We start from the raw sequence: 144,179 nt of genomic DNA on the forward strand, positions 1-144,179 counted from the left end.
GACCTTGCAGTTAATAGCCCAACACATAACCCATTATGCCACCAGAAGAGAGATTTGTATCTGGGTGCCTTCCAATTCAAGCACTACAATTATGCAAGGAGGATATTTTTTTCTGTACTGGAGCCAGGTCAAGTCAGAACCAGTGTGTCCATGGTTTGCAGCGAAGTCAGAGGAAGAAGAGGGTAGACTGTCTATAACTTCTCATAGCCCAGGGAAATGCTAGGCCTGGAAGGGGGCATGTGGCTCAACCATATTCAGAAAATCTGCACACTAACCTCCCCGGCTCAAAAAATGACCAGCACCATGTCTCTGAATATCACCTGAAAGCAAAATAGTGAAAGCACCATTTCCATTTCATAATACTTTTATTAAAAGTAAAGTTCAATTCAGTGATGTGAAGAAGCTGGGAAAATTATCTTTTCATTTCTTTCTTTTTCTTTCCCTCCCTTTCCCCTTCTTCTCCACAGAACTGAGAGGCAGAAGGAATAAAGGCAGCATGGCACCAGCTGGAGGACACCGTGGGGTCAGGGTCACCATTTAACTCATGCTTCTCCAGTTTGGAGGGGCAACTGGATGTCCTCATTTGTGAATTTGCTTATTAATCTTTTTGAGTTAACAAGGTCATGGTAAAAAATGATTGTTGGTGTTTTTATAAGGAACCTTCTAGTCCAGTCCAACTCAGAGTGACTCAATGCATCAGTGCCGAGCTCTCTAGACCAATGGTTCTCAACCTGTGGGACCCTTGCACAGGGTGACTGTAACAAAATTACAGTTATGAAGCAGCAATGAGAATATTTTTATGGTTGTGGAGGTCACCACAACATGAGGAACTGTATGAAAGGGTTGTGGCATTAGGAAGTTTGAGAACCACTGCTCTAGGCTTTTCTATGCTGTAATCTTTACAAGAATGAGTTGCCTGGTTTTTCTTCCAAGAACAGAGCCACTGGTGGGTTCAAACCTTCAACCTTTTGGATAGCAGCTGAGCACTTAACCATTGTGCCTCCAGGGCTCTTTGATAAACTCTATCAGAGGGTCTTAACCATTGCAACCACATGGATCCTTTTGGCATTTAGGAAAGGCTATGGAACGCCTGCCCACTCCCCAGAATAATATTTCCAAATACCTCCAATGAAATACAGAATCACAAAGGCACAAATTGTATTGAAATGCAGTGATAAAAATAAGACATTGGATTTGTGGCAAATATACATGTTAATAAATACATTAAATATGATCTGATGGTGGGTCTAATAAACCAAACCCACACCATTGAGTTGATCCTGACTCACTGTGACCCTATATAAAATTCCTCAGGCTAAATCTTGACAGGAGCAGATCATCTCACCTTCCTCTCAGAGAACAACTGGTGCCTTTGAACTGCCAACCTTGAGGTTACCTGCCCAATGGCTCACCCACAGCGTCACCGTGAGTTCTAGATAGTGATGAGCTTGAACTGTACTCAACGATGGCTGCAACGACTAGCATGGGGTGTGAAAGCATGTAGAATTTCTCTCGGTGGTAATCGCATGGCTATTCAGAACACAGCTGTGGACATGCTAAACTGCCCTAGGAGCTTAGGAGAACTAACTCAACCAGGATTGTCCCTCATCCAATTTGACATTGCTCCCCAGCCTGCTGGGGCTCAGTGGTTCAGTGTTAGGGTCCCTTGTCTAGATACCAGGGCTGGCATGGAGAAAGTCATTCCTCTGCAGCCTTCTAGTGTGTGGGGGAAGATATTAGTGTTAAGCCTTGGCAGGAAATTGGTGGATTTTCCTGGCAGCCACATTCTTAATAACCATTTACTGGATACTTATTATATTCTGAGGGTAAATTGTGGTTCAGTTGTAGAATTCTCCTTTTCCATGTGGGAGATCTGGGTTTGAGTCCAAGACAATGCAACTCATGTGCATCCAACACTCATTTGTCAGGGGGATGCTTGGTTATTGCTGTGGAACTGAACTGATTTCTGTGTTGCTATGATACTGAAATGGGGAAGCTTGGTTGGGTGCGGCTATGAGACTGAACCTGTTTCTGTGATGTGTCCAGACTAAGATGAGCGATGAAGAAGAGCCTGGTATTCTACTTCTGAAAACCAATTAACGAAAACCCCTGTGAATCACAATCTGATGCACAACCAAAGAGATGGTGCAGGACCAGGGAGAATATTGCCCATGGAGTCACTGGGAGCTGGTTGTCACAGTGAGTTGGACTGGAGGCTGACTCAACAGCAGCTAACAACCATTGTGTTCCAGGCACTCGATTTGCTTTAAAAATCTAGCTCAGCCTTCTGGTACAGGGAAGTGATTAATCATGCCTACTTTATAGCACACAGTGAACCCTGATCAATGTCAGGCCCTGCTTGTGTTTTGTCCCTCCTTTTCCACATTCACATCACTTCCATTCCCCTCTTCAGACAAGTACCCCCTGCTGGGTGCTTGGTGTGTGTGTGTCCTTATAGGCATACAGCCATGTGCACTAGACCATGCTGCTTGGTGAATGGGCTTTCAGCTTCCATGAATGGTACTGCAATATAAATCTCATTCAGTTTCTGACCTTTTCAACTCCTTGCAATGTCATTAAGAGTTATTGCCATGCTGCATATCAATTGCATGTGCTGCTGCATGCCACTTGGTCATGAGCAATCATCATCTTTCTTTTTTTTCCTTCTTCAGTTGTCTGTTGATTGGCATCCAATTCGGCTCCAACTCTTCTCTACTGCAGGTATCAGCGTGGTGACCATTCTTTTAAAAATGCCCCAAGGGCCCTGTGAATTGGATAAATAGCTTGGCCTATATACCCAGGAATTATGCGTTGGGCTGCTAACCCCAAGGTGAGCAGTTCCAACCCACCAGCTATTCCATGGAGCAAAGAGAGGCTGTCTGCTGTCGTAAGAATTTAGTTTTGTAAACCTATAGCAGCAATTCTACTGTGCCTTGTAGGGTTGCTAATGAGGAAGAATCAACTGGGGTTTTGTTTGTTTTTATCCATCCAGGAGAGAGCTTTGATGGGGGAGATATTAAGTGCTTGGCTGCTAACCCAAAGGTCAGTAGTTTGAAGCCGTCTTCCACACACTGTGGGATAAAGGCATGGCTGTCTACTTCCCAATAGAAGCCTTGAAAACATCATGGGACCATTCAGCTTTGTTTGATAGGGTCATGAGGAATGAAAGTCAACTCAGTGATTGCGCTTCTTTGGTTGTACGCCCAGGAGGGGCTCACTAGGTCCTAGGGTCCATTCAATGGGCTTTCACTAAGCTCTGCCAGATTGCTGTGCAGCAAACCTGCATCATTAGCAGTGTTTCTCTGCTTTCCCCGGATCTCCAATGACACTTGGTATGTTTGTCTTTCTAACTGTTGCCCGTTTGATGGTTTTAAAAGGTCAAGCACAATAAACTCATCTATCCCAGGCACTTTATGGTTCTGTAGCAGATTCTTAGGGTTGCCATGCCACATTCCTTTGACCCATCTCTGACACCATCTCACTGCCTTCCAGTCAATACCGACTCATAGCGATCCTGTGGGGCAGTGTACAATTGCCCCCTGCGAGTTTCAAACACTACAACTCTTTATTGGAGTAGAAAACCCCATCTTTCTTCCTTGGAGCTAGTAGTTTTGAACTGCTGACCTTGAAGTTAGCAAACCAACTTGTAACCACTGCACTTCCAGGGCTCCTCCTGATATCCATCATAGCAGTGACGAACGGCTCTATGTAAGTGCAGGCTCCTGCTGAAATGGTGTCTTATCACAACTGTGCAGCACGCAGCTCTCCATGTCCTTCTGCCTCGAAGCCTTTTCAAAGGCATGGAAAGCCAAACCCAGGAAGGTAGGAGAGGTCACCTTACTAGGAGGAATGCTCAACACCACTACAGGCGACGTAGAGCCCAGCCTCCTGTTTCTGGTAGACAATTCTAGGACAGAACCCATGTTGCTCAGAAGTCCTGGGGGAATCAAGCCCCTGTATCCTAAATTAAAAGCCTCAACACCCCGTTCCCATTGTGATTGCTTCTCCCCCTAACTCAGTCTTGCGTCTGCTTTCCTATTCCCACTCCCTGCCATCAGATCTCAAATAGACTCCCTGCACCCAGGCCTGAGGAATAAGCTCGCTATGCAAGGGCACTCAATCCAAGACACACACATTACTCTGAATCTCCAAAACAACCCTGTGGGCTACGTGTGTAATCCCCAGTTCACAGATGAGAAATGGATTGAAAAACAGTGACACACCCAAGATCACACAGGCCAGGGTTCAAGTCTGTGTCTATCAGTTATTCTTTTATTCAAGTATGCCAGAGAAGACTGGGTCTTAACACTTGAGCAATCTTCTTGGAAGAATAAGGCAAACTACAGAAAACACAAAATGAATATCGCTTTTGTTCGTTTATCCATTTGCAAAAGACATAATACCTATAGTGCTAAGAATAGTATTCAAAGTATCTATTACTACCCCCTCAAAGCTTACATACTAGTCACCAAACTCAAACAAATACAATGCTATCAAGTTGATTACAACTTATAGCAACCCCAAATAGGGCTTCCAAGACTGTAAATCTTTACAGAAGCAGAGAGCTTCACTTTTCTCCCCCTGAGTGACTGGTGCATTTGAACTACTGACCTTGTGGTTAGCAGCCCATTGCTAAATGATTAGTTCCATAATCATTACGCTTACTTAACTCTACATTCTTTTAATTATTTCTCTATCAGTCCAAATTGCATCTGGCTACATGGGAAAAAACAAACCGACTCTAGTGGTCTAATCACAAAAGCTTCATTTTTCTTATATTAACACCAAAAATACCAAACCAGTTGCCACTGAATTGATTCTGATTTACAGTTACCCCATATGATTCAGGGTAGAACTGTGCCCCATGAGGTTTTCAAGGGCTGAATTTTTAAATGTAGATTGCCAGGTTTTTCTTCCAAGGCATCTTTGTCTTAGCAGTGAATTGTGTTAACCCTTTGCACCACACAGGGGTTTGTCTTATACAATAGTAAGTCTTGAAATAGGTAGCCTAGGTCTGGCGTATTTGCTCAGGGACTCATCTTGGATATAGGAGAATGCATGCTTTTTGGTCTGCCAAACTCATGTAACCTATGTGACTCTCTCATCTTTCAATATTCTGACTAGGGAGCATGACAGCAGAAGAGCCAAGGACAAAAATGAAATGGGTTATGCCAGACAAGTGTTTTGCCTTAAACAACAACAAAAACTTTCTTGGGAGTCCTACTCAGTATCTTTCACCTACACATATTTGGCCCAAACTGGGTCAAATGCTTATGCATAGCTGCAAGGGAGCCTAGGAGAGAGCGATTTAAGTAGGTACATTATCACCCTAAACAAAATTGAGCTTCTATTAGTAGTAAGAATGAGAAAAATGGATACTGTTTAGGCATATAGCAGGGTTGGGTAGAATTCTATTTTGTGTCTTAATTTACATTTTGAATGAACTCAGAAAAAGTCATAGAGAGTAGAACAAAGGGATGGATGCGCATCCAACCACCTCAACTACTCATTTCTTTTCATGCTCTCCCTCTAGCTTCCCTGAATAGTTCTTGGTTACACATTGGGCTGCTAATTGCACGGTCGGTATTTTGAAATCACCGGCTGCTCTTCGGGAGAAAGATGGGACTCTACTCTGTAAAGAGGTACAGTCTCAGAACCTCACAGGTACAATTTTACCCATGTCCTGTAGGGTCGATATGAGTTAGCATTGATTCAATGGCAGTAAGCTTGGTTTGGATAGATATGTGGAATCTTAGGATGGAATAGTTTGAATACACAGAAAAAAATTCAGTGGAATCATAACCCTCTAAATAATTACCCTCTAAAGCCACAAAGATCAACTGTGTCCAGCATGGTGACAGTTTAGCATATGCCATGGGCACATTGCTCATATCCCAGTGTTGTTAATCAACAAAAACTCACACACTGTCACTTATAGTGACCCTATGCACAATAGAATAAAAGCCTTTCTAGTCCTGTGACATCCTCACAATGGTCATATTTTAGCCTATTGTTACAGCCACTGTGTTGATCCATCTCATTCAGGGCTTACCTGTTTTTTGACGATGCTCTACCAAGTATTTTGTCCTTTTCTAGGGACTAATTTCTCCTGATACCATGTTCAAAGTATATGAAATGGAGTTTTACCATCCTCACTTCTAAAATACATTCTGGCTGTACTTCTTCCGGGATAGACCTCTTTGTTCTGCTGGACATTCATGGTATATTCAATATTATTTGCAACATCATATTTTCTTCAGTCTTCCTTATTTATGGTCCATCTTTCACATGCATATGTCAAACATTACCATCAAGTCTATTCTTATTCATAGTGACCATATAGGGTTTCCAAGGCTGTAAATCTTTACAGGGTCAAATAGCTTCCTCTTTCTTCTGTGGAGCAGCAAGTGGGTTGAACCACCAACCTTGCTGTTAGTCATTCAACCCATACCAGACACTGAAATTAAGACTCCTTTCACATGCATCTAAGGTGATTAAAAATATCAAGGCTAAAAGCAGGCATAATTTGCTAATCCCCAGAGTAAAACATTTGCTCTTTCACATTTTAAAGAGGTCTTTTACAACAGATTTTTCCAATGAAATACGTTGATTTATTGACTGCTGCTTCTGTGAGTATTGATTGTGGGTCCAAGTAAAATAGAGTTTAGCTACATTTCTCTATTTGTAATGATGTTGTGTGTTTATATTTGTCAAGTTGAGAAGACATTTGTATTCTTAGTGTTGAAGACTAATTCATACTGAAGGTGTACTATATGAGCTTTATCAGTAAGTACTTCAAGGCCTATTGACTTTCAGCCAGCAAGATTGGGTCATCTGCATAATACAGGTTGTTAATGATTCTTCCTCCAAACCAGATGCCTCAACTTCTTCATACAGAGCAGCTTCTCAGATTATTTGAATAAGTATAGTGTGATAGATAGGTAGGTTTATAGTGCCAACCTGGCCAATAAGAACATGTGGGATTAATAAGTTAGCAGTTTGATTCGTGGGCAAAGAGATAAATGGCTCAGCAAGCCACACCTATCTCTCAGTTGCTCTCTGGTGATCAGACCAGTGTGTGGCTGCCTTACCTAGTTCTGCAGTTTGCTGCCTGGCTGTACTGCCATATTTACTGTTGCATGGAAGTGAGTTAAACTGAGTCCTTTGTACTGCTATGTGGACTAATTAGCTGTTATATTCCTTCGTGTTCTATCTATCTATCAAATCATAAATGTCCTGGTTTTGTTTCACTAGAGAACCCTGTCTAACACATATGGTGAAAGGATATAACCACAACACACACTCTCCTGATTTTAAACCACGCACTATCCACTTGTTCTATTCGAACCACTTCCTGTTGGTTTGTGTACAGGTACCACAGGAGCACAATTAAATGTACGGGAATTCCCATTGTTCTCATATGTATTCATATGCTACCCAAAGTTTGTTATGATACACAGTAAAATCCTCTGCATAGTCAATAGTACGTAAGTAAGCATTTTCCTTGTATCCTCTGTTTTCAGCCAAGGTCCATCTGAAACGAGCATTGATATACCTTACCCCATGCCCTCTTTTAATACAGCCTGGATTTCTGGCAGCTTCCTGTTGACATATTGCTATAACTACTTTTAAAGGTATCGTCAATAAAATTGTACGTGCATGTCATATTAATGTTATTTTAAATTAATTTGCAGATTTTGTTGCGTCATATTTCTTTAGAATGGACACAAATATTAATCACTTCCAGTTGGTTGGCCAGATAGCTATCTTCCAAATTTCTTGACATGGACTATCACTGCATGAGCGTGTTGAAATATTTCCATTCCTATCCCTTCCTTGCTTTTCACTAATGCTTACATTGCAGCTTCAACTTCCTCTTGGCCTTTTGAACTAGTAGAACCTCAACTAATTCTTGGGAACAGAGACTCTGTACACTCCGTCCATATTCTTTGGATTCTCCCTACATCATTCAATAGTTTGAAAAATAATCCTTGAACATTGTAATCCGAGGCTTGGATTTTTTCTTCTGTTCTTTCAATTTATGATATGCTGACTGTACTCATTCCTTTTGCTTTCCTAATTCCAGGTCTTTACACGTTACAATATAATTCTTTACTTTATCTTCTCAAGCTGTCCTTTCAAATTTTTCTGTTCAACTCTTTTATTTCATCATTTCTTCCATTTGCTTTAACTGCTTTAGGTTCAAGAGCAAGTTTCCCAGTCTCCTCTGATATCCACTGTAGTATTTTCTTTCTTTCCTGTATTATTAATGATCTTTTTGAGGAGCCCCCAATAAAATGATTTATGATAAATAAATAAATAGCCACAGGTGACATGACAAAAAAAAAAGATTGATGACCTTTATGCTATTTCACAAGTCTTCTGGTAGCTGATCATTAATGTTCAATATGTCCGAACCATTCTTGAGATAGGCTCTAAATTCAGGTGAGATATTGTGATAGTAAGGTTTCGTGTCAATTTAGCTTGACCAGGATCTTCAGAAGGTGCAGCTCACACTCTCCTTGGGGGTATGACCTATTTCATAGCTATAAGTAGACTGTGGAGAATGGGCTCACTCTTTTTCTTCCTGATGAAATGACCCTGGACCCTACGTCTGGCTTCTTGGGATGGCAATCACCATGAGACCTGCTGACCCTAAGAGCTGTCTGTGGCCTGCCAACTGCCTGTTGACATTGGATTCTCCCAACTCTGCTTCCACCAACCTGTGGTTTTCCTGTTTCTTGGGCTATTCCTCCAACAGCTTCAGGAGTCTGGAAGGGCCTCTAGTTTGCATCTGATTTATGGGCTGGAGTTGGACTGGGGTTTCTTGTTGTGTGGACTTCTTAATGTAAAATTCTTTATTGATATAAATTTCCTTCTTCTACATGTATCAGTATCACTGGTTTGTTTCTCTAGAAACCCCAGCCGACCACAAATATAATATAGACTGTATTTGGGCTCTTTTGCGTTCTTATTTTAATTTTCTTCAGGTTTGATTTGAACTTGCATATTAGTAATTGATAGTCTTTTACATAGTTGGCCCCCGGTCTTGTTTTGTCTCAATGATATTGAGCTTCTCTATCATGTCTTCCCACAGATTTAATCAATTCCATTCCTGTGTTTTCCACATGTATATATGCCGCTCCTGTTGTTGAATAAAGGTGTTTGCAATGAGGAAGTTATTGCTCTTGCAGAATTCTTTCATGCAGTCTTCAGCTTCTTTTCGATCCCCAAAGCCATAGTTTCTAATTACTCTTCCTTCCTTTTTGTTTCCCTGTGTGCATTCCAATTGTTAGCAATTATTAATGCATTTTCAGTACATGTGTGGTCAATTTCAGACTAAAGAAGTTGGTACAATTGTTCATTGGCTTTAGTGGTTTGTGAGAAAATTTGAATAATGGTTCTATTAACCGGCCTTCCTTGTGTATGAAGATAAATATTATTCTGTCACAGGCAGCATTGCACTTCAAGATAGATCTAAAAATGCTCTTTTTGAGGATGAAAGAGACATTCTTTTGAATTTGTCATTGTCAGCATAGTCATTCTTATCATTTTAAGATTCAAAGGGACTATTTCAACTCACCAATGCCTAGGATATTGATCTTTATAGGTCAGATTCCGTTTTTTTTATGATTTCCAATTTTCCTAGATTCTTATTTTGCACGTTTCATGTTCTGATTATTAATGAATGGTTGCAATGATTTTTCTCATTTTGAATTATAATCCATTAGCAAATGAAGGTGCCAGAAGAAGCTTTAGTACACTTTGTTGCTAGATGCCTTCAAGTCAGTTCTTTCTCATAATAATGCCTACCCAACAGAATGAAACATTGCCTGGTCCTGCCCCATACTCAAAAATTTTGTTATGTTTGAGTCCATTGTTGTAGGAATTGTCTCGACCCATTTGATCGGGTGTCTTCCTCTTTTTGCAACCCCTCCACTGTAATGTGTATGATGTCCTCCAGGGACTGGTCTGTCCTGATAACATCTGCAAAGTACATGAGATGAAGTCTCGCCATCCTATCTGTCAAGGAACATTTAGCTGCACTTCTTCTCAGACAGATTTGTTTGTTCTTCTCTCCACCCATGGTACTTTCAGTATTTTTTTGTCAGTACCTTAATTCAAATGCACCAGTTCTCCTTCAGTCGTTCTCATTCAATGTTCAAATTTCACATGCATAAGGTGTTGCGGAAAATGCCATGCCTTGGGCCAGGCGCAACTTAATCCTAAGTGAAATTCTTGATCTTCAGTACTTTAAAGTGGTTATGTGCAGTAGATTTGCCTAATGCAATATGTTATTTGGTTTTTTGATTGTTGTTTCCATGAGCATTAGCTGTGAATCTAAGCAAGACGAAATCCTTGATAACTTCAATATTTTCTCCATTTATTATGATGTTATCTACAGCTCCTGTTGTGAGGTTTTGAGTTATCATTAAGGTGGACTCTACTTTGAGGAAGCTCTCTTTCTCGGTGATATTTTGATTGTTTTGCAATCTGAGGGACTCATTTTCTGGCATTATATCAGACAATATTTTACTGCTGTGCATAAAGTTTTCAATGGTGAATCGCTCAGAAGTGGACTGATTGTTTTGTCGTCCTGTCAGTTCTTAGTCTGGAAGCTGTGTTGAAATCTGTTCACCGTGGGTGATCCTGCCTGGTATTTGAAGTACTAGTGAACTAACTCCCAGCATCACAGCAAAGCACAAGCTACCACAGTGCAGCAAATTGACAGATGGGGCGCGGGAGGGGAGTTGTCGTTGTTAGACACTGTTAATTAGGCTCTAACTCATAGCACCCACAGCCTGTTTCCTCACAGTTAATGTTGGAGACCATTTTTGCAGCCAGTATGCCAATTCATCCCATTGAGGACCTTCTTTTTTTCACCACTCCACTTTACCAAGTATGATATCCTTCTCTAGGGACTATGCTCAGCTGTTAAGATGTCCAAAGTATGTGATATGAAGTCTTGCCATTCTCACGTCTAGGAAGCATTCTGGCTCTACTTCCGCCAAGAAAGATTTGTTCCTTCTTCTGAAAGTCCATGGAATATTCAATATTCTTCACCAGCATCATAATTCAAAGACATCAACTTTTATTTTACCTTTCATAATTATTGTCCATTTTCAAGTACATATGAGGTGATTGAAAATGCCATAGTATGATAGTTATAAAATTTTATGTCAGTTTGAAGATATGTAAAAGTGTAAGGTTGGTATCCAATCTGTCAATCACACCATAGCCTGATGGTGCCTCTTTGTGACCATGGCCTTCTCATAAGGAGGGCCCTGGGAACCTCCCCTTCTTTTTGCATTCACCTGACTGCTTCCTGCCCACGTTGAGAGCTGCCAGAGTCTTGCCATGCTTCCATCGACCTTGTGTCCACACGACATTGCAATCACTGGCCTTTGACATCCCTGCATTCTGCATCATTGCATGTAACTGCGTAAGTTGGAAAGGAACTTATAGGCTAGTGTTGGACTTATGGACTTGAGTTGGACTGGCCTGGGATATTTCCTTGAAATAGAAATACTATAATGACTTCTTGATTAAAAACTATTTATTGCACATATATGAGTGTCACTTGATTTGTGTCTCTAGTCAGCCTGGCTTACATCCAGTTCACTGCCATCAAGTTGATTCCAACCCTTAGCAATTCTATAGGACAGGGGAGAGATATCCCTGTGGGTTTCCAATACTGGAACTTTGTATGGGAGCAGAACTGCTGATCTTGTGTTGAGCAACCCAACTTGGTTGGTTCTGACGCATTATGTTTGTAACCACTATACCACTAGGGCTCAGCTGTGCCTTATTCCTCAAAGTGACATCTTTTAACACTGGAAATTGGTCTTCAGCAAGATCTACCAGTGTACTCGGTCATATGACTTATTTTCTTTTTACACTGTTTTGATTGTGATGTGAGGGAAAATCTACAGAGTAAATTGATTTTCTTTACAATTCATGCAATGTTTTATGATATTGATTGCAATACCTACAATGCAATACTACTTTTCCTATTCCCTCCCTTTGTTTGCCGTTTCCATTGGTCTTTCGTTCCCATGCCTTCCTGCCTTCTGAGTAACTCCCTGACAAATGCTGGGCTCTGAATTGTACATCGTTGACAGTATAGGTCTCCTATTTGGGGGCTGAAAGTTGAGCCATGGAGGTGAGGTCAGGTGTCAAATGGGAATTCCACTAGTGCCTATCATATCCTAAGGTTAGTCTTCTTATTTTGAGTTCTACATTTTCCCCAGTTGATCCAGGGCCTACTACTGTGAGCACTTTCAGAGCAATCTGCAGTGAGAACCCTATGCTATCTTGGTCTTCTGGACTCAGCGCTGTGGAGCCTGGGCTTCATGTGGTCAGTGAATCCCTTTCATCTTCTTTTGATGCTATCTGTGTAATTCTGTATTTTGAATTTCTCTTCAATTTTTTCAGCTAGTGAAATGCACATGCTTTTCATTTTTGCTGTCCTAATTCCAGGTCTTTGCACCTTTTCATATAATTCTTTATTCCATCTTTTTTAATTCCCCTTTGAGATTTTATGTTCAGCTTCTTTATTCAGCGTCTTTACTTCATCAATTATTTCTATATTTCTCTCTCTCTTTTTCGTACTTCATCATTTCTTTCATTGGCTTCAGCTACTCCACATTCAAGGTGACATCCGTTTTGTCTTTTCTTTAGTTTCTATCTTTTTAATTATCTTTGAATTTCTTTATTTATGATGTTCTTGATATTATTGCAGAACTCGTATCATCTCAGGTGATTTGTGTTCAATGTGTCAACTTTCTTCTTGAAGTATCCTCTAATTTAGATGAGATATACTCAAATTCATACTTTGACTCTTGGGGACTTGTTTTAATTTTGTTGGAATTCGAGTTGAATTTGCCATTGATGGTTTGTTCCACAGTTCGTCTCCAGTCTCGTGACTGATGATATTGAACTTCCTTATACCGTAAATACTTGAGGATAAGCCGAGGTTTTTTCAGCACATTTTTTATGCTGAAAAAGCACCCCAGCTTTGGGGGGTAAAATTAGTTGCCTTGGGTTATACTCGAGTATGTATAGTAGTTTATTTCAACAGATATAGTTGATTTAATTTGTGTGTATTTCTATCGAATATACATGATCCATGTCTATGGTTACTGTTTACATCCCTGAAAAATAAATCTTCAATCAATAAGCCATCCTTATTGGAAAATTCTATCATGAGATCTCCCATGTGGCTTCCATCCCCATGGCCATATTTTCTAACTAGTGATCCTCCTCTTCAGTTTCCAATTTTTGCATTCAAGTCATCAGTAATCTTGATTGCATGTTTCATCAATTTCACACTGAAAAGGTTGGTAAAAATCCTCAATGGCTTTATTGTTAGCATTAGTGGTTGGTGTGTAAATTTGAATAATAACTTTATTAATTATTCATCCTTGTAGGTGTAATATATCCTACACCTAACAATGGTGAACATTGGAATCGATGTTGAAACATTCTCATTTTTAACATGAAAGTCATCCATTCCTTTCAAATTTGTTACTCTGGTATGTAAACCATATTATTGTGACATTCAAAATGGCCAATACCAGTCTATTTCAGTTCAATAACACCTAGAGTGTTTGATCTTTATGTGTTCCATTTTTTCATGGCTTCCAATTTTTCTAGATCCATATTTCATGCATCCCATCTTCTTGTTAGTGGTTATTGCAGTACTGCTGTTTCTTCTCATTTTGAGTCATTGCCACATCAACAAATATAGGTCCTGAAAACTTTATATCACTAAGGTCAACTCTACTTTGAGGAGACAGCTCTTCCCCAATTATATTTTGAGTGTCTTCCAACTTGAGGGGTTCATCATCCTGCACTATATGAAACAATGTTCCACTGCTATCTATGTGCTCCACAAACACCACTATTTTTTTCAGATGTAGATTGGCAGGTTATTCTTTCTAGTCTATTTAGCTTGTAAGCTTTTCTGAAAATTTTCCACCACGGGTAACTATGCTTGTGTTTGAAATACCAGTGGTATATCTCACAGGATCATGATGACTTTCAAGTTATGATAGTTCAAGAACCTGACATGTCTGACAACTTGGCATGCTAGCCTAATTCCGAATGGCCAGCACATCTCTCTTCTTGCTTTCTCTAGTTTCTGTAGACCACTGTACCTGAGCATGCATGGCTTAGGAGGTTGTGGAGTTAATTCTTGCTTCCTGGAGTAACCCTTAACCAATGACCCATAGGAGTTGTTGGACAAATAGCCACACTCCCTCACATTCTGGGCAGAATAACTAGTGGATTTTCTACAGTGTCTCCAGTAAGATTAACCTCCAGTTGCTCACAATTTTAAATTGTTTGATAATGTACTTTTCATTGGCTGCCTTCTTTCTCTTTTCTATTTCCCATTTCCTTATTGATATCTCCCCAGAAAATGGCTTAATTAAAACCTTTGTCTCAGGATCTAATCCTATGGGGAACCCAAACTCAATCACACAAGACATTTGTCAAATCATGGACTTAGTGGTTATAGCTATTATATGTGTAGGTCATGGAAGAGGAGAATTCATACCATCACTTTGAATAGTCATTCGGAGTGCCAACTGGGTCCCCAGCATAGATCCTGGACATCAAAACTCACTGTTTCCTGTATCATAACACTTCCTTTTAGACTTCAGTCATTCAAAAAACTCAACAAATAGCTTGCTGTCTCACTTCAAATTTTGTAGTGTGCAAATATGGCTATGTTTTCATTGTGTGTTTAGCCCTGGACAAATCAGCTTTGACCAGGAAGGTGAAGTCATGTGGAAAAACAAACCAAAAACACTAGCAGCTGTGTGTTGTGGAAGAAAACCCTGTGGATGAAGTGCAATTTTTAGGGAACAGAGACCAGTAAGATAAACCAATAAGTGTCCACTGTTCTGATGTTAAGGAAAACCCTGGTGAGGCAGTAATTAAGCACTTAAGGGCTAATCAATCAGCAGTTCAAACCCACCATCTTCCCCAAGGAAGAGTTACGATGTGGCAGTCTGACCCCCTTAAGATTTACATTGATTACCACTACCAACTGATCTGAGAGGGATAGCATTAGGGGATGCTGGATCACATTCTTAACGAGCTCTAATGGCAGAGTGGACTCCTCATTGATCTCCTAACCACAAGGAAAGTGGTTCTAACCTATCAGTTGGTCCATGTGAGAAATAGGAGTTTGTCTGCTCTGGTAAAGATTTAAGCCTTGGAAAATCAAAGGGTGAAGTTCTATTCTATCTTGTAGGGTCTCTATGAGTCAGCTTCAACACAATGATAATGAGTTTGCTTTGGAATTTTGGGATAGAATAGGAGAAATATGTGCAATGAAGTTTAAACTTATTTTAAATGTTCAGTGGTATTGCTCAGAGAGAGATTCTTGGAACCCACAAGAATGTTGTCCTTAGGCACCTTCAGATCTGGAACTGAACTCACTCCCTTGGCTCAATCTTCAGCCAAACAATAGGTAGATCTATAAGGTAAAAAGTAACACTAATCAACTCTTTGAATCAAAAGGATATAATTTATTCAAAGATAAAGTTCAGAAGGGTCAGGAAAGAAGGGGGAATGGAAACAGGAAATACAAGGAGGAAGTGCGATAAGTGATATTACGTTGAGCAGATTGCAGTCAATATCATGAAGCAAAATATGTGTGAACTGTCAAAAGGAAAACAGATGTATTCTGTAAACCTTCACCCAACTCACAATAAAGATATTTTTTTCAGCCTTGGAAACCTATGAGGCAATACTATTCTGTCCTATAGGGTACCACTGAGTTGAAATCAACCCAGTGGCAATGGGATATTGATGCTGATGCTTTCTGCCGATTCTAAAAAATAGGGTTATTAGCAATTATTGTGGAAATAGCATGAATGAGACTATGTAAATGGGGTTGGTTACAGATAAATTCTTGTAAATGTTAAAGGATAAGTGATTGAGGATGGACTTGCCCAAAAAGAGAAAATTATTGCAAGATTTTGTTCCAGGGATAAAATAAAAATAGGTTTCCTGTGGGTAAGACTTAAGCCTATAGATATGGAATTTAAGGAACTGGTATTCCATGATGGTCACCTTCCCGACACAATCACTCAAGACAAAAAGTGGGTGTATAAACAAATGTGGTGAAGAAAGCTTATGGAGCCTAGCTATCAAAAGATAAAGAGTCTAGGGTTTTAAAGACTAGAAGGTTCACAAGTGGCCATCTAACTCAGAAGCAATAAAGCGCACATGAAAGAAGCACACCAGCCTGTGTGATCACATGTTGTAGAAGGGATCAGGTATCAGGCATCAAAGAACAAAAAAATCATATCATTGTGAATGAGGGGGGGGTACAGTTAGGGGATCCAAGATCTATCTGTAGGCAACTGGACAACCCCTTACAGAAGGGTCGCTGGGAGGAGATGAGCCAGTCAGGATGCAGTGTAGCAACGATGAAACATATAACTTTCCTCTCATTCCTAAATGCTACCGCGCCCACTATCATGAACCCAATTCTACCTTACAAACCTGGCTAGACCAGAGAATATACACTGGTCCATATAGGAACTGGAAACACAGGGAAACCAGGACAGATGACCCCTTCAGGACCAGTGCTGAGAGTAGCAATAACAGGAGGATGGAGGAAAGGTGGGGTAGAAAGAGGGATCTGATTACAAGGATCTACATATAACCTCCTCCATGAGGGAGGGACAACAAAAAAGTGGGTGAAGGTAGATGTCGGACAGGGTAAGATAGGACAGAATAATAATTTATAAATTATCAAGGGTCCATGAGGGAGGGGAAGGGGGAAGGAGGGGAAATGAGGAGCTACTACCAAGGGATCAAGTAGAAAGCAAATGTTTTGAGAATGATGATGGCAACAAATGTACGCAGTGGATGTATGTATAGATTGTGATAAGAGTTGTAGGAGCCCCCAATAAAATGATTCTTTTTAAAAACCTCAAAGAGCAAAACACACTATGGTTTATTGTACATCAATGATACTTCAATAAAATTACATAAAAAAGGGGAAAAAGAAATGGAATTTAAGGTAAAGAAAGTATTCCCTTTGAGGACCATATTGCAAATATATATTTAGGCAGGCAATTAGATAAAGACATTTTAAGTCTGGGCTTCTATACCTGCCATCTGTCTGTTATGAAAAGTATAATTAGCAACTAGAATCTCTCATACAAAATCAACTCAATATGGTCTTTCTGGTCTGACCTCCGTGGTGTTCTACTCTGCTTTGATGGAGCTCATCATATCATGACTCTATAACAAGATTGAGGAGTTATTTGCATTCTTATGTGGAAGGTAAATCTGTTTGGCCATTCTGTTAGACTAGTTCATTTTCTTTCCTACCATCCCATCTGCCATTTTAATTCAAAACAAGGCGAAAAGCATGTATGTGCCTTTTGAGGAAGGAGAAGATTTTGGTGTGGAAGAAATTCTCTTCTAGACTGCAAGGTAAGTATTTACCCCCTCTAGCCCTGTTGGAGGAGGGGAAAAGGAAGAGAGACAAGGCAAAGAGAACAACATAGTTAGTTTCATGCCTCCTTACTTGACCTGGGGATTGAGGGGAATATCAGTGACTATGGACCTGTTGTGCTCCCCATTTGGAAGCATGAAGAATAGAGGCTGCCAGGCAGAGCAGCCCTCTGGGAAGTCACTGAAGACAAACATATAGAGAGTGCCATCAAGTCTACTGTGATCCATGGAGACCTTATATGAAATGGAATGGAGTGCTGTCTGATCTTGCACCATTGTCACACATTCCTGAATGTTGAAGTCCATTGTTGCAGCGATTAGGTCAATCTGCCTCAATAAGGATCTTCCATGTCCCTCTATTTCATCAAATATGATGTCTTCCTCTAGCAATTGTCCACTGATAGTGTGTCCAAAACACATTAGTCAGTCAGTGTTCTCTTGTGATCCATAAGGTTTCCTTTCAGTAATTTTTGGAAGTGGACTAGCAGGCCCCTCTTCCTTGTCTGTCTTAGTCTAGAAGCTTCACTGAAACCTGTCCACCATGGGCAATCCTGCTGGTATTTGAAATTCTGGGAACAGAGCTTCCAGCACCATAACAATACACAAACCATTATAGTACAACCAACTGACAGATGAGTGGATGATATCTATATCTATATATGGAGAGAGAGAGAGTAAAACTGGCAATGCAGTCTGATTAGGCAGTATTCTGATAATCTGCTGCTAACAGAAAGTATCCCCACAAATAACATCTTAAAGTAATGATAATATCAATTTTGCTCACAAATCTGCAATCTGGGCAGAGCTCAGTGAGGACACTAGTTTTGGCTTCATCAAGCATTAGCTGGGGTAGCTCAAAGGACAGAGGCTGCAGCTCTCTTAAGACTCACTCCCTCACACGACTGATACTTCTATTGGTTGGAGCTCAAGAAGAACCCTATATGTGACATTTTCATTTGGCTTGGTCTTCCTTGCAACATCCTGACAGGGTCCCAATGGTGAACAACCCAATACAACCAGGTGGAAGTCACAGAGCAACACTTCTGCCATAGTCAAAGGCCTGCCAAGATGCAAGGAAGAGGGAAAGCAGGGCCTGTTTCTGGAAAACTGAACACAAACTCATCTTGTAACAAGAGAATGTGCGATGTGCAACATTAGGACAGTCATCTTTGAAGGACACAACCTGCCATGAGTCAAGATACAGAGACAGATTTCTACGAAAGCGAAAGGGCAGGACTTAGACTTAAAGATAAAGCCACAGACTTCATAGGACAAGAGCAATAGGGAGACAAGCAAAGGAAAGCTCTAGGACTCAAGCCTAACATGGCTAAAGATAGGGACAATGTCAGGACTGAACTGGAAGCAAGCAGACACCTGTGCAAGGCAGAACCCGTGAAGTTGTGAGTGCCTTCAAAGCTAAGTCAAAGTACCTTGGGGCGTGAGAAGGGAAGGAGCAGGAGAAGGAATTAATGGGTAGGTTTATGGAATTTGTAAGTCTGGAGACAGAGCATCAGGAATAGCTGGGTTCTGGCACTCAGTTGATACCATCAGAGTTTGAACCTTTTCCTTTCAGAGCTGTTTCCTTTTGAGTTTCACGCAGGCTTCCTGATGACAGCTGTAGTTTTATCTAGAAGCTCAGGAATTCTATTAGAGAGAGGCTCTTTTCCTTTCTAATCATTGGCGGTACTATCAGGTAAGCATTGGATTGCTAACTGCAAGGTTGGCAGTGCTACCCTACCAGCTACCTCATAGGGAAAAAGATGGAACTTTCTGCTCACATAAATATTTACAGTCTGAGAAACCCCACAGGGACCTTCTGTGATTCAAAATGGACTCATTGGCAATGAGGAAATTGTTTCTGGGGCATTTTTTAGCGTTAGATATCATTAACCTAGCATGAGTCTCATACTGAGTCTGACCCAGTCCCTTTGGACAGAGGAAAGTCATGCCCTGACTAGCCAGGCCTGGAGCTGGCAGATTGGGTCAATGCCAGCAGAAGCATGGAGATGGAGCATGGTGGAAGAGTGATCCCAAAGATACAAGCCATGTGCTGTGAGTGGAAGAAGGGCAAATGAATGCTGCATTAATTAACCAGTCATTGACAAAATGAGGTTGCATGACAAATGGCTCCAAAACCCAGCAGTTCAACAAACAGCCCAACCCCTTCCCTCCCACACACACAGTTCTTAAAATTCAGGATCAGGGAGATTAACTGGAACTTTGAACTTGGCACTTCAGGGCTTGGAAGAGGTGACAGTGCATGTAAAGGCCTTGGGGCAGGAGAGATCTTGGTGTGACTGAAAGCCCAGAAGAAGACTAATTTGGGGGAGGTGAGATAATAGGAATGGAGTTTTCAGTGAGCATTTCCTTGAGAGCCTTCAAGCAAAAGCGATTTTTCTATATTCATGTTTTAGAAGTAGATCTCCACCCATTGTGTAAAGCTTTGGGTATTGGATTGGTGTCGGTATGCAGGGAAAAAATAAATGGGCTTGTTATGGATTAGGAGCCTGTGGTAGTCACCTAATCTTGTGTCAAGTTAAGGATTAGGAGTGTAGGCGTGGAGTTTAGGCTGCCAATCTGGAGATAGTCAGTGAGATTTTTATGTGGGCATAGCCTCCTTCTGAGAACTCTGAGAAATCTGGTACTTCCTCCTTGGAGGTGGAAGACACCTCTCTCTCTCTCTCTCTCTCTCTCTCTCTCTCTCTCTCTCTCTCTCTCTCTCTCTCTCTCTCTCTGCTACTCCTTGGGAGACATTGCAGAAGGCAAGCCAAATAGATGCGACCAGACCTCTGAAGCCAAAGAAGCCTCAGAGAGATCGCAGCCAGCACTGATGCTTACAATGCCACTGGATCCACAAGACTTTCCACCCATTGGCCTGTGATTATCCTGCATTCAGCATCACTGCACATGTTTTATGGGTCTGAAAAGGAATTTATAGATTGGTATCAGACATATGGGCTAATACCAGACTTATGGATTTGATGTGCACTGGGCTGGGACGTTTGCTTAATGTACAATGACTGTTTGATATAAAACTCTCTCTCTGGATTTATAAGGTAGAATTAGACCAGAACATGTACTCTGGTACAGACAGGAGCTGGAAACACAGGGAATCCATGACAGATGATCCCTTCAGAACCAGTGGTGAGAGTGGCAATACCAGGAGGGTGGAGGGAAGGTGGGGTAGAAAGGGCGAATCGATTACAAGGATCTACATAAAATCTCTGCCCTGGGGGACGGACAACAGAAAAGTGGGGGAAGTGAGATGTTTGACGTGTAAGATATGACAAAATAATTTATATATTACCAAGGATTTATGAGGGAGGGGGTGGAGGATGGAAGTGGGGAAATGAGTTCCATCCATCTTGCCACAGGTATACCCCAATCCCTCCCCTTCCTATTGCCTGTATACCCCTAGATTTTCATCCTCTCATTACTGTATTACCTATAGTATGACCCCTCCCTGTGATGTGTGTCTTTACCTGAAATTAGGGGGCTTGCACACCCTCAAAGGTATATAAATCTTGGTTAGAAATAAAGAATCTCTCTCCCGTGGTGCTCTCCTCTGCGGTCCTCGCTTCCGTGTCCCCTCTCCCCTTGTTCTCCTTCCCCTCACTCTCCTGCCCTCAGGTCTCCCATCTCTATGGGAATCACCAAGCGGGGCTACGGTGAGCATGCTAACATGAAATTTGTCTGATTCCATCATTTTACTCTTTCTTCTATCGCCTGTATTTCTCTATGAGTTTACTATAATCTTTAATTATTATTACTGTACAATTGTGCCTACCAGACCTGGGATGATTTGTGAGGCGCTGGCTACCCTGACAGCCATGGGAGAATACAGTCTTCTCCCTGAGGTCTTCACTCTAGCAATCATACAACATCTGTGCAGATTTCATGTTTAATGTAGCTTTATGTCATTTCCATCAAAATACCCAGATGTTCTATTGAAATTAAAGACAATCTCTATCCTCACGATATTTAGGTAACAAGACCAGGCCTACCTGAATCTTTCCATACATCTGAACACATAGGGAAACAAGAGTATGTCATCCATAAAGCTCCTTGGCCCTATGATATTTCAGAATATTTAGAAAGGAGTAAAAATACTTTAACCCTATCTTCTAGATTTAGAGTTGGAATAAAAGGTTTCCTAACAATATGGTTATTGTGTGGTTAAAAGAAACCACAGAAATAAGAAAAAGTGCATTTATCCTCTCATGAGTTAGTACCGAGGGTGGGCATTGGGCTCAGTGTATTTTGAGAGGCGCCTGCTAACAGCGAGAGGCGTTTCCTGGACTTACACTGTCTTCCACATCTGTGGGTACCTCAGCAACATTCTTTTCTGGTACTGAGCTTTCAGACTCTTGGTCAGGAGTATTACCTGGAGTTGTCTCTGCAGGTTTCCTGCCATGGGCAGTAGAGCTACCATAGTGGTCAGCACAGCAGTTCTAGCTGACCAGGCACTGCAGTCCCTACCCAGACTCCTGTCTTCACTTCTATCTTCTCTTGGTCCAGAGCTGGTGGGTCCTTAGCATCCATGCAAGTCTGCTTTCTCCCTGAGACTGGTTTTCTGTCTGGACTCACACTGACTCTCACTCACCGTGAAAAGCTTTGGCCATAGAGAATGATACAAGTTGCGAACACTCTGAATTGGTTGCAGTGAAATGAAGTGAGATCGATTCATGTAGATATTTATATAGATATTGTTATGAGATATATGCCACAATAAAATATCAATCAAGAAAGACATTTGCCTGAAAGACAATCAAAGTATTAAACAGAGGTTAGGGTTCATTCTGTCCACAGAAATAGGAACCATACTTAAAGCAGATTTCTATTCAAAGTAATTCAAGCAAGAGAGTTATAGAGTTATTTATTCCATGTTAAGGAAGAAATTGTCAAGTGAGAATTCTTTTTATGGGTTTCTGTGATGCGTTTGGGAGGGAATTTTGCAGCTGTTGGTAATTGTTGAACACAATAATAATCTAATGCCATTTGTGTTAGTCTGGGTACATTAGATAAATGATCCACAGAAACTCATATGTATAAGAGAGTTTTATATAAAGGTTAAGTGCACATCAAGAAAACATCCTAACTCAGTGGTACCCAAGCCCACAACTCCAACACCAATCCACAAAGTCTTCTTCCATCTCACAAAACATGCACAATGAGGCCGATGGCAGGAAGAAAGCCAAGCAAGAGAATGTGTAAGCATCTCAGCACAGGCAGGGTCACCCCTCAGCTGTTCTAGCACTCAGGGCTTCATGGGGGTAGGTCCATGCAGCTTCTCTTAAGGGATGTTCTTGCAGGAAGTGAGCCTTGCCAGATGAAGCAGGGAAACTGTCTAAGGCAGCTGCACCCTTGTCTGACCATCAGAAAACAAGTGACCCTAGAACTAGAAAGGCGAGGCTCACCAAGCCATTTATCCCTCGGCCCTTCAATTGACCCCATAAGTGTTTATCGGCCAGGTTGGCACAATAAACTATGTACCTCTCCATTGAATTATGTATGAGAAGAATGTTGAAAATATTATTTTGTAGCACATATATGATAAAAATAACTTAGAATATGACATAGTTTTCATTTTTTACTCACAATTAGAAACTGATGGAGAGTGTTGCTGGTACAACATTTCAAAAGACTAGCTAAAATATTCAATCAGAAAAGAGATTATGATATAAGCCAGAAATTTGAATTTATAAAAAGTGTTAGCAATGGAATAAATATTCTTTATTTAATATTTTATTTATTGTCTCACTTTTCCTCCAAAACTGTTTTATTGGGAGCAAATGCAGTTGTCATATCCATCCGTAGTTCAAGTGCATCAAGCAGTATTATACAACTGCTACCCCAATTAGCTTGAAAACATCATCTTCCTTTCTCAACTAGTGGCACCATCTCCCTTTATTCCACCACCACCACCACTCCACTGTAGTCCCAGAAACCCTTATTCTACTTGCTGTCTCTTTATGTTAATCAATTCTGGCTTTCATCTACCATCAAAAAGAAAAACATATCGCTGAAATTCAAGAATGCTATCCCCCAATGACAAAATACATGAGATAAACTCCAATAAGAATTTAAATTGAGGAAGCAGGCAGTCCAAGTGCAGCCAGCAGCCCTTCCTTGGAATCCATAACAGACCTAGGTGTGCTTTGGATGTGTCAGTCTGGCTACTGCAATGTGAGGATCTTGTCAGTTGACTGCCTTTCTCAGGATATTCTGGATCCAAAAGCACTCTTTAGTAGCTGGTGTCCTGCAACACTTCCTGTGGCTCATGCTGAACACGCAAACTGCTTGTCATATGCATGATATTGAATACAGCAAGAAACAACAAAAAACACCTACTCCCTGCCTTCAAGGAGATTTCAGCTCACAGCACAGCCTTATTTCTCTATGTTTGCTGTTCTTCAACTGCAGCACAAAGGAGGGATGCTTGCAAACCTCCCTCCCTGCACTGGCCACAGAGTGAAACCACTGGCTGTGAGGACTGCTGCCTACTCTGATGGTGAGCCGGCTCTGTCTCTTCTCTGTGAGCAAACTACTGTTGCACACAGAGCCTGTGTGTGAGCTGAGCTTTTGTCAGTGACTTACGACACTGGTTTAACAGAAATCAACAGTTATATGTGTGCAGTACACAAGAAGGGGAGTAATTCAACTTGAAGGGAGAATAAGGTTATTTTTATAAAAGAACCTTGTAAATTGAAGCACAATCAGGAAAAATATATTTAAAAGGAAAACCATTAACATGTTAATAAAGATTTTTAAAATAATATAAAAGATGTCACAGAAAAGGATGATATAATTAAAATGAGAATACGATATATGAAGTTTTGTGGAGACCAGGATGATGGAAAAAATAGAACAATTTTTAAAAATAGAACAATTCCTGATAATAATATGAAGTATGATTAAACACAATGCAGAATACACAGAAAACAAATTAATGGACATAAATAAACAAAACAAGATGCAAATTCAGAAATTCGATAACTATAAGCCATTGGCCCCGTTGAATCCCGAATCACAGTGATTCTAGGACAGAGTAGAACTGCTCCGTAGGGTGTCAGACACTGTTAATCTTTTGGAGGAGCAAACAGCCTCATCTTTCTCGCTTGGAGGAGCTGGTGATTTCAAACTACTGACATTGAACTTTGCATCCCAATGTAAAATAGATAAAAAGATGGCAAAATGAAAACCTGTGCCAGAGGAGGCTAAGAGTTAAGTGAGAAAGCCCTAATTCCAACAGGAAATCCTCCCTGTCATCCATCTGTGCCTGTCTAAGGCTGGGTTCTCTGCGCCCCCTGCTGCCCAGTGTCTTCCCTGCAGGGGAGGTTTGTGTCTGGGCTCACACTGACTTCCCCTCACTGTGCTCCTTGCACAGTAATACGTAGCCGTGTCCTCAGCGGTCACGGAGCTCAGCTGCCGGGAGAAATGATTCTTCAATGTGTCTCTGGTGATGGAGAGTCGGCTTTGGAAGGATGGGTTATAACCTGTATTACCACCATAATCTATGCACCCCATCCACTGCAGCCCCTTCCCCGAGGTCTGGCGGATCCAGCTCCAACAGTAACCACTGCTTGTTATGGAGAAACCAGAGACAATGCAGGTGAGGGACAGCTTCTGGGAGGGCTTCACCAATCCTGGACCCGACTCCTGAAGCTGCACCTGGGACAGGACGCCTGCAAATTAAAAAAAAATATTCCATGTCAGTCACTTGAATTCATAACTATCTCCATAGACCCAGGTCGGATATCTGAATCTCTCACCTTGGGGAACTGTCACCAGGCACAGCAGAACACACAGCAATAGCATCTTTAGACCACAGCTCTGTTTCCCAAGAGACCCACAGCCCTGTCTGAAGAGAACTGATAGTTTTCCCACCCCAAGGGTGAAATTGTACCCTAGTGCCTGAAAGATAATTTGCATATGAGGGAGTCCTGTCCTTATGAACAGAAAGTGATAGAGGCCAGGCCCCCCTTTATCTTCTGAGCCCATGGTACGGTAACTGTTTGAACTCATATGTTAAGCAGGGACCCTCAGTTCTTGCTTCAGCCCCATTAACACTTTGGCAGAGTTGGGGGGTTGGGTGTTTCCAGTTTGTTAGGAGGATGCACATCCACACCCAATGTACATGGTTCTATCTCAACCATGTCACCCATGCACTCCCTCTGCAAAGGGCCAAATTACTGGTGCCTCAGCCATTGTTATCTGAGTCTTTGCCGCTGGAGTTTCAGCCACAGGTGTGGGCCCTTTGGCGTGGACCGCCTCTCTCCTCTCTGGCTCCTCCCCAAGCCCCGCCCCAAGCCGGCCAGGCCCCGCCCACCCCTCACCAGGCGCCTGTGCTGGCATCTCAGCAGAAATGGGCGGGGAAAGAGCTGCCTTGAGAGGAAGTGAAGGCAGACCCCTACCCCTCTCTGACCCCGCCAGCTCCTCCCACCCCGGGTCACGCCCAGACAGGGCCGGAAGTGGCGGTGTCTTATTCTGAACTGCAACTCACTGCAAGGATTCCACTGTCGGTACTCTGCTTGGGGTGCCAGAGAAGCGCCCACAGCCTGAGCACCCTGTTGCCGGCGCTCCCAGGTGGGAGGCTCTGGGCTCCGGGACATGTATGTGGGCGGAGGCTATTTTAGTCCAGCTGACTAGGGTGCAAGCGCCCTTTCTCTCCCCCAGGAACCCTGCCAGTGCTTCTCTTGGTGAGAGGTGGGCGGGTGTCCCTAAGGCCAGTCCTATTTCCCCGCTTTCGGATTGGGTGGGGTTCATGGTGGGAGTCCCTGTTGGAGAAAGGGGATCACGGCTGGGGTTTTGGGGTCCGGGTTCCCAGATTTGTTGCTTTGTTAGTTTCCTAACCCCCCTCCCTTGTTTCCTTCCACACAGCGATGCCTGCTCCCCGAGACTCCTTGCACCTCCTCAGCTCAAAGGTGAGCCCCGGGGTCTTGTTCTGCTGACCTCCCTCTGGACCCGATCAGAGTCTGTTCTAGGCACAAGATTTCTTGCTGAGTTCGTGACAGAAACGTCTTCCCTGGCTTTAAAATATTGGTCGCGGCCCTTTTTTTTCTTAACCCCTTGTTTAGAATTCTATCTATATATTACTATGTTTTTTTAAACCATTCCCATTTCCTTTCCTTGGTATTCTTTATTGCTTCTGTTGGGTTCAGTTTGTGAAGCACAGAAGGAGTGGATATCTGGAGATGAAATAACATGCGATGGTTTGTAAGGATGTCTGGGTGGGGTCGGGGTGGGTGGCTGGCGGAGTTGGGGACTAAGAATGAAGGATTGAGGGGACTGAACACTAGAACTGAAAGTGACTAATAAGCCTTTTTAAAGGCGATTGAATCATGGTGGGAAAATAGACAATATGAAATCGATTGTGGTAATGATTTTGCAGTGCTTAAGATGGCTGAACTATGGAATTGTGGGAATTTGTGGGATATGTGGATTCAGTGCCCCAAAAAGTGTTAAAGAAAAAAAGAAAGTTCTCCATCACAAAAGCAATCTAACTAAACTATGCACAGAAGAATCAAAAAAACAAACTGAAACAAAGAAACAAAAAAAAAGTAATGCTAAAGTACTTGACTTCTATTTTGGGGATGAAAATGGAAGTGACCCTGAAATGGGCCCTTGGGTTATGAACGTTGTGAGGCTGAAGGACAATTTACTTTACCAGAGTGCAGCGAGAGCTGGCCAGCCTGCCTGCAGGGCAACAGCAGGCGCACAGTTGCCAGGATGTCCCAGGCTTTGATGGTGGAGCAGTTTGGAATGTGCCAGTTGAGATGCCTGGTAGGCGATGAGCCCACAGTTGTCGATCAACGAGTGCACGATGTCCATGGCCCTGAATGAGATGCTGAAGACCAAGGGGACTTACTGGAGCACCTTGTGCACATACACAAGAGTAAGCCTCTGCTGCTGCACTGGCATTTCTTACAGTGCTCCCTCTGAGCCTTAGCTAGAGTCTCCATGGACTTATCAGGGTCAAGTGGGTTGTTTGACTGGGACAGTACACCTGGCAAAGGTAATGTAGGTGTCTTAAGGTGAGCTGAGGGAGGACAGAAACCTCCCCTGGAGCAGAAGGGCTAAAGCTTGCTGGATCTTGATTTTCAGGAATATAGACTGTGAAAGCAGGACCTCCAGATTCCTCTGACCTTTTGGGTTTTCAGCAGGAATTGCTGGAAAAGTTACCACAGGGATAACTGGCTTGTGGTGGCTAAGTGTTCATAGTGATGTCACTTTTTAATCCTTCAATGTTGGAATGATTTGATCTGATCTCCCCTGTATGATGGGGGTGGAGAGAGAATGGCTGCGTTAGAGGAGAGAGGAGGGAGGACAGAGGAGCGGAAGGAGGAGAAAGAGAGAGATTGGAGCAGCTTCCACACACCCTGATGGCCCCTAATCTGGATTCCCAGGCTGCCCCCTGCCCGACAAGGTAGGTATACCAGCCACTGAGTGGGGACTTAATTGTTTTTCTAGACACTACGTAGGTGGTCGACTGGTAGATCCTATTAGGAAAACACGTTGGAGATGCTCACATTGTGCACTGTGTGTCAGCATGCCAGTTGGATCCCTGGCCCACTGTCGGCGCTCTCCAACCCTGGGGTCCCCAGGCTCTCCCTCCTGTTCTCACAAACTTTTAAATAGTTGAGTTGGATTCCATTTTAGTTTCTTAGATCTTATCATTGTTTCAAAATGTTTCACAAAATGTCTATTTTCAATTCTATTATTTTACTTACATGATTTTTGTGTGTACATATGTGCATGTGTGTGTACCATGCACACGTTTTTATAGTATCCTTTTGGATCACCACTAAGGAGGTCGACCAGTAGTCTTGTTCGGAAATATGTGTGCTACCTGCCAAGTGCGTATATAAATCCGCTATTCCTGTTTGTGCCCATTTTAGCCCTGCAGCCGGGCTGGCCAGCTCACTATTCGCTAGCAAACAGCATCACCTCCTCCTCCTCTTGTGTTTTAGGAGGGTATCGGTGTGTTGGAAAGATAGTCAGCATCTTAATATATAAGAGTTAATAGTTTGGGAGTTGGAGATTAGCAGTTAATCACTAGGGATTTAAGTACCAAATTATTTTTGAGTGTTGAAATGTAGCCTACAACTTTTTTACATTTACTAGCTATAGCATTTATCACCTATTTGGCATCTTTTTATATGAAATCATCAATTTATGATGAAGAAGGAATTTTCATTTGTTTCTGGAAGTTTTTCTTCCTTTTATTAATTCTTTTTTTCTGATTAATCTAGCTAGTACAATTTTTAATATGAGTGGTGGAAATGGACACGTATGTTTATGCTGATTCTGAGGTAGTGTGAATTTTTTCCTCTTCTACATGTGAAATTTGCAGTTTTTTTCATGAATGTGTATTAGCATATTGGATTTGACCTATTTCATGTTAGATTTGTAGTTGTTTTTAATGTGAAAAGCTTTTGACTTTGTTTAGTATGTATTCTGTGTCTATTTAGATAATTGACTTTCCCCCCCATCAGTAGACATATCTGAGTGTTTATTTTCTTGTGTTAATTCAGTTCTGGGATGAATTAGAATTAATCATGATACATACTTATTTTAATATATTATCTGTCTCAGTTTCCTGCTTTTAATGTAACTTTTTCATTCAGATCCCTTATCAACACTGGTCTACAGTTTTCTTAAAGTATCATTATCTGACATTGGTCTCAGGTTACTTCTGGTCTCAGAGATGGTGTTACTAAGTACTCTCTCAAAACTATTGTTATGTTGGAACCCAATAAGTTGAACTTAAACAACAAAACAGTAAAAAAAAAGTGTTTATTCATCTTTTGTGAATACTCTGCCAAAATTTTTAGTTTTCATGTATCATACAGTTAGGCTGGAAGTTTCTCATGACATTTTATTTTGATTCAATTGATTATAGACCTTCTAAACATACTGAAATCCAGTGAGTTAACTATTGTCAGTCTCTTGCTCTGCTAGATCTCTGATCTTCCAGCTGAACCCTCAGTGTACAGGACTACATGATTCACAGTTTCCTTGAAAGACAAATAGCTACTCAAAACTTAGTGACTTTGGTGTATGTGCTTGGCTGGGGAGCCAATGGGGCGAAGCTACCATCTGTGGGATTATGACTGAACGCCTCTAAGTCAGAATCCCGCCCAGGAGGAACGATACGGCAGCGCCGCGGAGCCTCGGTTGGCCTCGGATAGCTGGTGCTCTGCTGTCCCCGCCGGCAGGCGGGCCACGAGCGCATCCGCCTCGGCGGGCCACGCGCTTGCCCCCGCTGTGCTTCGGAACCGGGGTCTGGTACAGAGTGCCCCACGTCCCGGGAAACGGGTCGCGGCCGGAAAGGCGGCCGCCCCCTCGCCCGTCACGCACCGCACGTTCGTGGGGAGCCTGGTGCTAAACCATTCGTAGACGACCTGCTTCTGGGTCGGGGTTTTGTACATAGCAGAGCAGCTCCCTCGCTGCGATCTATTGAAAGTCAGCCCTCCACACAAGGGTTTGTAAAAAAAAAAAAAAAAAAAAAAAAAAACTTAGTGACTGTGCTGCCCTTAGACTAGAGCTCATGTTTGTGAAAATACTCTGCCATCTGGCATGCTGTGAGGCCCTTAGAGAACTGCCTTCAGCTCACCAAAAGAATGGATTAATGAGGGGTAGGAATGCCTCAGTGATTTCGTTGTCACCTTGTTTGTTCCAATTTTATTAACTGAAGAAACCTCTTCCCTTTTTTAATGAGAGAAATAATACCTTATGTAAACACACACTAATGTCTTTGTGTTTGTGCTGGATGCATATTTGTGGATTCTGAGGCTGTTATGTCAGCTGTCATTGAGTCAATTCGATTTCACAGGGACCCATTGCACAACAACAAAGCACTGCACTCTCCTGTGCCATCCTCACAATTGAGGATGAATGTATGTTTTTTAAAATTTAATTAATTAATTTATTTTAACTCATTTTATTAGGGGCTTATACAGCTTGTATTACAATCCATGCATACATCCATTGTGTTAAGCACATTTGTACATATGTTGCTATCAATTGTTTTTAAAAAATTTTCTTTATACTTGAGCCCTTGGTATCAGCTCCTCGTTTTTTTCCTCCCTCATGAAGCCATGATAATTTATGTTTTTATTGCTTTTTCGTGTCTTATATTGACCGATGTCTCCCTTCCACCCCTTTTCTGTTGTCCATTCCTGAGAAGGAGTTATATGTAGATCATTGTGTTTATTTCCTCCTTCACCCCCCACCTACTACTTACCCCCCTGGTATTGCTACTCTGATTATCGGTCCTGCTGGGTTTTATCTGCCCTTGATTCCCTGTGTTTCTAGCTCTTATCGGTAACCATGTGCTTTCTCTAGTCTAGCCAGAATTGTATGGTAGGTTTGGGTTCATGATAGTGGGGTGGGGAGGGGGGGGTGGGGGGGGGAGGGAGCACTAAAGATGTAGAGAAAAGTTGTATGTTTCATTGGTGCTATACTGCACCCTAACTGGCTCTTCTCATCCTTTCACCTTTTCTGATAGGTTGGTTTATTGTGCCAACTTGGGCAATAGGAACATGGTATTAATAATGTTGCAGTTTGATTGGAGGGCAAATAGATAAATGGCTAGGCAAATCCTGCCTCTCTCTCTCTCTCTCTCTCTCTCTTGCTCCCTTCTGATCAGATCAGGGTGTGCCTGCTAGTTCTCTGCCCCAACTTGTGAGCTACACTAACAGTGGGACTGCCAACCTGTGGATCATGTCGCTAGAACTTGAGATTCCTTCGAGAAGTGGTTCATCATGTTGCTGGTTTATACATCACTTGAGCTTGGGACTGTTGGATCCTATTGTCTTGCTGACTGTTGATGACCTGACCTTCTGTTTGCTTCCTGTGTCCACACTGCCTGCATTGCCCTACATAAGACTCACCTGTCTGCTTCCTTGACCTTGGACCCAGGGGATCTCATGAGTTGAAGGATTTCCAGTATATTAAATGTTTCATGGAAGTGAGATGAACTGAGCACTTTGTACAGCTGTGTGGACTAATTAGCTGCTATATTCTTTTGTGCTTTATATGTCTATCCATTATATATAATACATAATAATATATAATGATTATATATTATATAGAATGATTTTATATATCATGATTATATATAATATATATAATAGATGTATACAGCACATAAATATATATACATATATGTATATATATTTACAAGTGTCCTGGTTTAGTTTATAAAATACCCTTCTGTAAGGGGGTGTCCACTTGCCTACAGATGGACTGTATGTCTCATTCCATACTCCCCCTCTTTGACATTGATAGGATTTTTTGTTTTGTGTCTCTGATGCCTGATCCCTGATCCTATTGATACCTCATGATCACACGGGTTTGTGTGCTTCTTCCATGTGGAGTTTGTTGCTTCTCAGCTAGATGACCTTTGGGACCCCAGATGCTATTATTTTGATAGGCAGACAGCATCAACTTTCTGCACCATTTTGTCTTAATTGATTGTGTCAGGAAGCTGAGCATCACAGAATGCCAGGTTATTAGAGCAAAGTCTCCTTTCATTGAGGGAGTACTGGAATAGAGGTCCAATGTCCGTCTGCTACCTTAATACTTAACATTTAAATATATGTACATAGATTTATTTCCATTTCATCATATATATTTAAATATGCAAATGACTGTATTTAGAAATTTATAAATGCCCTTTGTCTCCTAGTACTTTCCTCTATTTCCTTTTACTTTCCTCTTGTCCCACTATCATGTTTGGCATTCATCAGTTTTCAGTAATTCCTCTCATTACATTGCCCTTGATCACGCCCTACCAGGCATCCCAGAGTATCTTCGACATCGATTTTAGGATTTTAGATTACTTGTGTCCTTGACCCCAGGTTAACAACCACTTCCTTTCCCCCCCCCCCCCCCCGCTTCCCCGTCTCCTGTATCCCCCCCCAGAACCATCAGCCCCATTGTTTTCTCCTCTGGTGTGTTTATCTTGCCTATCTTATCTAGATAGACATGCAAAGACAACAGTAAGCCCAAACACAAGACAGAGCAAAACAAACAAAAAACAACTATTGGAGAAAAAGAGAAAAGACTAGAAATCGTCCCAGGTTTGTTTTTTGACCATTAAGAGTATTTTACTATCGGTTGAGTTTGATGTGGTACCATGCCTTGGCCACACACTCTATTTTTTAATTTCCCGGGCACTTCATTGCTTTGCTCCCCTTGCTGCTCTGTTGCATGCCCTCAGCATTTTGCCCCAGTGTGGTGGAGTCAGATCGAGCACATTTCCCACACTGTGCCACTAGTGTTGTCCCTCATAGTGCTATGGGTCATTGAGGGATGTTGTGTCTTGTGGTGTGGCTGGGCCTATGGTCCTCTCTGTGCATTGGCCAATTTGAGCAAGAATATCATGCTTGGGGTTTGGTGGGCCGTGATGTGAGGGTGAACAAATTGTCGCAGTCACTTTGTTAATCCATTTAGTAGAGGGATTCATGTTTTTCACTGCCCTTCGTCTTTTGCAAACAGAATATCCTTTTCAAGGAATGATGTTTTCTGATAATATGTCCAAAGTATATAATATGAACTCTCACCATCCTTACCTCTAAGTAGCACTCTGTCATTACTTCTTCCAAGACAGACTTGTTTGTCCTTTGCCTGTCCATGGTAAGTGAGATATTCTTGACCAGAACCACAATTCTAATGCATTCATTGTTCCTCAGCCTTCCTTTGTCCATCTTTCAAATGCACATGAAATCAATTGACAATAGCATGTTTTGGTCAGGTGAACCGAGTCCTCGAGGTAATATCTTTTCCTTTCAATACTCTAAAGAGGCATAGTTCAGCAGATTTAGCTAATACAGTGTAACTATTGATCTCTTGACTATTATTTTCAGTATTCAGGGTTTTTGTTTGGTCTTTTTTCCATAAGCTAACCAATTTTCTGGAAGGAGTTAAAATTTACTCAAGCTTTAGATTAAGAATTTTGATAAATGAGAGGCTGTCAGAGCCAGCCGACTAGTCAAACAGTCCTGAAAGGGGGAGTGATGATTAAGGAAAAAGGAGAGACAAAAAGTATTGGGAGGGCAACAGGGAATACTGAAGCCTGGAGTTTATTTTACATATTTTTTTATCCATGCAGATACAACCGGGGTTAATTATCTCATTGTTAAGCAACTACATTTGATACATTTGCATACTTCCTTGTTCTTGTTTTTAAGTGTCTATTCTAAACATAAAGTCGCAGAAGAAATCAGCACACAATGATACATAGGTCATGAGAATTCTGTCCTTTCAAGGCTGAGTCTTAATGGCCTTCAACATCTCCCCCTTTTCTATTTACTGAAGGTGTCTTTACTCAAAATGTCGGCAACTGACTGTGCCTGTCTTAGGTTGTGGAGTCCTCAAATCACCCTTACCTGTCATCAGTCACAGTCCTGTTGGTGACTATGACCCGTGTTAGTTTGGGAAACTCAGACTCCATCTTACGCATCTCTGACTAACCAGCCTCCGTCTTACACCCCTGTTTGGGGAGGGGGCAAAGTGCACAGGTGTACTTCATGAAGCTTTGTTCTTAAGTCCAATAATTCAACCATAACCCTGTGCAGTATCATAGGGAGTATGCATGAGATCAACAATACACACACTCCCGCTCTGACTAGAGACATAAGCATGTGAGGTAGGCCACTGAGATTTCCTAATGAAGGGAAAGCAACTCAAAAGTGCTGGAGCCAATCCTCAGCAAGTTTAGCGGCATCAAAATCAAGAGACTTAGCATATTTTATGGCTAATATTTTTGATGGAGTTGTAATAAATCTAAAGACTCATTAGTATTGTGCTATATACCTTGAAGATGGTTCTTCACTTTAATCCAGCTATACTGACTGTTATTGTACTATTTAGGTGTAACACAGATCCATGTACGTACAGCATGGCACTGTAGACTAGACCTGGCCTTAAGCCCTTGCACCTCATCTCCTAAATACATGACCATGTCATAAAGAGCATTTACTTTTTGTTCTAACTTCCTGTCTATATCTTCTTGAGTTCCCAACACAGTAGTCACATTTTTGGATAATTCATTTACACAGTGGGCAGTTTGTATGATTTGTGAAAGTACAATTGCTGCAGTAGTAGCAGTAGCACCTAAACTTAGTATATGTAAAATACTTGCTATAAGCAAACCTACAAAGCACATGGGTCTGGTTAATGCTTTTCAATCTCTTCTAATACCTGTAACCCTCTTTCTGAACACCAAGCCCCAGTAATATTCACTGGTAGCATAACAAAAGAAGATTGATACAAAATGGCGATGATAATATCTTCAGGGGACCAGGTAATAAAAGTAGACAAATTACAATTATTACAAGACATGTTAAACTTAGAATCATCATGATCTATAGTAATATTCCCTGCCAAAAGTACATAAGGCGATGGTACGCAGGCAGTAACGTTTCCCTGCGGTCTGGAGGAAGGGCCCATAAGCTTCGTGTCCACTAAAGCAGCCCCTATTTTCCACCATTGAATTTGTGGAAAACACGAGTCTGACCACCAAAGTCCTACAGACAGCCCCCTTTCCCATTCAGCAGTGTTTTTTTTTTAGTATTGTCCTGGTTGCGAGACCAAGCTATGATATATAATTCCTTTGAGATATTATACCTGATGGGCTTGTCCGTGAGACACAATCTCTACAATATGCTTTTATTCTTTTGAGTCTCTAGTCCACAAGGGGAAAAAGACTGCGGAGTGGGTGAGATTACATTTCCTTCACTTTGTACAGGGAGGGCATGAGTCATTAACTCACACCTTGATTTCCGGACCTTCCCAGACAGGAGGATGTAAGAAGGGTAAATCAGGAACAGAAGCCTATACTGCTCACTGAGCAATGTCCTCAGAAACACACCGAGGCAAATTACCATCCGCATGGTTTGCAAACCGCACCAACTCTTCAGGCAGCCACCGTGCTCCATCAGCATCCTGCGTAAAAACACAAACATGCCCTCGTCCCCATATTAATACCGGTTCGGGGCCAACCCTTGAGGCAAAACAAGCCAATGAGATCTCTTCATAGGCTCTTTGAAGTTGGTGGAAGGGACGCTAAAGGCAAATCTTTTACAATCATTTGGATCCAAGGGCATGGTATAAAAACAATCTTTTAAATCTAAAATGATCTCATATGTATTGGCTGGAATAGCAGAGGGGGAAGGGAGCCCAGCCTGCAGGGCTCCCATAAGTTCCATAGTATTATTAACCCTCCTTTACTGTTTTTCCTTACAAAGCAGCTGCTGTCGCAAGCCCCTGAGTAAAGAAAGGTCCAATGTCCGAGCATAGTCTGATATATTCGGACATGTTGCCCTTTTTTCTAAAAGGTCTCAGCACTGCCTGGCATTTTCAAAAGCCAATTGTTTCCATTCTGTGAGGGCAAGTACCGCGATGGAAAGTGTATCTAATAAAGATTGAGTAAAAGGGTACTCGGGACATATTGGTCACAAGCAACCTTGAATTCTTTTAGCTGTTTGAAAGGAATAGGAGTATGATCTCTCATCAGATTACCCTGGGCATCCTGTCACTCAGTTACAGGGAACTGCATACTGAACTCCCCTATAGCCTCTCCTTGTTTTGCTGCATGTGCGGCAGCACTAAGCATAGATCCTTTCCTGGAGCCCCAGTCACAACCAGTGCTGCAACTGGCAAGTCTTCTAGAAAAGGATTCCTTTCACTGAATGCACTCTGAAGCCTCTGAAATACCTTGGCCCCAGTAAGTTTTGGCACCCATTCATGGGACTCTATCTCAGAGTGCTTTTCTATTAACTTGACTTGCATTTCCCTCATCTTTGCTGCTAATGATGCATAAGCTTCCTCCCAGCCTACCACCTTTGTTTAATCTGGGCAGGACTTCTGAGTATCTTGCACCAGGTTTTGATTCTCAGGTTGAAGTGCCTCGGAGGCAGCGAAAATACCCAAATCCTCATCATGATAATGTGCCACCTTGTCCTCTAAGGGCTCCACATCGCCTGGGTCAAGGGGTTCCTCATCCTTGCTTTCAAAGCCCTCCAGTTAACTTTTCAGTGACTTCAGTGGTTGAGGAGGAGGCAGAGGCGCAGAAGGAAGTTTACTTTCACTTTTGTTTGAGCATGCAAATTGGTGTTCAGGCTGGAGTCCCTCATGCCTGTGGTACAGGCTATCCCTAACTAAATCCCATAAGCTAAACGTGTCTATGGGAACCTTCTATGTCCATTAGTGGTGTAGTGATCTTTTAACCATTTCCCTACTTTTTGCCAAGTTTCAATATTTACAGTCCCTTCCTCAGGAAACCAAGGACATACCTTAACCACAAAATCTAAAAACTTCTCTATTCTTTGGTAGCTTACTTTTGCTCCTCTAGCTTTTAACATATCTTGAAAAATATTTACAAAAATCTGTTTGCTATTTCCTTGCCCCATTTTTCTCCCAATAGCTACTCACGTCACCACCAATCTCTTTGTGTACACCTTTGTAATCCACGGTGTCCTTCACTTTGTCCCCCGTTTTCAGTGTCCCTGGTTTGGGCGCCACTCTTGTCCAAGCCAGCCAATGAGTTGAACAGTCCTGAAAGAGGGAGTGAGACAGAATTTATTGGGAGGGCAATAGTGAATACCGAAGCCTCGCGTTTATTTTTCATACTCCTTTTAACCATGCAGAAACAACCTGGGGTTAATTATCTCATTGTTAAGCAAGCATATTTGGTACACATAGCAACTCTTGTGACCTATTTTCCCAGAGCTTGCACACGTTCTTGTTCTTAACAGTCTGTTCTAAATGTAAACTCACAGAAGAAATCAGCAAACAGTGACACATAAGTCTTGAGACTTCTCAGCCGTTTCAAGGCTGAGTCTTTATGGCCTTCAACAAGGGTCCTAGAATCCAACCTTGTTCTTCAACCTGCCTGCCCCAGAGCTCTGAAATTGGAACCTGGACTTATAACATAGGGGAATGGTTAGCCTTATATTCCACATATGCATGATGAGTGGGTAGGAGAAATTTTATGAAATGTGTATTGCTCTAGTAGGCTGATTTGCAGATTAGTTTTATAGGGGCACTAACCTACACCTCTGTCAGATAACTGCCACTTCACACCTCCTTGCCTTAGAAACTCACTGGTGCTTGCAAAAGGCCAATGGTAATGATATCCAAGTAGCCACTCAGGCTAATGCCTCCCCACTTGATCGCAGCACAGCCTCTTCCCTCCACACTCATTTTGTCTTCCTACCCCTTCAGCCTCCTGGTGGAGCATGTTTTACAAGCTCATGCCCACACACTAGCTATCCACCCTCTTCCTAGAAGCCCAAGTCTATGGATGGGACATCCTAGAATACAAGTGTATAAGCCCTTTCCAACAGTTTGTGTTGTTTGTCATCAGTTGAACATTATTTAGAGAGCTTGAACCTCATGCTCTGGGCAAAGATGACGGAAGATAAGTTATCTCTTTCCTTGATCCATCTCATTTACCTTCAAGCTTCAGCCGTCACCTTGGCTCTTGGCATTACCCATTTACCTACAACTAGACATTCTTTGAGTATAGCATGCATCCTTTTACAAAGGCTTTATCATTGCCATCTGTAAACACAAGAGCTGCAGAGAGGAGAAAATAAGCATCCCCCTTGGCCTGTTTCCTAGTTAAGGCTGTCTCTGCATTGACCAGCTCACCTCTAGGATTTGCTGTTCATGTCCCTCTGTCTCTTATTGTCCACTTCAAAAAGAAGTTTCACTGATTAGCACACTCTGCTGTGCATATTACTATGGGCCTCTAATGGATTCCCCCAGCCTAAGTCATTTCTTAACACTCAGTAGATTATTCAAGGAGATGCGAGCTCATAAAGTTTGATGAAGAGCCCAGATGAGTTGGAGTGAACACACACTAGCAGGAAACTCACAAAATGACATTTGTATTCTAACAGTCATATTAACATACACATGCATTTTGTGAACAAATTAGCACATCTACTACAACTAACAAATCTTCATATAATACCCTCAGATTAATAAATACACATGCATTTACTTAAGAAAAACCACAAAGACACACTAAAATATACTAGAATTATAATAATAAAATAAATGCAGAACAGACTACAAGTTCTGTCACATTGTATAACATCTTAAGGCAATGTGCTAGCACACACAAAACACACACAAAAGCACACACAAAAAATAAAGTGCATACAAGAACATACACTGAGCTACAAGAATGTGGAAGTCTGTGGTAGGGACATTTTCTCTGCAGGTAGAGGAAATAGGTACCTAATTTAACTAATCCTTCTTAGGCTCCTCTACATTTCTCCCCTGAGGGCCCCTTTTATCTGTGGGCTTTCAGTGACCCCTGAGCCCAGCCATATCCCTGTATTGGTGTTTGTGTCTGGGTTCCCACAACCTTTCCCTCTGTGTGTCCGACTCAGAAATACACGATCGTAACTACAGCAGTCACACTGCTAATTGAGGGAAAATCAGTTCCTGGTCATGTCTCTAGAGAAGTATATTCTGCTCTCAATAATATGTGGAGGCATAGCCACCCACAGAACTTGAAGGGAACCTGTGGGTGCCCTGTGCAGAATAGGACGTGTATAGCCCATGCACAAGGGGACATAGGGCACGAAGGGAGGTGAGTTCTGTGGAGGTACCTTGAGACTAAGCATAAAATGTGTCTTGTCTCCCTTTTCCCACTCTTGTATCAATATTCACAACTACTGAATTAAACAAACAGCCTTTGGAGAAAAAAAAAACGGACTCTAAAATAAGTCTGTGGTGGACAAGGGCAGACAGGAGCTGTGAATTAATAAAATGAATGAACTCAGAGAAGAAAGTCTCCGATTGGATGAATGGAGACAGGCGACTTGATATAGGATTGGGCTACTGGTGATAAGTTCTTGTAATATGTTGTCTGGAAAAATATATATACACACAAGCTAATAAAGTGAGATCCTTTGCACAGCAGGGACTGTTGTCCCAGGGAAGGAGGGAATACAGGAGGGGTATTGAATGCAAGGCATAAAGAGCTTGATGAAGCAGATGATGTGAACAGAATTCATCCTAGATGTAGGAATTACCAATTATATGGGAAATGTGGCGCGATTCAAGGGGAAAACGAAACAGAAACTAAGTTCAAAATCATCCTATCGTCACAGGGAGATTGGGTGAGTGTTTGAGAAAGATGTGAGGAGAAGCACTGATTCCCTGAGGGATACCGAGAAGGAGAAGAATCCCCAGACACAACAGGAAGCCAGTGGTGAAGCTCCATCTGCACCTGCTCCTCGGTCTGAGACCTGTGCTCTGGGTCCTGAGGGCCCCTGCAGCCTAACCTCTTCCACTAGAGTACATTCGTGTCTTGGTTAACTCTGACTTCCCCTAACTGTATGCGTTGGTCTGGGTAGATTAGAGAAACAAATCCATAGACACACGCATATTGTGTATAAGAGATTTAATATAAAGGGCAATTGTACATTAAGAAAGCATCTCAACCCCAGTTAGGTCCAAGCCCATAAGTCCATAATTTGCACATATGTCGGATACCAATGTATAAATTCCTCTTCAGACTTATGAAGTACATGCAATGATCCAGAATGCAAGATGATCACAGGAAAGTGGGCAGAAAGTCTTTGGATCGAGTGGCATTGTAAGTTTCTCAGTGCTGACGGGGGCTCTACATGGATTCTCCAGCACCCAGGGCTTCATGAGGTAGATCCACATGGCTTCTACTCAGGGATGTCTCACAGGGGGTCACCCTTGTCAGTAGGGTGTCTCCCAGGGATTAGAAAGAGTGTCTTCCCCTCAAAGATGGAATATGGGATTTCCCAGAATTCTCAGGAGATCGAGATGCCCACACATAGGCGTCATTGGCTATGATCCAATTGACAGACTCCAACCCTTCCCTCTTTATCCTCTCAAGTCCCAAATTTACACCAGATTATATAACTACCACACTGTTGAGTCTTTTGCACAGAATTACAGAGCTATGTCCTCGAATTTCAGATTGTCCATTTGAAGTTATAGTATATCTTACTATTGTCTCTGGAGATGGTAAATTGGCCCTTCAGAGAATCTATGTGGCTTTTCCTACCAACACTATTAATGTATGAAACCCACTTCCGCCCATTCTCTGGGCCTAGGCAGACCCTCTGTGTATTATACACACAGACAGTGAATGCAGAGACAGCAGGGGAGAGTCTCAGAGAAGCCTCAGGCTGCCTAAAGTCTCCCTCAGATTCCATAGCTCCACCTCACACTGGACACCTGTAAACACACCGACATCCTGATGATGAAAATCATAACATATTCACTGCCTCTCACTCACGCCCCCTCATACACACTTTATCTGCATCAAAGCACCATTTGAAATTCCAAAAAGGAAAATTGAGCTCAATACAGATTCCATGGTGACTTGATGTGTTCAGTCCTGAATGTTGGCACCTGGGAATTCCAGAGTTGGAGCACCTCTCCAAGAACTTCAGAGTTGGGACTTGGATGGTTTTCATCAGCAGGGGAGATGTCTATTTGCATACCTTTTGCCTATATAGTCATAAGTAATGTTGAATGACTTCTAAGAGAGTCACTCCAAGAGTAGCTAAGGATGTTCTAGATATCTTGGAGAGCTCTGCGTGTGGAGTTCATTATGCGATGGGCTGCTAAATGCAAGGTCAATCATTTTAAATCTCCAATGGCTGTGCAGGGGAAAGAATGCTCTCCACACCCATGAAGGTTTACAGACGCAGAAGCCTAGAAGGGCAGTCCTATTCTATCCTATAGGGTTGTTATGAGAAAGAATTGACTTAATGGAAATGTCAACCTACAGTTAGAGACACTTCCTTGAAATGTGCCCACCTCCTCCCCACCCCTTTGTGTGGTGCTTATTCTTTTCTTGATGCAGTTAAATATTCCCCGTAGAAATATATATTTAATCTGACACAAGCTTCCCTTGTCTAATTCTGTTTTAAATTATCTTTTGGAAAGGAAATTCATATGCTAAAAGTAAAACCCTCATCATCACCTTCTAGACCTTCCTTAATTGTCCACTAGAGCTGAATATGACAGTGGCTCCTGAGTTTTGCTCCTTCCCTGCAGGTTTGTCTTGCCTTAATCAAGCTTGCCTTCCCTTCACAAATCTTTTGCACACCAAGAATTTTAAGGTATCAAGTTACACTTAGATGTTCTTTAAATGCTGAAGATCTCTACATCTCCCAGAGAAGCCAATGCTGTTCGTGAATTTGCATAACACATCAGGACGTTTCCAGGGCATCTTCCTAAAACTAGAGGAAGTCTCCCATGGTTAAGGAGTTGATTTTGTTCTCCAAATCTAGGTATTATGCTTTACAATACTAATGCTTTCTTTTTTATTAAATACTTTTATTGGGGGCTCTTATGGCTCATATCACCATCCATGCATTCGTCCATTGTCAAGCTCATTTGTACATATGCTGCCATCATCATGTTGGAAGTGTTTGCTTTCTACCTGAGCCCTTGATATCAGCTCCTCATTTCCCCCCTCCCTCTCCCACTCTTCTTCCTTCATGAACCTTGATAAATTATAAATTTTTATTTTACATTTTCCACTGTCTCCCTTCACCCATTTTTCCATTGTTTGTCCCACTGGGAGGGAGGTATATGTCAGTCCTTGTGATTGATGCCCCCTTTCTACTCCCATCTTCCCATTATCCTCTTGGTATCTCTATTCTCATTATTGGCCCTGAGGGTTTTATCTGTCCTGGATTCCTTTTGTTGTGAGATCTTAGCTGTAGAAGTGTACGTGCTCTGGTCTAGTCAGATTTGTAAGGTAGAATTGAGGTCATGATAGTGGGGGGAGAAGCATTAAAGAACTAGAGGAAAGTTGTCTGTTTCATTGGTGCTGTAGTACACTCTGACTGACTCTTCTCTTTCTTGTGACCCATATGTAAGGGGATTTCCAATTGTCTATAGATGGGCTTTGGGTCTCCACTGCACACACTTCTTCATTCACATGGATATGATTAAAAAAAAATTTTTTTGTTCTGGGTCTTTGATGCCTGATACATGATCACATGGACACTTCATGATCACACAGACTGGTGTGCTTCTTCCATTTTTGCTTCTCAACTACATGTCTGTTTGTTTATCTTCAAGCCAGTAAGACCAGAGCCACTATATCTTTTGATAGCAATGAACCATCAGCTTTCTTCACCACATTTGCTTATGCACCCAATTTGTCGACCGCCATCGTGTTGGGAAAGTGAGCATCACAGAATGCAGGGTTTTAGAACAAAGTGTTCTTACATTTGGGGAGTATTTGAGTTGAGGTCCAGTTTCCATCTTCAATCTTAATACCTAACATATCTATTTCCCTGCCATTACATATAAATATATTTACATCGGTATATGCCTATATTTAGACCTCTGTAAATGCCCTTTGCTTTCTAATTTTTCCTCCATTTCCTTTTACTTTCCTCTTGTCCCACTAACATGTTCAGTCTTAATTTGAGTTTCAGTAATTCCTCGCTCTGACTTTGCCCTCGATTAATCCCCACTAGGCATCCTATGCTTTCTCTCCAACGATTTTAGTTCATTTGTTGTTAACTTGACCTTGGGTTGGTTGATCCCCTCACCCCCACCTTCTATTCTCCCACCTCTCCTTCTCCCATGTCCCCCCGGGACCACTGGTCCTGTTTTTCCTTCTCTGAATTGTTTATCCAGTCTTCTATCTAGATCGACATGCAGAGACATTAATAAGAACAAAAACAAGGCAAAGCCAAACAAAACAACAGAGGAAGACAAAACCAACCGAACAAACAGAAATAACAACAAAAAGATAGCCAGTGACAAAACAAGAAATGCATATAAATCGTTGCAGGCTGGTTTTTTACTTTTAGGAATGCTTTCAAGTCGAGTCTGAAGGGGTGCTGTGTCACACTGTCCCCAACATCTAATTTTGGCATTCCCCGGGGACTTCATTGCTTTGCTTCCCTTACTGTTGCATGCCCTTAGTATTTTGCCCCAATGTGATGGGGTCTGATCAGACACAAGTCCCACCCTGAGTCTCCAGTGTTGTCCCCCATTGTGATATGGTTCAGTTAGGGACATCATGTCTTGTGGTGTGACTGGCCCTATGATCCTCACTGTGCCTTATCTGCTATGAGCAGTAATATCGTCCTTGGGGATTAGTGGGTCAGGATGTGTTCTTCTCACACTCCTACCCTCTTCGCTTCTCCCGTGTGCTCTAATCACAGATGCACATGTCCCCAAGCTTCAGCTTCAGTTCTGTTCTCTGAATTGTCTTCTTTAGGTAGGGGTGGGGGGAAGGGAAGGGGGAGAGTCCACATAGTTGGGATTGGGGCAAGCGCCATTATATGATTTCTAATGACTATGAGACATTTTGATGCTTTATTAAGAATCTCAAAATGTCAGTTTCTCCAAGTTTCAAAAATACATGCAACTGTCAATTATTTCAGAAATGGTAAAATCAGGTTTGCTTTTGTTTTCTCTTCACAGGAGATATTTGGGCTGGGATTCACACATATAGTTTCAACCTACAGTAACTGGTAAAAAAGAATTAGGATGGAGAGTAACTGATTGTGTTGAGAGAAGCACATGGAGGTCAGATTTTAACAGCCTAGAGAGATTATCGGTCCTTCTGGGATTGATTTCAACTTGTCCCAAGTGTGATTTCTTTCTCCCCTGTCTTCTCAGGAAGAACAAGGAATTTTAATTTTTAGGATCTTCCCTTCAGGAAAATAAGAGACATGAGAACTGTAGTTGCTGAAGTGTCCTTGAAGAGGTACTCCACGTGGGTGAACTGGGAAACTCCAGACACAAGAGGAAACAAACTTGGCATCCCCTGCACCGGCTCCTGTGGCAAAGATTGTGTCCCATGTACCCTGAGCTCCCTCTGCTGCCCAGTTAGTGTTGTGATGCTTGAGATGTTTGACCATTTAGCCTTCACTGTGTCTCCTGGTAAGTTTCCTACATTTACATGTCATTGTCCTCAGGTTTCAGATTGTTCAGTTAAAGTACACCCAGCTGGTTGAGCTGTTGTGGTTTCAATGTATCAATATGTGAAAACTGAGTTGTTGCTAAGACTCTCATCACAAGACTTCTTTGCCACCTAACACAGGTTGTGTTTCCCAGAACCTGATAGATCTAGAAACTTGATATCTGCAGACCTGAAAGTTAGACATAGCACTTTGAGACATTGCACATAGCTTTCCCAACTCATGACTGGTCTGTAGCAGCTCTACCTGAACAATCACACCTAGGAATAAAGGGGGGGATATAATTTAAAACCATTCTAAGATGAAAATCATTGTTTTTGACATGAAGGTGCTTACAGGGTAGGACATTCATGTCACCAGGAAAAATCCAGAAGGGTGTTACCTCCACAGGCATCTATGATCAACATGGTAAGGATGAAGACCTAAGAAGTCTGACTTTCATTTGTGACTTGGAGCTCTGTTACCATATTTTACTCTAGGTGATTCACGTGTGCTGTGCATGTGGAAGCAGAAGGAGGATGGTTCTGAGTAGGAGCAGCTGAGTAATGGCCTCTAGAGGGAATTTTTCTGACCTTTGTTCTGTGAGGTCAATCTCTACCCTTCATCATTTACACTCACTATGGACAAACAATTTCTTCCTGAAAACCATGTGTAGATTTGTAGAAATGCAGACAGTTGGCCTGAGGTGTGAGCCATAACGAAGGGAATTCCTGGGGATTCTATTTTTCTTGGAATGTTTCACTTTCTCTCTGGGCAGCCCAGTTCTACCCTTAGTACAAGGGTACCCCATGAAATGTGCAGGCTGTAGGGTTAAAGTGGGAGGTAAAATGATGAACATTTCTGAGAATCCGCTTCTCTTCAAAACAAAACAAATCACTTTTATTGGCACTTTTCAAGTTATCGTATAATTCAATACCTCAATCATATCAAGAAGAGTTGTACAATCTCTACCACAGTCAATTATGGAACAATTTTCCCCTCCATAATTATTATTCATGTAATATATTTCACATACTTGCAAAAATGTATGTAACAAAACTTTCACCAGTTCAACAACTTCTGCATGTGTAATTCAGTGCCACTGAGTATTCTTTTCATGTTGTACAACCATTATTTTAATCACCCTGCATATTTTTCCACCACCATTAAAATTAATTCACTATCCCCTAAGCAAAAACTCTTCCTCCTTCACACATGGTAACCATAGATCAAGTCCCCCCCCCCTTTCTTTTGTAATGTTCCTGATATAACATTCAGATTTCCATACTTAAAACACTTCTAGAAAAGAGTTGTATATCCATTGTCAAATAAGCTTAATGCTCACTCGTGCCTCACAGATCCACTAATTACTCCCTAATTCCCCTCCCCCTTCCATATAAACCATTGCCTCAGTTATTGTCTCCATGCATCCACTTCTTTTTTGCTTCCAAATAGGTAGACAATAGCAAAAACAATTAAAAACCCAAAAAAGAAACATAAAGAAAAATAATAATAACATAAAGATACAAATTTAAGTAGAGTATAAAACAGAGAAGGCACCTACTTCTCTTTTCCTGTCCTCCTCTTCATCTGCCTCCTTGGTTGCTGTGGTAGTTGCATAATCTGTTGTCAATTTGAGACTTAAGAATGAAGGGGTGGAGTTTAGTCTGTCAGTGCGGGTGCAGTTTGATGACCTCATTTGGAGGCATTGAGGAGATAAATAGTTCCCTGGAGGCGGGACACAAGCTCATGCCCTGTGAGACATTCCTGTGAACAAGACACATGAAGCGACACTAGAGCCCTGGAGCTGAAGGAGCCACGTGGAGACCCTTGACAGCATTGAGATGTTTCCGCCTCCACTGGATCCAAAAGAATTTCCACTCACTGGCATGTGGTCTTCCTGCATTCGACATCATTGTATATGTTGTGTGAGTCTGAAAAGAATTTATAGTCTGGTATTGGATATATGGGCTAATTTCAGACTTAGTGACTTCAACTGGACTGGGCAGGTATGCTTTCTTAATGTACAGTTGCTCTTTGATATAAAGTTCTCTCTTGTACACATATGAATGTCTATGAATTTTTTCCCTAGTCAACCCAGAGTAACACAGTTGTGGAGTTTCACATGTTCACTTTCCAGGCACTAGGTAGAGGTGCCCATGGTTTATGACAAGATTTAGCTAGATCCATCCTCTAGGTGATCATATTCTGGGTACAAGATCTTAACATGGCTCTGTTCAATACTTACCTTCATTGAAAAATGAATGAAGATAAGGGCATTACAGCAAAGTGGGGTGAAAAAAAGCAGATGGTGCCAGGCTATCAATTATCTGGGGTCTAAAAGGCTTGTCTTCAAAGAAGCAGCCATCTAAGTCAGGTGTCAAGGAAGTCCACAATGAAGAAGCACACCAGCATGTGGCATCCAAAGATAGTGACAATTAAATTCAAATGTAATGAAGGAAAAAGTCCCAGAGCTCAAATGATGAACATCCATCTTGTCGAAGGGTAGGTGAACAGTGAGAACTCAAAATCCATCTGAAGAATATCTAGTCATATTAAACCTCTGGTAAATCCCCTTGAAAAGGTTTACCATCAGACAGAGATGATTGTGAACTTGATCACAGTGGATCAGACCATGGCATAATATGACAATTGGTCAGTTGACCTACCTCTTGATCCAACCTGTACTTGCTCTAAGGTAAAGTATTTCCCACTTGTTCCATAACAGTATTTTTTTTGCTGAACTTTAAAATATTGATGGTAGTCTTTCCTTTCTCATTCTTTATTTTCATTTTTATCTTTATATTATTATTATTTTCTTCTTGCAGCTTTATTTTAGTTTTGGTTTTGGTTGTTTCTATTGGGTTTCCAAAGTTGTAACGCACAGACACGGATCCCTAGAGACAATAACTGATGCAATGGTCTATAGGGCCCTAGGGGAGTAGAGGAGTAGCAAGGGTGAGGAAATTTTGGGAGCAAACAATGAATGTGGGAGGGGGAAAGAACATAAGAATTCATTATGATATATATGCATATATACATATATATTTTACAACACTGTAAACATTAAGTCAGTGAATATTTTTTTAACATTTTATTTTATTTTTTCAATCTTTTTATTGGGGCTCATAAGGCTCTTATCACAATCTGTACATACATCAATTGAGCAAAGCACCCTTATACATTCGTTGCACTCATCATTCTCATAATTCACCTTCCACTTGGGTTCCTGGAATCAGCTCGGTTTCCCTTTTTTGCCCCTGTCCCCCTCCCTCCCCGATGCCACCCCTGGTCCCTTGATAGTTTATAAATAATTATTATATCTTATCTTACACTCCCCGGCGTCTTCCCCTTACCCACCTCCCCATTGCCCATCTCCAAGAGAGGAGGTTACACATAGGTCTCCGAGATTGGTTCTCCCTTTCTACACCCCCTTCCCTCCTGGTGTCGCCACTCCCACCGCTGGTGTTGAGGGGTTTGTCTGTCCTAGATTCCCTGTGTTTCCAGATCCCTACTGCACCGCTGTACATCTTCTGGTATAACCAGGCCCGCTAGGTAAAATTGGGGTCATGATAATTGGGAGGGGAGGAAGCGTTCAGGAACTAGAGGAAGGTTTTTAGTTTCATTGTTGCTACACTGAACCCTGAGTGACTCATCTCCTCCCCACTACCCCTCTGGAAGAGATGGGATGTCCAGCTGTCTACAGTTGGGCATTGGGTCCCCATCATGTACTCCCCCTCTTTCACGGTGATATGATTCTCACCACCACCCCACCTTTGTTGTTGGAGACCTGGTCTCCTCTGCCCTTCATGATCACCTATATGTTGGTGTGCTGCTTCCGTGTGAGCTTGGTTGCTTCTGGGCTAGATGGCCGCTTGTTTGCTTTCAAGCCTTTAAGTCCCCAGACACTATGTCTCTCAGTAGCCGGGCACCATCAGCCTTCTTCACCACACTTGCTTATGCACACTTTGGTCTTCAGTGATTATGTGAGGAAGGTGATCACACAATGATTGTTTTTGTTCCTTGGTGTCTGCTACATGGTCCATTCAACACCTTGTATTCGTTTAGGCCGTGTGCTTCTTCTCTTTGGGCTTTGTTGCTTCTGAGCTAGATGGCCGCTTATTTGCCTTCAAGCCTTTAAGACCCCAGACGCTATATATTTTTGATAGCCGGGAACCATCAGCTTGTCTGCTAGCTTAAGGTGGGTCTCTTGCAGGAAGCAGATTGATGGGTTATGTTTTCTAATCCAGTCCTCCAGCCTCTTACTTTTAATGTACGAATTGAGCCCATTGGTATTCAGAGTGATTATTACTATCTCTGGCTTCATAGTTTCCATACTCTGTTTTGTGTTTTGGGTCTTTACCTATCTCCCTTCATATCAGTGTGCTGCGTTTGAGTGAGGGTTTCTATCATGTCCTCTTTTCCATCTGAGACCCTGTTGTCCTGGTACTTGTTGCTGGCATGTTAACTTCTAGATGGAGATGGGATATATGGTGGCCTCCCGATGGTTCTAGTTGGAGCTTGATCTTCTGGCCATAGTGAGTCCGCCAGTATCTTCTGCAGGGTCGGGTGACTTGAAGCATATTTTTGAGTTCTTCCTTGTCCTGGAAGACCCTTACCCTCTATCTTAATGGATAACTTGGCAGGGTATAGGATTCTGGGTGAGGCATTTTTATCTTTCAGTTTTTGGAAGATGTTGCTCCATTCTCTCCTCCTTCATGGTTTCTGCTGATAAGTCTGAGCATATTCTTACCTGCGCTCCTTTGTATGTGACTGTCTTCCTTTCTCTTGCTGCTCATAAATTTTCTCTTTTTCCTCTAAGTTGGATATTTTTACTATTATATGTCTTGGCGTGTTGCTCTTGGTGTTTACCTTAGCCGGCGTCCTCTCTGCTTCCTGTATGAAAGTCTGATTCTCCTTTGCTAGGTTGGGAAAATCTTCTTCCAGAAATTCCTTTGCTATCTTTGCTGTCCATTTTTGTGTTATGTTGTGTTCCGGTAGACCGATTATTCGAACATTATTCCTCTTCATAGCATCTGTCATTGATCTCAGGCTGTCTTCTGTTTCATTAATTTTCCCATCTGATTGTTTTTCTTGCTTGCTTCGTTCGGTTTGAGTGTCCTCAGTTCACTGATACGGTTCTCAGCCTCCTCAAGCCTAGATGTAGCTTCTGTGACCTTTTGTGTGGCCTCTGCTACCTCCTCTGTTAGTTTCTGCAGTTCCTTTTGGTGGGTAGAATTCATCCCCTCTATTGTGGACTTCATCCCCTCTATTGTGTATTTCATCCCTTCTATTGTTGCATCCTTATTCTGGGTTGCTTCTCTTAGCTCCTGTATTACTGCAAGCAGAGTTCTGAAGATTTCCTTTTGTGGCTGATCCATATCTGTTTCTTCTATGAGTGACATTAGGTCTGTTTAAGTGCCTCGTTTCTCTGCTTTCTTTGTTGGGAGTGATGTGGTCTGTTGATTTTTTCTTGATTCTTTCATAGGCCCCATGCTTCTGGGAGACCGAGGTAACCTTATCTATGTTATTGTTAAGGATTCTTTCAGGCAATTGCCTATGACCTACTGTAAAGGTGGGTCAGACTGCTGTGTAGACCGAGTTCCCTGTTGGGTTGGTAACCCTCAGTGCAGAGATGTATCAGCAGCTGGAATGGGGGCTGGAGCCTCAGTGAGTGTCCTCAGGCTGCTTTGACCAGGTGTGACAGGGTACCCTTAGCAACCCCCTTTATGGGGAGTGGAGGTTAGTAATAAAAAGGATTTAAAAAGTTAACGATTTAAAAATAGTTTTTAACAAAATATTGGGAAGGAGGAAGAAAAAAATTGGAGAGAGAGGGAGGAGAATCTGTAATAGAAGAGGGACAAGCTGTGATACTAGTAGAGGTGGAAGGAGAAGAAAAAAAGAGAGAGAAGGAGAATCTATAGAAAAGGGGCAGAAGAGAAATAAAAGCATTAATGAAAAAGTAGGAAGGAAGGAGAGAGAGAGTACAGCACAGAAAGTAAAATAACGGGAAGAAGAAATTAAAAACAAAACAAAAAACACAAAAAGGCAAAAAAAAACCTATGCTAGATGGAGGATGTGTAGATGTGTATATCTGAAAATTTCCCCCTTTTCCTCTAAGCGCTGGTGATGCCTAATAGAGCGCAGAAGTGGGTGAGTTCGTGTTGTCCCAAGATATGGTGCTGATCTATGTGATGGTGGGAATGCTCTTCAGCTCAGCAAGCCCTTCTAGGTCCAGACGCTCCCCACTGGCAGTCCTTGTGCTCTAGCTGGGAAGTGCTAGGACAGCTAAGGGTACTGTGGGGGGCACAGGCCACTGTGCCCGTCTCCTGTGGTGGCTGGGGAGGGCTGCGGCAGGCTTAGGGCTGGCACTGGGGACCCCACAGGGCCCCCAGGTGGTGAGAGCCGGCTGGAGCTCACTGACGGCTCCGCAGGGACTGCAAAGCTGAGTCCTAGGCTCCACCGCAGTTGGAATGTTTGATCTGCCGGGCTGTGAGCGGGCACGGGAAGGCCCCTTGGACAGCAGCATGAAACGGCAGGGGGCAATGGCCCCTGTTCTCCGCCCAGGCTCAGAGCTCAGAGCCGTGTGGACAATGGCGGCTTGGCGCGAAACCGCAGGGGGCAATGGTGCCCGTCCTCTGCCCCCACTCAGAGCTCAGAGCTGTGCGGACAGCAGCGGCTTGGTGCGAAACCGCAGGGGGCAATGGCGCCTGTCCTCCGTTCAGGCTCAGAGCTCAGAGCAGTGGCTGCCGGGGTCCCTGCAGCACCCTGGGGAAGGCACCCACTCTTGTGCCTGGCACCGGGAGGGGCCCTCGGGCAGACTCAGCAGCGCGGGCCACGGCGCTCTGCGGAAGCGCAGGGTCCGGGACAGGCGCGGGTTGGGCTATGGCTCCCGCCGGCGGGAAATGCTCAGCGCAGGGTCCTTGCCGGGAGTGGAGCTGTTGCTAGGCTGCAGGGGGTGGGTGGGGGTGGGCGGCCGGCACACAGAGGGCCGGTGGAGAGGTCCTCGGCAGCAGTGTGAGTGGTGGTCACCCGTGGGGGTCGCCAGACAACCTGCGGGTCTGCCCCCCAGAGCTTGGATAAATGGAGGGAGGGACACGGCCCCAGGGCAGATCTCTGCCTTGAAGGGAGAGGGGAACCACGGGAGAGGAAAACTTCTCTCCTAGTGGGGATCCGCGAGTGGGCCGCTGGTGTAGGGGAGCGCGTGACCTGCTGCGCTGGTCTAAGCAGGGCAGGCAAGCGACTCTGGGCGGGGGTCCGGTTTGGGGATGGAGCTTAGGCTAGTCGCCAGTGAGATGGTGGCAGCTTAGTGACCAGAGATGTCCCACGAGTCCGGTCCTGTTTCACCTAGACCCCTGCTCAGGACAAATGTGTGGGGTGGTACTGAGGTGCTGTCCCAGGGGGATATTTCACTCACCAGACCCCTACTATTCAGCTACCTGGACACCAAATCTGCTTTGTTTGGAGGAGCTCTCAGAGTATGCAGGTGTCCAGGTCGGCCATCTTCCTGGCTTTAAACATTTTATTAGGGACCTATACAACTCTTAACACAATTAATACATACATCAATTGTATAAAGCACATCTGTACATTCTTTGCCCTAATCATTTTCAAAGCATTTGCTCTCCACTTAGACCCTTTGCATCAAGTCCTCTTTTTCCCCCTCCTTCCCCGCTCCTCCGCCCCCCTCTAATGTGCCCTTGATAATTTATAAATTATTATTTTGTCCTATCTTACCCTGTCCGGAGTCTCCCTTCACCCCCTTTTCTGTTGTCTGTCCCCTCAGGGAGGAGGTCATATATAGATCTTTGTGATTGGTTCCCTCTTTCCAACCCACTCACCCTCTACTTTCCCAGTGTCGCCCCTCACACTTTTGGTCCTGAAGGTATCATCCACCCTGGATTCCCTGTGCCTCCATCTCCTATCTGCACCTGTGTACATCCTCTGCTCTATCCAGACTTGCAAGGTAGAGTTTGGATCATGGTAGTTGGGGGGGGGGGGGAAGGAAGCTTTTAGGTACTAGAGAAAAGCTGTATTCTTTATCTGTGCTACATTACACCCTGACTGACTCATCTCCTCCCCTAGACCCCTCTGATTGGGGATCTCCAGCGGCCTACAAATGGGCTTTGGGTCTCTACTCTGCACTTCCCCCTTCATTCACTATGGTAAGATTTTTTTTTTCTGATGCCTTATACCTGATCCCTTCAACACCTCTTGATGGCACAGGCTGGTGTGTTTCTTCCATGTGGGCTTTGTTGCTTCTGAGCTAGATGGCCATTTGTTTACCTTCAATGCTTTAAGACCCCAGACCCTATCTCTTTTGATAGCCGGACACCATCAGCTTTCTTTGCCACATTTGCTTATGCACTTGTTTGTCCTTGGCGATCATATCATGGAGGTATGCAAACAATGATATGATTTTTTGTTCTTTGATGCCTGATATGTGAATATTATATACATCTATTTTTAAAACTACATAAAAACAAAGCTTGACCAAGGGTTACCGTGGGTGGAGGAGATAGGTTTGTTGCTTAGGGGGAAGTCAGTTTATATGAATGGTGGCGGGATAATTTTGAATAGGATATCAATAATGGTTGTAAACATGAAGAGTATAATCAAAGACACTCAATTGTACATATAATAGTGGTTGAATTGGAGAATGTTTTCCTGTGTACATTTTGCCAAAATAAAAATGTAATGATATGAACAAAGAGGAAGAAAAAATTTTAATTGATAGTGATGATAATTGTATACCCCCCACTTTATTAAAAAAAGAAACATATTTATTAATAAAGTATTTATTTGTCTTTCCTCTGTCAAACTCTGAGCCAATTATTTTCCCCAGACTGCCCGGGGAGGTGCAGAGAAGGGAAATTTTGGGCAGACAGACATGGGACAGAGAAATGTGGGGGGTGGATATGGCTCCTTCACATGGCAAAGGGATGAGGAAGGCCACCATCAGGCAGAAAAGCCTGAGGGCCTTCAAGAAGGCAAAGTCCAGGATGGCATAAGAGAAGGGTGGCTGCTTCAGAGAAGGGTTCCTGGCATAACCCAGGATGAGGCTCCCAAACCCAGTCCCAATGCGGGCTCCATAGATGCCACTCCAACTGTGGCAGCCCCAATGAGCTTGGTTGCTGTGTCAAAGTCCACTGAGATATGCTGGTTTGAAAGCTGTGACTAGAGATCAGTGAGGTCAGGGAATGTGGGGCTGCCAAGCTGCTGAAGCGCTCCTCTGTCAGTGCCTGTGCTGTTTCTGCGCGACAGACAAGGGTCACCTCATCAGCTGGGAGGCGCTTCTGACCAGAGGAGGGGTGGAGAAGAATTTGGCGCTGACAAAAATTTTTAAGGGATGAGGGTAGTGGCAGGCGAGCTGCTCCTACTGCAGAGAAGACTGACGTGTATGCCTCTTCTTTGTATGATTGAATTATATCATATGTGCATGAAATTCCAATAAAACTGTTTTTAGAAAAGAAACAGAAGATCATCTGTTACTTACACAGACCCTCAGTGTAGGGCTTTGGTTAACAGGCTCATGGCCCAGTTCCTGTCTTTGTGAATAGCATTCGATTATCACACTGCTATGCCCTTTTCTGCTGCCTGCTGTTGTTTACACAATCAGTAAGGTTGAATATTTGTCTCCAAGTCTATATGACCAATGCAATCATCAATTATAGTTTTCAGAGGTTTTTTGAAAAAAAAATTTACTGACCCCTGATCTAGGGGAAGAGTCTGGATGAAAAAGAGCAAGGCTTCATGAAATACATAATTTTAAAGTATGATGATTTTTGACAGAATATAATACTTAAAAATTCACTAAAAATATGTCAGAACTACCAACCCCAGTTAGACAGTGGTGACTTGCCTAGCTGTTAAATGAAAATTCAATCTTTCAGAACCACCAACTTCTCTGTGAGAGAATTAGTGGTCGAATAATCTCATAAGGAAATACAGGCTTGGAAATCTTATGGGAGCAGTTCTAGTTTGTCCTATAGGATTACTATGAGTTGGAACTGATCAATGTCAACAGAATTTTAGTTTGGGTGAAAAGCAACTTTTTACACTATATTATACTTGAATAAATGACACCAAGTTTCAAACCACCAACTGTACAGCCATTAGTTGAAGCCATAAGAGTTAGCACTACCCAGGCACTCCACTGAGTCTGCCTGAAAGATTCTTCGACTGGCAGTTACATGAACTCTTGTCAACTTAAGAAGGGGTGGAGTCTATCCTGTCAATCAGGTCGCATCTTAGTGACCTCATTTGGAGGTATGAAGGAGATAAATAGCTCACTGAAGGCTAGATACACTCTCTCCCTGTGAGGCATTGCTGTTGACAAGCCACATGGAGCTATGCTAATGGCAGCCAGAACCTTGGAGCTGGAGGAGCCATGTGGAGGCCACGCCAGCAGTAAGATGCTTCTAATGCCACTGGATCCACAAGACTTTCAACCCACTAACCTGTGATCTTCTTGCACTCAGCGTTGTATCATGTGTTGCATGAGACTGAAGAGGAATTACAGGACGGTATCAGACATATGGGCTACTATTGGACTCATGGGCTTGTCTGGACTGGAGTGATATGTGTTCTCAATATGCCATTGTTCTTTATATAAACTTTTTTCCTATACAGGTAGGAGTGTCCATGAATTTGTTTCTCCAGTCTACCAGGACTAGCACATTGACCTTCTCAAAAGAGATACTGATTACCCCTGGAAAATTTCTACTATCTATGGAACAAGCTCATTTTGGTTGGCTGTTTTTTTCTCTATGAGAATGTTTTCTTTTCTTACAATACAACTTTGAATTCACAGATATTAAGGGTAGGCACTGAATCATAAAAAACAAACAAACATAAATTCCTAGTGTGAAATAATGAGATGAAGAACCCTGGATCACAATAGAAACACAGACTAGAAACTCCCTTTCCAAATACTCATGATCCAGAATCCTTCCTTCTGTCCATGCCCTTACAGAGCCCTGCAAAACAGCTCCCTCCCTCCCTGCATAGGAGGTTTGTGTCTGTATTCACTCTGACTTCTCTCTGTGTCTCTTCCCCACCATTATACATGGATGTGTGATTGACTTTTAGACTGTCCTTTAGCGGATACAGTGTGTTCTTGGCAATGTCTCTGGAGATGGTAAACCAGCTTTCATGGAATCTGTACAATACGTGATATAAACAGTACTGATAAGATACCCTGCAGGCCTTGAACTTGGCTGCTACAGGTCATGGAAAAGTTACTAAATGTAAATCCAGAGTTTGCACATTAGAATCTCAAAGATGTCTTATGCTCAATCAAGTCTCCTTCAGACTCATCCAGTTGCACATTACACACTCATCCAGTTGCACATTACAGTTGACATTTTCAAACAGTATATGCCGGTCATGAAAACGATCACACATGTCAACTGTCTGTAACTCATGCCCACTCACACACACTTGCTCTCAATAACATTACTTATTGAAATAGCTGCCTGAAAAACACAGCTTAGTACAGACTCCATGATGAGTCTGTGTTCATACAGATTGCATAATAGGGACTCTTGTAGATTATGGTACTGAGGACCTTCTCCAAGAACTGTATTATTGGGATTGGGGTGTTTTTTTTTTTTTATCAGCAGAAGGAGGGCCTTTATTTGCATATGCTTCTCCTTGAGAGAAAGAGCCAGGTTCACAAATAAAGCAGTCACAAAACCTCATGCTTCAATCCCTGAGCGTTTCACCTCAGAGTTTCCCCAAGAAGAGGAAGAAACTGACATACTGGCAATGAGGCCTATTATCCCAAGTGTATTATTCAGAGTGAGTAAGACCTCAATTTGAATAAATACATCATGAGACTATATCTGATGGGCTATGTTGGTATGCATGCGATTTGTAAGTTTGTAATAAAGTTTAAAAGGAATCAATCTGGGATGAGAACCTTGACTGCTTCCTCAGAGAACACATTCCCTTCCATGATTTTTCCATTCTCCAAGACCAAGCTCCTGTTCTTTCAGGCCACAGAAAGTGATGAAGAAGATGGTTGAGAAAGGTGAGGATGACTAGGATGACTTTAGGAATAAAGGCAATTGTATTCTTCTCTCGGGGACTTACATCTTTATAAGACACTCAGAACAAAACCAGGAATACTTAAATTGTCAGATACACATTTTCTCTTCTGCAATAGATTATGGAAAATCATTAGATACTCAAAAGTTTGAAGGTCAGCTAAATCTAGAAATCTCATTGAATTCAGCCCAAAGTGGCTCCCATTCAATGTATGCTGTAAATAGGAATGGCTTTTGTAAGTCACTAAGAAGGAAGAGCTTTCCTTTGACAACTATACTCTTACATCTGCTCAAGAGTCATTCTAAGGTGAAAAGAGTACCTGCAACAATGGAAAATTTACCTTTGGCACAGGAAGACATTTCTTGTCCACAAAGTCATCATTGATAAAGTTATTCACACATAATCTTACATTTTATACAGGATCTTATACCAAAATAGCTGAAATTCCTCACCTACAGTTGTGTGTCACTGCATACTGGGAATGTTACCGGTAACAAACAGCAAATTAACTAGCAAAGCCACCAGGAGGATGAGAAGCTGATTAACAGGACAAATGTGGATTCTCTGGGTGAAACCAGAAAGAGTGTCCGACATTTTGTGCGGCTGTGAAGATGAAGATACAGCATCCAGCATGAAGAACTGAATGATCCTGTTTGGCCCTAGAATTCTCCCCGAATCCTGAATTTTCACAAAAGTTAGTATGTTTCCTCGACTATCATGGCCTGCAGGTTCTGAAGGATAGACTGATAGAGGATATTAGCACCCAGGTAATAAAATGCAATTGGTGAATTTATGTGTTTTTCAGATGGGATTGCAGAAAAGACACACACACACACACACACACACACACACACACACACAGAAACATTAGGCCACGAATGTTAGGAAAAACAACCAAAGCTGTGCTGACTCCTGAGATTCCCAAATTTTGGAGACTTGACTGCAAAATTTGTGGTAATGGGGCCCTGAGTTTGCGCTCTCCCGTGGCGGGGAATAAAAGGAAAAACAACAAAAGCAAAAATCAGCAACAACAAAAATTGTGTCATTTGAAGAAATTCAATATAAAATAGGCAGACTGCCTACCTTTTAATTAAATCATTAGCTAGATCATTGCCAGAATTCCCCACAGAGTGTGATGGAAGCACATACTGTTAAGACTGTCAGCCAATACTCAAGCACCATTTTCCTGAAGTCTGACTGGAAAGTATTTTATCTGAGCGTCATGAGAACTCTGATGCAGGGACCACTGGCAGAGTCATTTCTTGTCCTTAAAGGTTAAGAAGCTGCTCTTTAAACCTGGTGTGAGAGGGGGAAGATGGCCGACAGGGACACCCACATACTCTGAGAGCTCCTCCAAACAAAGCGGGATTGGCGACCAGGTAGCTGAATAGTAAGAGTCTGGTGAGTGAAATATCCCCCTGGGACAGCACCCCAGTCCTACCCCACGTATTTGTCCGGAGCAGGGGTCTAGGTGAAAGAGGACCGGACTAGTGGGACATCTCTGGCCACTAAGCTGCCGTGAGCTCACTGGCGACCGGCTTAGGCTCCATCCCCAAACCCGACGCCAGCCCAGAGCGGCTTGCCTGCCCTGCCTACTGCAGCGGCCCACTCCCCACTCCCCACTCGCGGATCTCCACTGGGAGAGAAGCTTTCCTCTCCCGCAGTTCCCCTCTCCCCGCAGGGCAGCGATCTGCCCTCGGGCCCACGACCCTCCCTCCATTCATCCAAGCTCAGGGGAGCGGACCCGCGGGTTGTCTGGCGACCCCCACGGGGGACCATCCACCCGCACCGCCGCGGACCTCTCCACCTGCCCTCCGTGCGCTGGCCTCCCACCCCCGCCCGCCCCCGCCAGCCCCTGGCAGCCTAGCGCCAGCTCCACTCCTGGCGGGGACCCTGCGCTGAGCACTTCCCGCCAACAGGAGCCATAGCTCAACCCGCGCCTGTCCCGGACCCTGAGCTTCCGCGGAGCGCCGCGCCCCGCGCTGTTGAGTCTGCCCACCAAGGGCCCCCCCCCTGCGCAAGGCACAAGAGTAGGTGCCCTCCCCAGGGTGCTGCGGGGACCCTGGCGGCCGCGACTCTGAGCCTGAGCAGAGGAAGGGCGCCATTGCCCCCTGCGGTTTCGCGCCAAGCCTCCTTTGCCGGCGCCATTACCCCCTGCGGTTTCGCGCCAAAAGGGCGGAGAGCGAACACCATTGTTCCCTGCAGTGTCCCGCAGCTGCCTGCGCAGCTATCCAAGGGGCCTCCCCGCGCCCGCTCACAGCCCGGGCAGATCAAACACTCCACCTGCAGTGGAGCCTGGGTCCCGACTTTGCAGTCCCTGAGGAGCCGTCAGTGAGCTCCAGCCAGCTCTCACCACCTGGGGCCCTGTTGGGTCCCCAGTGCCAGCCCTAAGCCTGCCGCAGCCCGCCCCAGCCACCCCAGGAGACGGCACAGTGGCCTGAGCCTCCACACAATAAGGTTACTCCTGTCTCCCAGAAGCATGGGGCCTATTAAAGGATCAAGGAAAAATCAACAGACCACATCACTCCCAACAAAAAAATCAGAAAAACGAGGCACTTTAACAGACCTAACGTCACTCATAGAAGAAATAGATATAGATCAGCCACAAAAGGAAATCTTCAGAACTCTGCTTGCAGTAATACAGGAGCTAAGAGAAGCAAACCAAAATAAGGATGCAACGATAGAAGGGATGAAATGCACAATAGAGGGGATGAAGTCCACAATAGAGGGGATGAATACTATCCACCAAAAGGAACTGCAGAAACTAACAGAGGAGGTAGCAGAGGCCACACAAAAGGTCACAGAAGCTATATCTAGGCTTGAGGAGGCTGAGAACCGTATCAGTGAACTCGAGGACGCTCAAACCAAACGAAGCAAGCGAGAAAAACAATCAGATAGGAAAATTAAAGAAACAGAAGACAGCCTGAGATCAATGACAGATGCTATGAAGAGGAATAATATTCGAATAATCGGTCTACCGGAACACAACATAACACACAAATCGACCGCCAAGATAGCAAAGGAATTCCTGGAAGAAAATTTCCCCAACCTAACAAAGGAGAATCCGACTCTCATACAGGAAGCAGAGAGGACGCCGGCTAAGCTAAACACCAAGAAGAACACGCCAAGGAATATAATTGTAAAATTATCCAACTTAGAGGAAAAAGAGAAAATTCTACGAGCATCAAGAGAAAGGAAGACAGTCACATACAAAGGAGCGCAGGTAAGGATATGCTCAGACTTATCAGCTGAAACCATGAAGAGGAGGAGAGAATGGAGCAACATCTTCCAAAAACTGAAAGATGAAAATGCCTCCCCCAGAATCCTATACCCTGCCAAGTTATCCATTAAGATAGAGGGTAAGATAAGGGTCTTCCAGGACAAGGAAGAACTCAAAAAATATACTGCAAGTCACCCGACCCTGCAGAACATACTGGCTGACTCACTATGGCCAGAAGATCAAGCTCCAACTAGAACCACCAGGAGACCACCATATAGCCCATCTCCATCTAGAAGCCAACATGCCAGCAACACGTACCAGGACAACACGGTCTCAGATGGAAAAGAGGACAGGATAGAAACCCTCCACTCAAACGCAGTACACTGATATGAAGGAAGATAGGCAAAGACCCAAAACACAAAACAGAATATGGCAACCATGAAGCCAGAGATTGTAATAATCACTTTGAATACAAATGGGCTCAATTCATATGTTAAAAGAAAGAGGCTGGAGGATTGGATTAGAAAACATAACCCATCAATCTGCTGCCTGCAAGAGACACACCTTAAGCAAGCAGACAAGCATATGCTGAGAATAAAGGGCTGGCAGAAAGTTTACCAAGCAAATGGTAACTCCAAGAAGGCAGGAGTGGCTATCTTAATCTCCGACAAAATGGATCTCAAGATCCAAAACATAAAAAGAGACAAAGAGGGACATTACATAATGCTCAAAGGCTCAGTAAACCAGGAAGCAATAAGCATACTGAATATTTACGCACCTAATAATGGTGCGGCAAATTTCGTCAAACAAACTATTAAAAAAATGACAGAAGAAATCACGGAAACAACAATAATAGTGGGGGACTTCAACACTCCACTATCAGAGAAAGACAGGTCACAGGGAAAGAAGCTCAGCAAAGAGACCAGAGAGCTAAACAATGTAATTAGGCAACAGGGCCTGATAGACATCTATAGAGCCTTTCATCCAAAAGCAAAAGGTTTCACATTCTTCTCCAATCCACACGGATCTTTCTCAAGAATAGATCACATGCTGGGGCACAAAGCCAGCCTGAGTAAATTCAAACACATAGATATTATCCAGACGTCTTTCTCAGACCACCATGCCATAAAGCTGGAGATTAATAGAAGGGCACCCAGAAAAGCAAGGGCCACCAATTGGAGAATAAACAACGATCTCCTGCGACATGAATGGGTTAAGGTCCAGATCAGAGAGGATATCAGGAAATTTCTAGAAACTAATGAGAACGAGCATACAACATATCAAAACTTATGGGACACTGCAAAGGCAGTTATCAGAGGTAGCTTGATATCACTGAATGCATACATGAAAAAAGAAGAAAGGCGTATGACAGATATGTTAACACAAAACCTCCAACAACTAGAACAGAGTCAACAGAACTACCCCTCCAATAGCAAGAGAAAAGAAATAATAAAAATCAGGGCGGAGTTAAACCAGTGGGAAGACAAAAGAACAATGCAAAGGATTAACGCAACTAGAAGCTGGTTTTATGAACGAATTAATAAAATTGACACTCCCCTGGCAAAGCTTACCAAAGATAGAAAGGAACAATCATCAATAGCCAGGATGAGGGATGAATCGGGGGCAATAACAACAGACCCCAATGAGATAAAAAGGATAATCACAAAGTACTATGAAGGTTTGTATTCTAATGAATTCAGAAACCTGGAAGACATGGATAAATATTTAGAAAAACAATCTATCCCTAGATTATCTGAGACAGAGATCAAGAACCTCAACAAACCCATAGCGAGGGAAGAAACAGAGAGTGTCATCAAAAACCTACCAAGGAAAAAGGCCCCAGGGCCAGATGGCTACACAGCAGAATTTTACCAAACATTCAGGGAAGAGCTGACACCGATCCTCCACAAAGTATTCCATAACATAGAAAAGAACGGCAAGCTCCCAAACTCATTTTACGAAGCCAGCATTACTTTGATACCCAAACAGGGAAAAGACCCCACAAGTGTAGAGAATTATAGACCAATATCTCTAATGAACATAGATGCAAAAATCCTTAACAAAATATTGGCCAATAGAATACAAAGGAACATCAAACATATCATTCACCACGACCAAGTAGGATTCATCCCAGCGATGCAGGGATGGTTTAACATCCGAAAATCCATCAATATCATATACCACATCGAGAAGAAAAAGGATAAAAACCATATGATAATATCCATAGATGCAGAAAAAGCATTTGACAACATCCAGCACCCATTCCTAATCAAAACACTCATGAAGATAGGATTGGAAGGTAAGTTCCTCAAGCTCATACAAGCTATCTATGAAAGACCAACAGCCAACATCATAGTCAATGGAGAAAAGACAAGAACAATACCACTGAAAAAGGGTACAAGACAAGGATGCCCCCTGTCCCCTCTTCTATTCAATATCGTTTTGGAGGTTCTGGCTAACAACATAAGACAGCGGAAGGACATCAAGGGGATCCAGTTGGGAGAGGAGGAGGTGAAACTATCGTTATTTGCAGATGACATGATCCTATACATTGAAGACCCCCAAAACTCCAGAGTTGGAATACTTACAGCAATAGAGGAATACGGAAGAGTAGCAGGATACAAGATCAATAAACAGAAGTCGGTAGGGTTTCTATACACATCGGACAGGGCCATGGAAGAGGCGATTAAGAGGGAAGTACCCTTCACAGTAGCCAAGAACAAACTGAAATACCTAGGAATATACTTAACAAAAAATACTAAAGACCTATATAAGCATAATTATAAAACCCTATTACAGGAAACCAAAAGTGACCTTCACAAATGGATGAAGCTCCCCTGCTCATGGTTAGGTAGGCTGAACATAGTAAAGATGACAGTTCTTCCTAAAGCACTCTACAAGTTCAATGCTATACCAATCCAATTACCATCAACCTTCTTCAAAGAATTGGAAAAACTGACCACCAACTTCATATGGAGAGGGAAGAAACCCAGAATTAGCAGAGAACTCCTCAAGAAGAAGGACACAATTGAAGGACTCGCCCTACCTGATTTTAATACCTACTACATAGCTACAGTGGTCAAAACAGCATGGTACTGGCACAATGATAGACACTCAGACCAGTGGAAAAGAATAGAAAGCCCAGGAGTGAAATCATCAGCATATAGACAACTGATCTTCGACAAGGGTCCCAAAAACGTCAAGTGGGAAGCAGATGCCCTCTTTAATAAGTGGTGCTGGAAACAATGGATATCCACATGTAGAAAGTTGAAACAAGACGTCTACCTCACCCCATGCACAAGAATACACTCAAGGTGGATCACAGATCTAGAAGTCAAACCCCAAACCATCAGGACCATTAAGGAGGGAAACGGGACTAATCTCAGAGCACTGGCCCAGGGAGCACATAGGCTCACTGCAACAGGGAAGAGGACACACACAGGTGATCTGGAAATCGACAAATGGGATCTAATAAGAATAAAACACCTGTGCACCTCGAAAGACTTTGCCAAGAGGGTGACAAGGCAACCCACAGACTGGGAGAAGATTTTTAGTAATGACACGTCAGACAAAGGGCTCATTACTAAAATCTACAACACCATCATGACCCGCAAAAAGAGGAAAACAGTTAACCCCCTAAGGAAGTGGGCAAAAGAAATGAGAAGAACTTTCACTAGAGAGGAGATCAATATGGCCAATAAATATATGAGAAAGTGCTCGAAGTCCCTTGCCATAAGAGAAATGCAAATCAAAACAACCATGAGATACCACCTAACACCCCTCAGGCTAGCTCAGATCAGTAAATCAGAGAGCAACAAGTGTTGGAGGGGCTGTGGTGAAATAGGAACCCTCCTCCACTGCTGGTGGTCGTGCAGATTTGTACAGACACTGTGGAAAGCAATCTGGCGATACCTAAAGAAAATGGAAATTGATCTACCTTACGACCCAGCCATCCCTCTACTGGGCATATACCCGGTTGAAGCAGCAAATAAAACACGACCAGTCATATGCGCTCCAATGTTTATTGCGGCACAATTCACAATAGCAAAGACTTGGAAACAGCCTAAGTTTCCATCGATAGACGAGTGGATTAGCAAACTTTGGCACATACACACAATGGAGTATTATGCAGCACTAAAAAGCACCGATGAGCACATGAAACACGTTATTTCATGGGAAGAGCTGGAAGGAATTATGTTACGCGAGGTAAGCCAGACCCAAAGGGACAGGTACAACATGAGTCCCCTGAGGTAAGTACAATCAGCATGACAGAAATGGGGCATTAATCCACCCAAGGGGAGGGTATGGTTTATATCTCCACAGGGAAAGTGGGACCAGACTTCAACCCAGTGTCGCAAGGTGTGAATGCAATATCCCGGCGTGGAGGACGGAACCGGTGGAGAGGTCTGGGAGGCTGGCCCCAGCACCATAAATTAAGTGGATTCCTGCCCCTCCCCCGAAAAGAACTTGTTCCAAAGGACGACATTGACCCTGCAGCTATGGGAGATGGACATATTTGATCAGAGCACACGGGAGCAGATGAAGGGGCAGGAGGAGAGAGTGGAGCACAGCCTGGCCCACCAGGCCGTGATGATGATGTTCCTGAGTAGAGCAGCCAGTCCACAGAGAGAACAACATGGCTGGCCCTACTATGAGACATGATGCCCCTCAGTGACTAAGGGCGATACAGGGGACAGCACCGGAGACACAGTGTGGGAATTGCACCTGACCTGATCCCACCACACCGAGGCAAATCACTGGGGGAGTGCAGCGGAACAGCAAGGGAATGGAGTGGCAAGGTCCCCAGGGAATGCTGAAAGTGGACTTTGGGGCCAGGGCGTGGTGCCCCAACAGACTGGACTGGAAAACGCTCCTAAGGGCCAGCAAAGACGCCTGAACTAACTACAAGCTTTTCTCTTGTGAACTGTTTTGTTCTGTTCTTTTTCAGTGGTTTGTTTTGGTTGTTTTGTTGTCTGGTTGTATACTGTTGCTTTGTGTTCCTCTGTCTAGTTTTCGTGCATGTTAGTGACTCCACAGGTCTGTCTGAATAGGACAGGCTGGATGAACTATCTGGATGAAAAACAACGGGACCGACAGTTCCGGGGGGACTTGGGGTGGGGGGTAGGGGGGGTAAGGAAGTGGTGTTAACAAACCCAGGGACAAGGGAAAAACATGGGACCCCAAAGGGTAGAGAAGGGGGAGTGGCAGGCCTGATGGGAAATGATCAAGGGTAAGGTTGCTTAGAGAAGAGGTATACTCTAGCCCAGGTGGCGATGAAGCATGGTAGTAGGGCAGGAGGAAGGTCAAGGGAGATGGAGGAAAGAGCTAGGAGTCAAAGGGCATTCATGGAGGTCTAGACAAAGACATGTACATGCAAATATATATAGGAGGTTGGGGAAATAGATCTTTGTGTCGATATTTATAGGTCAAGTATTAAGGTGGCGGAAGAACCTTGGGCCTCTACTCAAACACTCCCTCTATGCATGAATACCTTCTTTTATTAAATTGGAACTCTATGATGCTCACTCTCCCGACACAACGGCTGGAGCCAAAGTGGGTGAACAAGTAAATGTGGTGAAGAAAGCTGATGGTGCCCGGCTATCAAAAGAGATAGTGACTGGGGTCTTAAAGGCTTGAAGATAAACAAGCGGCCATCTAGCTCAGAAGCAACAAAGTCCACATGGAAGAACACACCAGTCTGTGTGATCGAGTGGTCCCAAAGGGATCAGTTACCAGGCATCAAAGAACAAAAAATCATATCATAGACTACACACCTCCATGATAGGATCGCTGAAGACAAATGGGTGCACAAGCAAATGTGGTGAAGAAAGCTGATGGTGCCCGGCTATCAAAAGAGATAGTGTCTGGGGTCTTAAAGGCTTGAAGGTGAACAAGCGGCCATCTAGCTCAGAAACAAATAAGCCCACATGGAAGAAGCACACCGGCCAGTGCGATCACGAGGTGCCGAAGGGACCAGATATAAGGCATCATGCAAAAAAAAAAGATATAAGTGTGTGTATGTATGTGTATATATGTGTATATGTATATATGTATGTGTATATATATATTATATTAAATGAAGGGGGAAGTGCAGAGTGGAGACCAAAGGCCCAAGTGTCGGCCAATGGAGATCCCCTCATAGAGGGGCTTAGGAGAGGAGATGGGTTAACTAGGGTGTGAGGTAGTATCGATGAAGAACACAGCTTTCCCCCAGATCCTGGATGCTTCCTCCCCCCAACTACCATGATCCGAATTCTACCTTGCAGGGCTGGATAGGACAGAGGCTGTACACTGGTACATATGAGGGTTGGAGGTACAGGGAATCCAGGGTGGATGATACCTTCAGGACCAAGGGCGTGAGGGACGATGCTGGGAGAGTGGAGGGTGAGTGGGTTGGAAAGGGGGAACTGATTACAAGGAGCCACATGTGACCTCTTCCCTGGGAGAGGGACAGCAGAGAAGGGGGGAAAGGAGACCCCGAATAGGGCAAGATATGACAAAATAACGAGGTATAAATTACCAAGGGCATATGAGGGAGGGGGGAAAGGGGAGGGAGGGGGGAAAAAAAGAGGACCTGATGCAAGGGGCTTAAGTGGAGAGCAAATGCCTTGAGAATGATTGGGGCAGGGAATGTATGGATGTGCTTTATACAATTGATGTATGTATATGTATGGATTGTGGTAAGAGTTGTTGGAGTCCCTAATAAAATGTAAAAGAAGAAAAGAGAAAAAAAATGATTAGGGCAAAGACTGTACAGATGTGCTTTATACAATTGATGTATGTATATGTATGAACTGTGAAAAGAATTGTATCAGCCCCAATAAATTGTTAAAAAAAAAAAAGGTTAAGAAGCTGATTGTTGCTGTAGGACAGAATATATTCTTTTGTTACAATATAACTTTTTAATTCATAGATGCCAGGAGTAGGCACAGAAGAATTATTTTTTTTGAATTAGAGATCTGTGAGGAACTGTGAGATTTAGAAGAATCCACATATAACCACAGGAAATCAGCCTTGAAGCTCCAGCTGCTCCTGGGTCTGAATCTTGTGCTCTGTGCATCTGGAGTGCCCCCTGGAGACCAGTATTCTCCCTGCAGGGGAGGTTTGTGTTTGGGCTCTTACTGACTTCCCCTCACTGTGTCTTGCACAGTAATACATGGCCGTGTCCTCGGCTTTCAGGCTGTTCATCTGCAGATGCAGCGTGTTCTTGGCATTGGCTCTGGAGTAGGTGAATCGGCCCTTTACTGAATCTGTATAGTATGTACTACCCCCAGTACTAATGCCTGCGACCCACTGCTGGCCCTTCCCTGGATACTGGCGGACCCAGGTCATCCAGTGGTCACTGAAGGTGAATCCAGAAGCTGCACAGGAGAGTCTCAGAGACCCCATGCTTTCTCAGATCGCCCCCAGACCCCACCAGCTGCACCTCACACTGGACACCTGCAAACAGACACTCTGATTAGATGACTTACACACCAACACACGCACACACTATTATACACACACACAGTAAGCTCTACAATGATTACCATGTAAAATGGCCAAAATGAAAGCCAAGTTTGGTACGAAATTCATTATGTGTCCTCTGGACTAGCTCCTGATTTCAAAATATTAACAGCAGAGACCCTTGAAACTGGCACTGTCCTCTGAGATGTCCCACATCAGAGGTTGTGGTTGTTTTATCAGCAGGCAGAGAGCTGCATTTGCATGTCCCCTGATATTTAGAAGCAGATGAGTAGAGAATATGGACAAGAGTTCTCCCTCGGACTGAGAGAAACACGAGCACCTCCAACAGAAAACAGCTCTTAAACAGGTTGTTTATCAAGCATTGCTTTAATTGTTATGTATTATCAATCTTTTTAAAAATAGTTTTCAATGTGTGAACTTTATATTACATACATAACAGACTTCCTGTGTCGTATGAGCATTCACAATGCATCCTCTCTTGTTCACCTTACGGACTGGATACACATGATAGTAGACCGTTCTATTACCTCTTTCTTGTGTGGGAACCTTACTGATTTTTCTTTCCTTCTAAGGCATTTCCATATTTCAGTGATATTTGTACAGTGTGGACAGGAAGTTCTTCATAAAGCATGTCCACAAAACATGCAGAATGGTGTCTCCTCTCTGGTTTCTGATCTGAGATTCCTGCCCTCCTGCTCTTGGGATGATCAGGAAACCTGGCTATTGATCACTTTTGTTCATCTTCTAAAAAAGTCACTTTTCATATAATCAGATTACTGGTTGTGTTCCTGTTATTTCATTTATCTTGGTTACTTTTTTATTGCCTCTCCCAGGCGTGTGCTACCTATGCCATGGATATTACCTATGCATGCTCATCTTTTTCTAGTTCCATTACTTGGAAACTGAACTAATCCATCTCAGTTTTACTTCTATACTATACAATTCTGTGTTGCTATGAATTCCTCATTAAGTTCTCTTCAGATGAACCCCACGGTTTGTGACTTGTGATTTAATTTTCATTTAATCCAGTACAGCCATCCAGGATGTGAAAATCATTAAACACATGTTCATGATACAAATAGTATATATCCATATATTCATCACTCACACTCACTGCCATGAGTCAGTGCAGACTCATAATGACCCTATAGACAGGGTAGAATTGTCCTTGAGCACTTCTGAAACTGTAACTCTTTATGGGAGAAAATAGACCCGTTTTTCTACTGTGGAACAGCTAGTGCTTAAGAACTCCTGAAATTTCAGGTCTCAGCTTAATGAGTAACCAAAACACCACCAGGGTTTATTTATGCATACATGTATTTAAATGTGTTTATGCATACAACATATAAATGAATTAATATTTAAATTGATGTGGTGTTTTGTAATATTTAGGAAGACAAGATTTTCAGAGAAAATATTTTGGAGGGAAAGGAAACCCTAGTTACTAACAGGAAGCTCCTTGCTCCCATCCCTCCCCCATTGCCCTTGCCCAGAAGTCTGGCTCCTGTGCTTTGTGCAGGCCATGAGATCTCTATAGACTGAGGTCATTATTGCAGGATAGGTTGTGCCTGGATGGTACTGAGTCTTCTCACTGTTCCTCTCACACAGTAATGGACAGCTGTGCCCTCAGTGGTCATTGCGCTCAGCTGCCGGGAGAACGGATTGGTGGACATTCTTTTGGCGCTTGAGAGTCAACTCTATTGAAGCGGGTAATTGTTTTCTGCTGCTCAGACATACTGATAACAACCACTGAAAACTTTTTTGCAGGTTGTAGTAGATCCAGCTCCAAAAATATGGAGCCACCAGAGACAGAAAATCTTAAGGGGGAGGATTTGTGGTGCATTTGTCACTCCTGGGCTCAAATCCTGATGCTGTACCTGTAACAGGACACTCAGGGCATGGAAAAAATCCATGATGACAACTAATGCAAACCTCTTTTATGTCAACCCATTTTTAGAATCTCTTGATACTATCAGGCCAAAGAATACCCAAAAGAAAATAAAAACTGATGAACAAGTGATGTAGTTCCTACAGAACTCTGACCACTATGTGGTGTCTTGCACCAAGTTTTGAACTTTAATCTGGAAATTGAAGGGGTGATCTACATGTTAGAATCCCAGGAGAGAAAAGTAGAGAAATTTTCCATCTTTTCTCATAAATCACAATGAGAAAGTCTAATGCCTTCCTTTTCTCTGGGATTACCGCTGTTTATTGAGAAATCAAGATTCTTAAGCAGAAGACCAGAGAAACTATTGGGACACAGAAAGCACAGAGAGTGTTAGGAAATTTGGATTATATTAAGACCCGCAATTGATAATGGATATTTATTCTACCATGTTTTCTCAGTTCTCTGCATATTCTCTTGAGAGTTCTCTCCTCTTTCTTCTTCCTAACATCTCACTAAGCATCCGTTTGGAGAGTGAAACATGTACAGAGTTTTGAGACTCAAAGTGGGTAAAGGACATGAACTTGACCAAAGGAAACATTCAAGTTGCAAAAAAACACATACAAAGATATTAACTCCCATTATTTATTAGTGCTGTTATTGTGTGGTCGGTTGGCTTTGTTTGGTTTTGAGATCATTTCTTGGAATGGTTACAGAATGCCTGGCCATATTTTCTGGAAAACATTTTAAGTACTTTCATAGAATTAAAAAAAAACATGTTCAATGCAATCTATAGTGTGATTTATTTATTGTTTCCACTGATTTTCATTGTTCATCACAGTAATACAGAATCTTTGATAACTTCAGCAGGTTCTTTATGCAACATGCTATACTGAGCAAATAAACTGAGAAGCGGTACAAAATGAAAACAATGACATCAAGATTGTAGGAAGCTGTATTAATAATCTGTCATGCAAGTAACATAGTACTACATGTTGTAAGATAGTATGACTTGTAAACCTTACTGATGAAGATCAGGGACTGCTGATTTCACTTTAGTTTAAAATTCATTGTAAAGAAATTAACTCCCCACTAAGGGACCAATAGAAAATATCAAGATAAATGGAGATAATATTGAAGTTGTGAAGGAGTTCATCTTGCTTTTATCTACAATCAATACTCATGGAAGCCACAGTCAATCAAATGATGAAGTTCATTGAGCAAACCTGCTGCACAGAACTCCTGAAAGGTTGAAGATCAAGGATGACTCTTTGAGGACTGAGATGTACCTGGCCCAACCTATGTGGTTTCCAATTGCCTCATATACACGTGCAACTCAGAAAAAGAAAGAAAAATAAAAGATTAAACGGTGTATTTGAATTATGGTAATGGTGAATAATTTGATGGTAGGATGGACAGCCAGAAAAACAAAAAAATGTATATTGGATGATGTACTCTTATAATGCTTACTTGAAAGAAGTGAGGAGGTGATTACTTCATCTCAAGTACTTTGGACATGTATCAGGAAAATCAGAACTTGGAAAAGAACATAATGGTTGATGAAGCACAAAGTTATTTTTAAAACTGACCTTTAGCAAGATAGATTGGCACAGTAACTGCAACAAAGGCCTCATACATGACATCTGTGAAAATGAAGCATGACCCGTTTTTCATTCTGTTTTCTCGATTGTTGCTGTGAGTCCAAACTGAGTTAATATGATTTTAAACAGCAAAATGCAATGCCAGTGACAAATATTGTACTCAGTGGAGAGGGAGTGAAAGCATTCCCCTTTCAGATTGAAACCAGATAAGGATACCATTAAATACCAAACTTATTTCATATTGTGCTGAAACTCTATGATAGTTACATAATCTGGTGTCAACTTAAGACTATTAAAAGTGAAGGCGTGGAGTTTAGCCAGTCAATCAGATCGTAGACTGATTACCTCATTTTGGGGCGCTATGGAGATAAATAGCTTGCTGGAGGCAGGATACACACTCACTCCCTGCGAGACATTCCTGCTGATAAGAAACATGGAGCTACACTAGAATCCTGCAACTGGAGAACCACTTGGAGACCGCCTGCCAGCACTGAGATGCTCCCACCGCCACTGGATCCACAAGACTACCCAGCCACTGGCATGTGATCTTTCTGCATTCGGTGTCATCACATGTGTTACATGAGTCTGAAGAGGAATTTGTAGATTGGTATCAGACATATGGGCTAATATTGGGCCTAGGGACTTGATCTGGACTGGGCTGGGATGTTTTCTCAGCTTTTTTTTTACACTTGCTCTTTTTATATAAAGCTCTTTCTTAAACACGTTTCTCTAGTCAACCCTAACTAACACAAACTCTTAACTACAGCTATCAATTAACACATGTAAAACAAGGGCATCCAAAACGGCAACAAAGAAGTAAAACTCTTCTATAGTTGCTGATGGCATCATTCTAAACATAGAAAAGCCAAAAGCCATAGAAGACAATTATTGAAAGTAGTTGAAAGATTAAAAATTTTCACAGGTTATAAGGTCAACATAGAAAATCAGTTTGAGTTCCACATACCAATAGAGAAAGTTCTGAAAAGGAAATAAAATATACACTGGTGCATATGGGCACTGGAGGCACAGGGAATCCAGGGTGGATGATACCTTCAGAACCAGGGTGTGAGGGGTGATACTGGGAAAGTAGAGGGTGAGTGGTTTGGAAAGGGGGAACTGATTACAGGGATCTACATGTGACCTCCCTGGGGGATGGACAGCAGAGAAGTGGGTGAAGGGAGATGCCGGATAGGGAAAGATATGACAAAATAACGATCTATGGATTATCAAGGGGTCATCAGGGGGGGGGGAATGGGGAGGGAGGGGGAAGAAAAAAAGAGGACCTGATGCAAAGGGCTTAAGTGGAGAGCAAATGCTTTGAAAATGATTAGGGCAAAGAATGTACAGATGTGCTTTATACAATTGATGTATATATATATATATGTATGGATTGTGATAAGACATGTATGAGACCCTAATAAAATGTTTAAAAAATAATATAATTTACAATAGCCACCTAAAAGTTAAAATAAATTGAAATAAACCTAAGCAGAGAAACAAAAGTCTTACATAAAGAAAACTATAAGAAAAATACTACTCCCCCCCAACACCACCACAATAAAGAAAATTTAAAAGAAAAACACTTCCAAGGTACCAAATGACACACAAATAATTAGAATAATGGACCATGTTCAGGAAGATGAAGGCTTACGTATGTGAAAATAATACACTCTAAGTGATCTATAATTATAATGCACTTCTGAACAAGATACAGCGTCGGTCTTTAAGGGCATGGAAATTGCTGACCAAATTTTAAAAGAAAATACTCATCAAGTTAAAAAAAATGAAACAGGCCCATGATAAGCAAGGTCAGAACTACCCACCCGTCATACCTCAGAGATCCTGTGGTGTTGTGGATTACACAGTCGACTATTAATTGAAAGTTCTGCTGTTCATGAGCACCATATACTCCTCAGGAGAAAGATGACACTTTCTGATCATTGAAAGTTTTAGTCTCAGAAATCCAAAGGAACCTTATGTTTTCTCCTGTATGATTTCTATGAGTCTTCATTGACTCAACAGCAGCCTTACCCATTTTCTATCACTTATTTTAGTGGAGTATATTTCTGTTTTTCTGTATATTTGCTTTCACAATAGTTTTTCCTCTTCTAAGTTAAGACAAAATAGAAGTTTTTCTACTGGAGTTTCCTCTCAATCAGTTGCTTAGCGGTGGGAAAAAAGCCAAACCAAGATACAGCAGAAAATCTCATCTGTGCTCACACACACACACCTGCTTCTGGTTCCTGGGCCTGTTAATTTGGACCTGACCTCCCCCTGCTGATCTTTACATCAGTCACCCCTCCAATAGCCACCCCCCCACACACCCCAGCTGCCCTGCATGGTTGTTTGTGTGGGGGCTCACACTGACTTTCCCTCTCCTTGGCTCCTTCCACAGTGGTTGTCAGGGGTCACAGAGCTCAGCTGCAGGGAGAACTGGTTCTTGGATGTGTCTGGTTGAGGGACACTTGGTAGACCAAGCAACTAAGCGACAAAATGAGCAATCTCTTCCTCCAAAACCAATCCCACTGTGATTGCATCTATTCTGACTCACAGGAAACTTAGAAAACTGATTGGAACTGCTCGTTAGGCTTTCTCTGACTGTAATTATATACAGGAATAGAAGTCGTCTTACTCAGGGGAACTGTTGGCTGGTATGAATCCCTGACTTTGTGTTGAGCAACCAAATCTTATCCCACAGCACCACCATAGCCCTTTATATCTCTGCACCAACAGACCCATATTACAGGGTTTCCTAAATGTCACTTTTAGAATCCAAATCATAATATTTTCAACATTAGTATATACATATGAACTCTGCACTATGAATAAGCAAGGCCATAGTATAAATGATGGCCTTTGACTTGTGATGCTGAAAAAGAATGAGGAAAGTGCTGTGGGGAGACCTGGCACTATAACAATCAGGTCTGTTTTGAAGGGAGAACAGCCAGCAAGTTCCTTACAATCATGGATGGTGAGACTCTTGATACCAGTCCCTTGAGAAAGACATCATCCATGATAAAGCAGGAGATCAATGAAGAGTAAGGCGCATCATGAAATGGATTGACACATTGGCTGTAACAATGGGCTCAAAAATATTCATTGTGATTATGGTGCGGAAGAAGGCATTATTTCATTCTGTTGTACATGGCATCACTGAGAACTGGAACTGACTCTATGGGACTTAACATATTCAAACACACCACATTCTTCCCATGTTGAATGTCAGTGCTGGGGAAAAGGTATATATTTTATGTTGGAAAACACACCTAGCAAAGGGAAATATGTAACAATACACTGTCTTTATAATAATTCTTATGTTGCCATTCACTTTGTCTCGGGTAATTACTCTTGTAAATGTCTTGTCTATGTAATGATATGACTATAAGCATCCAAGGTTGTTTGGGTGCAGGGTGGTTATTAGACCCTGAATCAAATAAAAGAACTGTCCAAATAGGATTTTCTTTTCTGTAATACTGATGGGAGACAGTTATCAGGTCTTTAGTCAACGGACTCACTGAGTGGTTTTAAACTGCCAATCTTTTGGCTAAAACTTGAGCATTTACTCATTGTGCTACATAGTTTTGTGGTCCAGGTTCACCTAAGTATAATTTACACGTACCGACCTTTACTTTCTGAAGATGAACATTTCTCTTCATGTTGACCAGAGTTAAGATTATATAGATTTCTTCAATGTCGGCACTACTGCTGAATTTTGATCCTTGAGTATTTATTGTAGGATGCTGTGCTATACATTGTGTGATTTTAGTAACAACCTGAACGTTATCTCTATTGCCTGAAACAGCAACCACAGTTGTGATAACCAAGAGTGACTCTAATAAAGGCCAATTACCCTATAAGAAATATCAAAGAAGAATTGATGCATTTGGGTTTTGGTGCTAGAGAATAATATTAAATATATCACAGGCTGCCTGAAGGACAAGCAGGTCTATCTTGGAATAAGCACATCTTGGATGCTTCTTGGAAGCATTCAGATAAGACTTTATCTCACTTATTTGGGCATGTTGTTAGGAGGAACCAGAACCCGGAGAATGGTCTTGTGCTTGGTAGATTAGACTGTCAATGAAAAGGAGAGAGACTTTCAAGGAGGCGGATTGTCACAAAGGCTGCAACGATGAGTCAAACAGAGGAATGATTCTGAGTGCACTTCCGGGCAGCATTTCATCCTGTTGAACACGGGTCTCTGTGATATGAAGCCAGCTCAAGGGTGCCTAACAATATCAACGCATACAATTATGGTCCAGATCATTGTAAGTTCAAATCATTACATAATGTACACTTGAGAGCATTCACTGGAATGAAAACATTGAACATCTACCTGATGGCTTGGAGACAATTTTGGGCTCACATGAGAATTTTTCCTGCATTAATATTTTTATAACAAGGCTGGTGGCATAGTGGTCATGTGTTGCGCTGAGATCTGCATGCCAATGCCCACTCCAAAGAAGAAAGACAGGGTTTTCTACTCCCATAAGCAGTTAGAATCTCAGAAACCCACAGGGTGCCACCATAAATTGCCATCAACTCGATGACAGTGAGGTTTTTTTTTTTTTATTATTTCTAACTTTGACAACACACAGCTCTTGCTAATCCTCTGAATTGTACACTGAGATCTCGTTGATACCTATTACTATTGAGAGGTGAAACAGACAAATCCTATTTCACTGAAAAGATGGCAGGTTCAGATACATGAAGGTTCCCTAGAATCTGTGCTTGGTGGTCCCTAGAGAGGTGCTGACAAGGTGGGGAAACCACAGCTTTTGAGAGGAAAACATCACTGACTTGTCTTTCACATCTGCTGAAACCATGCCTGATGTACTAAGGTTTGTGCTTGGGCTCACACTGAATTCCCATCACTGTGTCTCTAGCACAGTAATACATAGCTGTGTCCTCAGGATTCACGGAGCTCAGTTTTAAATAAACTTCGCCCTTGGAGGTGTCCCTGGTGATGCTGACTCGGGACTGCAGAGCTGGATTATAGTCTGTGCTCCTATTACTCCACATCACCCCAACCCATTTCAGTCCCTTTCCTGGAACCTGGCGAATCCAGTGCATATTATTGCTAGTTAAAGAGAATCCAGAGACGGCACAGGTAAGAGACAAGGTCTGTGAGGGCTTCACCAGTCCAGGGCCTGACTCCAGTACCTGCACCTGGGCCAGGACACCTGGGGATAAAGAGAAACACAGCGAGTCATGTGGTCAGATGCTGCATCCCCAGACTTCATGTGTGAATCCCTGAAGCACTTACCTTCCGGCGTCGCCACCAGAAAGAGGAAAACCCACACACAATTCATGATCATGTGGATAAGAACCGTTACACCCAGAAAATACTCTCCAGTTTGCGAAGGAATATGAATTTAAGTACATGCATGCTGTGATTTTATGGGACTGGTATTTGCATGTGGTAGGTGCACTTGTATTTAAAGGTGGAAAGGGTTGAATGGAGCTTGTAGCTCTGGGACTCAGACTATTAAAGTGATGCTGGTGGAGTCCTTGGGAGAACACAGTCTTCTCTCTGAGGTCTTCACTGTACCAATCACATGAATATCTGTGCAGATTTCATGTTCAATGTAACTTCATGTGCATTCCCATCAAAAGTACCCAAATGATCTATTGAAATTCAAGACAATCTTTATCCTCACCATGCTTTGGAATCAAGACCAGGTCAACCTGAATCTTTTTGTACATCTGAACACACAGGGGAAAAAGTGTATATCATCCCAAATTCTTCTTCCCCCCAATACATTTTACAATATTTGGAAAGAGGTAAAAAATACTTCAATGTTATTTTCTATATTTAGAGTTGGAATGAAAAGGTTTCCTAACAACAGGGCTATTTGTGAGGCTAAAAGAAACCACAGAAATAAGAAGCTCAGTTTTCCACCCATGAATTAGTACCCGGGGTGGGTTTTGGGTCAATGTATTCTGAGAACCCCCTGTTGACAGCATCCCATCACATACAGGAGAGGTGTTTGCTGGGCTTACACTGTCTTCCAACTTCTGTGGGTCGCACATCAACATTTTCTCTGGCCCTAAGTGTTCAGACTATTGTCAGGAGTGTTACCTGGAGTTGTCTCAGCAGGTTTCCTGCCATGGGCAGTAGAGCTAACATAGTGGTCAGCGCAGCAGTTCTAGCTGACCAGGCACTGCAGTCCTTATCCAGGCTCCTGTCCTCACTTCTTTCTTCACTTGGTCCAGAGCTGATGGGTCCTTAGCATGCCTGCAGATAGCTTTCTCCCGGAGTTTTGTTTTATGTTTGGTCTCACACTGACTCTCCCTCACGGTGAACAGCTTTGGATGTAGAGAGTGCTACAAGTTTCAAGCTCTATGAATTGTTTCCAGTGTCAGGAAGTATGATCTATAGATGTTTATATAGAGATTGAGATAGATGTTTATAGAGATAGATGTTTATAGATAGATAGATGTTTATAGATAGATGTTTATATAGAGATTGAGATATGCCACAATAAAATACTGATTTCAAAAATCTGGCTTAAAGACAATGGGGCAATGAACAGAGTTTAGGTTGCTTTCTTTCCAGAGGAAGAGGAAAAGTACTTAAATCAGAATTCTATTCAAAACAAGTGAAACAAGAAATTGATAGAGTAATTTATTCCATGGTAGTGTGGAAGGGTTAAGTCGGAGTTCTTTCCGCAATTTCTGTTAAGTGTGACAGGAAATTAACAGATGTTGGTAATCGTTGAAGCAATGATAAATCTCATGCCACTGAATTATGCATGAAACGTATGTTGAAAATATTTTTGAATATATATGTGCAATGAGAAAAATTTAAAATAAATGACAGATATATTTGTTCACACATCGTCAGAAACTGATGGAAATCTTTTTTTTCACATTTTATTAGGGGCTCATACAACTCTTATCACAATCCATACATATACATACATCAATTGTATAAAGCACATCCGTACATTCTTTGCCCTAATCATTTTCAAAGCATTTGCTCTCCACTTAAGCCCTTTGTATCAAGTCCTCTTTTTTTCCCCTCCCTCCCCACTCCCCCCTCCCACATGAGCCCTTGATAATTTATAGATTGTTTTGTCATATCTTGCCCTATCCGGAGTCTCCCTTCCCCCCTTCTCTGCTGTCTGTCTCCCAGGGAGAAGGTCACATGTGGATGCTTGTAATCGGTTCCCCCTTTCCAACCCACTCATCCTCTACTCTCCCAGTATCGACCCTCACATCCCTGGTCCTGAAGATATCATCCACCCTGGATTCCCTGTGCCTCCAGCTCCCATATGCACCAGTGTGCAACCTCTGCCCTACCCAGTCCTGCAAGGTAGAATTCAGATCATGGTAGTTGGGGGGAGGAAGCATCCAGCATCTGGAGGAAAGCTGCGTTCTTCATCGGTACTACTTCGCACCCTGACTCACCCATCTCCTCTCCTTAACCCATTCTGTGAGGGGATCTCCAGTGGCCGACAAATGGGCTTTGGGTATCCACTCTGCACTTCCCCCTTCATTGACTATGGTATATATATATTTTTTGCATGATGCCTTATACCTGGTCCATTTGACACCTCGTGATCGCACAGGCAGGTGTGCTTCTTCCATGTGGGCTTTGTTGCTTCTGAGCTAGATGGCCGCTTGTTCACCTTCAAGCCTTTAAGACCTCAGACACTATCTCTTTTGATAGCTGGGCACCATCATCTTTCTTCACCACATTTGCTTACGCACCCGTTTGTCTTCGGCGATCGTATCATGGAGATGTGCAGCCAATGATATGATTTTTTGTTCTTTGATGCCTGATAACTGATCCCTTCGGGACCACGTGATCACACAGGCTGGTGTGTTCTTCCATGTGGGCTTTGTTGCTTCTGAGCTAGATGGCCGCTTATTTATCTTCAAGCCTTTAAGACCCCAGTAACTATCTCTTTTGATAGCCGGGCACAACTGATGGAAATCTGTGGGTACAGCAACATTTCAAATTACACTTTAAAATATTGAAAAGGAAAAGTGATTTTCATATAATTCAGAGCCTTGAAATATGAACAGTATTATCAATGGAATAAGTAAAGTCTATATTCAATATATTATTTGTTTAATTGCACTAAAATCACTCTTAAAACAAGAGTACTAGCCATACATTATTATATAATTATAGCATATGAAAAAATGAAGAGATTAACCAAAGGACAAGGGATGTGAAAGTAGAATTGGAAATTCTACTATTATTTTAGGACCAAATGTGGGATCCTGGCTACTTGAACGTGAAGATCTTGCAGATTGACTACCTTTCCCAGGGCTTCTGGACCCAAAACCATCCTTTAGCATCTGTTGTCCTACAACATACTCTCTGTTCTGCAATAAAACAAGTATTGTCGTAAGTCTGTGCTTCTGGGAGATCCTATTGACTTTGACACAAGAGGCTTTAAACTATTAAATATTTTAGAAAAATCTTTATGCAGTTCCAATGTCATCTAAGACATCTTCTCTAGCAAAGTTAAGACTTTGGTGTGTTTCTGTCCTAATGGGAACGCTCTCACTAAAAATATGATATTTATTGTTAATATTACAATTGTGTTGAAGAAAAGTTTACTGTAAGGCCATGTCTGTTACTGTGATTTCTTGTAATATTAATGTGAATGCTTTTTTCTCTTCTCTTTTATTTCAACCCAAATAGTAACTTTCATTATAAAACCAGAAATGAGAAATAACCTAAATGTCTAAAAAGAGATAAATTGTAGTATATGCGTGTTCCTTCTCTAAGATGTTAAGCATTAAAATCAATTCATGCTGACTAGATATAAACTTATGGGTCTATTGCCACATAAATGAAATAAATTGAGTGAAATATGTTAAGCAAATGAGCATACATACTGTCTTAAATCAGCTATATATAAATCGCTTATTGTGTATGAAACAATATGAACAGGACTGTATTCTGTGTATCGCAATCACATAATAAGGAACCATTTCCAAGTAATAATCCCAATGAATCCTTCTGGGAGACTCATTTACGTTTAAGGTGGAACAGTGAGCATTTTGAAAATATTCAGCCATAGTTGCCACTGTATATTAGGAAGATATGCAAATACCGCCCCCCCCCCCCTTCTGCTAATAAAATCCACACCATTCCCAACTATACAGCTCTGGGAAATGATCCTCAGTACCAGAGTCCCCAGGTAAGCCCATTCAGTAGTTTGTATGAACACAGACTTGTCTCACTCAGGTATTTTAACAAGTCATTTTATTGAGAGCTAGTGTGTGGAGCAGGAGACTGGAAATATGTCATGGTTTTCATGACCAGCATATTCTGTGTTTGCAAGTGTCAACACTAATGTGCAACCGGCTGGGTCTGAAGGAGACTTGAGGGAGCTTAAGATGTCTTTGAGATTCTTTTGTGCAATCTCTGGATTCACTTTCAGTAGCACTGCTGTGACCTGTATCAGTCATGCTCCAGGCCTACAGTGGGTTTCACATATTAGTACTGTTGCTATCGCATATTATGTAGATTCCGTGAAGGCTGGTGTACCATCTCTAGAAACATTGCCAAGAACACACTGTATCAGCGAATGGACAGTCTAAAAGTCAATCACAATTCCATGTATTACGGTGGGTAAGACACACGGAGGGAAGTCAGTGTGAGTACAGATACGAACCGCCCATGCAGGGAGGGAGCTGTGTATTGTAGGGTGCTGTAAGGGCCTGAAAAGAAGGAAGCATTCTGACTCTGGAGCATTTGGAGAGGGAGTTTCAAGTCAGGTTTCTTACTTTGATCCAGGGTTCTTCATCTCATAGTTTCCCACTTGGAATCTATATTGTTTATGATTCAGTGCCTACCCTTAATATTTGTGGATTCAAAGTTGTAAGAAGAGAAAACATTCTGTTGGAGAGGAAAACAAACAAATGAGCTTGTTCTACAGGGAGTGTATATTACTCTGTCAGGGGTGATCAGCATATGTCTTGAGGTCAGTATGTTAGTCTGGGTGGATTGTAGAAATCAATTCATAGGCACTTCTATGTGTATAGAAAGAGCTTTATAGAAGCAGCAATTGTAAATTGAGAAAGCATACCAGCCCAGGACAGATCAAACTTATAAGTCCAATAGTAGTCCATATGTCTGACACCAATCTGTAAATTCCTCTCGATTCATGCAACATATGCAACAACGCTGAGTACAGGCAAATCACAGGCTAGTTAGTGGGTGGAAGGTCTTGTGGATCCAGTGGCCTTGAAAGCATCTTAGTGCTAACATGGGTTTCCATGGGACTCCTCCAGCTCCAAGGCTCTGGCTGCTATTTGTGTAGCTCCATGTGACTTGTGAACAGGAATGCCTCGCATGGAGAGAATGTATGTGGCCTCTAGTGAGATGTTTATCTTATTTGCACCTCCAAATTAGGTCATTTAGCTGCAAACTGATTGACAGGCTAGAGTTCATTCCTTTGCAAGTTGACAGGAAATCACTTAACTGCCACAGTCGAATAGCTTTCAGGCAGACTCAGTGAAGTTCCTGGGTAGTGCTAACTGTTAAGGACTCAACTAATGGCTGTAAAGTTGGTGGTTTGAAAATTGGTGTCATTAATTCAAGTATAATATATTGAAAAAAGTTGCTTTTCACCCAAACTAAAAGTCTGCTAAAACTGATCATTTCCAACTCCTAGTAATCCTATAGGACAGATGAGAACTTCTCATATAAGAATACCAAGCCTGTAGTTCCTTATGAGGTTATTCTACCAAAAATTTCTCCCACAGAGCAGTTGCTGGGTCTGAATGATTGACTTTTCATTTAACTACTGGGCAAGTCACCACTGTACAACCATGGTAGGTAGTTCTTACCTATCCATTCAAGTGAAAATTTTAAAATATTATATTCTGTCAAATAATCATTATAGTTTAAAATTATATATTTCCGAAAGTCTTGCTGTTTTTCTTCCTGACTCTTTCCCTAGATCAAGGATCAGCAAATTTCTTTTTTGAAAAAGGCCTGAAAATCATACTTTATGATTCCACTGGTCATATACTCTTGGAGACTATTACTGAACCCAACTGATGGAGTGTGAAAATAGCAGCAAGCAGTAGAGAAGGACATAGCCATGTGCTGATAGAATTTTATTCACAAAGAGAGACTCTTGGCCATGAGCCTGTTAACCAAAGCCCTATCTGAAGGTCTGCATAAGTAACAGACAACATTCTTCCTTAAAACAATTTTATTGGAACTTCATGTACATATGCTTCAATTCAATAATTCAGTCATATCAAGAATAGGTGTAGAGCTGTCTATCTTCTCTGCACCAAGAGCAACTCCCCTGACACTACTCCTCATCCCCTGAAAATGTATGCCTGCACCAAATTCATCTCCACCCTTTCCCTGGTCAGGAACACCTCCCAGTTGTTGACTCGACCCTTGTCTGTGTAGGTGCCGAAATAACTGGAGACACTGACAGATGAGCACTTCATCAGCTCGAGAGTCCCACATTCCCTGACCTCACTGATCCCTTGTCGAAGCTTCTAGTCAGCACCATCTCAAGGGACATTGACATAGCAGCCAAGCTCATTGGAGCCGGGACTGGAACAGTTGGAGTGGTGTCTCTGGAGCCGGCATTGGGACTGGGTTTGGGAGCCTCATCCTCGGTTATGCAGGAACCCCTCTCTGAAGCAGCAGCTATTCTACATCATCCTGGGCCTTGCCTTCTTGATGGCTTTTAATGTAGGGGTTTTTAATATAATATTCACATGTAATACACTTGCATAGTTAAATCACTTTTTAAAAGAATTGTAAATATATATATACCTATATCATAACAAATTCTTATGTTCCCTCCCCCTCTTGCATTCATTGCTTGCTCCCCAAATCCCCTCACCCTCCTGACTCCTTTGCTCCCCACATGCCCCAGACCAATGTATCAGTTATTGTCTCTAAGTATCCACTCCTTCTGTGCTTAACACACTTGGAAACCCAATAGAAACAATAAAACACATAGAAACAATAAAACACAAAAACAAAACAGCAGGAAGAGAATAAAAACATTATAAAAATGAAAGTAAAGAGTAAGAAAGGAAAGTTCACCTTCAGTATTTTAAAGTCCAGAGGTGGGTGGGGATCTGTTGTAGAACAAGTGAGAAATACTTGACCCTAGAGCAAATTCAGGTTGGGTCAAGAGGTAGGTCAACTGACCAAGTATCATATTATGCCATGGTCTGATCCACTATGATCAAGTTTGCAGTCATCTCTGTCTGATAATAAAGCTTGTCAAGAGGATCTGCCAAATGCCTAATATGACTAGATATTCTCCAGATGGACTTTGAGTTCCCACTGTCCACTTAGCCTTTAACAAATTGGAGGTTCACAATTGTAGCTCTGAAACTTTTCCCTTCATCATATTTGTATTTTGTTGTCACCATCTTTGGATCACACAGGCTGATGTGCTTCTTCAGTGTGGACTTACTTGACGCCTCACTTAGACTGGTGCTTGTTTGATGACAAGACCTTTAAGACCCCAGATAATCGATAGCCTTGCGCCATTTGCTTTCTTCACCACACTTTGCTCTAATGCCCTTATCTTTAGTGATCTCCCCATGAAGGCGAGGATTGTGCAGAGCCATGTTATAAGATCCTGTCCTCAGAATAAGATCACCTAGAGCACTGATCTAGCTAAATCTTGTCACAAACCATGGGCACTTCTATCGAGTATCTGGAAAGTGACAGGTGAGACTCCACAACCACCAAGGTAGATGAGGAGGACGAAATGAGAAGAGAAGTGGGTGCTCCCCCCTTTTTTGTATGCTTTATTTATTTATTTTTAAAATATTTTATTAGGGGCTCATACAACTCTTATCACAATCCATGCATATACATACATCAATTGTATAAAGTACATCTGTATATTCTTTGCCCTAATCATTTTCTTTCTTTTTTGTACATTTTATTAGGGGCTCATACAACTCTTATCTCAATCCACACATATACATGCATCAATTGTATAAAGCACATCCGTACATTCTTTTCCCTGATCACTCTCAAAGCATTTGCTCTCCACTTAAGCCCTCTGCATCAGGTCCTCTTTTTCTTCCCCTCCGTCCCTGCTTCCCCCTCCCTCATGAGCCCTTGATAATCCACAGATTGTTATTTTGTTATATCTTGCCCTATCCGGAGTCTCCCTTCCCCGCCTTCTCTGCAGTCCATCTCTCAGGGAGGAGGTCACATGTGGATCCTTTTAATCAGTTCCCCCTTTCCAACCCACTCACCCTCCACTCTCCCAGCCTCGCCCCTCACGCCCCTGGTCCTGAAGGTATCGTCCACCCTGGATTCCCTGAGCCTCCAGCGCTATTATTCTATCTTTCTGTATTTGTTTATAGTTTCTGTTATTTGTTTCCTGTTTGGAGCACAGAAGAAGACAACCACTGAGGCAATGGTTTATCTGGTAGGGGAGGGAGAAGGTAATTGGGGAGTGATCAGAGGGTGCGGGAGGCAGGAGGAAACATTAGAGCTGATTGTGATGATGCATACGGAACTCTTTTTAGGTCTGGTTTAACCAGGGAAGTGTGAAAATTATATCAAGAAAATTATTTTTAAAAAGAAACCAAACTTTTTACTGTGCGTGAAGGAGGAAGAATTTTTGCTTAGGGGACAGTGAATTCATTTTAATGGGTGTGTAGCAATTCACAGAAGAATAAAAATAATAGTTGTACAACATAAAAAGAATGGTCAGTGGCACCGAAGCACACATGTAGAAGTTGTTGAATTGGTAACTGCTTTCTTGTGTATATTTTTGCAAAATAAAAAGTTACATAAATGATAATGATTATGGGGGAGAAAATAATGTAAAATTGATTGTGGTAAGGATTATACAACCCTTTTGATATGGTTGAATTACTGAATTGTATATTATGTGGATAAATTATCAATAAAATGTCATTTTGTTATTTTTTAAGAGAAGTGGATGCTCAGAAATAGTCATCATTTTACCCTCACTTTACCCAATAGCCTGAATCTCTCATAGACTAACCTTGTCCTTAGGATAGGATGGAGCTACCAAGAAAGAAGGTCACCAAGGAAAATGGCATCCTCGGGAATTTCCTTCATTGTGGCTCACAGCTCAGGCCAACCACGTGCATTTCTACCAAACTGCCCATGGTTTTCAGGGAGGACTTGTTTGCCCACAGTCAGTGTGAATGATGAAGAGGAGAGATTGAATCACAGAACGCGGGTCAGGAACATCCCCTCCAGGGGCCATTGCTCAGCCTTTCCTACTCGGAGCCAACCTTCTGCTTCCACAAACACAGCACACGTGGATCACCTGCAGTGTAAAATATGGCAGCACAACTCAAACTCATATTCTTCCCATGTTGATCAGAGATACCTGTGGCGGTGACACCCTTCTGGATTCTTCTTGGTGACATGGATGTCTTACCCTGTGAGCACCTTGAACATCAAACACAGTGCTTTTCATCTTAGAACTCTTTTAAATTAGATCTCCTCTGTACTCCTAGGTGTAATAGTGCAGGTAGAGCTGCTACAGACCAGTGATGGGCTCAGAAAGCTTTCTCAGAGGGCTATGTCTCACTGCCATGTCTGCAGATAGCAAGTTTCTAGATCTATCAGGCTCTGGGAAACAAAGCGTGTGTTATGTGGCAAAGAAGCCTAGTGATGACAATTTTAGCAACAGCCCCGTCTTCAAAATCAACACACTGCAACCATGATAGCTCAGCCAGCTAAGCATGTTTTAGCAATAATCTGAAACCTGGAGACACTGGCATGTATTATGTGGGAAAAGTACCAGGAGGCACGGTGAAAGGAACGTGGACAAACATCTCAAGCGTCAGGAGACCAAGAGGGCAGCAGAGGGAGCTCAGGGTACAGGGGACACAGTTTTTGCCATGGGAGCAAGGACAGGGGTGCTGAGTGCTTGTTTCCTCTTGTGTCTAGACTTTCCCAATTTACCCAAGCCGAGAGCCTCTCCGGGAACTCCTCCGGAAGGGCAGTTCAAATATCTCTTATTTTCCTGCCCTGAAAATGAAAATCCATCGTTCTTCCTGAGAAGACAGGGAGAAACACATCAAACTTGGGATAAGTTGAAATCAATCCCAGAAGGCCCAGTGTTCTCTCAATGTCATTAAATTCTGCCCTCAATGTGCTTCTTTCAACACATTCCGTTTCTCTCCACTGTTGTATTTTTCCCCAAATGCCAGTTGGTTGAAACTGTATGTGTGCACATCTGACGCCAAATATCTTTTGAAGAGAAAACAACTCAAAACAAAGCATGATTTTACAATTCCTGAAATAATTTATACTTAAATTATTAAGTGCCGGGAGGCACTGAACTGCATAGTGTCTGCTGGGAGAGAGGCGTAGTCTCAAAGTTTTTGGCATTTTCAGGGCCCCAGTTGGGAGGCGTGGTCGACCATACTGGTTAAACCCATTGGCTGAATCAAGCCCATCTGACCTAGATGGCGTCTCAACCAGGTGTGCCGGCTTCCTCTCACAAAGACCTGAATGTGAGCATGCCCTTTAGCCTTAAGCAGCTTCCAACTTCCTGTAAGGGTCGAGAGAGGCTTTGGCACGTAGAGTGACAGCCCATAGTTCTGCCTCACAGCATCAGTGTCTAAAGAAGACATGGGTGTTGGAGAGTGTGGGGCAATGATGATACTCTCGGGTGGACCTGATGGTTTCAAGGAACTCCATACTGCCCAGTCCTCGACACACAGGATAATTCCATACTGTCCAGTCCTCGACACACAGGATATACGGGAGCCTCAGTCAGGGCAGGAGCAATGAAGGCTGGAGGGAGAGAACACTGGGCTCAGAAATGCTGGGTTTTCCTTTGGCCATTCACACACACCTCTTAGGAAAAGAGATCTCTCATTGCAGCCTAACACACAAATAAGTTCAAAAGAAGAATTACCCTACAATGGCCTCAGAAGAAACAAAAGAACCTCTATTGATAAACACAGGGTTCCCTCCTATGCAAATCATTCTGCAGGCACTAGGTTAAAATCCCAGCCTTGGGTACTGAAAGCTATCAGTTCTCTTCTGACAGGGCTGTGGGTCCCTGGGGAAAGCAGAACTGTGGTCTAAAGATGCCATTTCTGTGAGTTCTGTGCCTGGTGACAGTTCCCCAACCTGAGGGTCTCATATATCAGTGTTGATTCTATGAGGATGGTTGTAACTGCAAGTGACTGACATATTCCAATTATTTTTATTTACAGGCGTCCTGTCCCAGGTGCCGCCTCAGGAGTCAGGGCCAGCACTGGTGAAACCCTCCCAGAAGCTGTCCCTCACCTGCACTATCTCTGGTGTCTCCATCACCAGCATTGGTTACGACTGGAACTGGATCTGCCAGACCTGAGAGAAAGGACTGTGGTGGATGAGATACAGAGATTATGATGGTGGTACAGATTATAACCCGTCATTCCTGAGCCGACTTTCCATCACCAGAGACACATGGAGGAATCAGTTCTCCCTGCAGCTGAGCTCCGTGACTGCTAAGGACACCGCCATGTATTCCTGTGCAAGGAACAGTGAGGGAAGTCAGTGTGAGCCGACACAAGCCTCCCCTGCAGGGAACACATTGGGCAGCAGGGGGCGTGCAGGACCCACTGAACACACACACCCAGTCCTAGACAGACACATGAATGACAGGGAGGATTTCCTGTTGAATGAGGGTTTCCTCTCTTACCTCTCAGCCACACCAGGGACAATTTTTTTTCTCTCCACTCACCTCTAAATTTACAGGCTTTTTAATTTCCTCCCTGCATACTTGAACGGAGGAACAAATATTAAAGTTACTCTGATCCTTCATACTCATCTTGTATGACCGATTTTCCTTCTCTACAAACTGATTATCATGGTCATTCTCATCCTATCTGTTACTCAAAATCTGTTGACAATGAAATACAGGCATGCACAGATTCATGAGTGCAAAGCATGATTTCAAATGTCCTGAACTCGCTGATTTATTACAGCCCGGGCAGGCCTCTGGAGTTCTTTCTACAATGCTCCCTGTGCACTGTGTGTGATAATTGACTAAAGATCTCTAAGTCTGAGAAAATAAATGGGTGACTTCTGGGGTTAAACTTGTGGCATATCCTTCATAATGCTTGCTCTCCACTGTCTCCCTTGATGCAAAAACAAGTGTTCCAGGCACAGAGGGGAACAGGTGAACTGGAATGAGCTGTCTGGTTCGCGGACTCCTTTGTAAGATTACTCATTGGAGTCCCAAGGAAGTGAACACTTGTTGGAATGAAAACTTTGATTTCCAAAAGAAAGCAAATGTGTCATAAGAGGAGGACATTCCACACTCATATCTCAGAATGCTTTTTAGAACTGAGAATAGTGTGACTTCACACGTATTTTGAATCTGTGATCAGGGGAACTGGTTCCTAGAGAAAGGACATCCTGTTTGGTAGAGTGTCAGCAAAACAGAGGAAAACGCTCAGTTAGAAGCACAGACAGAGTGGCTGCAAAAATGGTATCAAACTTAAGAGCAAGTGAGGATGGTTCAGGACTTGGAAGTTTACTTATTTGCTGTAAGTCTTCATGAGTAAAAGTGACTCTAAAACACCCAGCATCTTTGATGGCCTGAGATGCAGAATGGTCAGCTAAGTGTAATTACCTAAAATAATCTGAAACCGTTTTTTAAAATTTTAAATGTTAAATAATTTTAAAATTATTTAACATTTAAAATTTAATAAATGTACCAGTCCTAATTAAATTACAGCTATATGTTTTTCAATCAGGAGAACAAAGTATAATAAATAACTTATATATAATATATGCAAATAAAGGTTATTTACAACTCCACTACCCTGGTGGCATAGTGGATTTCACATTGGGATGCTAAGTACAAGGTAAGCAGTTCAAAAGCATCAGCCACTCCAAGGGAGACAGATGAGGCTTTAAAAAGATTTACAAGGAATGTAAATTATATAATCCAAATCCAAAGAAGCCAATAGTATCAGAGCTTAAAAAACAAAAATTTTTAAATAGTATCAGAGCTTAACTTGTGAGATTCTGGCATGCAGAAGGCCATGGATGACAGTGGAAGCTCAAAATACATTTGCAGGATCTCCACAGGGAATACACCTCCTGTGATTTCCCTCTGACCGTAACTGAGGGGTGGAAAAAGCTGGTGATCAGAGAGTATTGGAGAGATGACTATAGAATTTCAGAGTGACACATCTGACTTTGATGGTTAAAACTTTTCACTTGATCTCTCCTTTTATGAATTTTGTGCTGAATCTGGGTTTTAACATTTTATGTGATTTTTACAAATTTAAGGGATTATTTCTGCTGTGTTTTGTTATTGTTGGTAGCACTTTTGATCCTCATATATTTTTATATGTTTCTTAATGTATGAAGCACAGGGTGGGTGACTCTACAGAATAAGGGTTCCTGGGGGTTTCAGCAAGAGAGATGGGGGAGTTAATAGGAGTTGAAGAAGGAAAAAACATGTTTTCTAACTCTAAAACACTGCTGGATACAATTTAACTGTAGAATGGGATGATGTCTGGATTAGGTCTTAATAAAAGGGTTTTTGTTTGAAAGAAATAAAATGTTAAAACATATTAGTTTTGAAAAAATGTTTTAAAATATTTTTATTTTGGATACTTTCAAAAATTATTTTAACAAAATAATATTGAAAATTAAATAAGAAATCTAACAACGATATAATATTATCTATTATATATTTCATAATAAAATTGCCAATTTCTCAATTTAAAAAGTTTTACAGTGCCTAAAACTCTAAGAGGCAGATTTACTCTACTCTAGACAGTCACTATGAGTCAGTGCCAGTGAGTTACGTTAATTGTGTTTCCAATTTGAATCTTATTTTGGTTGCTTATGTCCATTAGTTTATTTTCTGTATTTTGTTTAAACATATTTAATACTATTGTCAGGAATTGTTTTTTTTCCCATTACCATGGTCTTCATAGAATTTCCTACATTGTGTTTTTAGGTTAATAATCTCATCTTTTCTGTGACATCATTTATGATATTGTTTATATTTATTAACATGTTAATGGTTTTCCTTTTAAAGATATTTTTTCTGGTTGTGCTTCAATTTACAAAGTAGCTTGATAAAAATAACCTTATTCTTCCATCCATTTGCATTTTCCCCTTCTTTTATAGTGTAAGGACGACTTAACAGAATATTTCCGTTCAACCAATGTCTGAGGTCACCAGAAAAAGCACACCTTATTCACAGGCATTGGATGCAATAGTTTTCTCACAGAGAGAAGAGACAGAGCCGGCTCATCATCAGGAATGGGCACCAGTCTCCACAGCCAGTGGTTTCACACTGTGGCCAGTGCAGGAATGGAGGTTTGCAAGCATCCCTCCTTTGTGCTGAAAGTGAAGAACAGTGTTCCCTCCTCAACAGCAGAGATAGAGAAATAAGGTTGTGCTATAAGGTGGAATCTACTGGAAGGCTGTGCTATAAGGTGGAATCTACTGGAAGGCAGTGATATGGTTTTGTTGTTGTTGTTTTGTATATTCCATGTAATTTATGTAACAATCAGTTTGGGGAATGTTGGCTTATGTTCAGAAGAAGGTAGGTGTGTTGTAGGATGCCAGCTACTAAAGAGTATTTTTAGATCCAGAAGCCTTGGGAAAGGCAGTCAGACAGCAAGGTCATCACATTCCAGTAGCCAGCCTGACACATTTGGTCCTAAGCACACCTGGGTCTGTGATGGACTCTGGGGAAGGGCAGCAGACTGCACTTGGACTGCCTGCTTCTTCAATTTCCAATTCCTATTTGGGTTTATCTCAGATGTATTTTTGTCATGGGCGGTAACATTCTTGAATTTTTGTTCTTTGTTTATCTGTTTTACATTAGATGACACCCAGAATTGATGAACACATCGAGATAGCAAAGAGAATAAGAGATTCTGGGGCCTACAGTAGGGGGTGGCGGGGATAAAAGGGAGCTAATGCCAAGGAGTTCAAGAAGGAAGGGGGTGTTTTGAAACTGATTCTGGTAACAATTGTTCAATGCTGCTTGATGCACTTAAACTAAGAATTGATATGATTATAAGCACCAAATAAAATGGTTTTGGAGAAAAAAATGAGAAAATAATTAAATATTAAATAAAGACTATTCCATTGCTAACAATTTTTTAATTTCAAATTTCTGGCTTATATCATAATCTCTTTTCCAGCTCAATATTTTAGCTAGTGTTTTGAAGTGTTGTACCAGCAAGACTTTCCATCAGTTTCTGATTATGCATGAAGAAATTATCTTTCATTTTTAATTTATTTTTCTCATGGTACATGTATAGGCAACAAAATAAATTTTCAACAATTCTTTTCATGAATGATTCAGTGGCCTTAGATTATCATCATGTTCAACAATTGCCAACAGCTGTAAGCTTTCCTATCACACACATCACAGACACCCATCAAAAAGAATTGACTTGACAATTCCCTCCTTTACATGGGACAAATAACTTTTACTTTCTTGCTTCAATTATTTTGAATAGAAGTCTGCTTTAAGTATCTTTCTCTTCATGTGGAAAGAGTGAAGCCTACACTCTGTTCAATACCTTCATTGTCTTTCAGGCAGATTTCTTTCTTAATCAGTATTTTATTGCGGAATATATCTCAATATAATATCTATATAATTATCTATATCTATAGATCATACTTCCTTCCACTGTACCCAATTCAGATTGTCTTCAAGTTGTAGCACTCTCTACCTCCAAAGTTTTTCACAGTGAGGGAGAGTCAGTGTGAGTCCAGACATAAAACTAACCTCAGGGAGAAAGCTGACCTGCAGGAATGATAAGGACCCATCAGCTCTGGACCAAGTGAAGAAAGAAGTGAGGACAGGAGATGGATAAGGACTGCAGTGCCTGGTCAGCGAGAACTGCTGTGCTGACCACTGTGGTAGCTCTACTGCCCATGGCAGGAAACCTGCTGAGACAACTCCAGGTAACACTCCTGACCAATATCAAGAATACTTGGGACCAGATGACGGAAGGGAGGTTCACTCCGCTATGGGAATGTGCTAATCTGTTCACTGAAATGTTGAAATCCACAGACACACGTGTATAAAAGAGAGTTGTAATTAAATATTAAATGCACATCAAGAAAACTTCCCTAAAAGATCTTTTTAATCTCATAAGCCCACCATTATGCCATAGGCCCCCCAGAATCCACAACCATCTACAAAAGAGATGGAATGAGGCTGACTGCTATTAAGAGCAAAGTCAGAGAAAGCAAAATAATCTCATATTTGGTGGGCATCTGCATATAGCTGGGGAGCACCCAAAGCTGTTTCACGTAGATAATGTGGCTTCTGCTCAGATATGTCTGAGTGTACGTGAAGTTTGGAAGGAGTAACATTTAACTGGCTAAGGCATCATCTCACTTTACTGAATTTCAAAATCAAGATGCTCAAGAACTTGCAATGCTAAAGTGACCAATGCATGAATCATTCCGCCCTTCAATTAACACCACCTGTGCATTTTGGACATTTGGCATGATAAGCTAAGAATATGAGTGAGCATAACCTGTTGTGAAAAACAGGAAGATACAGAAAGCTCCATTGTTAATGTAATTATTGTATACGGGAACATGCAGGATGTAAAATTTCCCATATGTATCTGAAGATGGAAAATGACAATGCCCCTTGACCAAAAAAAACAAACAAAAAAAACCATGTTGAGGCACTCTCAAAATGAAAAACGTAAATCTGGGTGAGGCAACACAGAAGGCAGCCAGTGAAACGCGGCATGTTAAGATTTCCTTCACATTCAAATAGTTGAAAATCTAAGGCATGAGCTGAGAATAGTAAAACTGTTTGATGCTCCATAATCGGTGCAGAGAAAACACCAGAATAATTGCCTCTTCCTTAATATACTTGAATCTGCTGGAGTTACATTTGGAGGTGAGATATGGGAAACTGTTTGAATTACAATAGTATAGAAGTAAAAGCAATTTTACACTGTGAGAAGCTCAAGTGTTTTCATTGGAATTGGTTGTCTGAATGACACCCACCTGGAGCTTTTTTTTTTTTTCTTCAGTTGTAGCTTTTGATTCTGTGTCTTCTCTTCTGCAGGCTAGGTTTTCAGGGTATTGACTGCTCTTTCTAGACTTTTGACAAACCTTTAGTCTGCAGGTTTAAGGTCTGGTGCTGGCTGCACTTTTGCCTATGGGAAGGAGAGGGACACAGAATCAAAGGGTTTATTCAGATGGTCTATGTGTCCTAACTTAGAAGTCAGAAAGAACAGTCTGGTTACTGTAGTTGCCATCCGCCTGGGACTGGATTTTGCCTGCAGAAGAATGATAGGGATAAAAGTGATGCAAACAGAAGCAAGTATCTTTAATATATTGATGCGTTCAGACTCCAGCCTAGACACTGATCCTTTCTGGGGACATTATATGCAGTCTCCCCTGACTCCAAAACAGTTCTGAGGAGTCGGTGATTGTGACTGAGTAGGAGGGCTCACTGCCTAGATATCACACGTCGTAGGTCCACATGAGGGCTATTCCACGTCAAGCGGTGTCTTAGTGTGCCTCAATCAGTGTTTCCACCCAAATCCCTAGGCTTCTGAATTTCCTAGAACCCTGTGTCCTGCAGTCCCTTTTACCCAATAACCCTGGTGTTTATACTTTATAACCACATTTTCATTTGTGGAGATTAAAAATTGTTATTAAATAATGTGGTTTATGGAAATTGAAAAAATAAGCCACTAGAAGCTTACTTGGCTAAAAAAATATGCCAGTTTGCAAGGAAATGTCTGGAGAGGCTGCGTAGGCAGTAATAGAGCCGGCTCAAAGTTGGCAGTCAAGCACTTGCTTCATTGAATGTGTGTCACTATCCACAGTGTAGGAAGTAAATTGGCGTCATGAAACAGGTTCCTGAAAGGTCCCCAAATTACTATTCCAAGGATTTAAACCATACTTTCCCCCATTCCATTTAACCTCCAGATCATTCAAGCTTTTAAAAAACAGGTCAATTTCACATTCAGTTCATCAGCCCACATCTCAATTGGCTCATATCAGTTCAAAGACCCAGAAAACACAATCTCTGAGTTGTCCTGTATTACACTTATGACGAGCTGCATTATGACCATCTGCTTCACTTTCTGTTTTTAGAAAGTTTATCATAAGTAGCATGCACTCATGCTATACCACACACCTCTAATGCCATTGTAGCTGTAAGTTTATATCCATAGTATTCAAGCCCCACAGACTGATGAAGGTGAGATATATAAAGCTAGGGGGTGGGAGTCCCCCATCCAGAGATTTTTCACTTTTTTTAATATTAACAAATACACACATTAGTTTCTCTTGTTAGTTTTTTACAATTTTTAAAAAGATGCCCAATTACTGTTTTGTTGGGGATTTTATATTTTGTGTTTGTTTTTATTTTTTTACCTCTTTTGTATAAGGAGGGAATTTATAGGGAAATATGTACTTTATGGAATAAAGTTTAAGAACTAATATATATTTTATCTTAAATAAATTAACGTATCTTTGATCTTACAACTAAATCACTGATTATATATTTGCAGAGCCGACTTAAAGGATGAAAGAAAATTCTATCAAGGGTGTTACTTTTGACTTCAAAGCCTTCCTAATAAAGTCTTTTAACTACCTGTGGAAAAAAATAAGAAAAGAAAAGCTAGTATCATGAGGTATTTGACTTCGGTCAGAACTGCCTCATGACAGAATCGTCAGGATGGGGCCGGTCATAACTCAGGACTGAGTATACTTGCATCCAAACTGTTACTGTTGGGTAGATTCCAAGTCATGGAACTACCAGGTGTGCAGGGCCAAACTGAACCTTGTGAGATAGGGGCTGCAAGGCTCTGTGAGGGTTCAAAAGCAAACCACCAGGTCTGCCTTCTGAGGTACCACGGTATGGGTTCAGATGATCGTTTAATTTATGAATTGAGCACTTAACTGTTTGTGTCACCCAGAGATGGCATGGAGGAAAATAGCTTTTCACTGTTTAGTGACTTTCCTAAACGGAAACGGGTGCTTATTTGTGTCTTGCCTTTTCTTATATTACTTGGGTTAGTCTGAGTACATTAGAGTACATGGAGAAAAAATCCCAAACCAGTGCAGTCCAAGTCTACAAGTCCAACATCAGCGCATTTGTCACACCTCAATCCACTGTGTCCTCCAACATCTTAACAAACACATGCAGTGAGGTTGGCTACAGGCGGAATGAACTGCCCATCTGGGTTTCTGAGGTTGTTACCTCTTTACTGGAATTAAAAGCGCCTTTGTTGCACCTGGAGCGGTTGGTGTTTGTAACCACTCAGCCACGAGGGCTCCATCTCCTTGTGCAGGACTACTCGTGATTTATTATCTACCCTAATGCTGCTCCCAGGGTGGTACATGGGCCGGTGATAAACTGTGAACTGTTTGAAATCTGTCCATTTGTAGCTAGGTACAGAAAAGAAGGTCAGAGTGCAGGTCACTGCTATTTCCAATTCCAGCAATGTCATGTAAAGGGCAAAGCGCGTAGCAGGGATTCTAGACTAAGGACACACTGAGGATGACGAAATACATCAGGGAAAATTACTTGTGATAAATCAGAGCTCCTGAGAGGCTGGGTCAAAAGTCGGGGAGGGCCAGACTCCAGAGTGGGTGGCCTGGGTTCCCACCCTGGCTTTGCCAGGCGTTCACTGTATATCCTTGGCAAGGCATCTCACCTCTCTGGGTTCCACTTTCCTCAGCCATGAAACAAATCAGCCAACGAATCTAAAAACAAATAACCTCACTGCTGTTGAATCCCTTTAGACTCACAGTGACCCTATAGGACAGGGTAACACTCCCCATGTGGGTTTTAGAGACTGGAACTCTTTATAGGACCAAAACTGCACCTTCTGCCCTCACCCCAAACTTAACATGTTTCTAATCCACACAATGTTTACAGCTTTAGGTTCTCATCCCTCTACTTCTTCCAAGACACCGAGAAGAATGGAGTGTTCGAGCAATATCCAGGTCACATGACCGTCTTTCTCAGTTCTTATCCCGCCTTTTCCTCTCCTGAGCACAACTGTCATGTTTTCATGAGCGTCCGTGGCTATGATAAAGAATACACGTTTATGGGAGGTAATCAGGGCCTGGGTCTTCCATAAACCAGTTGCCAAAGACTTTTTACAGATAGGTAATAGTAGACCCATATGTTTTACTTACCTACTGCTGCCTAGTGACTTTCAATCCCACTCAGTGTGTTATTTGCTCACAATTCTGTAATTTGAGGAAGGTTTGACCAGGGCAGCTCAACTCCGCTCCACATGGCATTGACCAAAGCTGCTAAGGCAGCAAGACCGGGCAAGACTGGTTTGCTTTGGTTCATAGGTCTAGGGCCTTGGTTCTTGCTGTTGCATTGGCTCCCCAATTTTCCTCCATGTGATCGTACCATGTTCTTACCTTTAACTTCCTCACTGCAGGGTGATTTTCAAGATAGATTTTTTGTCAGGATAGTTGGGGTGACGGCCCATGAATAAATCCCTTAAAGGGATTAAATTGAATACACAATTTTATATGTGACTGCCGAATATCCCCCAGAGCATACAAGTTGAAGCCACAGGACATTCTCCCTGAGAGAGGTTCCTTGTAGCTTTTGATTGTCTTCTAAGTCTCTTTTCCTTTTCCACAATAATGTCTGGGTTGCTTTATCAATTGTCTTCCTTCTTTTTATGTGGCACAATCTCTGGCTGTTTAGTCCAAGCCAATGCAGTTCCTTCCCAAACTTACTGGGTTTCCCTTGCATTGGATTACATGATGCACTCCATTTTATGAAAGCCTATCCCCACATCTCTTTGAGATGGATCTCTCTCTGTTTTAGGCTGCAATTCAGCCTACTTAGGCTGTAGCACAGCCTCCTGAAGACTCTTAGAAAATATTTTGTGTATGTACATGAGACTGTCTACAAGGCACTGCATTACATTCTTTTGTGATCTCAATACAGGGTATTATAGCTATCTTGATCTGATCCAACGCAGAAGCCATGCTTTCTTGGCAGTGCAGAGGCCATTCCTATTGTGAGACATTATTTTTTGGCAAGAAAGACTTGGGGTTGCAAAATAGGTTTATATTTAATTTCAGCAAGTCCCTTCATATTTCATATTTTTTGCTAAAAACACAACTAAACCTCAAACAGAAGTAACTTCGTTAGCTTTTCTTTATCCTTCTGTAGTTTATTATTATTTGTCTGTTGTCTAAATTGTTAATGACGCTGAGAGTTCAGATTCTAGATAAAGGAGAAGAATGGCACTGCCGCCCAAAATAGTTGTTCTTGGTGTTAGTTGGTGTAAATCAATTCCAGCCCATCCACTCACTTACTGCCATTGAGTCAATTCTGACTCATGGCAACGGAGTATATTTGCCCTGGTAGGTTTCTGAGACTATACATCTTTACAGTAGAAAGCCTCAGCTCTCTCTCTCAGAGCAGCTGGTAGTTTTGAACTGCTGGCCTTATGGGTAGCAGGACAATATGTCACCAGGGATCCTTTTCAAGACTGTGACCTTTCAGTATTAGATTGTCAGGCCTGCTTTCTTAGGAACCTGTGGGTGGGTTTGAAGCATCAACCTTTTGGTTTTAATATGCAAGTGCTTAGCAAATGGGCTTTATCCTGGTTTGGAAAACCTAAGTCACTGGTCTTTTGCCTAAAGATTCACTTTCAATGGCCCTGGCTTGTTTCATGGGAAGGGCCAGTTCAGGGGCTCCCGGACAGATGGTGGGGTAGGATCCTTATTTAGTAGGGCCATATTGGGTGGGGGCGGCGGGGCAGTGTGTGTGTGTAATCTGCATCTTTACCAAATGGCCCCCCAGAGACTCAAATGAGAAACACGGCCCCAATTGTCTTCTGCATCTCTTGTTGCTGCCTTTTGGGGATTTTTCTGTCTTTTAGCAGCCCTGGAGGCCCCTCCTATCTAGGCAGGAAAAGGAGCCAATTAATAAATACACACTAAGGTGTTAGACAGTGATAACAGCTAATCGCTTCCAAGGACAATTGCTCTCAGAAAGAAAAAAAAAAGAGAGCTCATGGGGAAAAAAATCAAAAATTATTTAACTCCAGTGAATAGTGTCTCCTGGATGATTTGTGTGTGTGGGTGTCTGAAGTCCCTCACATCAGGCTCTTCCTCTGCTTTCATGTAAATTGGACTTTAAACACATTCCCCAGGAAGGGTTTGAATGCCTCTGTGTATGGAAGCTTCTTGACAGAAGAGGGATTTTTGTCTCTTTTGTTCACTGAAAGAGTCCCAAGGCCTGGCACTTAATAAGTAAGTAGCAAGCTGTTTGAATGAATGAGTGATTGAGGTAAAGAAGCCTTCTGCAGCCATCCAGGTTGAGACTGCCCTCTCAGAAGCCTGACTCTTGTCTAAAGTGAGGTACACCTCTCCCCCTCCCCATTCATGCTTCCGCGTGGTCTGCCTGGGATTGAGCTGAAAAATGATATTTCATACATGTCGTCCTCATTATAACATCATCCCTCAGAGCGAAGCTCTCTGACCACCCTGAAGACCTGTATTTAATGTGAGTAAAGGTGATTTAATGGAGTGGAGAGTGAAGCATAAAGCAGACAACCCTTTCAGAACAGCAGAGCAGGCTGATCTTCCAAGGGGAAAGGGACAAAAAGGGAAAGGAAAAAAATGGGGGTGGGGGGAAACCCTAACTCTCACTCTCCTAATAGACTGAAATTAGAAGTCCTTTTGGTCAGCTCCATAAGAAGACAAAACTGAAAGTGGGTTCATCCCACCTCTTCCCCACCCCGCCAGCGCATAGCTGACTTACCATGCATTTACCTTGGAGCTGATTATGTGCTGAGTTGAGGCAGACAGGGAGAATTTATTGGCATTTGGTCTCCCTTCACACATTTTGTTACAGCCAGACATCAGGGACTGAGCTGCGGGATATTAAAGGATTTGGAAGAGTTATCAGGGAATGTGACATATTTATTAAAACCAGGGAGATATTAGAAAGCTGGGTTGCTGCTACACCTGGGTGTGTTACATGATTAAAAAAGTAATGACAATGCATCCTCTTGATGGATTTTGCACCTGGGTGAATACTGAGCAGGTCTGCTGGACCACCGTGGGTCGAGAATTCACACCTAACAACCCCGTTGGTCTCGGAAGAAAACTGTGGCTGCTAGGTCACACTTGGAATCCAGGTAGGGCCTTGGTTAAGCATGACTGCTAATCAATAGGACGGCACTTGGAATTCACCAGCTATCCCAAGTGAAAAAGATTACAGTCTTGGAAACCTTCCGGGAGGTTCTTCCCTGGCCTACAGGGTTGCTGTAGTCAGAATTGACCTGACTTCCATGGCATTGAGCTGTTTTGAGTTTTGAATGGCTGAATTGGAGACTTCAGGATTGGAGGAAGACTTGAGAACAACCTGAGATATGCAGGCGACTCACCTTGCTTGCTGCAAGGGAAGAGGAGTAGAAGCACTTACTGATGAAGTTCAAAGATGATAGTCTTCAGTATGGATTACAACTCGAGGTTAAGAGAACAAGAATCCTCACCACTAGACCAATAAGCAACATGAGAAACAGAGAAAAGATAGAAATGGTGAAGCATTTCATCTTACTTGGACCAACCCACAACCAGCGCTCATGGAAACATCTGTCAAGAAATCACTGGACAAATTGCATTGAGAAAATTTGTCACCTTAGGAACCCAGGAGCATCTTGACTCAAGGCATGATTATTTTCATGTGGAAGCTGGAAAATGCATAAGGAAGTCCCAAGAGAAGAATTGATGCATTTGAAATACGGTCCTTGTGAGGAATATTGAATACACCAAAGAACTTCTAGGAGAACAAACAAATCTATGTTGGAAGAACTACAGCCAGATTGATTCTTAGAAGCGAGGATGGTGACACTTGGCTTCATGTACTTTGGGTGTTATCAGGAGGGACCAGTCCCTGGAGAAGGGCAGCATCTTGGCCAAGCCAAAAGGAGGACAAACCTCCACAAGATGGGTTGACACAGTGGCTCAAATGTAGGAATGGCTGTGAGAATGGCGCAGGGAAGCGTGCTGTTTTGTTCTGCTGCACATAGAGTGGTCATGAGTTGGAACCAAATTGACAGCACCTGGTTACGCAATGGACTAACAGCAAGATCAACCATTCAAAACCACCAGCCACTCCTCAAGAGAAAGATGAGGCTTTTTTTACTCCCATAAAGAGTCACAGTGTCAGAAACTCACAGGGGGAATTCTACCCTGTCATATAGGCTCACTGTGAATTGGCATCGACTCTATGGACGTGAACAGCAGCAACAACAACAACAACAACAAAACACTAATGGTGGCTGGGTGCATGCGCAGACACCCATCCACTTGCACTGGGCTAAGTTAGTGGTTTCAGCAGGAAGCTTACCTCGGTGGCTTCCAGAACTCCCCTGGACTGAACCAATTTACACCAGGTCCTTCAAATATTCCTGGTACCCTGGGTATCTTTCATTTCCCGGAGTTGGTTGTGTGACTTAGGCTTGATGATCATGGGGCCACATGAAGGACACCTATGTGTTCCAACCACTGCCTTCCGAGAGAGTGCTGCGGCCCATTGCCTTCAAGTCAGTCAGCTCCTGACTCATGCGGTCTCCATGCGCTACAGAACACAATGCCCACTGGTCCTACCCCGTTCCTTCAGTGGGTTGTAGATTTGACCCCTTGTCAGCTGGGGGGTTTTCAGTGGCTGATGTCTGAAAGGAGGTCACCAGGCCTTCCCTCCTAGTCTGACTGTAGGCTGAAACCATTGCTGAAATCTGTTCAGCATCATAGTAATATGCCAGCCTCCACTAGCAGATAGGTGGTAGCTGTAACAGGAGGCACACTGGCCAAGAATCAAACCCAAATTTCCTTCATGACTAGTGAGAATTGTGCCATGGAGCCACCATTTCCTCTCTTCTGGTTTCTAGTGTTTATGTATACAAGATCACAGTACCTTCTAACAAGCAGTAAATAAGACTGTACCACGAGTCACCTCTATTTAGCACTCCCCCCATTTTTCCACATGAATTATTCAGTGTATGACAGTTTCAATATGTCTGTCTTTTTAAAAATTGCTGGGTGAACTTAAAACAGCACAAGGAAGTGCCAGCATAGCAAAATGATACCCACCTGCTTATTTATCTTAAGAGAAGAAAAGTCTTGAATGCATTCACTCAGGTGAAAATATCATTAACAGAAAGAACTGACTAATGGTCACCAGGACCCATGGTTAATCCAGGCTTGGTCATCTGATTCCAATCCATCAGACCTAGCTATAAATCACTTATATATCTGGGTAATAAAAAAGCAAATATAAATTTTCAAAAAGATTAACATTGCATGGGATATAAAGAGACTCCATAACAACTACAGGCATAAATATGTCTCAAGACAAACTCATTATGTACATCTGGAATACATATTATCTCTTGCTGAAACACGTTTCCCACTAGACCCTACCCCAAGCCAGTAAAAGTCATTAATTCTACAGTAAACTGTGGATTCTACTACTCTGAAATGGGAGCTGTGTCTCTAGACCTAATTTGGGGCTGTTCATACTGAGGACTCACCAATACCCTTCTGTAGGGACCACAGTCCAGGTGAGAATCAGGAAATCTGGATGACAGCCAGGATATAGGAGCACTGAGACCTCAATATGCTTCTAGGGGAGCATGGCCCAATGGAATTCCATTTCTGCACCCCTGGCAGGAGGAAGTTGATCAGGAAAGTAATGGTTTCTAAGGCAGTATTTCTTAAACTTTCACATGCATGCACTTACCCAGGTTCCTTGAAATCAGGGTGGGAGGCAGATTCTGATTTTGTGGGTTCAGGGTGGGACCTGGGATTCTGCAGTTCTAGAGGCCCTGGTACTTTTGGGCTGTTAACCACAAAGACAGTAGTCTTAAACCCCCAGCCACTCCTTGGGAGAAATATGAGGGTGTCGACTCCTGTCAAGAGTGACAGTTTGGGAAACCCACAGGGGCAGTTGTACCCTGTCCTATAGGGTCACTATGAGTCTGCCAGTCCTGGGCCACCCTCATATCTTTCTGATGTTTGAACCCATCTTTGCAGCCCCCGTGGCCATGCGTCTTGCAAACGGCCTGGCTCTTTGTCACTGGCCCTCTCCTTTAATCTGACCAGAAGGGTTCGTCATCTGGCCCTCTCTCTGACAAGGTTCTGCCTTGGTTTACTAGTCCTCCACTACCTGACAGTGGTTCCATGATTAGCATAAGGTTTTCAGTGGTGTATTTCATCATCCTCAGTGTGTCCTTACTCTAGAAACCCTGCTGCGGCTTTGCCCTTTACATGACAGAGCAGTGACCTGCACCCTGACCTTCCTTTCTGTACCTAGCCACAAATGGACAGATTTTAAACAGGTCACAGATTATCACCGACCCATGTACCACCCTTTGATCGGCATTGGAGTAGATAATAAATCACGAGTAGTCCTGCACAAGGAGATGGAGCCCTCGTGGCTGAGTGGTTACAAACAACAGCCGCTCCAGGCGCACCAAAGGCGCTTTTAATTCCAGTAAAGAGTTAACAACCTCAGAAACCCAGATGGGCAGTTCTTTCCACCTGCAGCTACCATCACTGCATGTGTTTGTTAAGATGGAGGAGGACATAGTGGATTGGGGTGTGACATATGCGCTAATGTTGGACTTGTAGACTTGGGCTGCACAGGTTTGGGATTTTTTCTCCACGTGCATTTACCCTTTATCTAAAGCTCTATTTTATACATTTCAGTTTCAGTGGATTTATTTCTCTAATGTACTCAGACTAACCCAAGTAATATAAGAAAAGGCAGGACACAAGTAAGCACCCGTTTCCGTTTAGGAAAGACACTAAACAGTGAAAAGCTATTTTCCTCCATGCCATCTCTGGGTGGCACAAACAGTAAAGTGCTCAATTCATAGCTTAAACGATCATCTGAACCCACATCGTGGTACCTCAGAAGGCAGACCTGGTGGTCTGCTTTTGTAACCTCACATAGCCTAGCAGGCCCTATATCACTCGGTTCAGTTTGGCTCTGCACACCTGGTAGTTCCATGACTTGGAATCTACCCCACAGTAACTGTTTGGATGAAAGGTACTCAGTTCTCAGTTATGTCCGATCCCATCCCGACGATTTTGTCAAGAGGCAGTCGTGACCGAAGTCAAATACCTCATGATTCTAGCTTTTTTTTCTTATATTTTTTTCCACAGGTAGTTAAAAGACTTTATTTAAAAGGATTTGAAGTCAAAAGTAACACCCTTGATAGAATTTTCTTTCATCCTTTAAGTCGGCTCTGCAAATATATAATCAGTGATTTAGCTGTAAGATCAAAGATCCGTTAATTTATTTAAAATAAAATATATTTTAGTTCTTAAAATTTATTCCATACAGTACATATTTCCCTATAAATTCCCTACCTATACAAAAGAGGTAAATATAAAAACAAACACAAAATATAAAAACCCCAACAAAACAGTAACTGAGCATCTTTTTAAAAATTTTTAAAAAACTAACAAGTGAAACCAATATTGAGTGTCTTAGTTAATATTTAAAAAAATGAAAAATCTCTGGATGGGGGACTCCCACCCCCTGGTTTTACATATCTCACCGTCATCAGTCTGTGGGTCTTGAATACATTGGATATAAACTTACAGCTACAATGGCATCAGAGGTGTGTGGTATAGCATGAGTGCATGCTACTTATGGTAAACTATCTAAAAAAAGAAAGAGAAGCAGATGGTCATAATGCAGCTCATCATAACTATAATACAGAACAACTCAGAGATTGTGTTTTCTGGGTCTTTGAACTGATATGAGCCAATTGAGTTGTGGGCTGATGAACTGAATGTGAAATTGACCTGTTTTTTAAAAGCTTGAATGATCTGGAGGTTAAATGGAATGGGGGAAAGTATGGTTTAAATCCTTGGAATAGTGATTTGGGGACCTTTCAGGAACCTGTTTCATGACGCCAATTTACTTCCAACACTGTGGATAGTGACATACATTCAATGAAGCAAGTGCTTGACTGCCAACTTTGAGCCGGTTCTATTATTGCCTACTCAGCCTATCCAGACATTTCCTTGCAAACTGGCATTATTTTTTTCAGACAAATAAGTTTCTAATGGCTTATTTTTTCAATTTCCATAAAACACATTATTTAATAACAAAATTTTTTTTAATCTCCACAAATGAAAATGTGGTTATAAAGTATAAACACCAGGGTTATTGGGTAAAAGGGACTGCAGGACACAGGGTACTAGGAACTTCAGAATCTGAGGGATTTGGGTGGAAAAATTGATTGAGGCACACTAAGACACCGCTTGATGTGGAATAGCCCTCATGTGAACCTACGACGTGTGATATCTAGACAGTGAGCCCTCCTACCCAGTCACAATCACCGACTCCTCAGAACTGTTTTGGAGTCAGGGGAGACTGCATATAATGTCCCCAGAAAGGATCAGTGTCTAGGCTGGAGTCTGAACGCATCAAAATATTAAAGATGCTTGCTTCTGTTTGCATCACTTTTATCCCTATCATTCTTCTGCAGGCAAAACCCAGTCCCAGGCGGATGGCAACTACAGTAACCAGACTGTTCTGTCTGACTTCTACGTTAGGACACATAGACCATCTGAATAAACCCTTTGATTCTGTGTCCCTCTCCTTCCCATAGGCAAAAGTGCAGCCAGCACCAGACCTTAAACCTGCAGACTAAAGGTTTGTCAAAAGTCTAGAAAGAGCAGTCAATACCCTGAAAACCTAGCCTGCAGAAGAGAAGACACAGAATCATAAGCTACAACTGAAGAAAAAAAAAAAAGCTCCAGGTAGGTATCATTCAGACAACTGATTCCAATGAAAACACTTGAGCTTCTCACAGTGTAAAATTGTTTTTACTTCCATACTATTGTAATTCAAACAGTTTCCCATATCTCACCTCCAAATGTAACTCCAGCAGATTCAAGTATATTAAGGAAGAGGCAATTATTCTGGTGTTTCCCCTGCACCGATTATGGAGCATCAAACAGTTTTACTATTCTCAGCTCATGCCTTAGATTTTCAACTATTTGAATGGGAAGGAAATCTTAACATGCCGCGTTTCATAGGCTGACTTCAGTGTTGCCTCATGCAGATTACGTTTTTCATTTCTAGAGTGCCTCCACATGAGTTTTTTTTGGGGGGTGGGTGGGTTAAGGAGCATTATCATTTTCCATCATCAGTTGTTGATGGGAAATTTTACATCCTGCAGGTCCCCGTATACAATAATTACATTAAACAGTGGAGCTTTCTGTATCTTCCTGTTTTTCACAACAGGTTATGCTCACTCATATTCTTAGCTTATCACGCCAAATGTCCAAGTTGCACAGGTGGTGTTAATTGAAGGGCGGAATGATTCATGCATTGGTCACTTTAGCATTGCAAGTTCATGAGCATCTTGATTTTGAAATTCAGTAAAGTGAGATGATGCCTTAGCCAGTTAAATGATACTCCTTCCAAACCTCACGTACACTCAGACATATCTGAGCAGAAGCCACATTATCTATGCGAAACAGCTTTGGGTGCTCCCCAGCTATATGCAGATGCCCACCAAATATGAGATTATTTTGCTTTCTCTGACTTTGCTCTTAATAGCAGTCAGCCTCATTTCCATCTCCTTTGTAGATGGTTGTGAATTCTGGGGGGCCTATGGCATAATGGTGGGCTTATGAGATTAAAAAGATCTTTTAGGGAAGTTTTCTTGATGTGCATTTAATATTTAATTACAACTCTCTTTTATACACGTGTGTCTGTGGATTTCAACATTTCAGTGCACAGATTAGCACATTCCCATAGCGGAGTGAACCTCCCTTCCGTCATGTCTATAGGTATTTCTCCTTCCTATGGGCAGCTGGACAGTAATTTATCTGGGGAACGTCTGGTAAACCAGGACAATGGTGCCTCCCCAGCTTTCTGTGATGAAGGGCCAGGCCATTGGTTACCTTTATAAAAGTCTCCTGACACGTCCTAGTGATGTCTGTTTCTGGGACCATAGTGGCTTCCTCTTCCTCGGTTGGTCTTGTTGGTAGGTGCTGTCCAGTTGGTCTGCTTCAAAGCAACCCCAAAGTACAGGACAAGGAAAGGCTTGCCAGTCCTGGACCACCCTCATTTCTTTCTGATGTTTGAACCCATCGTTGCAGCTCCCGTGGCCATGCATCCTGCAAACGGCCTGGCTCTTTGTCACTGATCCTCCCCTTTAATCTGACCAAAAGTGTTCGTCATCTGGTCCTCTCTCTGACAAGGTTCTGCCTAGTTTTACTAGTCCTCCACTACCTGACAGTGTATCAATGATTAGCATAAGGTTTTCAGTGGTGTATTTCATCATCCTCAGTGTGTCCTTATTGGGGGCTCTTACAACTCTTTTTACAATCCATACACCAATTGTATCTGACATAGTCATACGTATATTGCCATCATACTTTTCTAGACATTTACTTTCTATTGAGCCCTTGGGATCAGCTCCCCCTTTTTTCCTCCTCCCCCACTCGTGGTTCCTTGATAGATTATAGATTGTTATTATTTTCATATCTCACATCGACCATTGTCTCTTTTATCCTCAGCTTTCTGTTGCTCCTCTCCCTGCGAGGGGTGTGCAGTTATATGTCATTCATTGCTATCGGTTCTCCTCCTCCCATCCTCTACCCCTCTTCCCCCTACACTTTTGGTATCTCTATTCCCATTCCTGTTCCTGGGTTCCATGTGTTGTGAGTTTTATCTCTTGCTAATACCTATGCACTCTAGTCCAGAGTGGGAAGCGGCACTGGGGTGATGACAGTGGGGGGTGAGGAGGCCTCAAGGGGTCAGAGGCAGATTGTGTGATTCATTGGTGCGATCCATGTCTCCTCAGGGGGGCCTCCACCCAGTGGGACACAGCATCTGGGAGGCTTGTGGCTTTCTCCTGAGACAGCATGGTGGCCAAGGGCCCGGGCATTGAGGGTGGGACTCTGGGCCTGGGGTGGCAGCACTTGCAGAAGCCACCCCCTCCCCCAGGCACCCACCTGGATATGGATGAGCACGTGAGACAGTTGGCTGTGAACTTTGAGGGTGGCCTCAGCGTCTCTAAGCAGGTGGAGTCTGGCCTGAGTCAGCTCCCACAGCTTCAACCAGGAAGCCCTGCCCCCAGCCGGGGGTCAGCAGTTATCCCAGCATTCTCATTCCTCCCCCTCAGCTTCTGTCTGGTCAGCCCTTCAGCTTCCTGGCTGGGTTTTGAACTTGTCCTAAGCTCCCAGAGGGCCACCGTCCTGAGATCTTGCTCAGCGCTTCAGGCCTTTCTGCAAACTCTCCTCCCAGGAGCCCATTATCACTAGCAGTTTACCCCTTGCTCTAACGATGCTCCAGGAGGCCTGCTTGGGAAGTGTTGGGCTGTTGCCTGGTTCAGTCCCACTAACTGCTCCTCAGGAGAAAGAAGAGGTTCCCTGCTCTTGGAAAGATTTACTGGCTTGCAAACCCTCTGGAGGATCCCCATGAGTCAGTAGGTGGGGTCATTCTAAAGCCCGGCACTCCGCAGGTAGCCACGTTGTGTGCCACCCAGGCATGCTGTGTGTTTGGAGGAGACTGCACACCCTTCAAAGGTAGAAGCTGCACCCCTCCATGGTTCTTGCATGCAGCAAATGCAGGGCCCCTGAGACTCCGGGCCAGCCTCTGGGCTAGGATCATGGGCAAATCGTTATCTCGCCTAAGCTCCATCTGGGCTGGAAACGCAGTAGCTTGTACTGTGACCTGGGTCAGCCTGGGGCTGTGCAGGGCATCCTCAGCCCAGCTCAACTCTTCCCAGAACGCCCTTGCAGTTGTAGGGAGCCCCTGGCTTGGGAAAGTGACCCTGCTAAGTGGTCTTTGTGACCAGGATCCCTGATCCACCGACCCAGGTTTGCCTCCTCCACAGGCTGTAGACAGCAGGGGCTGCCCTGGGTTTCCTGAACCCGGGTCCTCTCCAGAGACAGTGTGGGCAGGACCTGGAGGGTGTGGAAGTGAGTCGTGCTGGGAAAGTGGATGGAGGAACGGAGGGTAGGGTAGATGCTGGGTGGGCTGAGGGGGCAGGAGATGCCCTGCAGAGTTCTAGAACCAGGGCTGAGGGAATGTGGGAGCTGTTGGGGCCAGCTGGCCCTTTCGTGAGTTTTAGGAGCTGCCTGAATTCCATCCACATTGACCCCCTCCAGCCCCACCTTTGGCAGATGCTGGAAGAGAAGTTCAAGGTCTTCCGGGAGAAAGGGCAGAGTGTGGGGCTGCCAGGGTGCAGGCCCTGAGGGAGCTGGCAGGTGCCCTGGAACTTGCCTACCCAGCTCCATGGCCCAGAGTCAAGTCCACAGGAGCGGCGTTGAGGCCACATGGGTGAGGCTGGACAAGGCAATGAAAGCCCGCACAGAGGTGGGTGCCCAGAGGGACAGGCCAGTGATAGCCAAGGGGTTCGGGACACAGGGGCCTACCCCAGATGTGTGTGCATGTGTGTGTGTGCTCATGTGTAGGGGTGGGCATGTGGGTGTGTGCATGCATACTTCTGTGTGTATTCTCGTGTGCACATGTTTGTATGAAGGGGCATGGCTGACTCCAGCTCCCAGCATCAATCATCCTTCCCCGTCCAACCACGCTCCTTCCTGCCCCCAGTTTGGAGTCGTTCAGCGCAGGTCACTCCTTGTGGCAGGACCACGAAGTGGGCTCTCCCAATGCTCCCTGAGCACGGGCCGCAGTTTCGTTGGGGGCACAGGCCCTGCTGGTCTTCTTGCTGACCGCCACTCTTAGAGCTCCCTGCCTCCCCTCCCCACACCCTCCTTGCTCGGGATCTGGTGTCTCAGTGCACTGAGCACCTGACAGGTCCTGCAACCGAAATCCTGAGGCTGGGTGGCCCCGGGGCCAGCCCTCTCCTCACTGACTGTTGGAGGTGCTACAGGCAGACCCCCTGACAGGCAGCCCACTCGCCCCCTGAGCCGCCGTCCTCATGTGCTCAGGGCTCCCCATCTTTTTGCCTTCCACCCAACATGCGTGTCAGGACCCTTGCCTCCCTCGGGCCCTGCCTGTGGCCCCCAGGCCTCATCAGGAACCTGCTGTCATCAGAGGAAACCATCCATCTTCTAACTACCTAAGGGCGCGAATGTACAGCGATGATAATAGGTAACGGTCACGGTAAAGTCACAGAGGACAGGAAAGACAGGGGCGAGAGAATACAATAGAGTCAGACATGTTTTATTAGGCATGCTCACTTCAGCTCCTTTGATGGACCACGTGGAACTGGGAGAAGTGGAACCTTTGCTATCTTGGGACGTGTATAGGGAGCCTGGAGACACACCTCTTCAGTAGTGACATGGTCACAAGGTGGGCGGTATCTATCGTAAGGCCCCTGTACTTGAGCTCACCAAGGTGAGGAAAGCTAATACCTGCATTGGGGGAAGCTACAACGGGGGCTGGGTGTCACGGTGGGAAGAGAGGGCAAAAGGATCATATCTGCTTCTACACAGAGATACAATCAGCCATGTGCTCACATTATGGCAGCCTAGCTGTTAACGGAGAATCCGTGGGAATGATTTTTAAAGCAGGATAATGTACTTGGACTTTACCTCTAACTTACCAAAGTAGAGGCTTTCCTACCGTGGAATACCAGCTTTCCAGATTCTCCCTGTTATAAGTTAGGGAAGAGAGTCTTCGTCCTATTTCCCTCCGTGTTAAAGCCCCACAAATCCCCAAGCCACAGTCTTTGCTCAAAAGGAGTTGGCCCTGTTCTCAGGGAGAAAGTTGCTGGCCCTCCTTCCCGCTGTGCCCTCGACTTCCACAAGGCGGCGCTCGAGCTGTGGGGCCACATGCAGAAGGTGGTCCTGGTGGAGGGTGCTGTCCTTGGCCACGACCTGGTGTCTGTGGAGGTCCTGCAGCGCCAGCACCGCCTCCTGCAGGGGAGGGCCCCAGTCCCTCCCCCCCACAAGAACCCCTCTTCTGTAGACAATGGATGGATGAGGAACCCTCACCACCAGCTGACCCCAGGCAGGACTGCAGCCCGCCCCTTCCCCCTCTGGGATGGGGGGTGACGGGCCTGGGCTTGACCTAGGCTGGGGTACAGCCAGGATGGCCTGCAGAGTCCTGGGTGGAGGAGCATTCAGCCTGCTCTCTGCCAGCTGCAGAGGGAGCTGGTGGCTGTGGACGAGGTGGTGGTTCAGATGGGGATGGAGGCCATCCAGGTACACCCTGCGGTCAAGGAGGGCCTGGCCGGGCAGCTGGCTGAGGTGCTGGAGGCCTGGGCCCCCTGAACATGAAGGCCTGGGAGAAGGGCCAGCAGCTGGAGTGGGTAGCCCATGGCCACACCTTCCTCAGGCACTGCCAGGAACTGCTGTATGTGCCACCCCACCTGGATGGGGGCTCGCTCTGTTCCATGCGGGTGGGGGCACCCAGCTCTTCCCTGCCTCCTCCCTGTTCTGCCCTCTGGCCCTGAGACCTGTTCCCATGCCCTGTCCCCCACCCAGTACTCGGGCTCAAGAGAAGCAGGCGCTAGTCTATATCCTCAGAAGGGCCAGCTGGGGCCAAGGAGACACTGGGGCAGGAGCTCTCCCTAGAGCCCAGGCAGTGCGGCCGGCGGGGTAGCAGCTGCTGGACACCAGCCACGTCATGGTCCCAGAGATGTGCGCGCTGAGGGCTAGGGCCAGGGTGGTGCGTGGCCAGAGCTCCCTTTCCTGCTGCTCCCTGCTCCACGGTAACCCAGCCCTGCCCCACCCAGGCGACACCCTGCGCCCCTCCCAACAGCCCTCTGCCCCCCAGGTCACAGTGTCTCCGGGAGCTGGACAGGCAGCTGCAGGTGCTCCGGACGGCCTGGGCCCTTCACCAGGAGCACTGCCAGGTGAGCCAGGACTGGGAGGAGCTGCGTGGAATGCTGGGTCAGGCCGAGGTCTGGCTGGCCGCCTGAGAGGACCTCCTGCTAGACCCTGACTGTGGAGTGAGCAGGGATCCGCCCCTTATAGGGCCACATGCCTGGCACCAGGACTTGGAAAGGCAGCTGGCGGCCCATGAGGAGAAGCTCACCCAGCTCCAAATGTAGGTGAGGGTGTGGAGGGTGGGACTGAGGAGGGGTCGAGGGGCCTCCACCTGTGGTGGGGTCTCCAGAGCATTGATCTACCCTGAGGGGCACCCCTTCGGGAAAACAGCCACAGGGTCCTGTCCTCCATGAGCAGTCTGGCTCTGTGGGGTCCATCACAGCTTCTTCTGCCCAACTGCTCCCTCCTCTCCTCTTCCTGGTTTCGCCCTCTGAGAGCTGCCCCCAGAGCAAGCCCTGTGGGACACACAGGGTCACTATGGGTGGAAACCAATCAATAATCTCATGGGGGCAGAGCACACTCTGAGGAACACAGGGGAGGTGACACTAGCTACAGAGAATCTGAGTGGAGCAAGGGTTTGTAATCCTTGTGTAGGCTGGGGGTGGGGCTGATAGGGGGGGGGATTGATACCACAGGATCCTGTGGGACTGAAAGTGAGGACCTGAGGGTGGACGGGCAGAGGGAGTGCCCCATCCTCTGAGGCATGAAGGTGGTCAGCTAGGGTGAGTACGGAGGAAGATGAGCAGGGGCTGCTGCAGTCACGCAAATGTCACGTAAGAATCTCACTTTAGTATAAAATGTTTGTCTCCATTGCAAAGCCACCTCTAGCAACTAGGATCCCCTCTCTCCCCATCTGGAGTTGACGAGTGAATAAAATCAAAAACTGAAGTAAAGCAGTCCACAGGACTAACGGACCACCAACACCACAGCCCTCCATCCTTGTCCTGGAGACCAGGAGAGTTAGATGGTGCCCAGCCACCCCCTCAAACTGCTCTGGTTGAGCTCAAACTGGCAACTTGTGCACAGCTTGAAAGCCAATGGAAGGTGCCTTCATGAAGAGAGAGCATTACAAGTTTGACAGGGACTGCTGGAACCCCGAGACCAGGGCCCTTCAAATTCAACACAGAGCCCAGCTCCGGGAATCACCCCTGCCCAAGCAACAGTCGAGCTGATAAAGTGAACGCATGGCACCTGTGAGGCAAGTGCTTCCCAGAGCAAAGGGGAGCATTTGCCCTCAAAGTTCAGGAGGGAGGGAGGGGCCAGGGAGAAGGCAAGAAGAGTGCTGTGTTATATTATGAGGACTGCAAACAAAATGTGTATAAATTGTTAAACTGCTCTGCATGTTTCCACTTAAAACAAAACCCTCTATATTAAAATTCATATATATATGTGCATTATATGTGTGTATATATATATATTAGTCAAACCCAAGGTCAGAAAAAGGCATGCCTTGGGCTGCTGCTCATGGTAAGGTCAGTGGTCTGAAACCCATCACAAAGACGCGGCTCGGCTGACAGCCGTAGTGACAGCCTCAGCGACACAGGGGCAGTCGTGTGCTGTCCTACAGGGCCTCGATGATAGAAATCGACTCGATGGCAATGATTTGAGTGCTTTGAAGGTCAGAAACTGTAGACAGTGATCTATAAACGTCCTTCTCTCCTGTAAGGTGTCTGTAACACAATCAAAGGAAAACAATCGGTCTGCTCTCCAGATCTTCAATGGGACCATTTCCAGGGAGCCTGGTCATACCCTGCAAGACTGTGCCTTCTCAGATCCGCTGGCACTGATAGGAAGGTTGTGGGTCCTGCAGGGGTGGAGGACTCTCCAGTCTGCTCCCCAGCAATAGAGGCACTAGGCCAAGACTGGAAGAGCCCCGGCAGGGGAGAGTGGGGAGGTTGAGGCAGTCACTGTGCCCTGCTTCTGACACTCTTCATATGGCTGCTATGGTCACCCTTGACCTCAGGGAAGGCCAAGGGTCACCAGGGCAGAAAACACTTCCTTTTTATGGTGAGGGCCATATCGGGTCTCAACTTCACTGCTAATTAGCTGTGGTCTCTAGCAAGTAACCCAGGCTCTCGGTGCACCCAGTTTCCCCAGTGCTATCTGGAGTCCCAAGAAGGGCCAGGTACAGCCAGGCTGCTTGCAGCTGGGCCAGAATCAGCAGCTGCCCTCACCGTGACCTGAAGCCAGAAGCCCAGAACTCAAAGGCTGAGCTTTGCTGAAGGTCGTCTGACATGGCCTCTCAGCTTAAGTAAGGGGTCCCAAGCTACAGGCTGCACAAGTTGCTCCCTGGAACACGTGGCCCGGGCCCCCAATGTGGGCACACAGAAAGCAAGTTCACCTCTCAGGGGTTTGGCAGAGCCGCAGCACAGCAAGGGTCTCCCTGGAAGCCCTTCCAGCCCATGCCCAGCACCTCCCCCAAACTCACCCCTGCTCCAGGCTGCTGGTACTCACTGTAGGTCCTGTCACCACTGCTGGGCCCTGGGGGCAGTGCTGGGCCGCCACTCCAGCAGGCTCTCCGCTAGTGGGGCAGGCTGCCCCCTGGTGGCCACCCATCTTCACTTGGTGCTGAAACATTGCAAACTTGGTTAAGAGGAGCTGAGAAGAGAGGAGAAGGGTTTCAGGGGGCCCTGGCTGGTGTGCTTGTGAGACACCTCAGTGAGTGACTGAGCAGGGCAAGACTGGACAGCCACAGAACTTGCCCCTCTACGCAGAGAGGGGAATAGGAAGCCACAGCTGTCCTCAGTCCAGACTGATGTTCCCCATCAGCCCCTTGAGCATGCAGCCCCCCCTCCACCACCCGTCTTCCTTCGTCTTCTGGGCACCTTCCTTGCCCCTAGCCCCTTCCTCACTAGGGTGTGCTCATAGTCCTCTCTCCTCTGGCTACCAGCTGCTGGCTGCTCAGCCAGCTCTTCAAGTCCTCGGCTTCCCTCAGGAAACCCTGCAGTGCCAGCATCCTCTTCAGATCCTGGCCCCTGTGGTGACAGCTGAGTCCCCCAACAGTTAGTGTGCATGTGTCCACACTCTGCAGGACAAGGGACCCAATCAAAGGGGCTGCCTGAAGGACAAGTTTCTTCATGGTCTTTGCCCAGGCTGCTCCTCTGGATTCAAGAAGCAAACCCAAGGCAGGGGGAGTTGGGGCTGGCGAGGGTGTGGCTGTGGGGAAGGGCAGGTGACTGGAGCCAGGGAGCCGAGCCCCTGCCCTGCAGGCTCTCCTCAAAGGTTTGTGGGAAGAGGAAACAGTGAAGGACTCATCTTTTCCTGACACATGTCTACAGGCCTCTGTCACGGTTCTCTTCAAGGCAGGGGTAGCATCTAGGGGAATAAGCAACCCCAGCCAGTTTTCTGGTACCCCCGGATGCAGTGACCCTCACTGTTGGGCTGCCAACTCCCACAGTGTCTTCAGCTGCTTCCAGAGCCTCCCCTGCATCACACCCAGCTGCTCTGAGACCTCAGTTACAAGGATCTACATATAACTTCCTCCCTGGAGGATGGACAACAGAAAAGTGGGTGAAGGGAGACAAAAAATGTAAGATCTGACAAATTATCAAGGGTTCATGAGTGAGGGGGGAACAGGGAGGGCGGAGAAAAATGAGGACATGATGCCAAGGCCTTAAGTGGAGAGCAAATGTTTTGAGAATGATGAGGGCAATGAATGTACGGATGTGCTTTACACAACTGATTTATGTATGGATTGTGATAAGAGTTCTATGTGTCCCTAATAAAATGATTTAAAAAAATTAAATCATTTAAATTTCTTAGGACAATGCCATTTGTATTTCAAAGCAACATTCACGAAAACTATTTTTCACCTTCACTATCTTCTATTTAGTTTTAAACAGTGCAAAAACAATTCTTATGCCTTTTTATGAGATGTAATGCAAGTAGACATAAATTTATGCATAATTAAAAATGTGAATGAACAAAATATTTTGTTAAAAAATTTGAACTTTTGTGAAAATCATCGAAAGCATATAGCATTTTATTGAAGGGTTGGGATTTTTTTCCTCTATTTTATTCTAGTATTTGGTCTGAGGTTCTTACGGCATATTCTGATTGTTGTCGTGTAAGAGAATGTACATTCCATATAAGAGAAAACTTTCCTTATAATATTTTCCTATCCATTGCTTCCTGCTGAATCTCTCATTTGTTCTTTTATTATTTTTTCCTATAAAACGCCCAGGCTGCTTAATTTTATTCTTATTAATCATTTATATGTTAGGAAAATATTTATTATATATACATTTTTATTAAAAATCTTTTATTGGAGACTCTTACAACTTTTGTTGCAATCCATATTGATTGCATCAGGCATTTTGTACATATGTTGCCTTCATTCATTGATAGACATTTCTTTCTTTTTCTTTTTTAGAATCATTTTATTGGGGCTCATACAACTCATCACAATCCATACATACACCAATTGTGTAAAGCACACTTATACATTCGTTGCCTTCATCACTCTCAAAATTTGCTTTCCGCTTGGGTTCCTGGAATCAGCTCATTTCCCCTTTCCCCTATCCCCTTCTCACCCTGCTCCTCTTCCCTCATGAACCCTTAATAATTTATACATTATTATTTTCTCTTATCTTACACTGCACGGCGTCTCCCATCACCCAATTTTCTGTTGCCCATCTCCCAAGGGGGAAGTTATATGTAGATCCTTGTGATCGGTTTCCCATTTCTATACCCACTTCCCTCCCAGTATCGCCACTCTCACCGCTGGTCCTGGGGGGTTCATCTGTCCTGGATTCCCTGTGTTTCCAGTTCCCGTCTGTACCGCTGTGTATCTTCTGGTCTAACCAGGTTTGCAAGGTAGAATTGGGATCATGAGATGTGAGGGGAGGAAGCGTTTAATAACTAGAGGAAGGCTGTGAGTTTCATTATTGCTACACTGAACCCTGAGTGACTCATCTCCTTCCCACTACCCCTCCGCAAGGGATGTCCAGTTGTCTACAGGTGGGCATTGGTCCCCCGTCATGCACTCCCCTCATTCACGATGATATAATCCCACCTCCCGCCTTTGTTGCTTGAAAACTGGTCCCCTCAGCCCTTCATGATCACACATTTTGGTGTGATGCTTCCATGTGGGCTTTGTTGCTTCTGGGCCAGCTTGTTTACTTTCAAGCCTCTAAGACCCGGGACGCTATATCGCTTGATAGCCGGCCACCATCAGCCTTCTTCACCACGCATACTTATGCACACATTCATCTTCAGCGTTTATGTGGGGAAGGTGATCACACAATGATGGTTTTTGTTCTTTGGTGTCTGCTACCTGATCCCTTCAACACCTCGTGCTCACTTCGGCTTGTGTGCTTCTTCTCTGTGGGCTTTATTGCTTCTGAGCTAGATTTCAGCCTGTTTGCCTTCAAGCCTTTAAGACCCCCAGAGTTTCATTATATTGTGCAGAGAGTGGCTATGAGCCAAACCCACTAGACTGCACCCAACAACAGTAACAACAGGACTTGTGCTTCTAACAATATGCTGAAGAAGACCTTAAGAGAATCTCCCCTTCGTTTAGAGCAGCGGCTCTCGACCTGTGGGTCATGTCTACTTAGGGGGTCAAACAGCCCTTTCATGGGGTGGCCTGAATTATAGCAGTAGCAAAATTACAGCTATGATGTAGCAACAAAAATAATTGTATGGTTGGTTGGTCACGACTACATGAGGAACTGGATGAAAGGGTCGTGAGTAAGAATGTTGAAAACCACTGTCCAAGAGGAAGACTCAATTCTTGATACAGTTGAAGGGCAAACAAAATAGACTCAGCCCCAATATAGATGGGATAGCACAGTGGCTGCAACAATAAACACAAGCCAAAGAAACACTGCAAGGATGGCACAAGACAGGACAGTGTTTCATTATATTGACATAGAGTTGCTATGAGCAAAACCCACAAGAAATAAAACAGGACTTGTTTTTCTAACAATGTACCTAAGTAGACCTTAAGAGAATCTCCTATTAGTTTAGCGCAGCGGGCCTCAAACTGAAGGTCGTGACCCCTTTTGGGGGATAAATGACCCTTTCACGGCAGTGGACCGTTCATTAAAGTGGAAAATTTAGAGTTATGATGTAGCAATGAAAATAATTTCATGATTTGGCAATCACCACTACATGAGAAATGGTATGAAAGAGTCGTGGCATTAGGAAGGTTGAGAACCACTTCCCTAGGGCAAGACACAAATCTGGTACAGAAGGGAAGGAAGAGAGCGGCAGTCTCCAACAAGTTGGATTAGCACAGTGGCTGCAACACTGAGGCCAAGCACACAAGCACGGTGAGGGTGGCTAAGGGCAGGGCAGCGTTTCATTATATTGTGCATAGAGTTGCTAAGAGTCAAAACCCACTCGACGGAACTTAATGACAATAACTACAGGACGTGTACTTCTAACAATATGCTGAACTAGATCTTAAGAGAAACTCCTCTAAATTTAGAGCAGTGGTTCTTAACTTGTGGGTCGCGACCCCCTCTCACAGGTGTTGCCCAATTCATAACAGTAGTGAAATCACAGTAATGGAGTAACAATGAAAAAAAATTACTGTTGGAGGATCACCACAACATTAAGAATTGTATAAAGGAGCCATGCCATTAAGAAGGTTCAGAAACACTGCCCGAGAGGAATACACAAAACGTGGTACTGCAGAAGGGCAGCAAGTGAGAGGCAGACCCTACAAGATGGAATAGCTCAGTGGCTGCAACAATGAGTGCCATCAACGAACCACTGTGAGGACGGCACAGGACGGGGCAGCGTTTCATTATCTTGTGCTTAGAGTTGCTGAGAGTCAAAACCCACTCGACGGCAACTAACAGCAACACAAAAAGTACTTGAGCTTCTAACAATATGCTGACGTAGATCTTAAGAGAAACTCCTCTTAGTTTAGTGCAGGGTTCTCAGCCTATGAATCACGAACCCTTTTGGGGAGTGAGTGGGTTGAATGACCCTTTCACAAGGGTTGCCTGATTCATAAGATTAGCAAAATTACAGTTATGAAATATCAGCGAAAATTTTGTATGACTGGGGGTCCACCACTATTTTGGGAACTGCATGAAAGGGTCGTGAAATTAGGAAGATTGAGAACCACTGTCTGAGAGGAAGACACAAATGTTGGTAGAGTAGAAGGGCAGCAAAGGAGAGGCAGCCCCTCCAAGTTGGAATAGCTCAGTGGCTGCAACAACCAGCGCAAGCAAAGAACCACTGTGAGCAATGCACAGGATGGGGGAGCATTTCGTTATATTTTCAATAGAGTTGCTATGAGCCAAAACCCACTTGAAGGCACCTAAATAAAATAACAACAGGACTTTTGCTTCTAACAATGTTCTGAAATATATCTTATGAGACATTCTTCATAGTTTGGAACAGAGATTCTCAACCTGTGGGTCATGACTCCATTAGGGTGATGAACTACCCTTGCACAGGGGTGTCCCACTTCATAGCAGTAGCTACATTATAGTTATGAAGTAGCAATGACGATAAATTTATGACTGGGATTGTACCCACTACATGAGCAGTGTTATAAAAGGCCTGTGGCATTATAAGAAGGTTGAGAGCCACTGTCCTTGAGCAAGACAGAAATCTTGGCAGAGCAGAAAGGCAGCAAATGAGAGGCAGACCCCCAGATGATAGATTAGCGCAGTGGCTGCAACCATGAGTGCAGACAAGAAACCACTGTGAGGATGGCACAGGACGGGGCAGCGTTTCATTATCTTGTGCGTAGAGTTGCTGAGAATCGAAACCCACTGGGCAACACCTAACAACAATCACTGTAGGACTCATGCTTTTCACAATATGGTGCTGTAGATCCTAAGAGAAACTCCTCTTAGTTTAGAGCAGTGGTTCTCAACTTGTGGGTCACGAGCCCTTTGGGGGGGGGGGTCAAATGACCCTTTCACAGTGGAGGCCTGATTCATAACTGTAGCAAAATTAAAGTTACAAAGTAGCAATGAAAATAATTTTATGATTGGGGGGTTCATCACTACATGAGGAAATGAATGAAAGGGCAGTAGAGGGGCAGCAAAAGAGAGGCAGCCCCCCAAAAGTTGGATTAGCCCATGGTTACAACAATGACAACAAGCAAAGTAACCACTGTGAGGGTGGCACGACACGGGGTCACGTTTCATTATATTGTGTATAGAGTTGCTATGAGCCAGCACACACTCAAACGCACCAAACAATAACAACAGGACTGTGCGTCTATGAATATGCGGAAGTAGACCTTAAGAGAAACTCCCCTTAGTTTAGACCAGTCGTTCTCAAACTGTGTCACAGTGTCTTTAGAAGACTAATGAACCTTTCACATGGGTGGCCTGATCCATAACAGAAGCGAAATTACAGTTATGATGTAGCAATGAAAATATTTTATAGTTGGGGAGTCACCACTACATGAGGACTGGTATGAAATAGTAGTGGCATTCAGAAAGTTGAGAACCACTATTCTTGAGGAAGACACAAATCTTGGTACGGAAGGGCAGGAAAAGAGAGTTAGTCCCTAACAAGATGGATTACCACAGTGGCTGCAACAATGAGCGCAAACAGAAGAACCACCGTGAGGATGCACAGGGCAGGACAACGTTTCATTACATTGTGCATAGGGTTGTTATGAGCCAAAACCCACTCGAAGGCAGCCAAAAACAAAAACAGGATTTGTGCTTCTAACAATATGCTGAAACATACCTTAAAAATAAACCCCACTTATTGTAGAATAGCAGTTCTCAAACTGTGGGTCGTGATGCCTTTTGGGGGGTGGGGGGGAGAATGACTATATCACATGGTGGCCTGATTCATAACAGTAGCATAATTTTAGTCATAAAGTAACAAGGAAAGTAATTTTATGATTGGGGAGGGGGCATCACCAATACATGAGGAATGGTGTGAAAGAATCGTGCATTAGGAAGTTTGAGAACCACTGCCCTAGAGGAAGACACAAATCTGGGTACAGTTGAAGGTCAGCAAATGAGAGGCAGTCCCCCAAAAGATGGATTAGCACAGAGACTGCAACAATGAGTGAAAACAAAAGAAAAGTGTTAGGGTGTTAGAGGATGGAACAGTGTTTCATGATACTGTGCATAGAGTTGTTATGAGCCAACTATGAGCCAAACCCACTCGACTGCCCCCGAACAACAATAAGAACAGGACTCTTGCGTGTAATAATATACAGAGCTATACCACAGGAGAAACTCCTCTTAATTTAAAACGGCGGTTCTCAACCTGTGATTTGTGACCACTTTGGTTGGTTGAACAACCCTTTCACAGGGTGACTAGATTCATAAGACTTGCAAAATTACAGTTATGGAATAACAGTTGAAAAAAAAACTTTATGCTTTGGGGACCACCACTACACATTGGGAAGTGTATGGAAAGGTCGTAGAAATAGGAAGGGTGAGAAACACTGTCCTAGAGGAAGACGCAAGTACAGTAGAAGGGCAGCAGAAGAGAGGAAGTCCCTACAAGACAGATTTGCACGGTGGCTGCAACAATGAGCGCAAGCAAAGAACCACCGTGAGGATGATGCAAGACTGGGCAGGCCTTTATTATATTGTGCACAGGGTTGCTATCAGCCCAAACCCTCTCCACGGCCTGAACAACAATAACAGGAGGAATCATACATCTAACAGTATGCTCAACTAAACCTTGAGAGAAACTGCTCTTAGTTTAGAGCAGCCGTTCTCAATTTGTGAGTTGAGTGGTATATCCTTTGGGGGTGTTCAAATGACCCTTCCATAGGTGTGGCCAGATACGTAACAGTAGCAAAATTACAGTTATGAAGTAGCAACAGTACAATTTTTTTGGTTGGGGGGTCATTACTACACGAGGCACTGTATGAAAGGGTCGTGGCATTAGGATTGCTGAAAACCACAGTCCTACAGGAAGACACAAGTCTTGATACAGTTGAAGGGCCGCAATATAGAGTCAGCCCCCAAATAGATGGAATAGCATAGTGGCTGCAGCAATGAACTCAAGCTAAGGGAACACTCTGAGGATGGCACAAGATGGGGCAGCGTTACATTATATGGAGCATAGAGTTGCTATGAGTCAAAACCCACTCGACTGCACCTGACAACAAAACAACAGGACTTGTGTTTCTTATAATGTGCTGAAGTAGACATTAAGAGAAACTCCTATTAGTTTAGTGCAGCGGTTCTCAACTTTTGGGTCACGAGCCCTGTTGGGGGATGAATGAACCTTTCATAGTGGTCGCCTAGTCATAACAGTAGAAAAATTAGAGTTACAAAGTTGCAATGAAAATAATTTTATGATTTGGCAGTCAGCACTATATGAGGAACGGTATGAAAATGTTGTGGCATTAGGAAGGTTGAGAACCACTGCCCTAAAGGAAGACACAAGTCTTGGTAGAGTAGAAGGGCAACAAAAAATAGCCAGCCCCCCAAATATGGCTCCAACAATGAGCACTAGCAAACAACCACTGACAGGATGGCACAGGTCTGGGAAGCATTTCATGATATTGTGCATAGAGATGCGATGAGCCAAAACCCCCTCCGCAGAACTTAACAACAATAACAACAGGGCTTGTGTGTTTAACAATATGCTGAAGTAAATCTTAAGAGCAACTCTTCTTAGTTTACAGCAGGGTTCTCAACATTGGGTCGTGAACACTTTCAGGTGGGGGGTGTTTCGAAACACCCCTTCACAGTGATGGCCTGATTCATAACAGTGGCAAAAGTACAGTTATGAAATATCAATGAATATAATTTTATGATTGGGGTCCACCACTACATTGGGAACTGTACGAAAGGGCCGCAGATTTAGGATGTATTAGAAACATTGTCCTAGAGGAAGACACAAATGTTGGTACAGTAGAAGGGCTGCAAAAGTCAGGCAGCCCCTACAAGATGGAATAGATGCAGCTTGAGTGCAAGCAAAGGACCACAGTGAAGATGGCACGAGATGGGGCCGAGTTTCATTATATTGTGCATACAGTTGGTATGAGCCAACACACACTCAAAGGCACCAAACAATAATAAAAAGAACTTGGGCTTCTAAGAATATTCTGAAGTAGACCTTAAGAGAAACTCCTATTCATTTAGACCATTGGTTCTCAAACTGTGTGTCGAGACACCTTTGAGGAGACTAACGAGCCTTTCACATGGGTGGCCTGATCCATAACAGAAGCAAAATTACAATTATGATGTAGCAATGCAAATATTTTATGGTTGGATGTCACCACTACACGAGGAATGGTGTGAAGTGGTTGTGGCATTTGGAAAGTTGAGAACCACTGCTCCAGAGGAAGACAGATATCGTGGTACAGAAGGGCAGGAAAAGAGAGGCAGTGCCCAACAAGATGGATTAGCACAATGGCTGCAAAAATGAGTGTGAGCAAAAGAACCACTGTATGGAAGGCACAGGACGGGAAAGCATTTTATTACATGGTGCATAGAGTTGGTATGAGCCTAAACCCATTCGAAGGCACCAAACAACAGGATTTGTGCCTCTAACAATATGCTGAGGGAGACGTTAAAATAAACTCTTAGTGTAGAGTAACAGTTCCCTAACTGTGGGTCACAACGTCTTAGGAGGGAACAATGAGCATTTCACATGGGTGACCTGATTCATAACAATAGCAAATTTATAGTTATGGAGTAACAAGGAAAATTATTTTTTGATTGGGGGGGTTACTAGTACGTGAGGAATGGTGTGAAAGAGTCATGACATTAGGAAGGTTGAGAACCACTACCCTAGAGGGAGACATAGATCTGGGTACAGTAGAAGGGCAGCAAAAAGAGGCAGCCCACAGCACGATGGAATACAACAGTGGCTGCAACAATCCGCGCAAGCAAAAGAACCACTGGGAGGATGGCGCAGGACAGGACACCTTTCCATCATATTGTGCTTAGAGTTGCTAGGCGTCGAAAGCTACACAACAGAATCTAACAATAACTATAGGATTTGTGCTCCTGACAATAGGGTGAAGTAGATATTAAGAAAAACTCCTCTTAGTTTAGACCAGCGGTTTTTAACCTGTGGTTCGCGACCACTTTTGGTGATCGAATGAACCTTTCACATGTGTGAAATGATTCATAACTGTAGGAAAATTACAGTTACGAAGTAACAATAATATTATGATGGGGGTCACCACTACATGAGGAACTGTATGAAAGGGTCATGGCATTAGGAAATTTGACAACCATTGCCCTAGAGGAAGACACAAGTCTTGGTACAGTAGAAAGGCCACAAAAAAGAGGCAGCTACCCAAAAGTTGGATTAGCACAGTGGCTGCAACAATGCGCACAAGCAAAAGAAGCACTGTGAGGATGGCATAGGATGGGAAAGCGTTTCATTATATTGTGCATAGAGTTACTATGAGCCAAAACCCACTCGATGGTACCTAACACCAATAACAACAGAACTTGTGCATCTACCAGTATGCTGAATTCTATCTTAAGAGAATCTCCTCTTAGTTTAGAGCAGGGGATCTTCAGCTGTGTGTCGCGACCCCTTTGTGAAAATGGAATGAAAATTTCACAGGGGTGTCGTGACTCATAACAGTAACAAAATTACAGTTATGAAGCTGCAATGAAATCATTTTATGGTTGGGGGGGGGGTCACCACTAAATGAGAATCGGTATGAAAATATCATGGCATTAGGAAAGTTAAGAACCACTGCTGTAGAGGAAGTCCCAAATCTTGGTATGAAAGGGCAGGAAAAGAGAGGCGGTCCCCAACAAGATGCATTAGCACAGTGGCTGCAACAATGAGCGCAAGCAGAGAACCACTGGGCGGCGTTTCATTATATTGTGCGTAGAGTTGCTATGAGACATACCCATTCGACGGCACCTAACAACAACAACAAATGGACTTGAGCTTCTAACAGTATGGTGAAATAGACCTTAAGAGAGACTACTCTCAATTTACAGCAGGGGTTCTCACCATGTGGGTCGTGACCCCTTTGGGGCTTAGACGAACCCTTTACAGGGTTGCACTATTCATAACTTGTAACAAAACGAGAGTTACGAAGTAGCAAAGAATATAATTTTATGATTGGGGTCTACCACTACAAAGGAAACTGTATGAAAGTGTCGTGGATTTAGGAAGGTTGAGAAGCACTGTCCTAGAGGAAGACACAGATATTGGTAGAGTAGAAGGGCAGCAAAGGAGAGGCAGCCCCTACAATTTGGAATAGCTCAGTGGCTGCAACAATGAGCGCAAGCAAAGAACCACTGTGAGGAATGCACTAATGGAGCAGCGTTTCGGTACATTGTACATAGAGTTGCTGTGAGCCAAAATCCACTCGACGGCACTTAACAACAACAACAACAGGACTTGGGCGTCTAACAATATACTGAACTACATCTTAAAGAAACACCTCTTAGTTTAGAGCAGCGGTTCTCAACCTGTGGATCGGGACCTCTTTGGGGGTTGAGCTACCCATTCACAGGGGTCGGTCTCTTCTTCATAGTAGCAAAATTACAGTTATGAAGTAGCAACGATAATAATTTTACGAATGGATGTTCACCACAACATCAGGAACTTCATTATAGTGCCAAGGAATTAGGAAGGTTGAGAACCACTGGTTTAGAGCATAGGAAATCTGATGCAATACTGCATATTTTAACACACATGAAGGTGGAAAATAAAGGAAATTGGGAGAGGACAGTAGTATCAAATTCCTATGAGTCAGAATTGTTCTATATCATAGAGTAGCTAAGACAATGAGAAGAAATGACAAAGTCAAAGAGATGAAGAGAAAATTCCATAGGACACGTGGCAACAGCTTTATGCTCTTCTTAGACCCTCGGGACCTCCTTATCTTTTGCTGGTGCACCTCCAAGATCCCAGAATCCCTAGTTGACAGTGGAATTTGCATAGCGAACTGGCTCATTGAGCCAAGCCGGAGGCCTCTGTCTGCAGAAGAGACCAAGCCCTGTGCTGCAGCTCCTGCTCCCATATGCAAGCAGTGGGGTACAAATGCGGGTCCTGTGTCTGCTTCCTGTTGTAAAAGACAGTGTTGGGACAAGTAGCCTTCTACTGAGTCTCTCCTCCGTCTACGCAGTCGACCCCCTTACCTGGGGGAGCAGGCTCCAGGCTTGCTGTGGCCAGCTAATAGCAATTAGTAGGCATAGCGCTAATGAAGAGAGGGGACAGCTGGGCAGAGGGCCTAAACCTGCTGAGCGCCATGGCCCCTGAGACACTGGCGAGCTGTTGGCTCCCAGCTCTTTGTCCCTGACTCTTACCTGCCTCCCTCTCTCGAGTTCACTCTTGAATTTCAGTCTCCATGCAATCTCACCCAGCCTTGCTGCCTGACTGGAGAGGGAGCCTGGAGGCTGTTAGAATAGCGCTGCTCAGGCTCTTTGGGCTAAAGAGTCTGACGTGGGCCAGGAGCTCCATGAAGTTCCCTCCCTCAGGCAGTTTTCTGCCTCTCCATCCCCCTTAGTCTCGCTGCAGGCCTGGCCCTGGGCCCTGACCTTCCACTTGCTTCCTCATCCAACATGTGGAGGGCTGGCTCTTGCCAAGTACACACATGGGTGCAGACATGAGAGATCCCACTCTCTCCTGGAAACCAGGAGGTCTATAAACAAGGGCACAGCTGAGGCCTGTTATTACCCAAATCATGTGCATCCTTCTCTCTGCCCTCTGCCCTGGGGTAGGGACAAGGGCTCTGGGAAGACCGGCCACCCCATCACTATGGGGCATGGCCCGATGGTGCTGGTGCACAGAGCACTGGGCAGGCAGGGCTCCCTACAGGCCCTTGCACCCTGTGGGGCTACAGAAGGGGAGAAAGGCAGAAGAGTGCTACCAGGAGCCAGCTGCACTCTGGCAACATGGGGTCCTCTGGGCTGGGCCACTGAGGTGGGGTGCTAAGGCTTTGCTCCCCTCTCCCTCTCCCCAGGTGTGTGGTTGTGCTCTTCAATCCCCGGAAACACAAGCAGCACCACATCCTCAACAGCTCCAGGTAAATGGGCTCTGGGGCTTTGGGGAGTGCCACCATTTCCCAGGGACGGCCAGAGGAGTGCCACCTGCTTCTCTGTGGCATTGGGCCCTGTTGGGCCCCAGGCCTGCAAGGGAAGCAGCACAAGGAGGGCGGGTTTACTGCCCTTGTTTTGAGAGGGGACTGTGAGAGGCCAGACCTGGGCCAGGCTGCCAGTGCCTCTCTTGAGCCTGCCCCCATTCCTTTCAGGAAAACCATCACTGCCCTTGCCTTCTCTCCTGATGGCAAGTACCTGGTCACCGGCGAGCTGAGTGAGGAAGGAAGCTCAGGCACTGCAGAGGGGTTGGCCTGGCCTTAGCAGAGAGTGACAGCCTGCAGCCCGCATAGGACTGGTGCCAAGTTTGACTTTCTGTACTGGTGTCAACTTTGGGTGTTTGGTCTGCCCTAGAGCAGTGTTCTTAGGCTGTAGCCTGCATCAGAAGTGCTATGGTGGCCCCATAGTACAGACTGCTGGCTCTCGGGCTCAGCAGGTCTGGGGTGGCTCTCTTCAGTTTGCAATGCTAACAAGTAGTTCCAGATGAGGCTGAAGCTGCCAATTTGGGAACCACATTTTGGAAAACACCTCCTTAAAACATTCCTTATCCTGGAGTCCTCCTGTTGGTCACAGTGTGGAACAGGGCTGCCCTCCCATAGACTTGCCCTGTGAGGCTGTGGGAGCTAACCGCAGTAGTGGTGGTTCTTGCCCATCCAAATCACGCCAGGAGCCCATCCCTGAGAGTCCCTGTTCCCCAACACTGATCACATTCCCTCCGGGGGTGTCCTTGATTCATGTGCAGGCACATTAGGTTAGGTGTCCTTCATTTATGTGCAAGCTCTTGTCCAGTGGGTGGGAGAGCCAGGCCTCCTTGGATGGGGAGGGAGCTGGCTGCCTCTGGCCTTTACTTCGTGGTCTTCGTCCCCGCAGAGTGGACACATGCCTGCTGTGCGGGTGTGGGACGTGTCGGAGCGCAGCCAGGTGGCAGAGCTTCAGGAGCATAATTATGGCGTGTCGTGTGTGGCCTTCTCACCCAGCGCCAAGTACATTGTCTCAGTGGGCTACCAGCATGATATGATCGTCAATGTCTGGGCCTGGAAGGTGAGTGGGCTGCTGGCCTCAGGACAGGCAGGGCCGGGAGGGGAGCCAAGAAACTGCTGACAGGTGGCCTTCACTTCCGCCTGCTGGCCTCAGTCCCTTTCTAGAGAACTCTGAGCAGAAAGGAGCAACTGTGTATCTAGGATGCTGAAGAAGGGGCAGAAGGAGAGGTCAAGTTCACAGCTTGTCTAACCTCCTTCAGTGTGTAAGTTTCTTTTCCCTCAGCTCCTAGAAGCAGAGCCTTGATTTCCCTTGACTTTCTCTCCAGAAAAACATTGTAGTGGCTTCCAACCAGGTGACCAGTCGGGTGAAAGCAGTATCCTTCTCTGAGGACTGCAGCTACTTTGTCATTGCAGGCAACCGGCACATCAAATTCTGGTTCCTTGATGACAGCAAGACCTCAACGGTGAGGCAGCAAGTAGCCACCAGGGTGGGGTCTGCCCAGATCTGTTCCACCTGCGCCCCCTTCTGCATGCTCAAAAGCCCTTTGGAAGTCTCAGCTGGGCCAGGTGCTATGTCAATCTGCAAGGGAAGCCTTTTCCCTCTCTCCCCAGGGCCTTCTTTCCAGGGGGTAGCCTGCAGGGTGGGTGTGTGGGTGGCACCTGTGGTGTGCCTCCACAGGTGAATGCCACTGTGCCCCTGCTGGGCCGCTCCGGGCTGCTGGGGGACATGCAGAACTACCTGTTCACTGATGTAGCCTGTGGCCACGGGAAGAAGGATGACAGCACCTTCTGTATCACATCCTCGGGGCAGCTGTGCGAGTTCAGTGACCAGAGACTGTTGGACAAGTGGGTGGAGCTGAGGGTAAGTGAATGCTTTGTCGGCACCCTCCCGTCTGTCACCTCCAGGCTCCGGGGGTCCTGGGGTTAGCAGCGGGGTCTGCATGCACGCTGGGGGAGGCCCCAGGCGGAGGAAGGTGTTTGGGAACCTCTCTGCTCGCTCGCGCTCTCTGTCTCTGCCGCTTCCTCTGCTTTCCTCTTCTGCTCAGCACAAAGACAGCATCACAGTAAGTGTGCTGGCCCTGTCCGCTGCCTCTGCTGCCTTTCTCTTGGCCGGCCTTTTCTGAGTGTGTGTTTGCCTAAAACTCAGGTGGCTTATAAGGCTTGCTGACTCCTTCTTCCTAATTGCATGGGGCTGTGGGCCCTCTGGCTAGCTGCTGTTAGAGGGAGGGGCATTGAGGGGCTCTGGCCAGGGCAGCTGTCCTACCTTGCACTTGTCCTTGCCTCTTGGCTCATGGCTGTTGAGGTGGGGTGAAGGAGTGCGCAGACGCCCTTGCTGAATGGGGCTTCTGTGCTCACAGACCACAGTGGCCCACTGCATCTCGGTGAGCCAGGACTACATCTTCTGTGGCTGTGCTGACAGCACCGTGCGTCTTTTCAACCCCTCCAACCTGCACTTTCTCAGCACGCTGCCCCGGCCCCATGCCCTGGGAACAGACATTGCCAGCATCACAGAGTCCAGGTGAGCGGTGTGGGTGGGCCCCTGAGTCCTGTCAGAGCCCCACTCTGTGCCAGGCCATCCTTGGCATGCTGCAAGGAGAGGAGGGCACACATAGACCTCTGGGAAGACCCTTGCAGTCAAGCACAGGTGGGTCTTTTAGCATTTCTTGCTCACTGTGGGCAACCGTGGTAATCTGAGTCTGCCGTGTGGTAATGCATTGTCCTGTAAAGACCACAGCTAGGACAGACGGGCAGTTCCTTAGGGTTTCTGAGAGAGACTGGAAACCTGATGGAGCAGGCCTTTCTCCCTCAGGGTGGTCCTGGGTTGCAGCTGCGGTAGGAGGGGCTTATTGTAGCCTCGGGCCTTGGGTTGGGTGATTGCAGGAAGTGAAGTTTTGCTCTGGTTTCAGTGCTGTCAGGAAGCGGGGCAGTTCTGCAGTTGGGTATATTAATTTCTCTTTCAGGGCAGGACGGGACTAAATCTGCAATTGGTAGGAAATGATATATGACCATGGTTGTGGCTTGCACAGTGTCCTTCCGTGTCCTCTGACGTGAGTCTAGAAGGGCCTGACATCTGCTTGGCTGCATCACGGCCACACACTGTCCCTGCCTGACGTTGGGGGCTATGAAATAACTTGTGTTCTTTTGGAGAGCCCCATGGCAAGGAATGCCAGGCCAGCTGCTGCGTTCTTTCTCCAGTGACTGCTGGCCAACCTGCTGCTCCTCCCTTGAGTGCCCCATTTCATTTGCGCTCACTCACTAGTTTGCCCTGTCTACCCTGGACACCCTGCCCCCCTCTTTCCTCAGTCGCCTTTTCGCTGGAGTGGCCAATGCGTAGTATCCGGACACCATCTCCTTGGCCTTTGATCCTGCAAATCAGTGGCTGTCTTGTGTGTACAATGACCATAGTATTTATGTCTGGGATGTGAAGGACCCCAAGAAAGTGGGCAAGGTGTATTCAGCTCTCTATCATTCCTCCTGCTTCTGGAGTGTAGAGGTACGTGGGCCAGATCTGCTGAGACTGACCGTGTTTCCTGGGCTACTATTAGGAGCTGGAATTCCTCAAGTGTGGAATTTGTTTCCTCCAGCACCCTTGCTCCCCCAGCAGTGCCCCTGGGTCCCTTCGTATCTGTTAATTGACTCTGAGGATGGGAGGGGATTTTAGTGCTGACTCATCTCAGACGTTTTTCAGTATGCCCTGTGCAGTCTGAGCTTTGCCTCTTTGGACATGTTCCTGAACTTGACCAAACCTTAGTTTCTGCAATTGTGAAATGACATACCTGATGCATTTGATTTTTACGAAAAGGAGACAATGTAAGTGGGAGATTTAGAATGCCTAGTACTTACTAGGTGCTTGGTTAATGTATATTCCTTTACTTGTTAAAGACAAGAGCTAATCATTATGACTTGCTTGCTCTGGGAAAAGCCTGGGGCTAAGTCTTGACCAACCTTTTCTCTACTCTCATCCCGTCCCATCTCTGTGGGCAGCCAAGGTCTGACCCAGGTCCCTCTCGTCCTTGTGCTCCTCCAGGTCTACCCTGAGGTGAAGGACAGTCAACAGGCCTGCTTGCCCCCGAGCTCCTTTATCACCTGCTCTTCTGACAGCACCATCCGCCTGTGGAATACAGAGAGCTCTGGGGTGCATGGCTCCACCCTGCACCGAAACATCCTCAGCCACGTGAGCCTGGTGCCCCCACACCACATTCTCAGGATCTGAGTCTCCAGACCAGACTCTTCCAGATGTTTCTGCAAGTGTATGAGTGTGAGTGTGTGTGTGTGTGTGTGTGTAAAAAGGACCCGAAGTCAGAAGCACTCTAGACATTCTGCAAGGTTGTGTTAGTGTGTGTGTGCGTGTGTGTGTGTGTGTGTGTGTGTAAGTAAAACCTACACAGTCAGAAGCCCTCCAGAGATTTTGCAAGTGTTTTTGTGTGTATGTGTGTGTAAAAAGGACATGAAATCAGACGCCCTACAGAGATTCTGCAAGGGTGCGTGTATGTTTGTGTGTGTAAAAAGGACACGAAACCAGAAGCCTTATAGAGATTCTGGAAGTGTGTGTGTGTGTGGTTTTGTGTTGGTAAAAAGGACATTAAGTCAGAAACCCTCCAGAGATTCTGAAAGTGTGTGTGTGTGTAAAAAGGACACGAAGTCAGAAGCCCTCTAGAGATTCTACCATGGTGTGTGTGTGTGTGTGTGTGTGTTTGTATAAAGAGTACAAGAATTTCGAAGCCCACTAGGGACTCTGCAAGGGTCTGAGTGTGAGTGTGTTTGTGTGAGTGTGTGTGTGTGTAAAAAGGCCATGAAGTCAGAAGCCCTCCAGAGATTCTGCAAGGGTATGAGTGTGAGTATGTGTGTGAGTGTGTGTTTGTGTGTATGAAAAGGACACGAAGTCAGAAGGCTCCAGAGATTATGCAAGGGTGTGAGTGTTTTTCTGTGTGTGACTAAAAAGGACACGAAGTCAGAAGCCCTCGAGAGTTTCTGCAGGGGTATGAGAGTGAGTGTGTGTTTTGTGTGTGTAAAAAGTACACGAAGTCAGTTGCCCTCCAGAGAAACTGCAAGGGTGCGTGTGTGTGTGTGTGTAAAAAGGACACGACATCAGAAGGCCTTCAGAGATTGTGCAAGGGTATTAGTGTGAGTTTGCGTGTGTGAGTGTGTAAAACGGACAAAGTCAGAAGCCCTCTAGAGATTCTGCCATGGTGTGTGTGTGTTTGTGTAAAAAGAACAAGAAGTCAGAAGCCCTCCAGAGATTCTCCAAGGGTACGTGTATATGTCTTGTGTGTAAAAATGAAACAAAATCAGAAGCCCTCTAGTGATTCTGGAAGGGTGTGTGTGTGTGTGTCCTAAAAAGGACACCAACTCAGAAGCCCTCCAGAGATTCTGTAGGGGCATGAGTGTGTGTGTGTGTGTGTGTGTGTGTGTAAGTAAAACCTACACAGTCAGAAGCCCTCCAGAGATTTTGCAAGTGTTTTTGTGTGTATGTGTGTGTAAAAAGGACATGAAATCAGACGCCCTACAGAGATTCTGCAAGGGTGCGTGTATGTTTGTGTGTGTAAAAAGGACACGAAACCAGAAGCCTTATAGAGATTCTGGAAGTGTGTGTGTGTGTGGTTTTGTGTTGGTAAAAATGACATTAAGTCAGAAACCCTCCAGAGATTCTGAAAGTGTGTGTGTGTGTAAAAAGGACACGAAGTCAGAAGCCCTCTAGAGATTCTACCATGGTGTGTGTGTGTGTGTGTGTGTGTGTTTGTATAAAGAGTACAAGAATTTCGAAGCCCACTAGGGACTCTGCAAGGGTCTGAGTGTGAGTGTGTTTGTGTGAGTGTGTGTGTGTGTAAAAAGGCCATGAAGTCAGAAGCCCTCCAGAGATTCTGCAAGGGTATGAGTGTGAGTATGTGTGTGAGTGTGTGTTTGTGTGTATGAAAAGGACACGAAGTCAGAAGCCCTCCAGAGATTATGCAAGGGTGTGAGTGTTTTTCTGTGTGTGACTAAAAAGGACACGAAGTCAGAAGCCCTCGAGAGTTTCTGCAGGGGTATGAGAGTGAGTGTGTGTTTTGTGTGTGTAAAAAGTACACGAAGTCAGTTGCCCTCCAGAGAAACTGCAAGGGTGCGTGTGTGTGTGTGTAAAAAGGACACGACATCAGAAGGCCTTCAGAGATTGTGCAAGGGTATTAGTGTGAGTTTGCGTGTGTGAGTGTGTAAAACGGACAAAGTCAGAAGCCCTCCAGAGATTCTGCAATGGTTTTCTCTGTGTGTGTGTGTGTTTGTGTGTGTGTAAAAAGACATGAAATCAGACACCCTACAGAGATTCTGCAAAGGTGCGTGCGTGTGTGTGTGTGTGTGTGTGTGTGTGTGTGTGGAAAAAGGACAGGAAACCAGAAGCTTTTTAGAGATTCTGCAAGATAGTGTGTGTGTGTGTGTGTGTGTGTTTGTGCTTGCAAAAAGGACATTAATTCAGAAACCCTCCAGAGATTCTGCAACCGTGTGTGTGTGTGTGTGTGTGTGTGTGTGTGTGTGTGTGTGTGTGTGTAAAAAGGACACGAAGTCAGAAGACCTCTAGGGAATCTGCCATGGTGTGTGTGTGTGTTTGTAAAAAGGACACGGAATCAGAAGCTCTCTTGAGATTCTGCAAGGGTCTGAGTGTGAGTGTGTGTGTAAAAAGGACATGTAGTCAGAAGCCCTGCAGAGTTTCTGCAAGTGTATGAGTGTGAGTTTGTGTGTGTGTGTAAAAAGGACACGAAGTCAGAAGACCTCCAGAGATTGTGCAAGGGCGTGTGTGTGTGTGTGTGTGTGTGTGTAAAAAGGAAAGGAAGTCAGAAGCCCTACAGATATTCTTCAAAGTTTGTGTGTGTGTGAGTGTCTAAAAAGGACACAAAATCAGAAGCCCTCCAGAGATTCTGCAAGTGTCTGTGTGTGTAAAAAGGACACAAAGTGAGAATACCTCAAGAGATTCTGCAAGGGTGCGTGCATGTGTGTGTGTAAAATGGAAACGAAGTCAGAAGCCCTCCATAGATTCTGCCAGTGTGCATTTGGGTGTGTAAAAAGGACAGGAACTCAGAAGCCCTCCAGAGATTCTTCAAGTGTGAGTGCTTGTGTGTGTGTGTGTGTGTGTGTGTATAAAAAGGACACGCAGTCAGAAGACCTGCAGATATTCTGCAAGAGTGTGAGTGTGTGTGTGTGTGTGTGTGTAAATTGGACACGAAATCAGAAGCCCTCCAGAGATTCTGCAAGTGTATGAGTGCGTGTGTGTGTGTGTGTTTAAAAAGGACATGAAATCAGACGCCCTTCAGAGATTCTGCAAGGGTGCATGTATGTGTGTGTGTGTGTGTGTAAAAAAACACGAAGTCAAAAGCCCTCTAGAGATTCTGCAAGGGTCTGAGTGTGAGTGTGTGTGTGTGTTTGTAAAAAGGACACGAAGTCAGAAGCAATCCAGAAATTCTGCAAGATTGTGTGTGTGTTTGTGTAAAAAGTAACCGAATCAGTAGCCTTCTAGAGATTTGCAAGGATGTGTGTGGGTGTGAGTGTAAAGGACACGATATCAGAAGCTCTCAAGGGATTCTGCAAGTGAATGAGTGTGTGTCAAAAGGGCACGAAGTCAGAAGCCCTCCAGAGATTCTTCAAAGTTGTGAGTGCTTGTGTGTGTGTGTGTGTCAAAAAAGGACATGAATTCAGAAACCCTCCAGAGATACAGGAAGGGTGCGTGATAGTGTGTGTGTGTGTGTGTGTGTGTGTGTGTGTGTAAAAAGGACAGTAATTCAGAAGCCTTCTAGAGATTCTGCAATGGTCTGTATGTGTATGTGTGAAAAGGAGAAGTCAGAAGCCCTCCAGAGATTCTGCAAGAGTGCGTGCATGTGTGCATCTGTGTGTTATTGTTCAAAAAGGACACGAAGTCAGAAGACCTGCAGATATTCTGCAAGGGTGTGTGTGCGTGTATGTGTACAAAGGACACGAGGTCAGAAGACCTGCAGATATTCTGCAAGGGTGTGTGTGTGTGTGTGTGTGTGTGTGTGTGTGTGTGTGTGTGTGTAAAAAGGACACGAAGTCAGAAGCCCTCCAGAGATTTTGCAAATGTATGAGTGTCAGTGTGTGTGTTTGTGAGTGTAAAAAGGACACGAAGTCAGAAGCACTCTAGAGATTCTGCAAGGGTGTGTGAGTGTGTGTGTAAAAAGGACACGAAGTCAGAAGCCCTCTAGAGTTTCTGCAAGAGTGTGAGTGTGTTTGTGTTTGTAAAAAAGACATTAATTCAGACACCGTCCAGAGATTCAGAAAGGGTGTGTGTGTGTGTGTGTGTGTGTGTGTGTGTGTGTGTGTGTGTGTGTAAAAAGGGCATGAAGTCAGAAGCCCTCTAGAGATTCTGCCATGGTGTGTGTGTGTGTTTGTGTTAAAAGAACAAGAAGTCAGAAGCTCTCTAGAGATACTCCAAGGGTCTGAGTGAGAGTGTGTATGAGTGTGTGTGTGTATGCGTAATAAGGACACGAAGTCAGAAGCCCTCCAGCGATTCTGCAAAATTGTGTGTGTGTTTGTGTAAAAAGGAAATCAAATCAGTAGCCTTTTAGAGATTTGCAAGGATGTGTGTGGGTGTGAGTGTAAAGGACATAAAGTCAGAAGCTCTCCTGAGATTCTGCAACGGTGTGTGAGTGTGTGTGTGTGAAAAGGGCACGAAGTCAGAAGCCCTCCAGAGATTCAGCAAGGGTGCGTGATAGTGTGTGTGTGTGTGTGTGTATGTATGTGTAAAAAGGTGAAGTCAGTAGCCCTCCAGAGATTCTGCAAGGGTGCGTGTATGTGTGCATGTGTGTGTGCGAGTGTGTAAAAAGGACACGAAGTCAGAAGACCTGCAGATATTCGGCAAGTGTATGAGTGTGAGTGTGTGGGTGTGTGTGTGTAAAAAGGACACGAAGCCAGAAACCCTCCATAGATTCTGCAAGTGTATGAGTGTGAGTGTGTGTGGGTGTGTAAAAAGGGCACGAAGTCAGAAGCCCTCTAGAGATTCTGCAATGGTGTGTGTATGTGTTTGTGTAAAAAGAACCAGAAGTCTGAAGCCCTCTAGGGAGTTTGCGAGGGTCTGTATGTGAGTGTGTGTGTGTGTAAAAAGGAAACAAAGTCAGAAGACTTGCAGATATTCTGCAAGGGTGTGTGTGCGTGTGTGTGTACAAAAGATACGAGGTCAGAAGCCCTCCATAGATTCTGCAAGAGTGTGAGTGTGTGTGTGTGTGTGTAAAAAGGGCACGAAGTCAGAAGCCCTCTAGAGATTCTGCCATGGTGTGTGTGTGTTTGTGTAAAAAGAACAAGAAGTCAGAAGCCCTCTAGATGTTCTGCAAGGGTCTGAGTGTGAGTGTGTGTGTGTTTGTAAAAAGACACGAAGTCAGAAGCCCTCCAGAGATTCTCCAAGGGTACGTGTATATGTCTTGTGTGTAAAAATGAAACAAAATCAGAAGCCCTCTAGTGATTCTGGAAGGGTGTGTGTGTGTGTGTCCTAAAAAGGACACGAACTCAGAAGCCCTCCAGAGATTCTGTAGGGGCATGAGTGTGTGTGTGTGTGTGTGTGTGTAAGTAAAACCTACACAGTCAGAAGCCCTCCAGAGATTTTGCAAGTGTTTTTGTGTGTATGTGTGTGTAAAAAGGACATGAAATCAGACGCCCTACAGAGATTCTGCAAGGGTGCGTGTATGTTTGTGTGTGTAAAAAGGACACGAAACCAGAAGCCTTATAGAGATTCTGGAAGTGTGTGTGTGTGTGTGGTTTTGTGTTGGTAAAAAGGACATTAAGTCAGAAACCCTCCAGAGATTCTGAAAGTGTGTGTGTGTGTGTAAAAAGGACACGAAGTCAGAAGCCCTCTAGAGATTCTACCATGGTGTGTGTGTGTGTGTGTGTGTGTTTGTATAAAGAGTACAAGAATTTCGAAGCCCACTAGGGACTCTGCAAGGGTCTGAGTGTGAGTGTGTTTGTGTGAGTGTGTGTGTGTGTAAAAAGGCCATGAAGTCAGAAGCCCTCCAGAGATTCTGCAAGGGTATGAGTGTGAGTATGTGTGTGAGTGTGTGTTTGTGTGTATGAAAAGGACACGAAGTCAGAAGCCCTCCAGAGATTATGCAAGGGTGTGAGTGTTTTTCTGTGTGTGACTAAAAAGGACACGAAGTCAGAAGCCCTCGAGAGTTTCTGCAGGGGTATGAGAGTGAGTGTGTGTTTTGTGTGTGTAAAAAGTACACGAAGTCAGTTGCCCTCCAGAGAAACTGCAAGGGTGCGTGTGTGTGTGTGTAAAAAGGACACGACATCAGAAGGCCTTCAGAGATTGTGCAAGGGTATTAGTGTGAGTTTGCATGTGTGAGTGTGTAAAACGGACAAAGTCAGAAGCCCTCCAGAGATTCTGCAATGGTTTTCTCTGTGTGTGTGTGTGTTTGTGTGTGTGTAAAAAGACATGAAATCAGACGCCCTACAGAGATTCTGCAAAGGTGCGTGCGTGTGTGTGTGTGTGTGTATGTGGAAAAAGGACAGGAAACCAGAAGCTTTTTAGAGATTCTGCAAGAGAGTATGTGTGTGTGTGTGTGTGTGTGCTTGCAAAAAGGACATTAATTCAGAAACCCTCCAGAGATTCTGCAACCGTGTGTGTGTGTGTGTGTGTGTGTGTGTGTGTGTAAAAAGGACACGAAGTCAGAAGACCTCTAGGGAATCTGCCATGGTGTGTGTGTGTGTTTGTAAAAAGGACACGGAATCAGAAGCTCTCTTGAGATTCTGCAAGGGTCTGAGTGTGAGTGTGTGTGTAAAAAGGACATGTAGTCAGAAGCCCTGCAGAGTTTCTGCAAGTGTATGAGTGTGAGTTTGTGTGTGTGTGTAAAAAGGACACGAAGTCAGAAGACCTCCAGAGATTGTGCAAGGGCGTGTGTGTGTGTGTGTGTGTGTAAAAAGGAAAGGAAGTCAGAAGCCCTACAGATATTCTTCAAAGTTTGTGTGTGTGTGAGTGTCTAAAAAGGACACAAAATCAGAAGCCCTCCAGAGATTCTGCAAGTGTCTGTGTGTGTAAAAAGGACACAAAGTGAGAATACCTCAAGAGATTCTGCAAGGGTGCGTGCATGTGTGTGTGTAAAATGGAAACGAAGTCAGAAGCCCTCCAGAGATTCTGCCAGTGTTCATTTGGGTGTGTAAAAAGGACAGGAACTCAGAAGCCCTCCAGAGATTCTTCATGTGTGAGTGCTTGTGTGTGTGTGTGTGTGTGTGTGTGTGTGTATAAAAAGGACACGCAGTCAGAAGACCTGCAGATATTCTGCAAGAGTGTGAGTGTGTGTGTGTGTGTAAATTGGACACGAAATCAGAAGCCCTCCAGAGATTCTGCAAGTGTATGAGTGCGTGTGTGTGTGTGTGTTTAAAAAGGACATGAAATCAGACGCCCTTCAGAGATTCTGCAAGGGTGCATGTATGTGTGTGTGTGTGTGTGTGTAAAAAAACACGAAGTCAAAAGCCCTCTAGAGATTCTGCAAGGGTCTGAGTGTGAGTGTGTGTGTGTGTTTGTTTGTAAAAAGGACACGAAGTCAGAAGCAATCCAGAAATTCTGCAAGATTGTGTGTGTGTTTGTGTAAAAAGTAACCAAATCAGTAGCCTTCTAGAGATTTGCAAGGATGTGTGTGGGTGTGAGTGTAAAGGACACGATATCAGAAGCTCTCAAGGGATTCTGCAAGTGAATGAGTGTGTGTCAAAAGGGCACGAAGTCAGAAGCCCTCCAGAGATTCTTCAAAGTTGTGAGTGCTTGTGTGTGTGTGTGTGTGTCAAAAAAGGACATGAATTCAGAAACCCTCCAGAGATACAGGGAGGGTGCGTGATAGTGTGTGTGTGTGTGTGTGTGTGTGTGTGTGTGTGTGTGTAAAAAGGACAGTAATTCAGAAGCCTTCTAGAGATTCTGCAATGGTCTGTATGTGTATGTGTGAAAAGGAGAAGTCAGAAGCCCTCCAGAGATTCTGCAAGAGTGCGTGCATGTGTGCATCTGTGTGTTATTGTTCAAAAAGGACACGAAGTCAGAAGACCTGCAGATATTCTGCAAGGGTGTGTGTGCGTGTATGTGTACAAAGGACACGAGGTCAGAAGACCTGCAGATATTCTGCAAGGGTGTGTGTGTGTGTGTGTGTGTGTGTGTGTAAAAAGGACACGAAGTCAGAAGCCCTCCAGAGATTTTGCAAATGTATGAGTGTCAGTGTGTGTGTTTGTGAGTGTAAAAAGGACACGAAGTCAGAAGCACTCTAGAGATTCTGCAAGGGTGTGTGAGTGTGTGTGTAAAAAGGACACGAAGTCAGAAGCCCTCTAGAGTTTCTGCAAGAGTGTGAGTGTGTTTGTGTTTGTAAAAAAGACATTAATTCAGACACCGTCCAGAGATTCAGAAAGGGTGTGTGTGTGTGTGTGTGTGTGTGTGTAAAAAGGGCATGAAGTCAGAAGCCCTCCAGAGATTCTGCCATGGTGTGTGTGTGTGTTTGTGTTAAAAGAACAAGAAGTCAGAAGCTCTCTAGAGATACTCCAAGGGTCTGAGTGAGAGTGTGTATGAGTGTGTGTGTGTATGTGTAATAAGGACACGAAGTCAGAAGCCCTCCAGCGATTCTGCAAAATTGTGTGTGTGTTTGTGTAAAAAGGAAATCAAATCAGTAGCCTTTTAGAGATTTGCAAGGATGTGTGTGGGTGTGAGTGTAAAGGACATAAAGTCAGAAGCTCTCCTGAGATTCTGCAATGGTGTGTGAGTGTGTGTGTGTGAAAAGGGCACGAAGTCAGAAGCCCTCCAGAGATTCAGCAAGGGTGCGTGATAGTGTGTGTGTGTGTGTGTGTGTGTGTGTATGTATGTGTAAAAAGGTGAAGTCAGTAGCCCTCCAGAGATTCTGCAAGGGTGCGTGTATGTGTGCATGTGTGTGTGCGAGTGTGTAAAAAGGACACGAAGTCAGAAGACTTGCAGATATTTGGCAAGTGTATGAGTGTGAGTGTGTGGGTGTGGGTGTGTAAAAAGGACACGAAGCCAGAAACCCTCCATAGATTCTGCAAGTGTATGAGTGTGAGTGTGTGTGTGTGTGTAAAAAGGGCACGAAGTCAGAAGCCCTCTAGAGATTCTGCAATGGTGTGTGTATGTGTTTGTGTAAAAAGAACCAGAAGTCTGAAGCCCTCTAGGGAGTTTGCGAGGGTCTGTATGTGAGTGTGTGTGTGTGTAAAAAGGAAACAAAGTCAGAAGACTTGCAGATATTCTGCAAGGGTGTGTGTGCGTGTGTGTGTACAAAAGATACGAGGTCAGAAGCCCTCCATAGATTCTGCAAGAGTGTGAGTGTGTGTGTGTGTGTGTGTGTAAAAAGGGCACGAAGTCAGAAGCCCTCTAGAGATTCTGCCATGGTGTGTGTGTGTTTGTGTAAAAAGAACAAGAAGTCAGAAGCCCTCTAGATGTTCTGCAAGGGTCTGAGTGTGAGTGTGTGTGTGTTTGTAAAAAGACACGAAGTCAGAAGCCCTCCAGAGATTCTCCAAGGGTACGTGTATATGTCTTGTGTGTAAAAATGAAACAAAATCAGAAGCCCTCTAGTGATTCTGGAAGGGTGTGTGTGTGTGTGTCCTAAAAAGGACACGAACTCAGAAGCCCTCCAGAGATTCTGTAGGGGCATGAGTGTGTGTGTGTGTGTGTGTGTGTAAGTAAAACCTACACAGTCAGAAGCCCTCCAGAGATTTTGCAAGTGTTTTTGTGTGTATGTGTGTGTAAAAAGGACATGAAATCAGACGCCCTACAGAGATTCTGCAAGGGTGCGTGTATGTTTGTGTGTGTAAAAAGGACACGAAACCAGAAGCCTTATAGAGATTCTGGAAGTGTGTGTGTGTGTGGTTTTGTGTTGGTAAAAAGGACATTAAGTCAGAAACCCTCCAGAGATTCTGAAAGTGTGTGTGTGTGTGTAAAAAGGACACGAAGTCAGAAGCCCTCTAGAGATTCTACCATGGTGTGTGTGTGTGTGTGTTTGTATAAAGAGTACAAGAATTTCGAAGCCCACTAGGGACTCTGCAAGGGTCTGAGTGTGAGTGTGTTTGTGTGAGTGTGTGTGTGTGTAAAAAGGCCATGAAGTCAGAAGCCCTCCAGAGATTCTGCAAGGGTATGAGTGTGAGTATGTGTGTGAGTGTGTGTTTGTGTGTATGAAAAGGACACGAAGTCAGAAGCCCTCCAGAGATTATGCAAGGGTGTGAGTGTTTTTCTGTGTGTGACTAAAAAGGACACGAAGTCAGAAGCCCTCGAGAGTTTCTGCAGGGGTATGAGAGTGAGTGTGTGTTTTGTGTGTGTAAAAAGTACACGAAGTCAGTTGCCCTCCAGAGAAACTGCAAGGGTGCGTGTGTGTGTGTGTAAAAAGGACACGACATCAGAAGGCCTTCAGAGATTGTGCAAGGGTATTAGTGTGAGTTTGCGTGTGTGAGTGTGTAAAACGGACAAAGTCAGAAGCCCTCCAGAGATTCTGCAATGGTTTTCTCTGTGTGTGTGTGTGTGTTTGTGTGTGTGTAAAAAGACATGAAATCAGACGCCCTACAGAGATTCTGCAAAGGTGCGTGTGTGTGTGTGTGTGTGTGTGTGTGTGTGTGTGTGTGTGTAAAAAGGACGGGAACCAGAAGCTTTTTAGAGATTCTGCAAGAGAGTATGTGTGTGTGTGTGTGTGTGTGTGTGTGTGTTTGTGCTTGCAAAAAGGACATTAATTCAGAAACCCTCCAGAGATTCTGCAACCGTGTGTGTGTGTGTGTGTGTGTGTGTGTGTAAAAAGGACACGAAGTCAGAAGACCTCTAGGGAATCTGCCATGGTGTGTGTGTGTGTTTGTAAAAAGGACACGGAATCAGAAGCTCTCTTGAGATTCTGCAAGGGTCTGAGTGGGAGTGTGTGTGTAAAAAGGACACGAAGTCAGAAGACCTCCAGAGATTGTGCAAGGGTGTGTGTGTGTGTGTGTGTGTGTGTGTGTAAAAAGGAAAGGAAGTCAGAAGCCCTACAGATATTCTTCAAAGTTTGTGTGTGTGTGAGTGTCTAAAAAGGACACAAAATCAGAAGCCCTCCAGAGATTCTGCAAGTGTCTGTGTGTGTAAAAAGGACACAAAGTGAGAATACCTCAAGAGATTCTGCAAGGGTGCGTGCATGTGTGTGTGTAAAATGGAAACGAAGTCAGAAGCCCTCCAGAGATTCTGCCAGTGTGCATTTGGGTGTGTAAAAAGGACAGGAACTCAGAAGCCCTCCAGAGATTCTTCAAGTGTGAGTGCTTGTGTGTGTGTGTGTGTGTTTAAAAGGACACGCAGTCAGAAGACCTGCAGATATTCTGCAAGAGTGTGAGTGTGTGTGTGTGTGTAAATTGGACACGAAATCAGAAGCCCTCCAGAGATTCTGCAAGTGTATGAGTGCGTGTGTGTGTGTGTGTTTAAAAAGGACATGAAATCAGACGCCCTTCAGAGATTCTGCAAGGGTGCATGTATGTGTGTGTGTGTGTGTGTGTGTGTAAAAAAACACGAAGTCAAAAGCCCTCTAGAGATTCTGCAAGGGTCTGAGTGTGAGTGTGTGTGTGTGTTTGTAAAAAGGACACGAAGTCAGAAGCAATCCAGAAATTCTGCAAGATTGTGTGTGTGTTTGTGTAAAAAGTAACCGAATCAGTAGCCTTCTAGAGATTTGCAAGGATGTGTGTGGGTGTGAGTGTAAAGGACACGATATCAGAAGCTCTCAAGGGATTCTGCAAGTGAATGAGTGTGTGTCAAAAGGGCACGAAGTCAGAAGCCCTCCAGAGATTCTTCAAAGTTGTGAGTGCTTGTGTGTGTGTGTGTGTGTCAAAAAAGGACATGAATTCAGAAACCCTCCAGAGATACAGGGAGGGTGCGTGATAGTGTGTGTGTGTGTGTGTGTGTAAAAAGGACAGTAATTCAGAAGCCTTCTAGAGATTCTGCAATGGTCTGTATGTGTATGTGTGAAAAGGAGAAGTCAGAAGCCCTCCAGAGATTCTGCAAGAGTGCGTGCATGTGTGCATCTGTGTGTTATTGTTCAAAAAGGACACGAAGTCAGAAGACCTGCAGATATTCTGCAAGGGTGTGTGTGCGTGTATGTGTACAAAGGACATGAGGTCAGAAGACCTGCAGATATTCTGCAAGGGTGTGTGTGTGTGTGTGTGTGTGTGTAAAAAGGACACGAAGTCAGAAGCCCTCCAGAGATTTTGCAAATGTATGAGTGTCAGTGTGTGTGTTTGTGAGTGTAAAAAGGACACTAAGTCAGAAGCACTCTAGAGATTCTGCAAGGGTGTGTGAGTGTGTGTGTAAAAAGGACACGAAGTCAGAAGCCCTCTAGAGTTTCTGCAAGAGTGTGAGTGTGTTTGTGTTTGTAAAAAAGACATTAATTCAGACACCGTCCAGAGATTCAGAAAGGGTGTGTGTGTGTGTGTGTGTGTGTGTGTGTGTGTGTGTGTGTGTAAAAAGGGCATGAAGTCAGAAGCCCTCTAGAGATTCTGCCATGGTGTGTGTGTGTGTTTGTGTTAAAAGAACAAGAAGTCAGAAGCTCTCTAGAGATACTCCAAGGGTCTGAGTGAGAGTGTGTATGAGTGTGTGTGTGTATGTGTAATAAGGACACGAAGTCAGAAGCCCTCCAGCGATTCTGCAAAATTGTGTGTGTGTTTGTGTAAAAAGGAAATCAAATCAGTAGCCTTTTAGAGATTTGCAAGGATGTGTGTGGGTGTGAGTGTAAAGGACATAAAGTCAGAAGCTCTCCTGAGATTCTGCAACGGTGTGTGAGTGTGTGTGTGTGAAAAGGGCACGAAGTCAGAAGCCCTCCAGAGATTCAGCAAGGGTGCGTGATAGTGTGTGTGTGTGTGTGTGTGTGTGTATGTATGTGTAAAAAGGTGAAGTCAGAAGCCCTCCAGAGATTCTGCAAGGGTGCGTGTATGTGTGCATGTGTGTGTGCGAGTGTGTAAAAAGGACACGAAGTCAGAAGACCTGCAGATATTCGGCAAGTGTATGAGTGTGAGTGTGTGGGTGTGTGTGTGTAAAAAGGACACGAAGCCAGAAACCCTCCATAGATTCTGCAAGTGTATGAGTGTGAGTGTGTGTGTGTGTGTGTGTAAAAAGGGCACGAAGTCAGAAGCCCTCTAGAGATTCTGCAATGGTGTGTGTATGTGTTTGTGTAAAAAGAACCAGAAGTCTGAAGCCCTCTAGGGAGTTTGCGAGGGTCTGTATGTGAGTGTGTGTGTGTGTAAAAAGGAAACAAAGTCAGAAGACTTGCAGATATTCTGCAAGGGTGTGTGTGCGTGTGTGTGTACAAAAGATACGAGGTCAGAAGCCCTCCATAGATTCTGCAAGAGTGTGAGTGTGTGTGTGTGTGTGTGTGTGTAAAAAGGGCACGAAGTCAGAAGCCCTCTAGAGATTCTGCCATGGTGTGTGTGTGTTTGTGTAAAAAGAACAAGAAGTCAGAAGCCCTCTAGATGTTCTGCAAGGGTCTGAGTGTGAGTGTGTGTGTGTTTGTAAAAAGACACGAAGTCAGAAGCCCTCCAGAGATTCTCCAAGGGTACGTGTATATGTCTTGTGTGTAAAAATGAAACAAAATCAGAAGCCCTCTAGTGATTCTGGAAGGGTGTGTGTGTGTGTGTCCTAAAAAGGACACGAACTCAGAAGCCCTCCAGAGATTCTGTAGGGGCATGAGTGTGTGTGTGTGTGTGTGTGTGTGTGTGTAAGTAAAACCTACACAGTCAGAAGCCCTCCAGAGATTTTGCAAGTGTTTTTGTGTGTATGTGTGTGTAAAAAGGACATGAAATCAGACGCCCTACAGAGATTCTGCAAGGGTGCGTGTATGTTTGTGTGTGTAAAAAGGACACGAAACCAGAAGCCTTATAGAGATTCTGGAAGTGTGTGTGTGTGTGTGGTTTTGTGTTGGTAAAAATGACATTAAGTCAGAAACCCTCCAGAGATTCTGAAAGTGTGTGTGTGTGTGTAAAAAGGACACGAAGTCAGAAGCCCTCTAGAGATTCTACCATGGTGTGTGTGTGTGTGTGTGTGTGTGTTTGTATAAAGAGTACAAGAATTTCGAAGCCCACTAGGGACTCTGCAAGGGTCTGAGTGTGAGTGTGTTTGTGTGAGTGTGTGTGTGTGTAAAAAGGCCATGAAGTCAGAAGCCCTCCAGAGATTCTGCAAGGGTATGAGTGTGAGTATGTGTGTGAGTGTGTGTTTGTGTGTATGAAAAGGACACGAAGTCAGAAGCCCTCCAGAGATTATGCAAGGGTGTGAGTGTTTTTCTGTGTGTGACTAAAAAGGACACGAAGTCAGAAGCCCTCGAGAGTTTCTGCAGGGGTATGAGAGTGAGTGTGTGTTTTGTGTGTGTAAAAAGTACACGAAGTCAGTTGCCCTCCAGAGAAACTGCAAGGGTGCGTGTGTGTGTGTGTAAAAAGGACACGACATCAGAAGGCCTTCAGAGATTGTGCAAGGGTATTAGTGTGAGTTTGCGTGTGTGAGTGTGTAAAACGGACAAAGTCAGAAGCCCTCCAGAGATTCTGCAATGGTTTTCTCTGTGTGTGTGTGTGTTTGTGTGTGTGTAAAAAGACATGAAATCAGACGCCCTACAGAGATTCTGCAAAGGTGCGTGTGTGTGTGTGTGTGTGTGTGTGTGTGTGTGTGTGGAAAAAGGACAGGAAACCAGAAGCTTTTTAGAGATTCTGCAAGAGAGTATGTGTGTGTGTGTGTGTGTGTGTGTTTGTGCTTGCAAAAAGGACATTAATTCAGAAACCCTCAAGAGATTCTGCAACCGTGTGTGTGTGTGTGTGTGTGTGTGTGTGTGTGTAAAAAGGACACGAAGTCAGAAGACCTCTAGGGAATCTGCCATGGTGTGTGTG

This window comes from Tenrec ecaudatus, chromosome 13, assembly GCF_050624435.1.
Source record: "Tenrec ecaudatus isolate mTenEca1 chromosome 13, mTenEca1.hap1, whole genome shotgun sequence".
Classification (NCBI taxonomy): Eukaryota; Metazoa; Chordata; class Mammalia; order Afrosoricida; family Tenrecidae; genus Tenrec; species Tenrec ecaudatus.